This window comes from Peromyscus maniculatus, chromosome 9 (genome assembly GCF_049852395.1).
Source record: "Peromyscus maniculatus bairdii isolate BWxNUB_F1_BW_parent chromosome 9, HU_Pman_BW_mat_3.1, whole genome shotgun sequence".
NCBI lineage: Eukaryota > Metazoa > Chordata > Mammalia > Rodentia > Cricetidae > Peromyscus > Peromyscus maniculatus.
The window spans coordinates 61,106,772-61,249,868 of NC_134860.1; the positions used below are offsets into that span (position 1 = coordinate 61,106,772).

The 143,097-nt window shown below is 44.3% G+C and overlaps 6 protein-coding genes and 1 pseudogene across 10 annotated transcripts; 4 read left to right on the forward strand and 3 right to left on the reverse strand.

Annotated features, from left to right (window-relative positions):
• Positions 1–252: 252 nt before the first annotated feature.
• Positions 253–6,697, reverse strand: LOC102905428 (beta-defensin 109). The gene is made up of 2 exons (XM_006992996.2): positions 6,609–6,697; positions 253–565 (listed from the first exon to the last, which is right to left on the reverse strand). Exons 1-2 carry the CDS (start codon positions 6,664–6,666, stop codon positions 360–362), a joined length of 264 nt encoding a protein of 87 aa, XP_006993058.2. The 5' UTR covers positions 6,667–6,697; the 3' UTR covers positions 253–359.
• Positions 6,698–16,965: 10,268 nt separating this feature from the next.
• On the forward strand, positions 16,966–33,897 carry Defb108b (defensin beta 108B). The gene is made up of 2 exons (XM_076544042.1): positions 16,966–17,008; positions 33,737–33,897. Exons 1-2 carry the CDS (start codon positions 16,966–16,968, stop codon positions 33,895–33,897), a joined length of 204 nt encoding a protein of 67 aa, XP_076400157.1.
• A 3,690-nt stretch (positions 33,898–37,587) lies between these two features.
• On the forward strand, positions 37,588–41,850 carry Defb130b (defensin beta 130B). The gene is made up of 2 exons (XM_006992997.4): positions 37,588–37,744; positions 41,527–41,850. The coding sequence occupies exons 1-2, from the start codon at positions 37,687–37,689 to the stop codon at positions 41,706–41,708; spliced, it is 240 nt and encodes a 79-aa protein (XP_006993059.1). The 5' UTR covers positions 37,588–37,686; the 3' UTR covers positions 41,709–41,850.
• Positions 41,851–54,369: 12,519 nt separating this feature from the next.
• Positions 54,370–60,603, forward strand: LOC121832082 (beta-defensin 43-like). Its single transcript, XM_042284246.2, has 2 exons — positions 54,370–54,614; positions 60,310–60,603. The coding sequence occupies exons 1-2, from the start codon at positions 54,557–54,559 to the stop codon at positions 60,462–60,464; spliced, it is 213 nt and encodes a 70-aa protein (XP_042140180.1). The 5' UTR covers positions 54,370–54,556; the 3' UTR covers positions 60,465–60,603.
• Positions 60,604–65,615: 5,012 nt separating this feature from the next.
• Positions 65,616–78,067, reverse strand: Defb135 (defensin beta 135). 3 transcript variants are annotated; one of them, XR_013042477.1, is made up of 5 exons: positions 77,906–78,067; positions 75,977–76,154; positions 74,963–75,118; positions 71,633–71,796; positions 65,616–65,791 (listed from the first exon to the last, which is right to left on the reverse strand). XR_013042477.1 is itself a non-coding variant. In XM_015986517.3 (3 exons), the coding sequence occupies exons 1-2, from the start codon at positions 77,961–77,963 to the stop codon at positions 75,979–75,981; spliced, it is 234 nt and encodes a 77-aa protein (XP_015842003.1). In that variant the 5' UTR covers positions 77,964–78,067; the 3' UTR covers positions 74,753–75,118; positions 75,977–75,978. The 3 variants fall into 3 exon arrangements, 1 of the variants encoding a protein (XP_015842003.1); XR_013042476.1 differs by lacking the exon at positions 71,633–71,796; XM_015986517.3 differs by lacking the exons at positions 65,616–65,791; positions 71,633–71,796 and having other exon boundaries at positions 74,753–75,118.
• LOC102907894 (dehydrodolichyl diphosphate synthase complex subunit Nus1 pseudogene) lies at positions 67,295–71,428 on the reverse strand (annotated as a pseudogene). Its single transcript, XR_013042475.1, has one exon. The product of XR_013042475.1 is annotated as a dehydrodolichyl diphosphate synthase complex subunit Nus1 pseudogene (transcript).
• A 19,937-nt stretch (positions 78,068–98,004) lies between the features above and the next one.
• Positions 98,005–99,544, forward strand: Defb136 (defensin beta 136). 2 transcript variants are annotated; one of them, XM_006993005.2, is made up of 3 exons: positions 98,005–98,182; positions 98,566–98,738; positions 99,326–99,544. In XM_006993005.2, the coding sequence occupies exons 2-3, from the start codon at positions 98,684–98,686 to the stop codon at positions 99,496–99,498; spliced, it is 228 nt and encodes a 75-aa protein (XP_006993067.1). In that variant the 5' UTR covers positions 98,005–98,182; positions 98,566–98,683; the 3' UTR covers positions 99,499–99,544. The 2 variants fall into 2 exon arrangements, with proteins under 2 accessions (XP_006993067.1, XP_076401291.1); XM_076545176.1 differs by lacking the exon at positions 98,005–98,182 and adding an exon at positions 98,203–98,280.
• Positions 99,545–143,097: the final 43,553 nt, after the last annotated feature.

The window sequence follows — 143,097 nt, forward strand, 5'->3', positions numbered from 1 at the left end:
GCATGTATTTATGTATGTGTAACTTGTGTATGTCTGGTACCTGTGAAGTCAGAAGAGAGTGTTGGATCCCCTGGAACTGGAGTTAGAGATGGTTATGAGCCAACCTGTGGGTGCTAGGACTGAACACAGGTTCTCCAGGAGAGTAACCATTTCTCCAGCTCAAAGGGAGGTTCTCATATTTAAATATTTTGCTTAAATTTGGAAATGTCATAAAGAAAGGATATCCGAGCATATTTGAAACCTATATTTAGTTTTATTGGCAAGCTGACTAGAATCTGGTTAAAGAGCTGGAAGCATTCAGTGTGAAGATTCTATTGCTTTGGGGGCACAAGCCTCTCTGCGTGGTGTTCACCATGGCTTTATTTGACCTTGCTCTTGAGGGGTTCTTGGTAGTCTGAAAAGATAATTGGTGTCGGGATTGGTACGAGAACCCACCACATCCTGCAGCATTTCCATTTTCTTCGGCAAGCACCGATTTCATCTTCTATGACTTTGCAAACGTCTCGTCTGCAAATGCCCTCCAGATAGAGACAGTGTCTCTCGGAAGCACCAAAGCCACTTCTAACTGCAGAGAAGAAACCAGGGAAGCAGTTAGCCCAGTGTGTAAATGCCAAAGCATCAATGACCTTGCATGGGAGGACATCATAATTCTGGGCTGAGTACCTCTTTCTGTGAGGAAAGGGAGCCAGATCAAAGATCCCCTTAGCAGCTCCTCCACATTAACCCTCTCTCCCTTCTCCTAATAGCTCACTTATCCACAGCTTTCTCCTTGATTTCCTTATAAATATGTGGAAAGTCTAGATAAAGCTTTAGACGTTACTTTGTTAAATATCAGACTGAAATGAGAACAGAGACAAAATAGATGCCCTAAGTATACTGATGTCTTCATGGCTTTACTCCTTTATATAAAATGTCAACACATTCTTGCTATTCATTCACCAAACACTTTTCTTTATAATAATAGAACAGTACAAATGACATAAAGAGTCCCTTATTTATACAGTGGTTACAATTGATTGGGAAATCTAACCATACAAAAAACAAAAACAAACAAACAAACCATGGAGTAATGAGGTGATTCAAAACGTGGCAAATGTTTCAGACAAAATAATACAGTAATGAATCAGATATAGCCTGGGGGATAGAATTGGTAAGATGGACATAGACCACTTTCTGAGGTCATGAAAACAATGAGCAATTATCCCAGTCAAAGTACAAAGAACACACAGGACAGCGAGAACTGTCTAAGACCCAGACTAAGACTTGGATGGATGGAGCAGATCAGAATAAGTCAGGTGAGATTAAACACAGGATTAAGCTTGTACCAGGCTTATGGACCACGGTAAGGGTGAAGATTCACACCTCTAATGTGTGGCTGCCGGACCTGATCTTGATCTCCCTTCATGACGCTTATGGCAGTTGTCTCAATGTTGACTGTTCTCACTTTTTCCTGCCTTCTTTCCCTCTCTCCCTTTTGAGAGGGCAGAATCGAGGTTTCATAGGAAAACAGTGTAAGGTAGTCAGTTGTGGTGCTAGTCTATGCTAAGCTAATATTCCTATTTTATTATTTTTAATTGATATATACATATAATGCTATACAGCATGAGGTTGTATATTATTAGTCCATATTGTGGAATCACTGTTTCCATTGGGTGGGGCTGTCTGTGTGTTGGAGCTGGTGTCTGTGGTACCGATATACACTGGGAGAAAGTTAACTCCTTATAGCAGTGACTATAAATTTTACATTTCAGGTAGACTTTGACCACTGGTGTACATTTGACACTGGCCACAGTGGCTCTAAAATCTGGTGCATGAGTGAGTTCACTATGGTGACTGATTTAGGAACTGGTGCAGAGGTGCTGTGGGATGTCTTTCTGTACGATGTGAATATGTGTTGCTCTGATTGGTTGATTAATAAAGCTATATTGGCCTATGGCAAGGTAGCTTAGAGGCAGACAGGAAATATAGGCAGATAGACAGGAAGAAGAAAAGAGAGGAGAGAGATGCCAGCCTGCCACCCAAGGAACAACATGCCAGCAGATCAGTAAGGCCATGGAACATGTCGCAAAACATAGATTAATAGAAATGGGTTAATTTAAGATATAAGAGCTAGCTAGCAAGAAGCTTGAGCCATAGGCCATCCAGTTCATAATTAATATAAGCCTCTGTGTGTTTACTTGGGTCTGAGTGGCTGCGCGACTAGGCGGGGCACAGGAAAACTTTTACTACACACAGGCATGTGCAAAGAGCTGTTAGTTCATGAACTCTGCTTGTGAAGAAGCTCAATATATGAATGGCTCAGTATTTGAGGAGTGAGTGAGTATAGGTAATAAGAAAAAGAGCTGGGTTCTGGTATTGGGCCCAGTTGGAATGTTTGCAACACTGATGATCAAAGACATGATCCTGGTAGGAGAGTTGGTAGCTCCAGTCTTGGAGTGAAACAATGGTACCTACTTCTTTGTAGAGGTGGCTAAGGTGAGCATCATCTCCCTGTTTCCATATCTCTGGGAGAATTGGTTACCGGTTACCCCAATGGCAGAAGATACCAGTGTCCTTTGCAGAGCAGGCTGCTTGAGGACCACGAGTGTCGCTAATAATGGTGATGTCTGCTTTTCATTTTCACTCATAGCCATCTCTTGCAGTCTTTGGATGCCAATCTCACAGAAACCCGTTCTGTGTGAATAATAAGATTTTCTTTTCCTTTTTTCTCCACTGTGCTCCTGGGCATCCTTAAATGGCCCTGGAGCCCTCACAGGATACTTTGGTTAAACAATTGTTATAAGTATCACGTGTGTGAGAGTGGGATGGAAGCCAGTATCTCCTGCTCTCCATCTTCATGGAATCACTGCTCCAAGCTGAAATTCTGGTCTTTCTTCATGTTTTGTTCGACTTGGAAGGAAGCAGGAGTTGCTTTTTCTCTCCATGTTTTGTCCTGAACCATCTACTTCAGAGGTTAAGTGTATCTTAGTCATAGACTACCAGTTTTCTGTGCCTGTCGTGTGTCAGGGGTGGCATAGAAAAAACATGAAAATACTATAGATCAGAGAAAGAATAGGCAAGCATGAAGAATATAAACTACAGACAGAAAATATTGAAAAAGCAAACAAAATGTTAATGACAGATTATATAATGGTGACAGGAGAATTTGTGAAGAAAGAGACATATTTAAATTATTTACCCGGACAGCAGCACTGAAACCAGAGACTGATATAACTATGGCAAATCACAAAAGGAAAGCATAAGAGGGTCAACATTTCCAGGGGGTTGCAATAAGAAGTCATGTAGAAACACAACCCCAGTCAATCAAGGCAGAACTTTAGGAGATACTCTATAAATGCCAATTAATTATAAACATGAAAAAAGAAAAAACAAATATAAGGTAGCAAATACTCTGAGACATAATTTATAACATGGGCCCAGCAAAAATGAAGGTAAATATAAGTGTGCTCGTAAAAGAAATGTCAAAGAAGTATCTATCTATTGTTGTAGAATTGGGTTCTCAGGAGTTCCACCTTCCAAGAAAAAAATTAAGTAGGGGCCTAAAAAGGTAGGTCAACATTAAAAGCATTGGCTGCTCCTCCCCAAGACCTGGACTAGGTTTCCAGCACCCACATGGTAGCTCATAACCATCTGTAACTCCAGTTCCAGAGGATTCAATGCCCTCCTCTGGCCTCCATGGGTACTGCATGCATGTGGTGTTCCGACAAATGCAGGCAAACCCTCAGACATATAAAATAAAAATAAATACATACATCTTTTTAATAAAATTGAAATGTTTTACCAAGTCATATTCAAGAAAGAAAACACTAAAGAATGATTATGGAGGAAACAATGTAATGTAGACCGTCTTCAGAGCTGAGTTCAAATTCTGTGTTAATACCACTAAATTGATTATATTAACAAGTGTTCTCCAACATTTGTAGATCCGGAAAGAGCAGAAATAAATGCTACTCAGTTTGGGATATAAAAAGTTACAAAAGCAATGGTTCTCTTCCTAAGAAAGAGCACAAGTTGGACAGTGCTTTTAAAATAGATCCTGGGGTTTAGAGCTCACTGCAGGAGCTGAGGACTTAGTGGAAACTAACTGAGCTTTGTCCAGCTAAAGGGAAGAGACTGGCAGATGTTTTCATGTGTGGTTGATTAGCAGGAGAAAGAAGCAGCTCCCGTTGGCAGGAATGAGAAGAGAGTCCTAGATTTCAAACGAACATCTGAAGGTAGAGGGCGATGTGTTTTTTGTTGTTGTTTTGTTTTTGTTTGGCTTTTTTTTTTTCAATAGAGGGTTTCTCTATGTAACAGCCTTGACTGTCCTGGAACTGGCTCTGTAGACCAGGCTGGCCTCAAACTCACAGAGATCAGCCTGCCTCTGCCTCCCAAGTGCTGGGATTAAAGACATGTGCTACAACCACCTTGCTACAAAACTAATTTTGTGGCTGGGGAGAGTCACTACAACATGAAGAACTGTATTAAAGGGTTGCAGCATTAGGAAGGTTGAGAACCACTGTTCATAAGATACATAGGGCAACTCCATGTGGTGGGCGTGCAGGGGCTATTCCAATTTGAGGTCTTAATGGGAGACTATTAAGACCTTACTTGGAGTCTCAGATCACAACCTCCACCCCTGTAAAGGGAACATGGGGGCTGAGAGAAAAAGTTCCTCTCTCTTTAGTTACAAACAGGCACATAGACAGACTGGTAAGATTTGATGAGAGCAGAAGACAGGACACACTGTGGGTATGAGGCACCTGGTACCCGAAATAGCCTGAGAGACAGGAACTCCAACAGAGTCCCTTTGAGGTACAGCAACAGAGAATCCCTGATGATAAGTGGAGATCCAAGAGGCTCCCCCTGGCATGGTGGCCACAGCACTCCAGTGGCAGAAACCACTCATAGAGGAATATGAAAAAAATATGAGTTCTATTTTAGACATATTAATTTTGAAATCAAACATCTAAATAGAGAGTGCCATTGGATCGTTCATTCCAAGACTGGAGTTCTAAAGAAAAGTCCAAGGGAGACTAGCTAAGTCCTTTAACAAGTGAATGGCTGTGGACTAGAGGAGAGGACCAGGCACTGAGCCCTGGGGCTCCCCTCCAGGAAGAATCACCAGAAAAGATGAGGAAGCAGTGACAGAAACTGAGGAGGAGCCATTCATGAGGTAGACTGAGAATCAAGTGAAGCTTCCCTTCTGGAATATTCGGGTGACTATTATAAAGAGGGAAGGGGCTGACTTTGGAAAAGTCTGTTAACAATGATAAATGGCCTATTGGGCTAACAGCAAGGTGATTATTAATGCCTTCTGTGGGGAGGAAGAGGAAGCTTTCTTTTTTTTTTAAATGAGTGGGTAAAGACAAAAGCAATTTCAATAGCCGAGTGGGAGGCTTAGGGAGAATGTTTGATGGGGATAGATTTAAGAGAATGAAAGGAGATGATTTCAAGAGCAAGAGTACAGATCATGATTTTAAGGCGTTTTTCCACAAAATGGAACAGGAAAAGCAAAGACAGTTTTGTTTTTAAGATCAGAAAAACATTCAAGTATTTGTATCTTAATGGTGATAACCCAGTAGGAATATGATTAATGTAAAATCACTGATATAATGAACTGCAGCAGAAAGATGCCCAAATTCACAAGAGGAGGTGGATATATTACACACATTTATAATAAATCTTCCAGCTTTTCTTTGAGTGTTGGAAACACTTATTGTGAAATAGCTATTTTAAGTATGTTCTAATCTTTTCTCGATCCATATTACCAGATTACTATGAAGTATGCTATTCTTTCAATAAACACCTTTTCTGTCTTGTTGATCTTTTGGTTCCTTTCTTGTATTTGTTAGCTCCTTTCTGATTTATTCTTTGGATTTATCGTGATATCTCTTCTAACATCCCTCTAATGCATGTTCAGCCTACTAAATTTTTGAAGTTGTTTGCCATTCTTTACATCCATCCTTACGTTTTCAATTATTGCACATGAACCCATTCCACACTAAGCCATTGCAACGTTGTGTCTTTGCTTATTATTAGTCTGTAGTTGTCCCCTTCTCATCCCATGGTCTATTTTGCAAAGCATTTTTCATGGATAACAACTTTTACAAAGCGTATTACTTAGGGAGTTGTTGGTTTATATTTTGACCCATTTTACAAAGCCAATAAGCTCCCTCGATAACTTCCTATTGGCCAACAGGGACTCTCAGACTTTTCACTTGTTTGGAAATAATCACTTGGTAGGTTTGTCTCCCCCACTCCCCAACCCCCCACCTCCATCAAATTTCTAGGTCTTTGTGACCGTCTCCCTGATGAGATTCCATCCTTCTCTTCTGACAGAGTAGATGTCATCATGGATGTTCCTGCCAGTGTCCTAGAAGATTTAGGCATCTACAGAGAACTCCCCATGCCTTGTAAGGAACCTGGAGACACAAAGAAAGGATATAGTACAATGTGATAGCATTTGGCATTTGGGTTAATGGCAATGGATGTCTAGTTTACTCTGACATAATCTTAGTGGAGCTGTTTATATTTTTTTCTGAACCTGTGAAATTAATTAATTTCTGACCTACCAGAGAGATTTTTAAACTGAAGACCTTCCCCTCTATAATTAGCCATCAACTTACCTGGAGGTAAGAGGGCCAAAAGGAAGAGGAGAGTATGGAAGAGCAGATGGAATCTCATGGCTGAAAGGTCTGTAATGTGATGATGTAGCGATCTGGTGGAGTCTGAGGTCTTGGAGTATGGCAGATGCAGAGCTTTTATGATGGCCCTAGGTCTGTGGTTTGTTCTTGACTAGCAGAGCCTAACCAAAAGAGAATAACTCATTCTCCCACACCAAATCTCCAGGCACACAAAAGGACATAAATGTGGCAATAACTTAATGAGTGAGAAAACAGTAGATCCAAGATAGCCAATGTAGTCACTGAGGGAAAGAACAAAGTCAAAAAACAGACAATACCTAACTTCAATACTTTCTGTAATATAAATTCACAATAATCAAGATGTATCACAAAATAGTACATCAATGCATCAATAGAAGAAGATGAAAGTCCCAGAATTAGACTTAGAAAAAATGGTTGCTTTTTTTTTTTTGACAGAAACCAAAGGTAACTCAGTGGGAAAAAAATACATTTCTCAACAAATGGTGCTACAGCAAAACCTGAAACCCACGTTTAGAACTATGTATCTAATACATACCTTATAACTGTCACAAAAATTAAGTTAAGATAAATGGCATTTTGCAACATAAAACACAGAGTGGTGTGGTGCCTAGGAAATAATGTTGAAAAGTATCTAGGTGACCTACAATTTAATGCTGACTTTTTAAAAGATAAAATCTCAAAAGCATGACTTATAAAAGATAAAATTGACATCTTAGACTTCATTAAAATTAACAACTTTTCTTATGTAAAAGACATTCTTAGGAAGACGTGAGGAGAAAGGATACTGGGAAGGAAGCCTTTATAAAATACCTAATACAATTCTGGTATCCAGACTACACAAACAATGTCTACAAACTGGTAAGAAAGCAGGCGACACAAAATCAGATCAAAAGAATGAAGAGGAGTCTAGCCAGAGATGGGCAGTAGGTAAATCTGCTAAAAAGAAAAGGGAAAGAAAACTCACTCAGCATCATACTTTATTGCAATTGGGTTATTAAAGAAGAATCCCATTACAGACCAAATGCCCCAAACCTGTAACACTAGCCCTATTGGATATCAGAAATGGTGTGAAGAAAGAGGAATTTTCACTCATTATAGGACACCAGTACAACTTTGCCATTAAGTAAAAGTGATTAGCAAAATTTATTTTTACCATGTTAATCCTTGGAATCTACCTAAATAGGAAGTTTTATACCCATACAAGACCTGCACATGAACTATAATTAATAGCAACTTTTTATAATTGTTCAAAATTTAAAAAGCTAACAAGGTATTTTCTAATATACATCCTGATCCAAATCAGGAAGCATTTAGAGTCCAGTGAGACATGACTAAAAAAGAACCACTCCAGGACACATTATAATTAAAATAAAAATTCAAGTCAAAGGAGAAATTTAAAGGTTTGAAGAAGAAAATCCAAGTCACAGATAAAGACAAACTGATCATAAACAAAACCCAGTTTCTCACCGGAAGCTTTAAAACTCCAGAGGATGTGAAATGATGTGCTTCAAGCTCTGCTAGAAGATGACAGCCAAGCTAAAATACTACAGCCTTCAAAACTGAAGGAGAAGTAAAGACTTTCCAAAAGACACACAAACAAAGACATTCTTAAGCACTAGACTAGCATCGCATAAAATACTGGGAGAAATCTAGACCCAAAAGAAAAATAAGATGAACACCACCATGAGTTCAAGAGAGAGTATCACTAGAAGATTAGTCAAGCAAATGAGAATTGGGAAGAAGCCACAAATGACTGAGTAAAACGCCAAACCTCCAAGATGAATGAAGGAAAAAGAAATGAACATAACCAAAAAAGAAGAAGAAGAAGGAGAAGAAGAAGAAGAAGAAGAAGAAGAAGAAGAAGAAGAAGAAGAAGAAGAAGAAGAAGAAGAAAGACTTAAAAATAGCAGAACCTAGTACATATCTTTTAATAATAACTTTGAATATAAATGGTCTTAATTCTCTAATTAAAATATGTAAAATGATTGATTTGATTTTTTAAATTAATAAATCTCAACAACTTGTTGCTTGTAAGAATGTGGTGATAATGTGTTCCCCAATATATTGTATACCCTAATAAACTTATCTGGGGTCAAAGAACAGAACAGACACTAGATAGACATAGAGGGCAGAAAATGGTGGCACACACCTTTAATCCTATCACATGGGAGGCAGAGATCCCTGTGGATCTCTGTGAGTTCAAGGCCACACTAGGAACAGAGCCAGGTGTGGTGGCACACACCTTCTTTTTTCTTTCTTTCTTTTATTATTATTATTATTTTTTTATTTTATTTTATTTTACAATACTATTCAGTTCTACATAACAGCCACAGATTCCCTTGTTCTCCCCCTTCCTGCCTGCCTCCCCTTCCCCCAGCCCACCCCCCATTCCCATCTCCTCCAGAGCAAGGCCTCCCCCAAAGACTGAGATCGACCTGATAGACTCAGTCCAGGCAGGTCCAGTTCCCTCCTCCCAGATTGAGCCAAGCATCCCTGCATAAGTCCCAGGTTTCAAACAGCTAACTCATGCAATGAGCCCAGGACCTGGTGCCACTGCCTAGTTGCCTCCCAAACAGATCAAGCCAATCAACTGTCTCACCTATTCAGAGGGCCTGATCCAGTTGGGGGCCCCTCAGCCTTTGGTTCATAGTTCATGTGTTTCCATTCGTTTGGCTATTTGTCCCTGTGCTTTATCCAACCTTGGTTTCAACAATTCTCGCTCATATAAACCCTCCTCTTCCTCACTAATTAGACTCCCGGTGCTCCCCCCACCCGGGGCCTAGCCGTGGATGTCTACATCCAGATTCCTCAGTCCTTGGATGGGATTTCTGGCACAACTATTAGGGTGTTTGGCCATCCCCAAAACAACTCTGAGATACCACCTTACACCTGTCAGAATAGCTAAGATCAAAAACACTGAAGACACTTTATGCTGGGGAGGATGTGGAACTAGGGGAACTCTCTTCCACTGCTGGTGGGAATGCAAGCTTGTACAACCACTTTGGAAATCAATATGGCGCTTTCTTAGAAAATTGGGAATCAATCTCCCCCAAGATCCAGCTATACCACTCTTGGGCATATACCCAAGAAATTCTCAATCATACCACAAGAGCACTTGCTCAGCTATGTTCATATCAGCATTGTTTGTAATAGCCAAAACCTGGAAACAACTTAGATGCCCTTCAACTGAAGAATGGATAAATAAATTGTGGCACATATACACAATGGAATACTACTCAGCAGAGAAAAACAATGACATCATGAGGTTTGCAGGCAAATGGATGGATCTAGAAAAAATCATCCTGAGTGAGGTAACCCAGACTCAGAAAGACAAATATGGTATGTACTCACTCATAGGAGGATACTAGATGTAGAACAAGGATGACTGGACTGCTACTCACATCACCAGTGAGGCTACCTGGAAAACAGGACCCCAAGAAAGACACGGGAATCACCCAATGATGGAGAAATGGCTGAGATCTACATGAACAACCTGGACATGAGTGGGAGCAATGAAGGGCGAGGGTCGAGGGAAAGAGAGCGGGTATGACAGCTGGATCATGAACAGAGAGGGAGAAGAAGGAATAGGAGACCATGGTAAATGAAGACCACACGAGAAAAGGAAGAAACAAAGTGCTAAAGAGGCCCACAGAAATCCACAAAGATACCCCCACAAAAGACTGCTGGCAATGGTCGAGAGACACACACCTTTAATACCAGCACTTGAGATCGCATGTCTTTGCTTGGGAAAGACACAAGCCTTTAATCCCAGAAAGTGATGGCAAGAAGCAGAAAGGTATATAAAGTGTGAAGACCAGAAACTAGAGGCTTTTTAATCTTCTAGGCTTTTGAACAGAAGTTCAGTTGAGATCCATTCAGGTGAGGACTCAGAAGCTTTCCGTTTGAGGAAATAAGATCAGCTGAGGAATTGGCGAGGTGAGGTTGGATGTGGCTTGTTCTGTTTCTCTGGTCTTTCAGCATTCATCCCAATATCTAGCTCCTGGGTTTGTTTTTATTAATAAGACCTTTTAAGATTTGTGCTAGACATAACTAAAAAAAAAAAAGAAGAAAGACTTAAAAACAGCAGAACCTAGTAAATATCTTTTAATAATAACTTTGATTATAAATGGTTTTAATTCTCTAATTAAAAATTATAAAATGATTGATTTGATTTTTTTAAATAAATAAATCTCAACAACTTGCTGCTTGTAAGAAACTCACCTGACTGATCAAGATACTCTCAGACTGAATATGGAAAGAATAGAAAATTGTATCCAGGTAAACAGAAGGCAGAAAGTAAGCAGAAGGAAGCATATTCGTAACTAATACAGCAGGTATCAAGGCAAAAGATCAGTCCGAAGAGACAAAGACAGTCATTACATACTGGTAGATAGAAGAATAGGCCAAGAAGGTGTGTGTGTGTGCGCGCGCGCGCGCGCGTGTGTGTGCGCGTGCGCGTGCGTGCGTGCGTGCGTGCGTGCGTGCGTGCGTGTGTGTGTGTGTGTGTGTGTGTGTGTGTGTGTGTGTACATCTACAACATCATATATGCAACTGATGTCCGACTACACAACTTTATAAAAATATAATACTGGGCATAAATCAAGAAATAGGCTCAATACAATACTAGTGGAGTGATTTTTTTTTGCGTTCTTTTACTATTAAATTTTTAAACTTTATTTTACATACCAACCACAGTTTTCTCTTCCTACTAGTGAGTGATTTTAATGCTCCTCTTTCATTAACAGATGGATAACCAAACAAAAAAAATATAGCAAGGAAAACCTGAAGTTAAACACACTATTAAAAGGACTTAACAGACATCCACAAAATATCCCCTCCAATAGTCCCAGTTAGTCATCAGCTCATGGAACTTTTTTCCAAAACAGATCATGTCTTCAACCATGAATCAGATCTAAAAAAATACCCCCCAATAAAAGCCATAATTTTTTTGCACTTTATTGAGTCATAACTGAATTAAACTAAAAACAAAGAGCAAGAGAAACTTACAGCATCTTTTAACGCATGAGAATTACAATTACAAATCTCCTTGAACAGTGTCACTGGAGAAAAAAGAGAGAGATGAGAAGTTCCCAGGATCAAAGGAAAATGGAAATGCAATATATCATGAACCTGAGAGATACAGTGAAAACATTCCTAAGATGAAGGCTTATAGATGTCAGTGTTTGAATTTATAAGAGAGAGATATCAAATTAATAACCTATTGTTTCCCTCAAGATCTTAGGAAAAGAGCCAATGAAACGCTTGGCTCAATCTGGGAGGAGGGGACTGGACCTGCCTGGACTGAGTCTACCAGGTTGATCGCAGTTCTGGGGGAGGCTTTGCCCTGGAGGAGGTGGAAATGAGGGGTAGGCTGGGGGTAAGGGGAGGGAGTGGGAGGGGGGAGAACAGGGGAACCCGTGGCTGATATGTAGAACTGAATGGTATTGTAAAATAAAATAAAAGGAAAAAAAAAAAGAGGAGCCAATGAAATGGTTCAGCAAATAAAGGTGCCTGCTGCCAAGCCTGATAACCCGACTTGAATCCCTGGGTCACAGGTGGCGGAAAGAGAAAACAGACTACTGTAAGTTGTCCGCTGACCTTCACACATCACTGTGGCACCCTGGAACCTACATGTGCACGCGGACACTTACACTAGATAAATAAGTAAATCAGCATAATAGAAATAATAATTCAGAAAATGGCAGGATAACAAAATCAATAGCTTTTTTTTACTGCACATGAATCTTCTGGGAAAGAATCGAGATGACTATCAATCACATTAACAATAAGGGCCACAACTCTAACCCTCCTGCCAAAAAAAAGGACTTATGAGTAAACCTAACCAGGGAGATGAGCGATCAATGCAAAGAAAATTACAAAACACTGAACAAAGAAGACATATAGACAAATGAAACGGATATTAAAATAGAAGGCCCATAAACAAGGTCACACACAGCTACCTGGGAAGACAGGTTCTGAACATACTGAAGAGCAAAACAAGATGCTTGCCTCTCCTGTACAAAGTCAACTCGTAAGTGGCTCAAAGACCTCAATGTCACACATGACATTTCTAAAACAAAGTGTGGATAAATACTCGTGATATTGGTCCAGGAAAAGGCATACTTCTAAACAGGACACCAGTAAGGAAATAACAGGAATTGACAAATGGACTTGCATCAAATTCAAAACCTTCTGCATAGCAAAGGAATCCATTTCCCGGGATCAAGAGAAAGCCTTGAGGCTGTCGAGATATCTCAGCAAGTAAAGGTGCTTGTCACCAAGCCTGACAACCTGAGTTTAACCCCCAAGACCCACATGGTGGAAGAAAAGAACCAACTTCTGCCAAAAAAAATAATAGTTTAAAACCTTATTTTCAATTAAAAAAAAAGAAACAATATACAGGATGGGCAATAATCCTCACCAGCAATTCATCCATCAGAAGATTAATAACCAGAGTATATAAAGAATGCCAAAAGGTAACACCAGAAGGAGAAACAACCCAACCACTAAAAATGGACCCAAGTACTGAGCAGACATGTCTCCAAATAGTTGTCTATGCCCAATCATTACATGAGGAAACATTCAACATCTTTAGGCATCAGGAAAATACAAATTGAAACTACATTGACGTTCTTTTTAACCCAGTCACGACGGGGCCAACAGCAAAACAACCACAACAGCAAAGCAGTGCTCGAGGGGATTCAGGGGTGGGGCAGGGATGAGTGTTCCTAGACTAGTGCTGGGAACTGAAATTAGTGTGGCTGTCATGGATGCCAGCAGAGAGGGTCCTCCAAAAGCCAAAAATAGAATTGTCACATGACCCAGCTGTAGCATCCCTGAATATGTGCCAAGAGGAATCAACATCGGCATATGCTGTTGATGCCTGAATGCATCTGTCTATCATATACTCCTCATACTGGCCAAGGAACCAGCCTAGGTGTCTGTGATGGTTTGAATGAGAAAGTCCCCCTTTGGCCTGGGTGTTGGAATACTTTGTCCCTAGTTGGTGGTGCTGATTGGGGAGAGGGTAGGAAGTATAGCCCTACTTGAATAAGTATTCCACTGGGGAGCGAACTTTGAGAGTTTTAAAGCCTTGGGCCGCTTCCAGTTCACTCTCCCTGCTCCCAATGCTTGCAATTGAAGATGTGAGCACTCAGATTCTTGCTCCTGACATGAGGCTTGCTGCTATGCCTCCCTGCAGTGATGTATTTTTATGTCTCCAGAACTCTTCTGTCTATAGATAAGTCACTTCTGCTTATGGTGTATCATTAAAGCAAAGAGAAGTAACTAGTACAATGTCTCTCAGTGGATGAATGTATAAAGAAAATGTAATTTAGAGAGACAATGGTGTACTACCAGCCATAAAGAAGAATGAAGTCATGTCATTTAAAGGCAAATGATGGAACTTGAGATGCTCGTGTTGGAGGAGCCAAGCCAAGCTCAGGAAGATAATGATCCCATGTATTCTTTCACATGGCTTCTAAAGGCTAAGTTAGAAGTGGAGAGGTGGCTCCACCTTAGGAATACTTACCACTCCTGCAAAGGACCCCAGCTTAGTTCCCAGAACTTTTATCAAATGGCTCATAACCGCCTGTAACTCCAACTTCAGGTGATCTGACATCCTCTGGCACCCACATGCACACACACACACACACACACACACACACACACACACACACACACACACAATAATAATAATAAATAATAAGTCATTTAAAGCACAAATAAATTAAATTAAATAAATAGATAAGACTTGGAGATACCAAAAGTCCTGTTATGAAAAAGAAAGAGAGCTGGAGTGATGAGAGAGAAAGTGGGGGCAGTGAATATGAGCAAAGTATGTTTTTGCATGGATTTCTCACCATTATTCTGTACAGCTAAAATGTACTTTAGAAACAAAACAACAAAATCTCCTGAAAGAATAAGCTTTACCCAAAGAGAAGTGTGGCTTTGCCCTGGGTTACTAGAGGAATTCTGGAATGTTCCCCCTGAGAGGAGTATCTTTCTTTTTCTGGGGCCTTAATAAAAGATAGTCTGTGTGTTTTAGGATAAGATTTGGGAACATTGTGTTCAGTGCTCACATCCGGAAAAACTAGAGACTCGACAGTTAGCCCAAACCTCAAGCAGCTGATGGAGACTGAAGGTCATCAGTGTAGGCAGGCTGTGGCTGGGGGTCAACAAAGAGCAGGAGCCCAGACACCTGAGCTTCCAGCCCGTGAGAACACAACAGCTTCTTTTCCATGTTGTGAGAAGGGCCACGCATCTCTAAAGATGTTGTAGGTCTAATGTTCGGAATGCTCCCAGATGCTCTTCCTGAACACTGTGCTTTCGCTTCATCCTGGGCTTTAAAAATACATATTAAAATGTCTTCATAAGCTCCACAGGTGCTTCAAAAACACTGCTCGTACTATTATTTACTCTATTTTTGTAGGTCTACCTATGTTTTTCTATTCATTTGCATCATAGGAATGTGTCCATTTGCTTCTATATGGGCCGCTGTTGTCCTTAGCATTCCCTCAGAATTCTCATTTCTCCAAGTTTGTAGTCCTGTGCTCCATTTTATTCCAGAATTTAGTAATTTGAGTCTCCTCTTTAGGTTTCTTGTCAGTGTATTTAGTTTTATCCGCTGTTGGACTTTTGAAAGAATCAACTTTTGGCTTCATCCTTTCTGCTTCGTATTCCGTCGACTCTCATTCTTTTCTTCATCGTTTCCTTCTCTGTTTCCCTTGCTCTGAACATGGCTTACTGTTTTCCTCAGTGTTCTTGAGGACAGCTTAGCCTGTGCTTCCTTGTTGTGTAACACAAGTATTTGGGACTGTACACACCCCTCTTCACACTGACTCAATAGGCACCTGGGGCTATACACACCCCTCTTCACACTGACTCAATAGGCACCCGGGGCTATACACACCCCTCTTCACACTGACTCAATAGGCACCTGGGGCTATACACACCCCTCTTCACACTGACTCAATAGGCACCTGAGGCTATACACACCCCTCTTCACACTGACTCAAGATTCTGTAAGGTTATATGCTTTGATTTCATTTACATTCAAAGTACTAATTCCCAGTGTACATTTCTTCTTTGTTTCATTCATCTACTATTTAGAAACATGCTGTTTTGGTTTTCAGACATTTGCTGCACTCCTTCATCTCCTCCCCCTCTTTCTTTCCTATTTAATTTCATTCAGACTGGAGAACATCCTGTCGGTAAAGGCAGTCCCATGGATCTTTTCACCCTCTGCTTGACCACATAATAATGAATCAGGGACATTTCATTATTCAGATATAAAGACCCCACACATCCTGTTCTGGGATTATTGCACTGTGTGGGGGTGTCTTTCCCGGTTTCAGATTCAACATGTACTTTTTTCTGCTTAAGCAGATTTTATAGGTTACAAATAGTTAAAAATATAAAGTAACTGAGTGTCTTCATATGCAATGCTACATCCCTCAGCAGAACAGAGGTCTCCCCCAGCATGTCTGTACTGAGCCATCTCATTGGCCTCCGGAATTCCTGATCAATTTCTAAAATGATAAAGCTTCTTGGAATGGGGTTAAGTGTCTTTTAAAAGAACCCTCTCAACTAATTTTGTGCACAGCTGTGACTAGGAATCACCTGATGCAGAATCAAGACCTCAGGAGCTATGGAGGTGGTGTTGGCATTTAAAGAAGGCATTTTTCCTGCCTAACCCATATCTCAAGACATTAGCTAATCCAGAGGCTTAGAACTCAAATCCAGGCCTCTTGCTATCCCCCGCCCACACACACACAGCAGCATTTTACTACCTGGTGTTGTTCCACCGATGATAAAACCCTTGAGACTAAATGACCATATCATTCAACATCTCCCTCAAAGCAAAAGGTTCACAGCACAGCGTTGGAAGCAAATATCCATGCGATATGGTAAGCTGTCCTCAATGACCAAAACACTGGGGAAGTTCAAACCAAGAATTCAGTGGGTGATTAATTATTAGTAAGCCCAATTATTCTGGGAAATGGTCACTAGTGAAATATCTAGTCACTTAGTGAGCCTGCAGACACCTAGCAGAGCCTAACTCACTGTAATTTAGTATAGATGGTTGTGTGATCACAAACTTTCATTTGTGGCCAAAATATTTGGAGACCATGTTCCTATTTAGCAAGGTTTTCTGATCAAAACTGTGCATGCAACCACATCCTTGATGAGTCTAGGGACCCACAAAACAAGGACTCCAGTCTTCCCTTAGAGATCACTCTACAGAACGCTGCCATCCATAAACAGCCCTAATGAGGTACAGAGGGACACTCATTGTCCAGACAAAGGCATCCCGCCGATGGTCTTCACTGCCTCCCGGAAGCGAGGCCATCAAGCCACAGGTAGAGGTCTTCACAGCCTCCCGGAAGTGAGGCCCGGCTTTCTTCTTCCACCATGAAGATCACTCTGCTTTCCTTCTCTCTTCACGACTCAGGTTCTACCAGGTAACAAAATAAACTCTGCAGGGAAAATAATACTCACCCGAGGTCCAAAAGGCATTCTCACAAGAAATCCAGAAGACGCATTGGTGGAGAGGCCTGTAGTCAGCTGACTCGTGCATTTTTCTCTACAACTGTGGCTTAGGGAAAATGACATCAAGGCTGTTTCAAGGGCTTGCAATGCTCTTTACTCCGTTATAAGTGTGAATTCAATTGGACAAAGTTACCAGCAGTTTCTGGATCAGGATAAGTAAAAAATTGGGACAATTCTAGTAAATCTTTATCTTCAGAGCTCTCTTTTCTCTTCGGAAAAGTTACTGCTCTGTAGGGCCCAGCAGAAGGGATTGTGGGAGTTGTGACCTTGAGAGATTCCTGCGGCCTACAAAATCCCTAATCCATCCCAGCAAAAGCCTGCTTCCTCGGCCTTGACCGCTACACTTGAAGGCTTCAGTCCAGCCCTGGTTTTCCCTTCCTTTTCAACACCTACCCTGTTTAAAGAAGAACTGAGATAAGGAAATCAGAGAGTGTGTCTGGCGTTCAGCATGAACCATAAGAAGCAGCACTTTGGCCGGGCGGTGGTGGCGCACGCCTTTAATCCCAGCACTCGGGAGGCAGAGGCAGGCGGATCTCTGTGAGTTCAAGGCCAGCCTGGTCTCCAAAGCGAGTTCCAGGAAAGGCGCAAAGCTACACAGAGAAACCTTGTCTCGAAAAACCAAAAAAAAAAAAAAAAAAAAAAAAAAAAGAAGCAGCACTTTGCTTGGAGTCATGTGTACAGGCTCCTGGCTTTAACCTGCCAATGAAAACAAATTAGAAAAATCTCCTTCCTAAAGACGTAGCGCAAGAGAGCCTAAGCAACACATTCCTTTACAGCAGAAGTAATCCAGTCTCTTCTTCTCTGGTGCCTGCCAGACATTCAGGGATGGATGGGGTAGAGTCAGAAAGTGGTCTTTCATCTCGCTTACTTCGGCTGCATGCTTTATATGTGCAAAGAGTCTCTGCTAAAAGTGTCCAGCAGAAATGTCATGGAGGTATGGTTATCTTGATAAATCGAGTTTCTTTGCTAAGTATGTGCACTTAAAGACTGCTTACAGCTAGCTAGTTCACCGTGCTCCATCCTGGGGGAGGGAGGGATGCCTTAGAGCACAATTCCGATTCAGGAAATACAAAGTGGAAAAGGCAAAGATGAAAGTGGGAAGAAAATGGAGATCAAAAACCAGTTTAGCACTGTAGATATTTACTATGCACTGCCCCCCCTGCTGGAAAGCAGGCACACAAAGAGCAAAATCATACGATGACCTCTGATTCACAGAAAGTCATACACCACTCAACTTTGGTTGCTGCACGAGACTCTGTCTCCAAAAAACCTTGAAATTTGGAAAACCTGTTCTGTGTGTGTGTGTGTGTGTGTGTGTGTGTGTGTGTGTGTGTGTGTGTGTGTGTGTGTATATCATTTTGGTCTGGTTTGCTTTTAGGAATATGACATGGTTTCTTGCAGTCCTTTGACTGGCTACATAATCAGGGCTGACCTTGAGTTGCTGATCCTTCCGTGTCCACTTCCCAAGTGCTGGAATTCCAGGCATGCACTGCCACATGCCTGTGGTGCTTCCCGTCAAACCCTCCTGCACGCTAGGCAAGTACTCTGGTGACTGAACCAAGTCCTCACCACCCCCCTTACTCACCCTCTCATTGCCATTCAAACAAAATACAGGACGTGTGATGTCACAAAACGAACAGAGGGAAGGCCATTTCTTGTCACCAAAATAGAATGAGAAACAATGTTAAAGAAGCCATAGGAAGGTGGGTCTTCTCCCATGGTCCTTAGATAGATATCTGCAGTCCAACTGCAGCTTCGGTTAGGAGAGAGGAAGAGAGAAAGCAGGTGGGAAATAGAAAAGGCTGGGGACATAAGTTGCAACTCTGTCCTCATACCTCCAACACTGGGTCCCTAGACGATCTAATCCTTTCCCTCGGTCCCATTTCCTTCTCCACCAGTGCTTTGGCAGGAGGATCCGTGTCTCTGTTCTGAGACTAGATTCTGTTCACATTCCAAGTAGATAGAAATGACAGGAGTCCACACTGTGAAATGGACAAGGTTTAGTAGCCAAGAAGTTCATTTTACAAAAGCCCCTAATGTCACTTCAATTCTTAGGAGTCCACATGACATGTCACATGCAGACTTAATGTTTGATATCTTCAACTGTACAAAGCAGCATAAAGCATGTGAACTAGGGTGACAGCAAATTCCTTCACCTATTTGCTATAGAGTGGAAATATCAGCAACTCAAGCCATTGTTCCACAGTCATTTCCTGAATTCCCTCTGTGTGCCAAGATTCGAGCCTGGCTCTTGGGTGCACAGAGTGTTCTGAGATTTCTGCCCTTGAGCAATTCATCACCAGAGAGTGATTTCAGATGAGGGCACAGCCATGGTAGGAAGCAAGAGATACTGAGATGGAGAGATGCTCAGTGATTCAGTACAGTGCTCATCCTCCCCAGTCTTCTAAGCTAGGGTGAACCTTGTTGTTACTATGGGACAGCCTAATAGAAAGGGAACCTGTATTTGCAGTAATTAGCTAATGAAAAGATGCAAAGCCCAAGAATCAATCAATTCAGATTTCATTTGGCTTCTACCTAGCACTCAACACTTAAAAGGCCCATTGGCTTAAAACAAGACAAAACTATACCCTTAAAATTATTTCCCAATTTACATTCTAAATAAAAATGGGCTATTGCCTACATGTTTTATCTTCTCATCCATAAAGTATTTTCTGTATGAACCACAAAGGCAATTTAATGCATTTGAATGTCAGCTCACTTCAATTTAATAGCCCACGCTGATTTGAAGGGATTCAAGAATTAGTGTTGGTCAGCTGAAGGGAGGAAATGGGGGTGTATTTGATCAAAACACATTATATATATGTATAAAATTCTCAAGGAATAAAAATAAATAAGATGTTTACTGATATAGAATGAAGAAAAACAAAGCATTGACCTTTGTAGTCCAGAATTCCCAAAAAATGCTTTGATGCTTCTTTAACTCTTTTTTTAAAGATTTATTTATTTATTAAAGATTTATTTATTTATTTATTATTTATTTATTTATTTATTTTTATTTTACAATACTATTCAGTTCTACATAATAGCCACAGATTCCCTTGTTCTCTCCCTTCCTGCCCCCCTCCCCTTCCCCCCAGCACATCCCCCATTCCCACCTCCTCCAGATCAAGGTCTCCCCCGAGGACTGGGATTGACCTGATAGACTCAGTCCAGGCAGGTCCAGTCCCCTCCTCCCAGATTGAGCCAAGCATCCCTGCATAAGTCCCAGGTTTCAAACAGCTAACTCATGCAATGAGCCCAGGACCTGGTACCACTGCCTAGATGCCTCCCAAACAGATCAAGCCAATCAACTGTCTCACCTATTCAGAGGGCCTGATCCAGTTAGGGGCCCCTCAGCCTTTGGTTCATAGTTCATGTGTTTCCATTCATTTGGTTATTTGTCCCTGTGCTTTATCCAACCTTGGTTTCAACAATTCTCGCTCATATAAACCCTCCTCTTTCTCACTAATTAGACTCCCAGCGCTCCACCAGGGACCTAGCCGTGGATGTCTGCATCCAGATTCCTCAGTCCTTGGATGGGGTTTATGGCACAACTATTAGGGTGTTTGGCCATCCCATCACCAGAGTAGGTCAGTCCCGGCTGTCTCTCGACCATTGCCAGCAGTCTTTTGTGGGGGTATCTTTGTGGATTTCTGTGGGCCTCTTTAGCTCTTTATTTCTTCCTTTTCTCATGTGGTCTTCATTTACCATGGTCTCCTATTCCTTGTTCTCCCTCTCTTTTCTTGATCCAGCTAGGACCTCCCGCTCTCTTTCCCTCGACCCTCGCCCTTTATTGCTCCCATTCATGTCCAGGCTGTTCATGTGGATCTCATCCATTTCTCCGTGTCTTTCTTGGGGTCCCGTTTTCCAGGTAGCCTCACTGGTGATGTGAGTAGCAGTCCAGTCATCCTTGTTCCACATCTAGCATCTTCCTATGAGTGAGTACATACCATATTTGTCTTTCTGAGTCTGGGTTACCTCACTCAGGATGATTTTTTTCTAGATCCATCCATTTGCCTGAAAACCTCATGATGTCATTGTTTTTCTCTGCTGAGTAGTATTCCATTGTGTATATGTGCCACAATTTATTTATCCATTCTTCAGTTGAAGGGCATCTAAGTTGTTTCCAGGTTTTGGCTATTACAAACAATGCTGATATGAACATAGCTGAGCAAGTGCTCTTGTGGTATGATTGAGCATTTCTTGGGTATATGCCCAGAAGTGGTATAGCTGGATCTTGGGGGAGATTGATTCCCAATTTTCTAAGAAAGCGCCATATTGATTTCCAAAGTGGTTGTACAAGCTTGCATTCCCACCAGCAGTGAAGGAGAGTTCCCCTAGTTCCACATCCTCTCCAGCATAAAGTGTCTTCAGTGTTTTTGATCTTAGCCATTCTGACAGGTGTAAGGTGGTATCTCAGAGTTGTTTTGATTTGCATTTCCCTGATGATTAGGGATGTTGAGCAATTCCTTAAATGTCTTTCAGCCATTTGAGTTTCCTCTGTTGAGGATTCTCTGTTTAGTTCTAAAGCCCATTTCTCAATTGGACTCTTGGTCATTTTGATGTCTAATTTCTTGAGTTCCTTATATATTCTGGATATCAGTCCTCTGTCACATGTGGGGTTGGTGAAGATCTTTTCCCATTCTGTAGGCTGTCGCTTTGCCTTGTTGACCGTATCCTTTGCTCTACAAAAGCTTCTCAGTTTCAAGATGTCCCATCGATTGATTGATTGTCTCAGTGTCTGTGCTACTAGTGTTATATTTAGGAAGTGATCTCCTATGCCAATGCATTCAAGACTACTTCCTACTTTCTCTTCTAGTAGGTTCAGAGTAGCTGGATTTATGTTGAGGTCCTTGATCCACTTGGACTTAAGTTTTGTGCACAGTGACAGATATGGATCTATTTGCAGCCTTCTACACGTTGATATCCAGTTATGCCAGCACCATTTGTTGAAGATGCTTTCTTTTTTCCATTGAACACTTTTGGCTTCTTTGTCAAAAATTATATGTTCATAGGTGTGTGGGTTAATGTCAGGGTCTTCAATTCGATTCCATTGGTCCACATGTCAGTTTTTATGCCAATACCAAGCTGTTTTTATTACTGTAGCTCTATAGTAGAGGTTGAAGTCAGGGATTGTGATGCCTCCAGAGGTTGTTTTATTGTACAGGATTCTTTTGGCTATCCTGGGTTTTTTGTTTTTCCATATGAAGTTGAGTATTATTCTTTCCAGGTCTGTGAAGAATTGTGTTGGTATTTTGATGGGGATTGCATTGAATCTGTAGATTGCTTTTGGTAAGATTGCCATTTTTACTATGTTAACCCTGCCTATCCATGAGCATGGGAGATCTTTCCATTTTCTGACATCTTCTTCAATTTCTTTTTTCAGGGACTTAAAGTTCTTGTCATATAGGTCCTTCACTTGCTTGGTTAGTGTTACCCCAAGGTATTTTATGTCATTTGTGGCTATTATAAAGGGTGATGTATCTCTAATTGCCTTCTCAGCTTCTTTGTGCATTGTATATAGGAGGGCTACTGATTTTTTTTTGAGTTGATCTTGTATCCTGCTATGTTGCTGAAGGTGTTTATAAGCTTTATCAATTCCTGGGTGGAATCTTTGGGGTCACTCAAGTATACTATCATGTCATCTGCAAATAGGGAAAGCTTGACTTCTTCCTTTCCAATTTGTATCCCCTTAATCTCCTTATGTTGTCTTATTGCTCTGGCTAGAACTTCAAGTACTATATTGAATAAGTATGGGGAGAGTGGACAGCCTTGCCTCGTTCCTGATTTTAGTGGAATTGCTTTGAGTTTCTCTCCATTTAATTTGATGTTGGCTGTTGGCTTGCTGTAAATTGCCTTTATTATGTTTAGGTATGTTCCCTGTATTCCTGATCACTCCAAGACTTTTATCATGAAGGGGTGTTGGATTTTGTCAAATGCCTTTTCTGCATCTAGTGAGATGATCATGTGGTTTTTTTCTTTGAGTTTGTTTATATGGTGTATTACATTGATGGACTTTCGTATGTTGAACCACCCTTGCATCCCTGGGATGAATCCTACTTGATCATGGTGGACAATTGTTCTGATGTGTTCTTGGAGTCTGTTTGCCAGTATTTTATTGAGTATTTTTGCATCAATGTTCGTGAGGGAGATCGGTCTGTAGTTCTCTTTCTTTGTTGCATCCTTGTTTGGTTTAGGAGTCAGGGTAATTGTAGCCTCATAGAAGGAGTTTGGTAATGTTCTTTCTGTTTCTATTATGTGGAACAATTTAGAGAGTATTGGTACTAACTCTTCTTTGAAGATCTGGTAGAATTCTGCGCTGAAACTATCTGGTCCTGGGCTTTTTTTGGTTGGGAGACTTTTAATGACTGTTTCTATTTCCTTAGGGGTTATTGGACTATTTAAATAGTTTATCTGGTCTTGATTTAACTTAGGTATGTGGTACCTATCCAGAAAAATGTCCATTTCTTTTAGGTTTTCCAGTTTTGTGGAGTAGAGGTTTTTGAAATATGACCTTATAATTTTCTGGATTTCCTCAATGTCTGTTGTTATGTCCCCCTTTTCATTTCTGATTTTGTTGATTTGGATTCTCTCTCTCTGTCTTTTGGTTAGTTTGGATAAGGGCTTGTCTATCTTGTTGATATTCTCAAAGAACCAACTCTTTGTTTCTTTAATTTTTTGTATTATTCTCTTAGTTTCTAATTTATTAATTTCATCTCTCACTTTGATAATTTCCTGGCGTCTATTCTTCCTGGGAGACTTTGCTTCTTCTTGTTCTAGAGCTTTCAGGTGTGCTGTTAAGTCACTAGTGTGGGATTTCTCCAACTTCTTTATGTGGGCATTTAGTGCTATGAATTTCCCTCTTAGCACTGCTTTCATAGTGTCCCATAAGTTTGGGTATGTGGTGTCTTCATTTTCATTGATCTCTAGGAAGTCTTTAATTTCTTTCTTAATTTCTTCCTTAACCCATTGGTGATTCAGTTGAGCATTATTCAGTTTCCATGAGATTGTAGGTTTTCTGTAGTTTTTGTTGTTGAAATCTAACTTTAAACCATGGTGGTCTGATAGAACACAGGAGGTTATTCCAATTGTTTTGTATCTGTTGAGATTTGCTTTGTGGCCAAGTATGTGGTTGATTTTAGAGAAAGTTCCATGGGGTGCTGTTGCTGGAGGGCTTCTCTCCAGGTTCCCCAAGCCCCGCAGTCCCACAATCCACATATAAAATAATCACTCAGACACTTATATCACTTATAAACTGTATGGCCATGGCAGGCTTCTTGCTAACTGTTCTTATATCTTAAATTAACCCATTTTTATAAATCTATACCTTGCCACGTGGCTGGTAGCTTACTGGCGTCTTCACATGCTGCTTGTCCTGGCGGTGGCTTGCAGTGTCTCTCCTCCTTCTTCCTGTTTCCCCAATTCTCCTCTCTCTTTGTCCCGCCTATACTTCCTGCCTGGTCACTGGCCATCAGTGTTTTATTTATATAGAGTGATATCCACAGCACTTCCCCTTTCTTCTTTTTTTAAAAAGGAAGGTTTTAACTTTAACATGGTAAAATTACATATAACAAAACAATTACCGAGCAAGAATTATAGTTACAATGTTAAAGAAGATGTCCTATCTATCTTATATTTGTGAGTTTAAGGTTTTATAGCTAACTTATCTTTTATCATAACTGAGGAAATTACGACTATCTAGTCTTCAACTGCATCAAAGGCCTGAGAAGGAACATAATGGTACCTGAGAAATGGTAGATGGATGCAAGCAACTTTCAGGAATCTTGCAAGAGTAGACCAAGACAGCTGGCAGCCTGGACAGTCACCTAATGTTTCTCAGCATTGTTGGTGCATTCAAATTGGCTACAGGCCTAGAGTATCTGACAGACCATTTTTAGAAGCAGGAATTTTAAGAGACCATCTTACCCTGTCTTGGCAGAGTACAGTGGTCGCTTTCCTTGTGTCCCGCTTGTCCAGAAAGGACAGCATTGCATTTGTACTGTCAGCCATCAAGGCAAGGGCAGTTCTTTGTCCAAATGGAAATGTCTTAGAAATGTCTTAGAAGCCCAACATTCTCTCGGGATCAAATTGGTGCAGCCAGGAGCAATTGTGTCTCATGTCAACAGAATTCTAAGTTATTTAAATGCCATATTCTCTAGGACTATGAAGTGTTTGAAGATTACCTATCTATCTGAAATATATCTATGTATACCTAGAAGACTTAACTAACATGGCTACAGATATGATTATCATAGATGACTAATTATTAATCTATTTTTTAATTATCCATTACAATTTTAAATGAGCTACATAAACATAATACCTCAAACAAGAATATATATATATATATACAGTATAACAAAATTAACTTCAAGTTTGTATCAATAAACTAAAATTTATACCAATGTAAAACATTTTAAACAAGTTGTTCTTTAAAAGTAGGTTCATTAATCTACCCTTTTATCTTATCATCTTTATATCCTCCTATATATCTATATCATATCCCCCCCCCCTTTTTTTTAGAAAGAGATCACATTTATAATCAACCTGTTTTAAATAAAAATATTGGTTTTTCCCTGTCCCACACCAGAGGGCTCTTCTGATTTGGGACACAAGAATCTCTTAACCATTTTTTTTAAAGCAATATGTCTGGGTTTAGAGGGGGAGTGAGCCAATTCCACTTCTAAAGCCAGCTTGGTATATTTGGGAATTTGGGCGTAGCATCTCTTACTACTTCCTGCTGGAGGGGGGCGCTGTATCTTATGGGGACGCAAAGAAAATTTTAGGCCTATGGGGTAGTCCGCGAGGCTGTATTGTGTGAACCAGTTGCCTTGAAACCGCTCTGGATGTTGGATCATCTGGGCCATGGTGTCATCTGAGACCTTTCAGGGGGTCTTGGCTGGTGAAACCTGATGTATCTTAATCTGGAACAAATCCACAGCCTCTGGCTTTCTGTGGAAACAAAAGCAGAACCTCTTTTCCAAAGTAACATATCCTTATATCCAAATTTTGAAGTCAAGGTACCTTTAAAATTTACATTTTGGCATAAGTGAACAGCTTTTACAATTAGATGTTTTTCTTTAGTTACGAATATCAAAGACAACATAATCCAGATTTTATGTGTGATAGCCATCGTTACGTGGCTTATTACCTTCACTGTTTTTTTAACACTTTATTTTTAGATACTATTTGTTTATTTAACAGTATATTTTTTTCTTTTAAGCCTATGTACATTTTTACATGTATTATAAACTATTTCATCTGAATTAGTCTTATTGCGAACTTATTGATTTAAACTGTAGCCTTTTAAGCCTGAAACGGCGCTGTGGCTGCTGGCTCCGCCCACTTCAGCTTCCCAACATGGCGGTGGTACGTTTTCCGCCAGCTCTGGGAGCCATCAATTCTCAGAAATAGTGGGTCTATGCTTCTTATCAAAGCAGCGTGTAGCCCAGAAACCTCTTTTTTTTTTTTTTTTTTTTTAACACTAGTAAAGACTAAATCTACCACACAGCGTAATGTGCCGCTGGCAGACGCCTCATTCCCGCCATACTGCCAGTCAAACACACACGCCAGGAACCCGCCAGTGTTCAAACTTGCGTTTTGCGGCGTCTAGCTGCCCGTATGAGACAAGAAGCAGGAACCTGGTTTTGGCTCTGTTTAGAATTGGTTATTAAATATTCTCAGGTTTAAGGTGGAAACTCGAGCCGTTGGGCGCCATTTGTTGCTGGAGGGCTTCTCTCCAGGTTCCCCAAGCCCCGCAGTCCCACAATCCACATATAAAATAATCACTCAGACGCTTATATCACTTATAAACTGTATGGCCATGGCAGGCTTCTTGCTAACTGTTCTTATATCTTAAATTAACCCATTTTTATAAATCTATACCTTGCCACGTGGCTGGTAGCTTACTGGCGTCTTCACATGCTGCTTGTCCTGGCGGTGGCTTGCAGTGTCTCTCCTCCTTCTTCCTGTTTCCCCAATTCTCCTCTCTCTTTGTCCCGCCTATACTTCCTGCCTGGTCACTGGCCATCAGTGTTTTATTTATATAGAGTGATATCCACAGCAGGGTGCTAAGAAGAAGGTATATTCTTTCTTGTTAGGATGGGATGTTCTGTAGATATCTATTAGGTCCAATTGGGTCATGACATCAGTTAGGTCCTTTATTTCTCTGTTAAGTTTCAATTTGGGAGATCTGTCCAGTGGTGAAAGTGGGGTGTTGAGATCTCCCACTATTAATGTGTGGGGTTTTATATGTGGTTTAAGCTTTAGTAATGTTTCTTTTACATATGTGGGTGCCCTTGTGTTTGGGGCATAAATGTTCAGAATTGAAACTTCATCTTGGTGAATCATTCCTGTGATGAGGATGTAATGCCCTTCTTGATCTCTTTTGATTGATTTTAGTTTGAAGTCTATTTTGTTGGATATCAGGATGGCTACACCCGCTTGTTTCTTAAGACCATTTGATTGGAAAGTCTTTTCCCAGCCTTTTATTCTTAGGTAGTGTCTGTCTTTGAATTTGAGATGTGTTTCTTGTATGCAGCAGAAAGATGGGTCCTGCTTTCGTATCCATTCTGTAAGCCTATGTCTTTTTATAGGTGAATTAAGTCCGTTGATATTAAGGGATATTAATGAACAGTGATTGTTCATCCCTGTTATTTTTGGTGGTAGTGTGTGTGTACTTCTCTTCTTTCGGGTTTACTGTTGTGGCTTTATCTATTGCCTGTGTTTTCGAGTGTATATCTGACTTCCTTCGGTTGGAATTTTCCTTCTAGTGCTTTCTGTAGGGCTGGGTTTGTGGATAGGTATTGTTTAAATCTGGCTTTGTCTTCGAATGTCTTGTTCCTTCCATCTATGATGATTGAAAGTTTTGCTGGGTATATTAGTCTGGGCTGGCATCCATGGTCTCTTAGTGTCTGCATTACATCTGTGCAGGTCCTTCTGGCTTTCAAAGTCTCCACTGAGAAATCAGGTGTTATTCTGATGGGTTTACCTTTATAGGTCACTTGGCCTTTTTCCTTGGCTGCTCTTAATATTCTTTCTTTATTCTGTACATTTAGTTGTTTAATTATTATGTGTCGAGGGGACTTTTTTTGGGGGTCTAGTCTGTTTGGTGTTCTATAGGCTTCTTGTATCTTCATAGGCATTTCCTTCTTTAAGTTGGGAAAGTTTTCTTCTATAATTTTGTTGAATATATTTTCTGTGCTTTTGAGTTGGTATTCTTCACCTTCTTCTATCCCTATAATTCGTAGGTTTGGTCTTTTCATGGTGTCCCAAATTTCTTGGACATTTTGGTTCATGACTTTGTTGGCTTTAGTGTTTCCTTTGACTGATGAAACTATTTTTTCTACTGTATCTTCAATGCCAGAGATCCTCTCTTCCATCTCTTGCATTCTGTTGGTTATACTTGCATCTGAAGTTCCCGATCTTTTACTCAGGTTTTCTATTTCCAGCATTCCCTCTGTGTCTTCTTTATTTTTTCAATTTCCCTTTTCAGGTCTTGGACTGTTTCCTTTATTTGTTTCATTGCTTTTTCATGATTTTCTTTCAGTATTTTATTGTTTTCTTCCAGTACTTTATTGTTTTCTTGCAGGACTTTATTGTTTTCTTCCAGGACTTTATTGTTTTCTTGGAGGGCTTTATTGTTTTCTTCTAATTTGTTTGCCCTTTCCTCTAGTTGTTTACAGCGTTCTTCCAATTTTCTTGTCTTTTCCTCTACACAAGCCTCTACCTTCTTCATGAAGTTACTCATAAGGCTACTTTCTTCTGCTTCTTCCAATTTTTGGTGTTCAGGTCTAGATGTTGGAGGCGGGCTAGGTTCTGGTGATACTGTATTGCTCTTCATTTTGTTGTATGTACTTCTGCCTTGACATCTGCCCATCTCCTTGTGGTTCCTTCTTGGTCTTATCAGTGTACTTGGTTCAGAAAGAGCTGACAGATTCAGGAAGTCTCTCTCTTGTCCAGATGGGAGTTCTCTTGTCCAAATGGGAACTCCGGGGCAGGATGGAAGCTCTTATCTGGACCGGAAGTCTCTGGTCCAGAAGGGAAGTCCGGGGCAGGATGGAAGCTGGGGGCGGGTCTCTAAGTCTCAGGAAGTGGCTGGGGTCTCGGGCAGATGGGCGTGGGGGCAGGGCGTGGAGATTGCAGGGGCTGCCGGGGGGGGGGGCTTGGAAAAGGGGATCCCTCCCGGTGGGGCTAGAAGGGGACCTGCCCGGTGGCCAGAACCTGGGGCCAAGTTGGGCAGGTCTTCCTGGAGTGGCTGGTGCCCAGGGATGGGGTCGGGGTTGGGCCCGGATATTCACCTCTGGTCCAGAAGGGAAGTTGGGGGGCAGGATGGGAGCTGGGGGCCTGTCTCTAAGTCTCAGGAAGTGGCTGAGGTCTCGGGCAGATGGGCATGGGGGCAGGGCGTGGAGATTGCAGGGGCTGCCAGGGGGGCTTGGAAAAGGGGATCCCTCCCGGTGGGGCTAGAAGGGGACCTGCCTGGTGGCTAGAACCTGGGGCCAAGTTGGGCAGGTCTTCCCGGAGTGGCTGGTGCCCAGGGATGGGGTCCGGGTTGGGCCTGGATACTCACCTCTGGTCCAGAAGGGAAGTCGCAAGATTTATTTATTTATTACATATACAGTGTTCTGCCTGCATGTGTCCCTTCAGGCCAGGAGAGGGTACTAGATCTCATTACAGATGGTTGTGAGCCACCATGTGGTTGCTGGGAATTGAACTCAGGACCTCTGGAAGAACAGCCAGTGCTCTTAACCGCTGAGCTATCTCTTCAGCCCCAGCTTCTTTAACTCTTAATAAATAGCTTAAGAAATTGCTGTGGGATGTTAATGTATGTCCTGTGGGAGCCCTTCTTGGGTTCCTTGTGGTGTTACTCAGCAGGTTTGCATAGAGGATGATTAGGACCATGGGCCTGAGTGCAGGTGTCTGAGATGGTCTGCACTTGGCTGTACTGGGGGATGGTCTGTATGTCAAGTTGCTCTGATTGGTCAATAAATAAAACCTGATTGGTCGTGGCTAGGCAGGAAGTATAGGCGGGACTAACAGAGGAGAAATAAAAGAACAGGAAGGCAGAAGGAGACGCTGCCAGCCACTGCCAGGACAAGCAGCATGTGAAGATGCTGGTAAGCCACGAGCCACGTGGCAAGGTATAGATTTGTAGAAATGCGTTACTTTAAGATATAAGAACAGTTAACAAGAAGCCTGCCACGGCCATACAGTTTGTAAGCAATATAAGTCTCTGTGTTTACTTGGTTGGGTCTGAGCAGCTGTGGGACTGGCAGGTGACAGAGATTTGTCCTGACTGTGGGCAAGGCAGGAAAACTCTAGCTACAAGAAATTGTCAAAGAAAACACAGGTTTTGTTGCTCAGAATAAAGTCACTTCTGAAAGTAAAAGAGTGCATATGACCAACCTCTGGGACAGTCAGATCTTAGGCCATACAACAAATACTATTCAATGTTTCAAACAAGTGAATCTGGCTATCTTTTTCAGAACTTGAATGATTCACTCTTAATGCAATGGTTTCTAAAGCAGAGATGTGACCACAACTAGAATCTGAGAGCAAAGAATGAAAGATGTGAAACCAAGGTGTGACAGATAACAGTGAGAATGTATGTGTCCATGAGCTGTGTAGACATATGGTTCTCTTTCCCCAGAAGAACATCATCTCTCTAGCAATGACCTTGAGGTATATTTTCTTTTAGGTCAATATTTTAGTTCTACTTCTGAAAGATAAATATGTAAATATGGGAGATAGATAGATAGATAGATAGATAGATAGATAGATAGATAGATACATACATACATACATACATACATAAATACATACATACATACATACACAGGTACATAGATAGATGATGGATAGATAGCATATAATATCTAGAGAGTTATCTAAAAACCTTCTAGAAGAATCAGCAGTGAAGAAATGTTATTAAAAACCTGTCTCTTTCTTGCCATTTTTGTTAGAAGATAGGAAAGAGAAAGAATAAAGTACTGTGTGCATGCCTAGAACTCATGAAGTAGAGAACACTACTCAGCCTCAGCCTTCTGTTAACTCAGATATGCCCAATGTTGCCAGATTTCTCAAGAAAAAATTTCCAAATGTTTTGTGATATCAGGTGTAGTGGTATTTGCTCCGCACATGACCTTGGGCAATAAGGCCCGAAGGAGGCGGTGCTTCTTGCTGTTGTACATGACCTCTTAAAAAGAGAAGAAAGAGTATTGGGGACTAAGGGGATCCAGGCTCTCAAGAGCCCCCTTCCAGGGTCCAGGAAGAATCTACAACCAGCTGATAAATTAATCTTTGAAGAAAAGAAATGAATCTATGTACACGAAATTCCTTAGTCCATACATTTTATTACTCTGTCAGTTCTCTCTCTACAAGCTTATACTCTGCTCTCATTTTTAGCTCATTTCTTGCCCAATTTCTCTTTATATTTATCTTTTGTCCCCTCCAGGTTCTATCTTAATTCTTTCATCTAGTTCTGCCCCTTCTAGGTTCTCATCCATCTAGGTCTTTTCCATATCAGCTCCTCTCCCATCTCCTTCTCTCTCATCTTGTTCTTTCTCATCTTGTTCTTCCCCATCTGGCTCTTCATCTTCCATCTTGTTCCTCTAGTACTCTCTTCTAGCCCTTCAGTCTAGTTCTTCCCCATCTCAGTTTGTCCCTCAAGTTCTTACCCATCTAGTTCTTCCATTTTCTTTTCTCCATCTCCCTGTGTCCTGGAAGTCCCGGTATATATGCACTTACAAGGAGTAATCCCTTGGCAGTGCAAAGCGAGGTTCCAGGATCAAATGGAGGGGTGATAAGAATCACATAGAGAGGCAATAACCATTAATTATCATTTGCAACCCCAAAGGGAAGTGACCAATGGGGAAATGAATTAACTAAAGCCTAAATTCGGGTAATATCTAAAAAGAGGGATCTTATGTGCTCAACTAATAGTCTTAAATGTGACTGGTAGAAAATGTTAAGAATCTATAAGTTGCTAGGTCAATGGGAGAAAAAAAAATTGCCTTCTTTTTTCCTGTGGCTCCTATCTGTCCAAGCTATCTGCTGTTTTTCTCTAGGGTGGGAGAAAGTGTGCTTGGTTGCTAGACAACCTATGTACAGCTAGATGCCTCTGGTGATAGTCAAAGGGAGATCTGGAAGTAGAGGTAAGATTTGGAAAAGGAGGAGGTTAAGTTTAATTGGCACATCCGCCAGGCCTTCTCAAACAGCCTGGATCTTTAAGTCTGTTCTTAGAGAGTACAGAGGTATCTCTGATAAGGTACTTTCCTCCATCTGGGGATGGACCTGGTCGGATGCTGCCAATGATGATAATTACAGGGAGGCTTGAACTGGGGTTCGGGCTGAGCATAGCTATTAGCTCAGAAGGTTATCTAAATATTCCTAGAAGTGGTTAGGTAATGAGTTAGAGGTCTATAAAGTTAGTAAGGCTGTAAGAAAGGAGGGTCTGAGCTAATTTGTGTAAAGCTATTACTTAACGTCCACCTGACCTAGGTGGTGTCTCCTTGTGGAATTTACCTTGAATCAGGAGACTTACATGTGGACTGTTATTACTGCTAGTCCTTGAAAGTGGCTAAGGGAGATATCTGATTCCAGAGGAAGCCTTTCCTCGGGCTGTTCTCCAAATACCTTGAATGTGTGTGTCCAGAGAGTGATCAGTCCACATTGTTAGCCTTTCTTAGGGAAAAGTCAATTGAGAAAACTATGAAGGCACATATGACTTTCATAACAGAACACAACTGATATATAACAAGCCAAGTAACACCAAAAGCTCCTTGGAATTTGGCTTCCTCTGGAGGAATTACTTGATCCCTCTAGGTAGTAACTTTGCCATAACCAGTTCTTGTGATATATTCCTGTGGCTGGCAACAAGAGAGGGTTCACAAGGTTTCCCTCCCTGGTTCCTGCTTCCTGATGTAATTGGACACTGGATGGCCAGGGAATTGAACCCAGGTCCTCTAGAACATCAGTCAGTGCTTTTAACCACTGAGCCATCTCTCTCCTCTCCTTTTTTTGGAGAGGAGAGAGGGGTCATGTGGTCCCTTCTCTCAGCTGGTAGAGCATGAGACTCTAAATCTCAGGATCATTGGTTCATGCCCCATGTTGGGTGCCATGTAATGTGATAAATCTACTGGAGTCTGTTTAAGGAATATTAGGGAAATTTATTAGAGTGAGGAAATACACTCACAATATAGAATGGAGTAGACAGCTGAAGTTGTCCTTTGATCTGACTGGGAGCGAATCCACATCAGGAAGCAGGCAGCAGTGAGAAGGGACTCATGATCTCTCTCCCTTTCCTTTTAAGAGGTCATGTACAATAGCAAGAAGCACTGCCTCCTTCTGGCCCTATAGGCCAAGGTCATGGGCAGAGCAATATCATTACAATCAGGTTTTTAAGTATTGGTGTAAAAAATCAAGTAACAATGAACATATGTACAAAGTTATTTCCAGATGTGACCCCCCTCCCAATCTGTATACTAAGTAAAAATTCGTCAAGTCAAGTAAATAGTTACAATAACCCTCTCTGGACATAGTCAGGGGCAAGTTCAGGGAAATCGGTTACCATCCAAATGGGGTCTGCCAATCACACTACAATGAAACAGAAGTGTACATTGGGATGTGTTTAAATAAAGGACCTTGCTGCCTGTCCATGGGGCATCAACCCAGAGGTGAGAATGCTACAACTAAGAGCTGAAGTCTTTCATTTGGATCCTTCATAGTCTGTTTGCCCTTGCCCCCCCTTCCTCTCTTTTTCCTCTTCTGTATTTTATTATAAATTCTTGTTCATCCCTCAATAAATAATAAAGAAAAATAGCAAAGAGAAGGCTGTGTTTTTTAATTATTATTTTATGTGTGTGGGTGTTTGGGCTCTATGTATGTCTATGTACCACAAATGTTACAGGTGCAGGTATGGGCCAAAGAAGGTGTTGGATTCCTTGGAACCGGAGTTACAGACAGTTGTAAACTGTCATGTGGGTGCTAGGAATTGAACCTGGGTCCTCTGAAAGAGCAGCCTGTGGTCTTAACCATTGAGCCATCTCTCCAGTCCCAGAACATAAACTTTAAAAAGCAGCCTTCTCGGGGAGAGACGGCTCAGTGGTTAAGAACACTGGCTGCTCTTCCAGAAGACCCGGGTTCAGTTCCCAGCACCCATATGGCAGCTCACAACTGTCTGTAATTCTAGTTCCAGAGGATCTGATGCTATCTTCTAGCCTGGGTGGGCACTGAATGCATGTGGTACACAGATAGACATGTAGACAAAACACCCATACAAGTAAGATAAAAAGACATAAAATATTAAAGTTTGTGTTCTACCCCATCTTCTACTGTGGTTGGGTTCCCAGTGTATTCCATCCTCCTACCTGGTCTAGGTGAGCTCCTGGTTCCCAATGTCCCCTGTGGAGTAGGAAAACGGGTATCTTAGCCACTGCCTTTGTCCAGCATCTCAGTCCTTCTTCACCCTGTTTCTGAGTCGACTCCCTTCTCCCATAGGAAAAATGCACACCCTCCCATGCAAGCTTTCGGGGTCACCCTCTTGTAAAGGGAACACACGTCACCTTTCACAGAGTGGTGCCAGCGAGCGATGGCACATCCTCACAAGGATGCAAGGGGCCTCCATCCCTCACTGAAAATGGACCAGCGACCTAAGTGTTAGCTCAGAAACAATAAACTGCCGGAAGAGAATGGTGGAGAATTTAACAAGTTGGGTAGACAGCATGGGTTTATTATTTTTTAAATCGCACCCCAAAAGCAAAGGCAACAATGTGAAACTATGCAAATGGAATAATCTCAAACTCTAAAGCATCTTTGCTTCAAAGAAAACAACCAGCAGAATCAAGGGACAAACTGCTCACGGGGAGAAAACATTTGCACTCCATTTATCTGACGAGGAAGTCATATCCAGAATATACCAGGAACTCAATACACAGTGAGAAAACCTGATGTTTTTTAAAAGGGAAAGTTATTTGAATAGACCTTTCTCAAAAGAGAACACACAAATAGTGTGTTCAAAAAGTATATAGAAAAATTGTGAGTGCCCAGGAAACGCAAGTTGTGTGCATCATAGGGTGTCCCGTCACCCCAGTTGGGATGGCTATCATCAAAAAGAAAAAAAAATCACAAAAGCCAATGAGATCGTGAGGGAGAATGACTCACACAATGCCAATGGGGATAGAAATTAGTACAACCAGGAAAGGGAGCAGAGTGGAGGCTGCTCAGAGTTACAAGCAGAGCCACGGGATCCAGCAGTGGCACAGCTGGACAGAACTGCAACACTATTTTCAGGAGCCATCTGTCTGTACTCCAGTGTTTACTGCAACACGAGTCACATCAGCAAAGAAACAGAACCCACCTAACTCCCTATCTTCGGAGGGATAAAGAAAATGTGATATCCATATCGTGAATGCAGTAAAATAGCACCCCATCATTTAAAAGGGACAAAATCCTACCATTGTCAGGAATGTGGGTAGAGCTGGAGATTAATGACAGTGTTCTGTGACGCCAACCACAGGAAGACCAACACCACATTATTCCGTTCTACCCTGTTCTCTCCGGGACATAGACACTTCCCCCGAACTGGCAACTCTCTAGTGAGCTCTTCTCTCATGAAGCTTTTGAAAGGTGTCTGAACATTGTTTTCATCTGCGACAACATGGGTAGAATCGGAAAATGTATGAGGTGAAATCAACCAAGCCCAGAAATGGAAATAGTGTGTTCTCACTCACTAGTGGAAGCTTAAGGAGGCTGATAATCTATGAGAGGAGAGGAGACTGGCCATCACTGGAGGATCAGCTGGAGCAGGAAATGGTGGGGTGAGAAAGTGGAGGATAGACAATCCCAGTGGGGGAAGAAGTTCTGTTATACAGCATGCCATACTTTTAATATGTCGATTTCTGAAGCTGTCATACATGTCTACAATGTATTTTCATCATTTCCACCACTCCTCCTCCCTCTAACTCCTCCTAGACCTACCTCCTCTCCCTACTCCTCCCCTCCCTACTCCTCCCCTCCCTGTCCCTCCCCTCCTTCCCCCCACTCCTAATTTTGTATCTTCTATGTTTTCTATTTTGCAAGATATGCCTGTAGGTATAGCACTGTCAAGAACATTCTAGGATCAGGCATGGCAGCGCACACCTTTAACCCCAGCACTCGGGAGGCAGAGGCAAGTAGATCTCTGTGAGTTTGAGGCCAGCCTGGGCTACAAAGAGAGTTCTAAGACAGCCAGAGAAACCCTGTCTCAAAAAACAAAACGAAACAACAACAAAATAAACACACACACACACACACACACACACACACACACACACACACACACACACACACACGCAACATTCTATGGTGTTCTGCTCAGATTTAAGACCCCTCCTAAGAAAGAAGCACATGCCTACTGTGTAAATCTGGCCAAGGACCAGAGTTGGGGAGCTCATAGGCCTCAGGAGTAAACCTACTGCTATTATTTGTCAAAAAATACCAAGGTATCATATTGTCCTCTTTCTACCCATAAATTAGAGCAGCTGTCAGACTTCATTAGAGAAGATTCTTTGTTCAGTGGACCATGGTTAACACAGAAACTCACAACTGGTCAAAATGCAGAGAGGTGACTGTGGCGTGCTCAGCCACAAATGGAACATCTGTGTAACACACACACACACACACACACACACACACACACACACTATACAAGGCTCAGGAACGATTGCACCCCCAAAAGGAAGGGAAGATATTAAGAGCCAGGGGTCGGGGTGAGCAGGGCAAAACACGTCTTCTGGACAGGATAGGAACTGTCCTCATGAGCTTATGGCAGCTGTGATGATCTGCCTGCATAAGACCTGCCTGAGATCACGCCAGCCAACATTTCCGCACAAAGTGGGAAGGGGTTAATGAGTGCCTCACCCTAACTGAGGAGCTGTGGGGAGCTGACAGCTCCTGGGGGAGGGGGAGTTTGTTTTCTTTAAAGGTGTGGCCCCGGGTAGGTGGATAACCTTGCACTGTAAGTATACAGACATCACAAAGGGAATGTGATGGGCTATTAGAAAAGATATGTAATATTTAATTAAAGAGTTCAAAGCGCTAGGGGATGTTTGATCATGTTCACAGGAAGAGAGTTGCTAATACATGCTGTGTCCATGTAGCTGATGATAACACAGCCCTCCACAAACAGGCATAAACAGTATATGCCATGTAAAAAAAAATTTAATCATGAATTGTGTTTTCCAATAAGAGAATTGGCTAAAGATACTGACCTCTGGTGAAACTGAGAGCATATAGCAGAAGGAAAAGATTAACCATCTGGTTTCCTGTTACTAGGTTAATTTGTCACCAAATTTAGAAACTCTAAGGTTTGGAAATATTCCAACAAAAGCAGTTTTTCTTCTTTGCATGCTAAGCTTCACTGACCAGACAGAAACCTCAGGCCCCCAGAAGTAAATAAAAGCTCTGCACTTCACCATCACTGACCACCTTCCACACTGCTGGCCACTCAACCATGAGACCTCATTCCTGTCTGTCTGTCCTCTTCCTCTTTGTAATGATAATGCCGAAAGGTAAGCCGGGAAATGAAGGCAGGAGCAGGGCTTCTTAGGAGGTCTGCTGAGGTGCACAGCTATACTTTTGTCCCTTATCACTCAGATGTCAGCACATGGACTTGAGTATCCCAAAGTCCAACATCTTCAGAACTGATGAAGTTCAAATCCAGAATTGAGTGGAGGAATCCTATCCACAAAAAAAAAAAAAAAAAAAAAAAAAAAATGGGGCCCAAGAACCCCACCACTGAGAGGGGAAAGCCAAGGTAAAGAAACAGAGGCTGAGAAACTACTTGACTAAAAACTTAAGTCAATAGACTTTTTTAAAAAATGGCTACCACCAGCACCCTAGTCTTCAAGGGAGTGCGGAGATAAATCAACTCATTTTGCTGAGTAGATGGAGCTATACAGTCTATCGGTGAGACGTGTATGTAAACACTAGAAGCAAATAAAAAAAACTCGGGACCAGAGGAATTATGAAAGTGAAGAGAATGGGAAGTGTCAGTTTTTAAAATGTAAAGCACGTGTAAGAATCTGGTTGCATCCTTGAAACACAAAATTCACACCTTTGAATGTTAGTTTATAGAATCGGAATTAAAGCTGCTCCAGTTCTCTTTTGGCTGGTTCGTGCAGATTCTGGTGAGAACTTACAAAATTCACTCCCTACTGCTTTTTGGAAGGAAGGGGGCTTGCTGAGCCTACCTGAGGGAGCAGGGGGCTGGACAGTGGTAACAGCACTGCCCACCACCAGCAGGGGTGCCTCCATCTCTCTGTCCTCACCGAGAGAGCCCTTCTCTGCTCATCTCTGAGATCCGCTTAGAGCACAGCCAAAGCCTCTCACTTTTGGCTTTGGGCCTAATTTATGAACATCTCCATATCTAACCTGGCACACAGCTGCACTCTCACAGAGGAGTTTTTACAATCCTCAGTTTATTTCTCAGCCCTAGTCAGAAAGCATGGCTGAGGTGGACAGACTCACAGGAACATGTGATGTAAAATATGATGGTAATTATCTGAACGTAGACGGCACTTTAGCGGTCATATCCTTCACTGTAGATAACAGAAGCCAGGCTCACATGCTTTCACTAAGATCACACATGTGCTTGCAACACTGGACCAAGTCTTGTTTCCACCAATCCATGCAGACATAAAAATGGCAACTGATTTCTGCCAGACTTTTGCCTCAAGGTCTCTTAACTGAGTATTGAGGCAACTAGAGAGATTCTTTGCCACGTGTGACAGCATTAAAGAACCCAGAGGTTACTAAGCTAGGTGGTGTAAACCAAAGGTGTCATTCTGCTATATAAGTTAATTGAACTCAGAATAGACACTATGATGGTCGTTATCAGGGCTGGGAGGTGAAGAGAAGAGGACAGGGGGGGTTGATATAAAAATTCAGTTGGACAATTCGGTGGGTAAATTTTATAGATGAATTCTAAAACCTCCTGACCATGGCTCTTAAAAATGTGAAGAGGTTGGAACTCACAGTAAGTATTCTTATGGTAATAAAACGGAGTACTGAAGGGTTATTGAGGAGGAGGGGAGAGGTGGCCTCCTGCAGAGCTGACAGGGAACTCAGAGGCCTCTGACCCTGGAGATCAGCTTTCCTTTGCTCTCCCCAAATCGGTTGCACTTCGAGGACAGAGTTCCTCAGTGGAGGGGAGCACTTCACATGGCCAGGCCTCTTGTGAACCCAGAACATCAAAGACGCAGGAAAAGATCAAAGCCTGTAACTTTTATTGTGTTTTTTTTTTTTCAATTCTTTTTATTGTTTGAGAGCTTTATGCATGCATATGATGTGTTCCGATGAAACCCACCCCCTCGTCCCTCCCCTCCAGGTCTTCCTCTCTCCCTCCACCACTTTTCTCTCTCAGCGTCATGTGCCTTGTTTTACTTTTATGGATTGATTTTTGCGTCAGCTGCTGTCCCTTGACATTCAGGTGGGCTCTCGGGCACAGGTCTGGGGGTGCCGCAGCTGCAGCAGCGGCAGCAGGGAAGGTGGAGGTGCAGTGTGAGTGTCTGCAAAGACAGCTGAGGGGTGCACAAGGAGGACGGGGGAGGGCAAAGCTGTTGGGGAAGCAAGTCAGGGCCAGGGCCAAAGGTTATCTACACTGGAACCTGGACCCGTACCCTAGCCCCTGTGTGCTTTGTTTTTAAAAGCACTGAGCCAGCTTCTCCTAAGGACCATAAGCAGGTGCATGGCTTTTATATAACATCCACCTTCATCATCAGTGGAAAGAATGACCCTCTGTGGTGCTGGAAAGGCCAGCAGAAGGGCACTGACATGCAGCCTTAGCCATGCTCTCCTCAACAGCCAAATGAATTAAGAAAATATGTGGATATGCTTGAAGAAAACTTCCAGCTCTGAAAAGTGTCTCCATGCATGTCCTCATCCAGAATGATCTCAGCTGAACTGCTGCTCCAAAGCCTGAAAGCTTAACCAGCCAAATGCTTAACCAGCCAAATGCTTCTAGTTTCTGGTCCTCATGCCTTATATACCTTTCTGCTTTCTACCATCACTCCCTGGGATTAAAGGCTCACTTTTTTGGATTAAAGGCGTGTGTCACCACGCTTGGCTGTATCCTTGAACACATGGATTTCTGCCTCTGGAATGCTAGGATTAAAGGCGTGTGCTACCACTGCCTAACTTCTATGTTTAATATTGTGGCTGTTCTGTCTCTGACCCCAGATAAATTTATTAGGGTGCACAATATTTTGGGGAACACAATACCACCACATTTCCCCTTTTTTGTCTAAAATTTAAAAAAGCTTATAACTAATACAAGAAAAATTATATCCAATAAGTATATACAACATACACAGTCAAGATTACATTAATGATGTCTAGTCCATTAACATTTGACAGATTCAGACAAAAAACTCCATTAATATATTAACAATGTTCAGTCCAGTAACATTTGATAAACTCAGACAAAAAATATCATTTTTTATCTTATTTAAAACAAGTAGTTCCTTTTTAAAAGAAGATTCAAAAATTGACCTTTTTATCTTATCATATTCATATTCTCTCTTTTTTCTTTTCATAAAAGTTTCAGTAATCTACCTTTTGTCATTTTTATATCTTCCCCTTTTTCTTTTCAGTGTAGATTCAGTGATCTACCCATTTATCCTATTATTTCTTTATCTTTTTTCTCAGAGTAGATTCAATTATCTACCTCAAATCTATATTCTTTTTTCTTTTTTAAACAAAAACTCTGAATCTAATCTCCTTGTTCAGCTTTTTTCCTGACCATTAACAATTAATAACTTGTAACCAACCATCATAAACAATGACAATTATCCATAAGTCATTGAACGACCAAAAAACACCCACCCCACCTCTTGGGAATGTGGACAACGTTGGAGATGAGAACTTATGCATCTAATAAAGATGCTGTTAAAACTGCTTCTTGGTGGAGGTATTGATGCCTTCAGTGAAGGGTGATTCACTAGAGAGGAAACAGAACAAGACACTGTGTGTCCACTAAAGTTCCAAAGACATCTTCTCCATCATGTTAACAGTAAACACTTCCACACACTTAAGATGTACTGCCCAGGGTGAGGACCACATCTCTAAAATCTCACAAGTTAGCCTGCTAATTCCAAGGTGTCTATAAAAAAAAAAAAAAAAAAAAAAGGAAAGAAAGAAAAAAAGGATACTACTTCTGTATAAGCACATGATCTTTCTGTGTAGACAATATTTGTCTCCCATTCCAAAGCCACCTGCTGGGGTTGGGGCTTCACCCGTATTTACAGTACGCTGAAAGTGAATTAACAGTGTTGTCCAATGTCTTCCTGCGCAGGAGAGGCTGGTTTTCTCCCAGGGGAAAAGCAGTGCATTTTTCTGAAAGGGATATGTAAAGACATAGCGTGCACATCCACGGATGACACCATCGGCAAATGCAACGACGAGAAGAAGTGCTGTAGGAGGTGGTGGGTGCTTGAGCCCTACCCAACGCCCATTCCCAAAGCGAAGGATCCTTAGACTGGAGACAAGTGCAAGCCCTTCGAACTCCGGCAAGCATGGACACGCTTTGCAGACTCCTGCTTAGCCACACTCACCTTCTCTCTTGCCTGTAAATAAATGTCCCGAGTCCATACTTCCTGGTCTCTGCAAGCCTCTTAAAGTTCTTCCAGAAGTTAGTAAAAGGAGTTGAGAGGGGAAATCCCCACACTGCTTCAGGATGTATTGGAACACCTCTGCTCAGTGTCCAGCTTCATCACTTTAAAAACAGGTTTGAGAAATTATTTGGGATTTATCATAGCAATACTCTCCTCTCTAAATAATAATAATAATAATGATACAACTAGAAGAAAATGTACGAGAACCTCATATCTTGAAAATATTTGAGCAAAGTGAGCTTCCAAAAAAAAAGGTCAAGGTAGAACTTTAAACATGTGAAGTATGAATCTGAAGCACACAATGATGGATTGCCTTCCCTGGAATATAAACCCTGTCTCTCATCCGCTCCTGAAAGCCTAGCATTTTTCTAGGCTGGGAGTGTAGCTCAGAACCAAAGCACTTGACTAGCCCTGGCTTGAACCAATAAGTATAAATATAATTTTTCACTACTGATGAGTTCTACTTGGAGCATGCATATGGGTAAAAGACTGTCAGTCATGTGATCTTGCTGACACTGCACCTGAGAATCAGGCTGTAATCCCTACTTCCTCCCCCAGAATACAACCTCAAGTAACAGAATCCAAATCCTTAAAATCCAAAAAAAAGACTACATTTCTTTGTGTTTATTACAAAAGACTAAAAAATTCCTAAATCATATAATTCTGGGAGAACATAACTTTAAATTTCCTTACAATACATCTATTAATGTAAAAGGGTAATTTATCTGTGGAACTTGAGAACACGACAGACCATCTTACAGACTAGTATGTACAGTAAAATACTTAGGATAAACACACATGGCTTTGCATAATAACAATGGTTGCACGGGTAAAACAGTTGTGAACAAGTCAGACATATCATAAATAAGCCAAAGTGAAATATACAAATGCATACCACTGTGATCAGTGATTGTGTGCTTCTCCATTTATAACCATGGTAGTTTAAAAAATCATGACAGATAAATGAAGTCTATTAACAAAACCAGCAAGAAGACACTATGAATTCTCACCATCGACGGCCACCCAACAAGCCAAAACCTTTTTATCTTCCACAAGTGAAGAAATACCAAAAAAAAAAAAAAAAAAAAAAAAAGGCTTGTCTTTGTCTTCATTAACTGACGAGGTCTCGGCGTTTCTGTGCATATGCACAATATCAAAACATAAAGATGCCTCGTTATACTCTGTGCACTGCTTTTGGTGCATGAAAATCTGTTCTGGTTGGTTTTTGTCAACTTAACACAAATCTAGACATTAATTAAGAAAATGTCTCTCTAAGACTGGCCTGTAGGCAAGCCTGTAGGGAGGGGCATTTTCTTGATTAATGATTGATGTGGGAGGGCCCAGGCCATTGTGGGTGGTGCAACCCCTGAACAGGTGGTCCTGGGTTCTCCAAGAAAGCAGGCTGAGCAAGCCAGGAGGAGCAAGCCAGTAAACAGCACTCCTCCATGGCCTCTGCTCCAGTCCCTAAATTGAGTTCCTACCCTGGCTTCGCACTGTGACAGACTACAAGATGTAAGCTGAAATAAATCCTGTCCTCACCAGGATGCTTCTGGGCATGGTGTTTTAGAAATCTTAACTAAGACAAAATCCATTCCTCTTGCCCTCGCATACAGACTTAAATTGGACAAAAATAATCCTATTGATGCGATAGCATCTTTCATATATGTCTTCTTACCTCATGGGTCACGTGATTATTTCTAAGTATACAGTAACTTTCAGGCTTCTTCAGGCAAACAGAGCTTTGCTTCGCTGAAAGCTCTTGGAATCTCATCAGCTGGAGGGGTGCCAATGCAGGCCAAGGAGAGGGTGTGTGTGTGGGGGGGGGTGTGTTTGTGTGTGTTTGTGTGTGTGTGCTTGTATGCCTGTGTACAGGTACCTGCAGAGGACAAAAGAGAACACCAGATTCCCTAAAGCTGGAGTCACAAGCAGTTGTGAGCTGCCTGACGTGGGTGCCGGGAACCAAACTTGAGTTCCTGACAGAAGAGCAAGTGCCCTGAGCCACTCTCCAGCTCCTCCTTACCAAATGTCTAGGGAGAAGTTCAAGTCTGAAACCCAAACTCAAAGAACAAATCTCTCTAAAGACATAACAAAGCCCAAAGACATCAAAATCCAAATGATTAGTTCCTGAACTGATCTTTCCCACACTGGGATCCAAAGTTTTCAATTAAATAACTGAAAACTTCAGCATCGGTTTTGGACTCTTCGTCACAAAGACCCTGCAGTGACTTGGGAAGCTTTAATTGATTCGCTATCGGGTCTCTCGTGGTCTTCACGTTTCATCTGAGTGAAGGATCAGATAAGAGAAATAGAAACTATACCAGACAGCTGAGGAGGCGGCTTATTTGGCAAAGTTCCTACCACACAAGCACAAAGACCTGAGGTTAGATCGCCAGAGTTCTGTTTTTAAAGCCCAGCATAGAGCCACGTGGCTATAACCCCAGTCTTGGGATGGGAGGGCAAACTGGGAGTATCCTTGAAGCTCATTGGCCAGCCATCCTAACAACAGATGATGCGCTTCAGGTTCAGTGAGAGATGCTTTCAGAAAATCGAAGTAGAGGGCAATCAAGACAAGACTTCCACCCACACGTGCACACGTGTGTGTAGACGAATTTCTAAGCGGTCTTATTAAATAAAAAAAAAAAAAAAACATAGAGCCAAATAGAGGGGCGAAAGCCTTAGAGATCAGGGAAATAGGAATAGCCACCAGCTAACCTTACCTCACCACGCTGCAGCTTCCAAAGTGCCACGACTTCCTGTCTGCACAGACTTTTAGTGCCTTGCTGTTCTGCCCTCTCATTGGCTCTTAGCCCAGCTACCTCACTTCCTTGTCACTGCCTGTCCATACAGACCTCCAGGTCTCTATGGTTGGTGCTGGGATCAAAGGCATGTGTCACCACGCTTGGCTCTGTTCCCTAGTGTGGCCTTGAACACACAGAGACCCTGCCTGCTAAGTGATAGGATTAAGGGTGAGTGCTACCACTACCTGACTTTTGTGTTTACTTAAAATGGCTTACTATTTCCTCTGATCTCCAGGCAAACTTTATTTATTAATATACAAATAAAATACCACCATATTCAGCACAAATAAAACATCACCACACATATGTGTGTGCATTCCCACTTATACAACACCACACCACACACACATAATAAATAAAAATAAGAGTAATTGAAAAGTTTTTAAATAAAAAGAAACAAGATCAAAAGAAGACAAAATAAAAGTCTCAGCACTCTCCCCTCTGCAGATAGGAAGCAAAGGAAGTAAATGATGACGTTCTGGAGTAATTGGCCATGGGACTCAGCAAGTCCCCAAAAGATGGGAACCCCTTCAGACATGGATGCTTGGGATGCTGACCCTAGAGTCATGACCAGGGGACTTCCCACAGAAGAAAGGGTAATTAGCATAGCCTAGGTGAACTCCATTCTTTTGAACATCATCAATCCTAGCTACAAGAGACTGGCCCACTCATCACAGGCTGCAAGCCAAATTAGGAGACCCAGAATCCTCACAGTAGCTCCACTTCAGGAAAGAAACTTGCTGTGCCCTACCCCCAGTTCATGAGACCAGGCTTAGCCACTACACACTGTCTGCAGAGGCCACTGTGAGGATCCATTCTTCCTGGGAGAACACTAATTTCAGTGTATAAACATCCCTGGATTCCCACCATACTTGCTCTAAAGTCTGTAACCCCGTAAACCTACATAGACCCACAAAGCAGAACCCAAGACACGACAGTGCCCTACAATACACTGGTGCTTGACATAGTGGCAGGTATGGTTGGAGGCTTGACCCCTGTGTTCCAAGACTGGTCCCCCTGCCCACACCCGTGGTGTCCATTGCTGCCTTCACCAAGTGCCAACACTTTTGACAGAGTTCCTTCTTCACTTCAGTAAAAGCATAGACACACCAGAAGTGAAGGACTGGAAAGAGCTGTTCCAGGCAAGTAGAAAAAAAAAAAAAGATATACACAGAAGCAGCTATACTCAGTCAGCTAAAACCGAGGGGGTGGGAGAAGAAGAGATCAACAGGTCAGTTCAATATGAGGAAAACAACAATTTTATATATAACCACTACTGGAGTACCCAATTACACAAAGCAAAAGTAGACATTGTTAGAGCTTATGATGTTTAGTGTTGTCAACTTGATATGATCTGGAATTGCCAGGGAGATGGGCCTCTGGGCCCAAGTGTATTGTTTTGTAACTACTTCCTCAGAACAGAAACATTTCATACTAGAGGGAAGAGGGGAACTCATAAGACACACAACTCTTACAATACCTGAAAGACCCAGGAAGCTCAGAAAGCCACCAGATCTAGGAGGCTCCTCTGCTATGGGATGTCTTTCTGTATGCTGTGAATATGTGTTGCTCTGACTGGTTGATAAATAAAGTTGTATTGGCCTATGGCAAGGTAGCTTAGAGGCAGGCAGGAAATTCAAGCAGATAGACAGGAAGAAGAAAGGAGAGAGAGGAGGAGCCGCCAGCTGCCACCGAAGGAGAAGCAAGATGCCAGCAGACTGCTAAAGCCATGGAACATGTGGCAAAACATAGATTAATAGAAATGAGTTAATTTAAGATATAAGAGCTAGCTAGGGAAAAACCTGCCATAGGCCTTGCAACTGGTAATTAATATTAAGCCTCTGAATGATTATTTTATAAGCAGCTGAGGGACGGCACAGCTGTGTGGGACACAGGAAAACTTCCAGCTACATTTGGCGCTCACCATTGGGCATTGATCCACGTAGACCTAAGAAAGGTTAAAGATTCTGAATGCACAGAAATGGAGCCACACTGGGCTTCCTAGTCTCAGTCTCATGCTAGCAGCAGGGTAGAGACTCGTCTCTCAACAGCTGCCTTTGAGATGGAGGTGGCCACCAGCCGCCATAAGCTAAGCAGCGTGGCAGATTTCCACCGCAGTACACAGTGGCATCTCCAAGCCATGCAGCACACTGCTTGGTGGATTTAGCTTTTGCTAGTACAGACAAGTACAAGTAATACCAACACATAAAGTCACTCCAGTAAACTCAGTGATTTGAGTGAAATCGTCTCGTTAGTATAATGTCAGTGTGCTGTCTGGGTGAACAAACGTTTGTTCACACACCTCCAGACAAAGTCCATGAGTCACCCTCCTGGCCTGAGCACAGTGCACACTAAGGACCTCCTTTCATCACGCCACCTAGGTGAAGTGTATCAGCAACCCCAGGAGTCACATGGTAAGAAAATGTGGCCAGAAATTGATGGGTGAGTAACCAAAAAACCCTAGAGTAACTTTATAGCATTTAAATAGTGAAAGTATAAACACAAAATAAGAATAAGTAAAGGTATTGTGGAATATCTGTGAAGTTCATTCTGTAGCCATTAAAATTATTTTGTCTACATTATTCTGAAGGGAGGCTGGATATGACAGAAGTATGATATATGCATCCTGGAAAGGTTATAATGGAACATACTTTGTACAACTAGTATGCATTGTTTACCCTGGCAGCACATATACTAACATTGGACTCATACAGAGATTATTAGCATGGCTCCTGTGAAATTAATATGCACTAGTCACCATAATTTCACAGTGTTATATGGAAAGAATGGAATGGGGGAAATATTTGGAACAAAATTAAAAACTAGAAATAGATCTGTGTTATTTCCATTCTATCCCTCTGATGAAACACCATGGCCAGGGCTGAAGAGATGGCTCAGTAGTTAAGAGTACTGACTGCTCTTCCAGAGGACCTGGGTTCAGTTCCTAGCACCCACATGGTGGCTCATAACTGTCTGTAACTCCAGTTCTAGGGTACCTGATACCCTCACACAGACATACAGGCAAAACACCAATGCATATAAAATAAATTATTTTAAAAAACACCATGACCAAGGCAACTTATAAAAGGAAACATTTAATTAGAAGCTTGCTCACAGTTTCAAAGGGTTAGTCTATGAAAAAAAGCCATGTAAAGATGTAAAATACACAGAGAGTCTGGATAATGTATGTTATTGTGTTGTTGTTGAATTGAGGAAGGAAGTCCTAAGAGACATTTGATTATAAATGGCAGGGAGCATGGTGACAGATTGGCAGGCATGGTGCTGGGGTGTAGTGGGTAGCTGTTCCAGCTTTGACCTGGAAGTACTACTGCCATTGAGGCTTCCTATAACTGCCATGCCTATGAGGCGGGGCCAGGACAGGAGCCCTTAAGACCCAAGATCTGGATGTGCTGGCTCTCTTGGTTCCTGGATTCTGGACGCTGGATATAGACTGAGCAGAATTCCCCAGAGAACACTGCTGGACTGCGCTACACCTTTCCCAGACCCTGTAACCTATCCCTTCACTTGTGAGCTACCTCATAAAATAAACCTCCCTTTTATCCACGTGGAGTTGCCTTAATACTTTCACCAATACTGGGGCAGTAGCTGAAAGCTCACATCTGATTACAAGAAGCAGGCAGAGGGAGAGCAAGACCGGGCCTGATGTGGGCTTTTGAAACCTCAACGCCACCCCCAGTGACATACCTTCTCCACCAAGGCCACACCTCCTAATCCTTCTCAAAACAGTTCCACTAACTGGGACCAATCATTCAAACATATGAGTCTATGGAGGCCATTCTCATTCAAACCATCACAAGGGTTCCTCGTTAGTATAGTGGTTAGTATCCCTGCCTGTCAAACCATCACAAGATCCTGAAAAGGAGAAATTTGACCAAAAAGCAAATAAACCAAAATAGTAAGAATCTTTTAACTGTGAATGCTATACTATATTTATCATTATACAGAGAATCTTATTAGTTTCCTGGTTTTCAGATAAAAATATACTATTTAAGAGTAAGAATAAAAATATTGAGTATCCTAGATGAGCTGATACATGCTTTTAATCCTAGCATTGTGGAGGTAGAGGCAGGTGAATCTCTTTGTGCTGTGAGATAATGCTCTTGTATACTGTAAAAATTTGTCACTCAAATTGGTTTAATAAAATACTGATTGGTCAGTAGCCAGGCAGGAAGCTTAGCAGATTAAATGCTTAAGTGGTCAGAAAAAGATAAAGATATGCAGTAAAACAGGTTCAGAAAAAAACCCAAAAAACCTTTAAACTGTTCACATACAATGTGTTTAAAAATATGTGTAGGCTTGGGAGAGTAAAGAGAAGGTCTAGACAGTCATAAAACAAGAAATAAATAGTTTTAAAATAATAAAGTCCTTAAAAATGAGTAAAGTAAAAGAAAAAAAGCCATGTAAAGATGGAAAAGATGGCTCAGAGCTTAAGAGCACTGACTGCTCCTCCAAAGGTCCTGAGTTCAATTCCCAGCAACCACATAGTGGCTCATAACCATCTGTAATGAGATCTGGTGCCCTCTTCTGGGGCTGGAGAGATGGCTCAGCGGTTAGGAGCACTGACTGCTCTTCCAGAGGTCCTGAGTTCAATTGCCAGCAACCACATGGTGGTTCACAGCCATCTGTAATGAGATCTGGTGCCCTCTTCTGACCTGCAGTCAGTGCTCTTAACCTCTGAGCACAGAGATCTGCCTGGCTCTGCCTCCCGAGTGCTGGGATTAAAGGCGTGTGCCACCACCACCCGGTCTAATAGCTCTGACCCCCGGGCAACTTTATTTATTAACATACAATCAAAATCACATTTCAGTACAATTAGAATACCACCACAGATACTGTATGTTATCGTGTTGTTGAATTGTTTGACAGCTGAGGAAGGAGCAACAGCTGCTAAGAGACATTTGATTATAAATGTTGCTGGATTCATCCAACCTATGTATTTTGAAAATGCCTTAACTTCAAAATTTAAGTCAAAAGATATGTTACTTTGGAGAAGAGTTTATGCTTTTACTTCCACAGGAAGTGAGAGGCTGTGGATTCCTTTTGTGTTTAAAAAAATAGATTTGATTGGGGAAGACCCCCTAAAAAAAATCTCCAGTGGAAACAGATGGCCCAGATGATTCAGTGTCTCAGAGCACCTCTGTTGCAGTTTCCTCTGAGTTCTGCATCCAGAAAGGCTTCAAGGCTGCTGGCTGAGATGATCTAGCCTCACAGACTACTCCAGTCAGGACTTGACCATAATCCCAAATTTTCTCAGGGTGCCCATAAGATTAACAGTGCCCCCAGTAAGCAGGAAGTAGCCTAGAAAATGATGCCCACATTCCTAAAAAATGGATTATGGATGTTTGTCTTTGTTTAGGGGGTTGGTTACAAATTGTTATTGGTCATAGTCAATCTCTTTCTAAAAGAAGAAAGAGGGATATGATATAGAAATGATGGGGAGAAAGATAGATTATTAAATATACTTTAATCCAAAAAACAACTGTTAATCTTACATATTTTACGTCATTATGGATTTTAGTTTATTGATACAAATTTAAAGTTAATTTTGTTATACTGTATGTATATTTCTACTCTTGTTTAGGGTATTAAGTTTATGCAGCTCATTTAAAATTGTAATATAAAATTAAGAAATAGGGAATAATAGTCATCTATAATCACAAACTGATGGTCATGTTAGGCATGTTTTCAAGGCCATACAGAAATATATTTCAGATACATAGGCAATCTTCAAACACTTCAAAGACCTACAGAATATGGCATTTAAAATGTTTTAAGAGCTTATACTTTTCTTGACAGTGAGACATGTCTGCTCCTGGCATCATCAATTACTTCAAAGAGGATGATGGGTATCGAAAAAACTCCTTATGGATTTTGTTTTCTTTATGGCAAAAGCTAGCCATGTGGGCAAAGAAAGTGCCCTTGCCTCAACTGCTGACAGTGTGCTGTACAAATTGTACAAGCGGGAAGGACACAAAAGAAAGTGACTGCAGAATTTTGCCAAAACAAGGTGGGACAGTCCTTCAAAAATCCTGCTTCACAGATAAGTCTATCAGATATGCTAGGCCTGTAGGCCAAAGATGGATGCCCCAACATTGCAGAGGAACTTTGGATGGACTGTCTAGACAGTCTGATGTCTCTGTCATTAGGTAACATTACATCTTTCTGGAGTCTTTGATGGAGTTGAAGACTAGATAGTTATAGTTTTCTTTAGTTATAATAAAAGATAATTAGATACAAAACTTTAGACTTACCAAGATAAGATAGATAATTAAATATTTTCTCTAATTTTGTCAAATGCAAATGGATTGGATATTGTTAGTATGATTCTTACTTGATAACTGTTTTTGTTTTACTATATTAAGGTTAAAACCTTCCTTTTTAATTAAACAAAAAAAGGGGAAATGCTGTGAGATAATGCTCTTGTACACTCTAAAGATTTGTCACTTGAATTGATTTAATAAAATGCTGATTGGCCAGAAGCCAGGCAGGAAGTATAGGTGGGATGAGCAAACTAAGAATGCTGGGAAGAGGAAGGGCAGAGTCAGGAGTCACCAGCCAGACACAGAGGAAGCAAGATGAGAATGTTGAACCGAGAAAAGGTACCAAGCCACGTGGCTAAACATAGTTAAGAATTATGGGAGCCGGGCGGTGGTGGCGCACGCCTTTAATCCCAGCACTCGGGAGGCAGAGGCAGGCGGATCTCTGTGAGTTCGAGGCCAGCCTGGGCTACCACAAGTGAGATCCAGGAAAGGCGCAAAGCTACACAAGAGAAACCCTGTCTCGGAAAACCAAAAAAAAAAAAAAAAAAAAAAAAAAAAAAAAAAAAAAAAAAAAAAAAAATCAGTAAAAAAAAAAAAAAGAATTATGGGTTAATTTAAGTATAAGAGCTAGTCAGTAATGAGCCTGAGCTAATGGCCAAGCAGTTATACTTAATATAAGCTTCTGTGTGGTAATTTGGGAGGTATCTGCTGAGTATTTCGGAGTTGGCAGAACAGAAACTTCTGCCTACATGTTTGAGTTCCAGGCCAGCCAAGGCTGCATAGTGAAAGACTGTCTCTCAAAATAAATTAAAATAAACAGTATAGAGGCACAAGTTCACATGTATATGTCTGTTTATCCATATAAGAATTATTAGTAATTTAATATGAAGGTAAGGAAAGATGTAGAAACCTGTGGGGTAAGAAATGAATGTTATGAGGGATGGGGGGGTGTGTAAAGGGGGAAAGTACTGAGATGACTGGAAAGGGGGCACTTTTTGGGGGTGAGGTAGAAACCTTGTGCAAGAGACACTCCCAGGATTCTACAAGGATGACCTGAGCTAAGAATCGTAGCAATAGGGAATATGTAGCCTGAACTAGCCATCTCCTGTGATGAGACAAAACTTCCAGTGGAGGGATTGGGACACCAACCCAGCCACATAACCTACAACCTGCAGTCTGTCCTGCCTGTAGGAAGTGCTGGGGTAAGGGTGGCACAAAGATTGTGGAAGTGACCAACCAATGACTGGTCCAGCCTATGACCCATGCCACGAGAGTGCATGCACCCGTCATACTGCCCGGAGTGCCAGGACCCAGTGGCTGGATGGCCCAGAGACGTAGAATAGAACCAAACATGACTGGAGAAAAAAATGTCAATGTAATGATGCCTAACAATATTCTGCTTTACTCATAGATTACTGCCTAGCCCAATTGTCATCAGAGAGTAACTGATGCAGACCCATAGCCAAACATTAGGCTGAGCTAAGGGGATCCTGCCAAAGAGGGGGAGGAAGGATTGTAGGAGCCAGAGAAGTCAAAGATATCACAAGAAAACCCACAGAATCAACTAACTTGGGCTCATAGGAGCTCACAGAGACTGAACTACTAACCAAGGAGGCTGCATGGGACTGACCTAGGTCCTCTGCATACATGTGACAGTTGTATAGCTTGGTCTTCTTGTGGGACTCCTAACTAGTGGCTTTCTGACAAGCTACCCTCAATAAAACCTGCGATTCCTGGGCCAAGTTTACTCTCTGACAGTAAGTTATCATCTCTCTTCTTTTGCTGTAACAACTTGTGCTTGGTGGCTGGTGGTTCTCTGACCTTTGAGGAGAGCCATTGTCAAAGCTTCTACCTGTGCCCACAGGGGCCCCGGGTGATCTGGCAATGCCCCGGTGTTTACCAGCCTATAGCCTGAGTAGAATGGAATTAGTCCTTTGATGTCTATGATGGCAGTTGGCAGCTGGGCATCACACAGTGTTCCTGGGCCTCCAGGCAGCACCATCTCGTTCCAAATCTACCACACAGGGAAACACATTGATTAAAAATGTCAAAAAGTCACTAAAAATTCTGCTTTCAGTGTTCCATAAAGAACTTCTATTTCCTCTTACAAATTTGTATTACTTTACCACGTAAACTGTGCTTCAAGAAGCCAATGGTTTGAAGATATGAGACAAAACTCAGCATATTCTGGACTCATGATCAAAGATGGTAAAAACTCAAGCCAGACTCCCCTGAGTGAATGCAAGAGTTATCAACAAGTAGCACCCGCCAGGACCTTCTAGAATGCTGGAGAAGTGGGGGCCCATGTGCCTCTGTTTCAGCAACTTACAAGGAGGAAGGTCCTGAACCTCGGCTTAGAGACAGACACCCCTAGAGAGTTCCTTCCCCTCATTTGTCCCCTTAGTCTAGAATGTGTGCACTCTCTCAGAACCTCTAGTCATGTCCCGTGGTTAATCCATCACCCTGACAATGGCATCTCCAAAGTCTCAATATTCAGGACGAACCTGTATGTATGGCATAACTACATGTTCTGTTCTCTGAAACCCCCAAACAGAAGGAGCACTCTAGCAAGTCTTGGCAGGAAAAGAACTTCCATTTTATTGATGAAAAGTTCCCTATGTGGAATGAGTCCATCTGGAAAGCAATGAAGATCTTGGGGCTGGAGAGACACCTCAATAGCTGAGCACTTGAGTTCAGTTCCCAGCACCTACATCAGGTTTCTCATAACCACCTATAACTCCAGTTCCAGGGAATCTGTCGCCCTCTTCTGGCCTCTTTAGGCACCTACACTCATGTGCACATTCCTGTACACACACACACACACACAGGTTTTTTTTTTTTAAGTTATAAAGATCAGTATCAAGAATATGGGCATACTTTCTAAAGTTGGGGTACTTCTGTCTCCTGTAAACATTCCCTGGGCCACTCAGACTACTCTCGTATCCACTATGTTTGCCTCATCAGAGCCCAACAGGTAAGTCATGCTGCTTCATCAGAAATACGCCCATGTTGCCATTCCATTTGCGTTATATACCTTTGTGTGTTTTATAACGTCTTAATTTTTCCTACATTACTTCACAACTGGCAAGTGTGAACAATCTGTGTTCAATAAGACTTGCAGTATAGAAGTTAATCTCATTCAGTTAACTTGGAAATAATAACCAAAGTTCCCGCCCCCCACATCTCACTAGCCTATGTATAGTTTCAAATCTAAATGTCTATTGCCTTAAAACACTGACAAATCAGCATGATGTCACATCAAGGGTTTCTCTTCCCATTACCAGGAAATGAGGTGAATAGTTACCCTTGGTAAGTGGGGGCTTAACTTGCTCAGCTCCAGAAACCCTAAGGCAACAGATTGTTAGCTGCACGTCTCCCCACCTTCTCCAGGACTGCCCCTTCCTTCTTCTGTGTTTATCATCTGTGCCCACACCCAGCCAGCATTTGATAAATGTGCTCAAAGTGAACGACAGTCATGTCCATTGCTGCCTCCTGGTACAAAGCCTCATCAGAACCCAGAAATGTTCTTGCTATTGAAAGGTTCAATAACCATGCAGCAGCTCACCACTCCAGGGCCAAACACAGGCTCTCCTCATCCTGGCCTCTGATTCTCCTAGCCTCCCTACTCAGCTATGAGGGTCCTGCTCTCAGTCCTGGCAGTCCTCACCTTGTTGTCCATAGTTCCTCTGGGTAAGACAAAAGCTTTTTATTCCAGGGATATGAAAATAGAGGTGAAAGAGAGGGTCTGCTGTGTAAGAAATTTGAGGAATCGAAGAAAGGAAAGTGGGCAATTAGAAGAAGGTGGGAAGCCAGGCGGTGGTGGCGCACGCCTTTAACCCCAGCACTTGGGAGGCAGAGGCAAGAGAATCTCTGAGTTCCAGGTCAGCCTTTTCTTTCTTCCTTCCTTCCTTCCTTCCTTCCTTCCTTCCTTCCTTCCTTCCTTCCTTCCTTCCTCTCTTTCTTTCTTTCTTTCTTTCTTTCTTTCTTTCTTTCTTTCTTTCTTTCTTTCCTTCCTTCCTCCCTCCCTCCCTCCCTCCCTCCCTCCCTCTTTCTTTCTTTCTTTCTTTCTTTCTTTCTTTCTTTCTTTCTTTCTTTCTTTCTTTCTTTCTTTCTTTCTTTCTATCCTTCCTTCCTTCCTTTCTTTTTTTTATTTTTTGTTGTTTGTTTTTCTGAGACAGGCTTTCTCTGTGTAGCCCTGGCTGTCCTGGAACTCCCTCTATAAACCAGGCTGACCTCAAATTCACAGAGATTCGCCTGCCTCTGCCTCCCGACTGCTAGGAGTAGAGGCAAGCGCTGCCGCCACCACCACCCAGCTGTATTTCTTTAAAGTTTTACTTAATCTGTGTGGGTATTACATAAGGTGGGAATGATGGCTCCACCTGAATTAATTTTTAATGTTTATTAGCATGTATTAGTTGTACACAATAATGGGTTTCATTGTGACATTCTCATACTCGTACATGATCTGTTTTGATTATATTCAATTCCCCATCTTGTCCCCATCCCCCATCCCCCACCCCCTAATCCCTTTCTTCTTCCCAACTGACCTTCTACCTCCAGCTTCACGTCTTCTTCTTTGATATGATGGATTTTCTTGGGTTTGTTTGTTTGTGGGTTTGGAGTTTTTGTTTTGTTTCATTTTAGATAATAATATAATTACTTCATTTCCCCTTCACTTTCCTCCTTAAGCCCTCCCATACACCCCTCCTTTTCTCTCTTTCAAATTCATGTCTTTTTATTGAACACATATTAGGAATATATGCAAATATAACTTGTTCAGTCTGCACAATGTTACTTGTATATATGTTTTCAGGGCTGACCCTTTGGTATTGGATAACCAATTGGTGTCCTCTTCCCTGAGGAAGACTATTTCTCCCACACTCAGCATTCCTTAGTTGCCTGGAGTTCTTTGTGGAGGGATGAGGTCTCTCCTGAGCTTTCTCTTACACATTAGCATGTCTTTTCTTGTCATGTCCTTGTTCAGCGCATGTGTAGGCAGTCATGTTGGTGAGACTTTATGGGTGTCGCTTCTGATGTTACTAGGAGACACAATCTCACAGCAAACTCCCTGCTCCTCTGGCTCTTATTTTTCCAACCCTTCTTTTACTATGTTTTCTGAGCCTTAGATGCGCAAGTGTTTTTGTAGGTGTCTCCCTTGGAACTGGGCTCCATGACTCTGCATTTTGATTGGTTGTGGTCTTCTATAGCAGTCTCCATTTATGTCTGTTGTTGTTATTGTTATTGTTGTTTTGCCTTTTTCTCTTCCTTCCTCTGTGTGTGTGTGTGTGTGTGTGTGTGTGTGTGTGAGAGAGAGAGAGAGAGAGAGAGAGAGAGAGAGAGAGAGAGAGAGAGATCCAATGAGTCTCTTTAGACCGCACTGAGACCACTTTTGCAGGCACTGATGCCCAGTGCGGAGAGGAGCTTCTCTGACAGGCTCTGACAGCATCGCTGCCCTATGGGCACAAGCATCTGCTTAGAGGGTGTTGATGGATCTGTCATGTCCATTAGCAAAACAGCAGCAGCCCTTCCGCTAGGGCCTATGATCTCCCCAGCCACTGGCTCTTGACCGGGTTTGCAGCACCAGATGTGTTCCCAGGACTAGACTTCCTGTGGATCAGGATCCAATCTCATTTGCAAGTGGTTGTTTGTCTGTGTGGCAGGCTTGCTGCTAATGCACCCAAGGGCTGTCTGTAAGGTACACAGAGCTTACAGCTGAGCAAGACTGTTGGTGACAACCTTCCCTGGAAGCCTGCACAACACCTTCTGTGCTCTGAGGGCAAGCCAGCGGGAGGAAGCGTCATCACTGGTCCAGCTCCATCTTCTATGTTGTGTGACCCAGGCACACGGCATTGTCACCATCGGGGGGCTTACCCCTGACAATTTCACCCCATTAACCACATGCTAAATCATCAGCTTAATCTTTCCAAATTAAGTTCAAAATCTACCAGTATTATATAAGAAACACATATGCCTGGCTTTACGTTAATGTCTATTGATTTGTCTTTCCAAATACACACACTACCTAAAGTACATTTCACTAGCCACAATTAAAGATTTCCTTGACCATTAGTTTTTCTTTCTATTTGTATTGAGCTGTAACTCACCATAAAAGTTACTCTGTTTAAGTTTGCCCTTAAGCAGTTTCAGTATATTTAGTAAGTTATGCAGCCATCACCACTATTCTAAAATATTCGCATCTTTCCCCTCTCTCCTGACGCCCTGGACATCTCTCCCACGACAGACCTTGAATATAGACATAACAATGTGAACTGTGGCCCTTTGGTCTGGCTTCTTCCACTCAGAGCAATGTTTCTAAGTTCCATCACTGTACGTCATTCCTTCTGTTACTGAAAACTGTTCCACTGCCCTGAGGAGATGGCTCGGTGGTTAGGAGCACTGCCTGCTCTTCAAGTGGACCAGGGTTCGATTCTCAGCACCCACATGGTGATTCACAGCCATCTGTAATTCCAGTTCCAGGAGATCCTATGACCTCTTCTGTCCTCTAAGGGCACTGCCAGCATGTGGTACACAGACATATATGCAGACAAAACATACATATACATAATTTAAAAATAACAGGGCTGGAGAGATGGCTCAGAGGTTAAGAGCACTGACTGCTCTTCCAGAGGTCCCGAGTTCAATTCCCAGCAACCACAACCATCTATAATAAGATCTGGTGCCCTTTTCTGGTGTGCAGGCTTACATACAAACAGAAGACTGTATACATAATAAATAAATAAATAAATAAATAAATAAATAAATATTTAAAAAAACAATAGAGTGTCTACTAAAAATTAATTAGTTAAAAATTGTTTTTGTTTTTTTGAGACACTGTTTCTCTATGTAACCCTAGCTGCCCTGGAACTCACTCTATAGACCAGGGTGGCCTCAAACTCAGAGATCCGCCTGCCTCTGCCTCCCAAGTGCTGGGATTAAAGGCGTGTGCCACCACTGCCCTGCTAATTTTTTAATTTCTAAAAAAAAACTGTTTGCTATCAATTGGTGAATTAGTTGCCCTGCTTTCAGGTTAAGAGTGATTCCATGAACATTTGTACCTGAGTTTTATGTGGACATGTCGGGTCCTCCTGGGCGTAAACTTGAGAATTGAACCCTTGGGTTCTGTGGGTCTTCTGTTTTTGAGGTGTTGTCACACTCCAAGGCTGTTTGCCCTACTTCACACTCCCACGGTGGTGCCCAGGGTCAGCACCTGCTAGTGTCTGCCATTCTATTCTTCATTACGGTCGTATGATGGAGATGAAGTGATATCCTGCTGTAATTATCGTTTACTTCCTCTATCAGTAATGACAGCTGCATTTTTCATTAGCGTTTTGGTCACTTTTTAGACCTTTCTTGGAGAAGTTTCTGTTTAAGTGCTTTGCCCACTTTTAATTGTTTATTATTATTATTATTATTATTATTATTATTATTATTATTATTATTGAGTTGTGAGTTCTTTAGGTATTTCAGCCCTAAGTCCTTGTCAGACATAAGTTTGCAAATATTTTCTCCCACCCTCCAGATGGTTGTCTTAAAATATTTTATTGGACACACTGTATCATTAAGTTTTCAGGGTCATGGTGCAGACAGGCCAGCCTCAACAGTTTTAAATAATTTAAAAACATGTCATCATACATGTGAAGGTGCTCATGATCAGTCAGTCCTTAATAGACCTTCTGGGGTTTGTATGGCTTTAGTGAATTAAATTTAGCTTAATTGAAGTAAAGGGATTTAAGATTTGTTAGCCAGGTGTGGTGGCACACACCTTTAATCCCAGCACTCAGGAGGCAGAGGCAGGCGGATCTCTGTGAGTTCAAGGCCAGACTGGTCTACAGAGTGAGTTGGAGTACAGCCAGGGCTACACAGAGAAACTCTGTCTTGAGAAACTAATAATAATAATAATAATAATAATAATAATAATGATAATATCAGTTTTTTAAAGCTGGAAAAAAGGACCCATTCTTCCAACGGTGTCCACCGGCACCCAGCATCCTCCACTTCCTGTATCTCCCTCCCCAGCTCTTCCTCCCTCTTCTCTGATAGTCTCCATCCTACTTAGATGTTTTCATTTATTCTAGATTCCACATATGACAGAAAACATGATGACACATACTTGAAATCTCAGCACTTGGGAGGCTGAGCCAGGGGGATTGGCGTGAGTCCAAAGATAGCCTGGGCTACATGATAAGTACCAGGCCATTCAAGGGTACATAGTAAGATTCTGTTTCAAAATCCAGAGAAGGAAAAAAGAGGAAACATTCTATGGTTTCTTTCTGGTCCAGATGGTTTTGATTACTGTGATGATCTTTAGTCCCATCTATTTTCCTGCAGATGACATGTTTCATCCTTCTTTATAGCTTGATCCATTTCTTTATCCATTCATCTGTGGATGAGCACGTAGACTGATCCCATGATGTAGCTACTATGAGCACATTTGAAATAATTTGGCTTCAGGAATTAACCTGCTTTTTTTTTCCACCATAGGCAGAAATGTATAGTAAATAGTTCTCTGCCCCTTCTCAGTGGCTGCTTCCTCTGCCCGCTCTTTCCAGAAGAAATTATCATCTACCTGTACTTATTACCTTCTTATCTTCTTTTGCATTCATTTTAATGCTGTTTTTCTTGCGTTCTGGGAAGGTTCTTTATTCTTTTCTTAAATAATAAACCATTTCTAACGACAAAAATAACAAGCAGAAGGGGCTAGAGGGGTATCTTGGTGGCTAAGAGCCCTGGCTGCTCTTGCGCGGGACTGGACTTCATATTCTCAGAAGCCACATGCAGCTCACAATCATGTGTAACTGTAGTTCTAGGGGATCTGACAGTTCTTCTGGCCTCCGTGGGCATCAGGCATGCATGTGGTGCACAAATATATGTGCAGGCAAAACATATCAAGTAAAATTTCAAAACTTAAAGTAATACTAAAAATAACAAATAGGGGCTGGAGAGACAGCTCAGCAGTTAAGATACTGCTCTTGCAAAGGATCCGAATTTAATTCTCCAGTGCTCACGTCAGGTGGCTCACAACCACCTGTAACTCCAGCTCTAGGGGATCCAACACTCTTCTGGAGTTCATGGACATTCACACACATGGCAGACAGACATACACATATGCAGAAATTTTTAAAGTAGTAGAAATGAATCTTTTTTTTTCTTTTTTTTTTTGGGGGGGGTGGTTGAGACAGGGTTTCTCTGCATAGCTTTGGAGCCTTTCCTGGAACTCACTCTATAGCCAGACTGGCCTCAAACTCAGAGATCCATAGAGATCCGTCTGCCTCTGCCTCCTGAGTGCTGGGATTAAAGGTTTGCAACACCACCACAGGCTGAATCTTTTTAAAAGCAGTAACAAATAAGCAATACAGTGAAACATGTTTGTCTTCTCTTTTCAAAGCCAGGAGCTTCCTTGAGGGTCAGGAGTGCTCCTCGGAGCACCGCCACTGCAGAATGAAGTGCGACACCACCGAATATGCCATCAAATACTGTGAGGATTGGACCATCTGCTGTGGAGCAAAGCACAGAGAAGCAAAGAAGAAAAGGCTGTGGTGACTCGTTGAACTCATCTTCTTAGGAAAAGACATCAAAGTAGTTCAAAGTTCCTTGCCCACCTAAGAATAAATGGTATGATAAGTAAAAGGAATTTCATGCTTACATGGCCACATTGAAATAAATACATGTTTTTATCACATCTTACAGTCTATTTTCACGTCTATAATTATTTTTTTTACTAGATTGTGTTTTCAACTATATACTCCATCATGTATACAAGGTTGGCCTGGGCAATGCTAATCAAATTCAGTGGGTATTTAAAAGAAGAAGAAGAGAAAGAAAAGGAGAAACAAAAGTATGATGAGAAGTATTGGGAAGGAGAAGAGCTCAGCGGGAGGGGTAGAGGAATAAGAGAAAGGATTGGGGTGAATATGATCAAAATACATTATATACAAGTATGAAGTTGTCAAAGAATAAATTTAAAACTATAGTGAATACTACCTGTAATGAGCTATCATGGTGATTACATAAATGAGAATGTGTCTTGTGATCTTTTTACGCTCTTATAGGCCCTTCTGGCTTTAAAGGTTTCTGTCAAGGAGTCCAGTGTTACCTAATACCTTTGTAAGAAACCAGCTTTCAATGTTTTAACAATAATACGTCATGGAGAATTTCTTTTCTGGTCTTGTCTGTTTGGTGTTCTATAGGCCTCTACCTGGATAAGCATCTCAGTCTGGATTTGGGAAATTTTCTTCTATGATTTCATTGGAGATGTTTTCTATGCCTTCACTGTGATATTCTCCTCCTATGCCCATAATGTGATGGCTAGGCCTTTTCATGATGTCTGAGAAGTTTCCCATGTTCCATTCAACTTTTTTTCCTCACTGAACTTTTCTGAGTGATCCAATGCCTCTTCGTTGTCTTAATTAAATCCATCCCTCTCTGTCTTTGACATGATCCATTTTGTTGCTGAGACTTTCCACTGAGGTTTTTTTTTGTTGGTTTGTTGTTTTCCCATTTTCAACATCATTTCAGTTGGGGTTTTCTTCATTTCACCCATCTCTTTGTTTTTTTTTTTTTTTATCTTCTTTGGGTTGGAATGTTTTTTAATTCTTTGGGCATTCTTCTAGGTTATTCTCATTACAGCACATCACCATGTGATTTGTATTGTTCTGGGGATGATAAATTCTTTCGCTTGTTGTTTTTATTTCTGCGTTGGGGTTTGTGCATCTAGAATTAGCTCTTTGGTTGAGTTTTCTTCCTTCCTTCCTCCATTTCTTTCTTTTCTTTTCCTTCCTCCCTTTCTTTTCTTTCTTTCTTTCTTTCTTTCTTTCTTTCTTTCTTTCTTTCTTTCTTCCTTCCTTCCTTCCTTCCTTCCTTCCTTCCTTCCTTCCTCCCTCCCTCCCTCCCTTCCTTCCTTCCTTTCTTTTTGTTCCGATCACCTTTCTTCTTTCAGCAGAGGTGTTTGCAGTGTTCAGGTGGGGGCTAACTCATAGCAGGGTTAAGATGTGGGTCTCCTCTGTTTATCTGGTATTTGGGGATATGGCCTCTCTCACAGGTCTTGTATCTCTGTTACCACCTGGTGTCTTTATCTATTTGGTCAAGGAGCCTGGAACAAGTTTCTCCTGACAGAGTGGACTAGTCCAAGGTCTCAAAGCCAGATAGAGCAACCGGAGGGCCCCAGTGGAGCAGCAATCAGGGCTCTAGGGCTCTGAGCTATGTGTGGTGACTACTGAGGTCCTGGCAGCAAGCAGCCTGGGACCAGCCATAATAGAATTTGAGCCACTAGAGAATATGAGTATAGACCAGGCAGTAGTGGTGCATGCCTTTAATCCCAGCACTCAGGAGGCAGAGCCAGGTGAATCTCTGTGAGTTCGAGGCCAGCCTGGTCTACAGAGCAAGCTCCGGGACAGGGGCTCCAAAACTACACAAAGGAACCCTGTCTCGGGGACAAAAAAAAAAAAAAAAAAAGAATACCAAGTATCAGCCAGAAGTGGTAGAGCATGCTTTTAGTCCCAGCACTCAGCAAACAGAAGCAGATGGATCTCTATGAGTTTGAGGCCAGCCTGGTCTACATAGCAAATTCCAGGCCAGCCAAGGCTGCACAGTGAGACCTTGTCTCAAAAGAAAGAGGAGGAAGATGAAGGAGGAGAAAAAGAAAGAGGAGGAGGAGGTGAAAAAGAGCAATTACCTCTCTGGATCTATAGGACAATTTGCTAACGCCTACTAACAGTATTAATTCCGCTGAACTATTTCTTTCCTTCTAATGCATCCTTAAATTTATTTTTCAGTTCTTTATAGCTTCATTGTGTAGGTCTTTAACATCTCTGGCTAAACTGTATGTTGGGAGGTGTGTGTGTCTGTGCTAGGCTATTATGTATAGGGAGAGGGTTAGTTGAACTTACTGTCTTGCCTATGGTTGGTTAGTCGGTACTGAAGGAGAGAGGTTGACATCCACCAGAGATGTTTTTTGTGGCAGTAGTTTTTTTTGTGTGTGTGTGTGTGTGTATCAGAGGCCTCTGCTGGCCACACTTGGCCTTTCATCCTGTGGGTTGGGCAAGACTCCCCAGATGATACCCATAGGTGTGACTGTTTCAGGTAAGGGATTTCTCTCAAGTGTACTGGCTGTGTGGGAAACAGCCACATCACTGAGATCAGTGCAGGCAGAGCACTCTTGCATAATAATCACCCTGCAGGAAGGATGCAGTTAGGGGCGTCATGTACCCCCCCCCCCCAGCTCAGAGCTCTCAGGCTTTGCAGCAGTAACCAACAGGTTGCTCCAGAATTTTAACCGCACACTAACCCCCAGGCTCAGTGCTATGTAACTGCAGGGTAATTCTCAGTTGATGAGATCTGTTCCTGGCCACTGCAGGCAGAACTCTCTCTCCTCATACACCGCTAGACTAAGCCAGGCTCTCCCCTCTTACAGCCCCCTTGCTCTCCATGACTGCCTCACCTGGGCCCTTCTTCTCCCAGAAGTGTGGCAGGCCAAATTGAGATTCCTTTGCCTGTGGATGTTCCCTAATCTCGGGTCCTCCATCAGGCCCAGTTGTTAACATACAGTTATCTCACAAAAATAGCCCCTCGCTGTTCCATCCACTGCTGACCCACCTGGCAGATGAATCGTTTTCTCACGGAAACCTCTGAGGCTGGATCTGAGGCTTTCAAGGGCTGCAGCTGATTGAAATAGGACTACACGGCTTTCCTTTGGCTCACCTTTTGGAAGTGGCTTCTGTCTTCCCCCCTCCCTCTGCCAGACAACTACCTGGCCGACACTGTTTGGCTTGCTTCTCGGTGTCCTGCATTATTTTCTCTGCTCATATCCGGTAAACCCCACACACCCACGCACTCCCTCCATGGCTCTCAGACGCACTTCCTCTACTTCTCTCTTTGTAAGGTCGTCTTCTTTTGTCTTGTTCTGACGTGCTCCTTCACCAGCTCACACAGAGGCAGCCGCTACTACACCATCTCATACAGAAGTTCAGTTTTATTAATGGTTGTCCGCAGTTTCATTGTGGATGTAGACTGTGTTGATTCATTCATCTCTTGGTGGGCATCTAGGTCGATCTGTGTCACGGCTATGGTGACTAGTTCTGCAAGTGGACAAGGACGTGCACTGTCTCTGTGTGTTGCTGACTTAGATTCCGTAAGGCGCAGCTCCAGGGAGTGAAACAGCTGAATCACACGGTCATCCCATAGTTAGTGTCTTGCAGGACCTCTGGCCTGATTTCCATAGCAGCTGTTATTCCCCCTGGCAGAGCATAGAAGTTCCTTTCTTCCAAATCTTCCCAGCATTTGCTATTGATTTCTCTCTTTCTTGTTTAAAAGAATCGTTTTCATCCCACTGACATAGTGTCATGCATTTTTTAAAATAAAAGAAAATCTTGGAAGGATGGTCATCACAATGTAATCAACGTCTCTTGATTTTTATTTCTCCGAACCCTTTAATTTTCTTAAATGTTGTTAATCCTTATAGTAAATGTTTTTAAGCCTCCAGGAAATTTTCACATTCTCCTTTTCCAATACTTTCATCCATTCACAGCTATCAGTTAGAATCTGGGGTGAGTTCTGACACAGGCCCTGAGTTTTCCTTCAGACCGTCTTACAGTCACTTCTGTTAAAGGCAGATCCGAGTCGGAGCGCGGCCTTTGGTGGGTCCTGGTTTTAGACGAAAGCAGCAGATATAAAGCTGTCTCCAGCTGGGTCTTGTGTTCACAAGTGACCCCTGTGCTCAGGCCAGTCACACTTCTCACCTTTCAATCTCCTCCCTTATAAGGACTGTCCAAGTCACTATTTCTAAATTCAGTGAAAATTCAGCTCTTAGTCACAGTTCTGGCAAAGGTGAAGCTGACCCTTTTGGTTTAAATAAAGAATAAACTATGTAAGACTGCAAATGGTGAAAATGAGAATATGCCCCAGAAAAGAACATACTAGCTAAAAAAAAGTCTCTGTCTCAAAAAAGAAGCAAAGTAAATAAACAGTCCTTCTGCGGTCCCTATTTAGAATAAATATAATATTCACATAACCACTGTGGTCCATGAAGAAAGTATATTCTTTTATTGATTTTTTCATTCATACATATTTCAACTTTTATTAATAAAATTCAATAAATTTGATTCCTTAATCATAAAAACCTGCTGTATACATTGTTTACATGTTGTCAAAATCTCCACTCCAAGAATCACAAAAACTTCACTGATTCTAAGAGTGGAACCATCACAGAGATGGGAGGAGCTAATTAGCATACATTCAAAGACTGAATTATAGATATGCACCATTTATTTGGCACTGTTCATTAATATTGTAGCATTTTCTTGTCAGAAACATGTTGCTGGAGAGCTTCTCTCCAGGTTCCACCAATCCCCGCAGTCCCACAATCCACGTATAAAATAATCGCTCAGACAGTTATATCACTTATAAACTGTATGGCTGTGGCAAGCTTCTTGTTAACTGTTCTTATATCTTAAATTAACCCATTTCTATAAATCTATACCTTGCCACATGGCTGGTGGCTTACCGGCATCTTTACATGCTGCTTGTCCTGGCGGTGGCTGCAGTGTCTCTCCCCCCTTCTTCCTGTTTCCCCAATTCTCCTCTCTCTTTGTCCCTCCTATACTTCCTGCCTGGTCACTGGCCATCAGTGTTTTATTTATATAGAGTAATATCCACAGCAGAAACAGGCATTCAAGACTCAGTCACAAAGTACCAGAATTTGCTATTCACATTTTAATCAGCTTTTTAGCTTCAAGCAACAACCAGTCAGTTTGAAGAAGCAATCCACAGTCCAGCTTCAGAATCAAACCCTCCAACTTCTTTACACACTCCAAGATGCCGTCTGTGAGTAGGAAGCTCCAAGAGGTTTTGATGATGTACAGCTTGTGATGATCCTGACAAGAATTGCAAAATGTACACTTCATGTCCAGATTGCATTAGCAATCACGTGAGAAGGTTCTAGAATGCTTACATTGAAATGCAGACCCTAGTTACTTGCTGAAGCAATTCTTCCTAAGACTACAACAGACTTAGGATTTTGGTTCTATTCTGATGGGCAATTTAACTTCATTGTAACAATTTTGTTTGTTTTGTTTGTTTGTTTGTTTGTTTGGGGTTTTTGTTTTTGTTTTTTGTCTGTTTGAGACATGGTTTCTCTGTGTAGCCCTGACTATCCTGGAACTCACTCTGTAGACCAGGCTGGCCTCAAACTCACAGAGATCCACCTGCCTCTGCCTCCCAAGTGCTGGGATTAAAGGTGGGCACCACCACGTCCAGCTAACAAATCTTAAATCCCTTTACTCCAGTTAAACTAAGTTTAATTCACTAAAGCCATACCAACTCCAAAAGGTCCATTGAGAACATGTATATCATGTTAATGAAAAGCACTGAATTTTCTTAAGTTAACCTCCCTAGGGAGAAATTAAACCAATGGAACATGGATTGCTGCACGGGATGCCAGAAAAGGGGGATTTTCTAATAATGTTTACATATGTTGTAGCCTCACACAAAATTTTGGTAATAATTAAGACCCTTTAAAAAAGAATTTGTACCAAAAAATAAAAAACTTAAGTGTAAAGTAATATCACTGGACCAAACTTCATTTTAATAATTTCTATTGTAGCCGGGCGTTGGTGGCGCACGCCTTTAATCCCAGCACTCGGGAGGCGGAGGCAGGTGGATCTCTGTGAGTTCGAGGCCAGCCTGGGCTACCAAGTGAGCTCCAGGAAAGGCGCAAAGCTACACAGAGAAACCCTGTCTCGAAAAACCAAAAAAAAAAATAATAATAATTTCTATTGTAAGTATATTTTTTACATCATAAATGGGGTTTGAATCCCAAGTGAAAACACATTCTTCCCCTGAGATGCTATTCTAGATCCTACTTTCCAAACCCCGTTGTCTTTGCTGTTTTTCAGATTTCTGGGGCCTGATATTTAAACGGCTCCACACTAAATGGACATGACTCGTGCTGGTAGGAGCTTTCTGAAAACTGCCCACTACATATAAAGAATGGTTTCCACCAAAACGTGAGCAGTATGGGAAAGACATTAAATCCCTGTTAAGAATTGACTTATTCTTAAACTAACAGGGCCAGTGCTGTTCTGACACAAGAGAACACAAATGATCAAGTTAAGTTATTTTTGTAGACTTCAGCGACACAGACAGACCTCCATCTGTCCTGCTCAGTCCTCTATGCAAAGTTGTTATTGAGATTTACTGGGGTGGGGGACTACTCAGAGGAGGAACAGGCTACCTTAGAGGGACGAGCTGCCTTGGTAGCTTCTCTCAAATGTTCATTTTTTAAAAAAGCTAATGGAAATGTTTTTGGGTACCATGTGGCACACTACTCTTCACACCAGCAAAGGCATCAAAACTGTCTTTTTAGGAAATTGTTCATCTTTAAGACTATTGTTTATTTAGTTTTTAACTGCATAATTCAACATTTAAAATTGTTATCTTCGGCACTTCAATACTGAGCAATTTCTTTTTCAAATGATCTTCACAACCCAGAACACAGGCACCAAATCAGTACTCCCAAGTCACTTTGTTTACCAGAATAACGCAACGGAAATGGCCAGAAATCTGAGGAGAGATGTTCTGAATGTAAGCAAGCTTTCAACATGTGAGAACAGGATTCCGCTCCTCTGAATCGCCCTCAAAATGAGAATACTCCTGTTTAGTAAGTCAATATACTATTCTTAAAAATTAAAGTTTGGTCACTAGGATAAACTGAATAAAAATTACCCTCATCCCACTCCAAAAGAACCAGCTTTAATCACTCTCTATACTTCACAAAATCAGGAAAGTTGTACCGGCTGAGACCTTTAAATCTGAAGGCTCACATCCTGTGCTATTCCATTCCCGGCTGCCTCCCTGGTTTATTCCCAAACACACACACACACACACACACACACACACACACACACGCACGCACGCACGCACGCACACATGCACACGCACACGCACACGCACTCTCGAGTAAGACATTCTTTGTGTCTGCTGATAAATTATGAGGAATATGAACTAGGTGTGCACAAGGTATTTATAGGTACTTTGTAAACATCAGAGTCCCTCGGGTCCTTAGTTCCAGAAGGGACGCAAACAGGGACCACTACTTTCCCAGACGCGGTTCCCTCGCCGCATACTGACAAAGGGCGGAGAAGAAGTCCTCGTAACAGAGGTTCAGGTGAGAAGGCAAGGACACGATCTCAGCCAGTCTGATTTGCCAGGGGAGAAAGCCTAGTGTGCTGTCCACATAACCAAACTTCAGGACTAAATCCGGATCAGGGAAGCCATGGGAACGAAGCAAGCCGTCAAACACATCCACGTTCAGATCCGTGGCTCTCCGTTGCTGCCGCGCCACCAACTGGCAGAAGTCCTGGGCGGCTCTCACAACGTCCGCTTTCCCGTCTTCTGGGGACAGCACCTGCACTGCCGACCGGCAGATTAAAACTAGACCGTCTTTGCCGTTACTCTGTGCCAACTCTGCTGAGTATCTGGAACAATCTAAGGCCCAAAGTTCCTGCTGTCGTTTTAAAATTTCCTCCATCAGTCTGGAATTATTTCTCTTGAGAATACCTTGGTGGTCGTAGACGCTAACGTAGGAGATCCCCACAGCCACGCACCACGCCACGATGCTCGCCACGTCCGAGAAGCTGTGCTCCAACTCCGTGATCAGAAGACCCAGGTGCACGGGCAGCTTGTGCAGGGTCCGGCAGTCCGCGCGCCAGCGCAGCCCGGGGTGCATTATGGCCAGCGCCGGGTCCCCCAGCGAGTACGAGTTCGAGTGCCGGTGCAGGTGCCGGTGCGGGCTGCGACAAGAGTGCCCACGGTTCGTCAGAGGCTTGGGGAGCCACCGGATCCAGCTCCAGGTGCCCGGGCGCGCGCGCAGCGCCGAGATGAGCGCGTGGTGCGGGCAGAGCAGGGCTTGCAGTGCCCGCCACATCAGCGCGCGCAGCACCCGCTGCATCAGCGCCTGCAGCCCGGCCATGTCGCCGAGAGCCGGGTGCCGCCTCCTCCCAAGGCCCACGCTCACAGCTGTCCCTGGCTCCCGCGGCCCCACCCTCCACTGCTGTGAGACTGCTTAATGATAGCTACCCTGACACGAGTGAGATGGGATCTGGAGACCTTTTAATCATTTTTTTAAAAAATTATTTTTTAAATGTGAGTGGTGAATGTGCGTTGTGCTTGCAGTTAAGTTTATATACACCTCTTAGGTGCAGGAGCTGGTGGGAACCAGAAGAGGGAGCCGGGCCCAATAGAAACAGAATTACTGTTGTGAGACGCTAAGGAAGTTGGGAATCAAACCAGGGTCCTGAGAAAGGCAGGTAGTGGATGGACTGTCTCTCCAGCCCCTGGAATGTAGTTTTGATTCTTCGTTTTCCCAGCAGATAAAAAGACTGAGCATTTTTCAGAATTTTATTGGTCATTTGGATTTCTTTTTGATGACTATATATTTAACTCCTTTACATATATATATATTATATTTGTTGGATGAGTTTAGAGTTGGGGAGTCTAATTTTTGTAGTTGTTTTTTTAATACCTAAGTCATAGGGTCGGCACTGCGTTCAGCCTCCTGGGACAGGAGTAGATTTCAATCTGACCTTTAGCAGTTTCCTCTCCACGGTGCTGACAAGCTCCTCCCATGCTGCTCAGCTTTTCCAGATTCCAAGGTTTCTAGCCCAAGGGCAGACGGTCCCAGACTCTTTATAGCAAGCTTCCTATTTTCAAATGTCATTTAAACTTGTATATTGACTACTAGAGAGACTCTGGTGGGTGGACGTGGATGTGGTGTGTCTCTGGGGACGTTCTTTCAGTCAGTGTTGTCCAACGTTCTTATTATTTAACCAAGACAATGACCTAACCGTTGCCCATTTTAGCCCTAGGCTTCCAAGCGAGTCTTAGTAGTTAAAGTAATTGGGCTAAAAATCGCATGAGCCACAGACATGGCATGACGTGTTGGGTCAGCGGTCTTTCACGGAAGCTTAACTGCTCTACTGGCTGACTCTAAAACTGGTGAGCCCTTAATACACCTTCATTTTTCTTTCGGAGTCCTTGTTTAGAGTTCCAACGAGGAAGGATTTGGGTGCAAACTCACAGGTAAGTTGGCCTTTCCAGTTTTAAATGTCTTTCTAATCTAGAAAACATTCAGTCACTGGCTCTCAGATGTAGTTAAGCATAGAAGATGCCCGTATTAACATACTAGTTTTCCTTGCTGTGGCAAAATCCCCCAGGAATGCCACTTAGAGGAGAAAATGTTTATTTTGACTCACAAAAGATTTCAGTCCATAGTCATGTGGATTCTTGCTCCTGAAACAGGACCAGGCAGAACACCAGGCCAGGGAGCACGTGACAGAGCAAAGCTGCCTACCTTGTAGTAACGAGAAGAGTTTGTGGAGAGGAAGCCTGGGGCGGTATGTAGTCCTTGGCGCATGCTCAGTCAGGACTAGCGCCCGTCAACTGGCGCCCATCTCCAAAGTTTCCCTCACTTCCCCAAAGCCCATCAACTCAGGATCACATGCTGGACTAATGACGTCAGAGTCCTCGCTAGCTAATTACTCCTCTAATTGTGTTGAAGACTAAGCTTTCAACAGATGAGCCCTTGGGGAACATTTCAGATCAGAGCCATAAAAATATGCAAGCATGATTTCCAAGGCCAAAGAAACCAGGGAAGCAACAATTTAGACATTAGTAACTGTCACTGCACACTATGAAAGAGGTGAGTGATATAAAGAGGGCCAGGAAGATGACTCAGTGTGTAGCAGGAATCTTTAAAGTTCTTATTAATAAAATCAAACTCGGAGCCAGCTATTGGGATGGATGCTGGAAGATCAGAGAAGCAGAACAAGCCACAGCTTCCTCACCTCGCCAGTTCCTTAGCTGATCCTGTTTCCTCAGACTGGATGCCTCTGAGTCCTCATCCAAATGGATCTCAGCTGAACTGCTGCTCCAAAGCCTGAAAGCTTAACCAGCCAAAAGCTTCTAGTTTCTGGTCTTCATGCCGTATATACCTTTCTGCTTTCTGCCTTCTGCCATCACTCCCTGGGATTAAAGGCTCGCTTTCTGGGATTAAAGGGGTGAGTTACCATGCTTGGCTGTGTCCTTGAACACACAGAGATCCAGGTAGATCTCTGCCTCTGGAATGCTAGGATTAAAGGCGTGAGTGCCACTATTTTCTAGTCTCTGTATCTAGTGGCTGTTCTGTTCTCTAACCCCAGATAAGTTTATTAGGGTGCACAATATTTTGGGGAACACAATACCACCACACCAGTGGATAAAGGCGCTTGTGCCAAACCTGGCAATGTGGGTTCCATCCGTTATAGCGAAAGGAGAGAGAAGGGGCTGGAGAGGGAACTCAGTGGTTAAGGGCTCTTGCTGTTCTTTCAAAGGACCTGAGCTCTATCGGTTATTACCTGTAACTGCAGCTCCGGGAGAGCCTGTGCTGTCCCACCCCATGAAAAAAATAAAATAAATCCTTTTCAAAGAATAGGAAAGAGCCAACTCTCAAAAGTTGTCCTCTGACCTCCACACATGTACCACGGTGCTCCTGTGGGCGCGCGCGCGTGTGCGTGTGCGTGTGTGTGTGTGTGCGCGCGCGCGCGCGCGTGCGCGTGTGTACACACACACACACACACAAATAATTAATACGAAAGCAGTATAAGTGATAGATATGGGGAAATATCTTTCCTACTGTCTAATATTTATGGAGATAATGTGTTTATCACCAAATAACTTACATCTCAAGAAACTCAAACTTCAGCTGTCATCTCCTCAAGTTACTCCAAGGTCATTCCCTTTTCGTTTTTCTCAACATAAATTACAGATGGGTAAGTGATGGCATCTGGGTGAAGCACCATGCCTGCCAGTGTATAGTGTGTGTGCCACTTGTGAGCGACAGACTCTGTTCAACAGAAATAAGTATATAAATAACTCCGGCAAATAAATAAATAAATAAATAAATAAATAAATAAATAAATAAATAAATAAATAAATGAAAAAAGAAAAGAACTAAGGCTAAGAACTGTTAGAAACTAGGTGGAGAAGGCAGCTTCCTCAATGTGATTTAAAAACAAACAACAAGAACAGACAAACAAAACTACAGCTAACATTATGTTTAATGGTGAAATATTGCATTGCCACAAGAATCAAAAAGAAGACAAGAGGGCGTCTCTCCAGAGATGGCTCAGAGGTTAAGAGCACTGGCTGCTCTTCCACAGGACAGGGTTTTATTCCCAGCACCCACATAGTGACTCACAACTATCTGTAACTTGAATTCTAGGGTATCTGACGCACTCTTCTGGCCTCCTTGGGCACTGCACACACATGGTACATAGACATACATGCAGGCAAAAAAGCTCATACACACACAAATGATAAAAAGAAAAAAGAAAAAGTTAAAAGCTAAGAAGAAATACCTGTTCTCAAAACTCTTAGTGTCCTACTGGGGGGATTACTAGTCAGTATGATGAGGAGGAAAAGTCGGAGCCCACCAATTAAATGCAAAGAAAAGTCTCTTGTCTCAGGTGTGTGATTGGCTATGTAGACAATCTCAAGGCATCTATTGAAAACAACTATGAGAATTAAGAAATGAGTTCACACCTGGCAATGGTGGGACATGCATTTAATCCCAGCGCTCAGGAGGCAGAGGCAGGTGGGTCTCTGTGAGTTCAAGGCCAGCCTGGTCTACAGGGTGAGTTCCAGGACAGCCAGGGCTACACAGAGAAACTCTTTCTGAAAAAATAAAAAAATAAAAAGTAATAAAAATGAGTTCAGTAAGGCTACCAGATAAATAGGTCAACTGTATTCCTAGAAAATATCCATTAATAGTAGCATTAGCTAATGTAACATCAACAGAGAGGTCATAAAGCTCTGGAAGCTAAGAAAATTATGAGACTCACATAGCCTGTCTCCAAGGTCACATGTGCAGTAAACATTCTAGGAGATGCTTTAGTGGAGCTCTCCACAAGTTTTGCAGGAAGCTGCAGAAATGCATCTTTCATGAGTCACCACCCATCTTGGAATGGGCTTCTCAATGATGCGCCTGCCTGAGGGTCTGTGCACACCTCACCCCATAAGTAACTCCAATAAACTCATTGGTTTGTCAAGACAAACTTGGGTAGAACCATCTCTTAGTTGTGTCTTTGGTGCCCTCTCTGGATATCCCTAGAAAATGTCCCCCCAGCACAGTTAAAGCCTGAGCACGGACAGACAAAAAAAGCAAAGACAGGGTAAAGCGGAGCATTGCATGGCCCTGACGATGGGCAGCAAGGCATGTAGCTAAGACAAGACTGATCTGTTTGAAGATGAAGCGGTCATGAGCGCAATCCCAATGTGGCCGCCTTTCCCATGTGGTATTGGAGGTTACGGCTGGTTGCTCAAGTGGCAAGTGTATGATTTCTGTTGTGAGGGAGAGGACAGGCAACCAATGTCAAGTCATCTGCACGTGAAGCGTCCCAGGGTGGCATGGAGACACCTAACATATTCCTGCTCACACAGTGGTGCAGACAAAGAGAAATCTGACTTTCTCCTTGTCCTGACTTTTGTTTTATCCACTCAGTAAAGCAGAGAATGCTCTCTAGAGAGAGAGTGTGTCATGCTTTCTTAATAAATGGAGTCTACCACACAAATATGTAGAGGTAAAATCTATGATTCCATATGTATACAGGGGCCTCGATAATGGCCCAGTGTAGGAAACTATAATTGGACAAGAGTCTGCATCTGAGCTGCTTGAATTGAAGAAGGCTTTTAAACAGAAATGAGGGAGCCCCTTGCAGCGTTGCCCGTGAGGTCATGGGGTATGGGGACAGATGAGATCAGTCTGAGGACTGTAGAAGTGGAGAAACTGAGAGATGTGACTGCTTTTCCTTCCCTGAGACCAAAGCTGTGCAATGTGATCTAACGTGAGAGACGACTGGTTCCGAAAGCCGTTGGGAACCCTTGCTTAGTGCTGCCTGTGGTCCCCAGGAAGGGTGGGCATTTGCTGAAAAGAGGGGGTGTTTGATTTCCACTTTACCTAAGCCTGTAGAGCAAGAGACCCAAGTTAACTCATGGGGACTTGAGTGGTAGAGGACTTCAGTTACTTTGCTGAGGCCCATGATGGGGAAGGATTATCGCGAGACATGATAGGCTCCAGGACCCTGGAATGATTTGGACTGGCATTTTAAATTGGGTTTTAGGTGCTAAAGAAGTCAAGATGAGGTGGAGGCAGGAAAGCAGATGATGGAATCTGTCTGGGTTTCAAAAGCAAGTGTGATAAGATTTGGACTGAGTCAGAGTTCCCAAGGAAAATTTTTGGCAGAAAACCAAAAGCGTCTGAATGGCCTCAAAGCCTGGGCAACAGTTTACCAGGGAGATGAGAGAGGAAGCGAATGGCAGAATAGTTCAAGCTAGAGAAAACAAAAAAAGATGAAGCTTGTTCTAGAGGTGAACAGTTATTTCCCACAGAGAATATTCTATGTAAAGTTTCCTCTGCCAAAAACATATACTGGGGAGGAGGGGCTTGTTTGCATGGCCTGGGGCCCTTCCAACAGCCAGGTGAGGTTGATGGGGAGGCGGGAGTACCAGAATCAGCCTGTCAGAACTGGGGAGTCAACCCCAGTAGCATGTACGGTCATTAAGAACACAACCATGATGATACATAAGGTTAAGTTGTTGCACACCCTTCTACCAGTGTGTACAAACAGGAATATATCATTATGTCTTCATCATTATTTGGCAACTGGAGGGATGAACTCAAGGCTTCACACATGCTAGGAAAGCACTCTACATCCCCACCCAACAGAAACGTTTAAATGATGTAGTCCCACTAAGCAATAGGAAATCCCCATGGGTATTATAAACTGCAACATGCTCAATACTTCAATTTAGGTATTTTCTGGGTGACTTTTATTTTCCTATTTTCTACATTAAAGCTTGAATAAACACATTGTGAATAGGGATACATAGGCAAGTGCTCTAACTTCCAGCTGTACCCCAGTCACAAACAAGGACATCTGACCATTCTGTAAACATTTATTAGTCATAGGTAAAATACTAGTTCAGTTACTATGTATCATTAGTATACATACCTCAGAGCAGGGCAGGGGATAGAAAACACTAGCTAGGATCCAGAATAAGAAGTAACAACATGGATGAAGACATCAATCAGTCCAATCAATTTGAGAGACAGAGGTGAGATTTCTGGGTCCACAACTACATGTTGATCTACTAAAACCCAATGTGACCTATAAGAAAGGAAGAAAGCAATGTTTGACACAAGCTATAGACACAGTCATTTAACTACACAAGAATCGTTCTCCAACGTAATACTACACACCATTGAGAGGGGTGAGTACAGTTACATGACACAATGGGATACATTCACAAAAGCATTTCAGAGTGGAAATCAGATGGAAGAAGGACCAGCCGGGGCTGATCCAGTTCTGTTGTAGAAGTCCTTGCTTAGCGTAGGTGAGATCTGGGCTCTGCCTGCAGCCCCATAAAAGTATGGCCAGGCAGTGGTGACGCACGCCTTTGAGCCCAGCACGTGGGAGGCAAAGGCAGATGGATCTCTGTGAGTTCGAGGCCAACCTGGGCTAAAGAGCAAGTTCCAGGAAAGGCTCCAAAGCTACACAGAGAAATCCTGTCTCAAAAAAAAAAAAAAAAAAAAAAGTAACTACTGGATAATTCTGTTGATATAAGGTTAAAAATGGATGCTGGGACTTTTCCTTTAGAAACACCTTAGGGCCGGGTGGTGGTGGCGCACGCCTTTAATCCCAGCACTCGGGAGGCAGAGCCAGGCGGATCTCTGTGAGTTCGAGGCCAGCCTGGGCTACCAAGTGAGTTCCAGGAAAGGCGCAAAGCTACGCAGAGAAACCCTGTCTCGAAAAAAAAAAAAAATAGAAACACCTTAGGAAATGTCCCTTGTGGGGTAATGAGAAAAATACTGGTGACAAGGAATTTAATTTAAAATATTTCCTGAAGAAAGGCAACCAAGAAACACAGCCTACAGAAACACTGACAGGCTAAAGCCAACATTTTAATAGTGAAACTGAGCTTCTCAGATTTTCCAGAGGAACCAGTGGGAGACCCCAGATACTCACAATTACTTCTCAAACAGAGTGGGCTTGTCCTTATGGTGTATACAGCACAAGAATTGAGTGCCACACAAAATATTATAAGTTTCTTCGTTATCTATGTCACATTTTTCCTTGCAAACGCCTTTGAACAGCCAGCATGAATCAAAAATTTGTCTTATGTAAATATTCAGTCCACTCCTAACTGTAAAGAAGGGGGAAAAGGTTAATGGCCAATTATTCCCCTCCAGTGCCATGGATAATTTAGACTTCAGGCCCTTCACACACTTTTATAAGAAACTCTACATAATCAAATATATCCGTCGGATCTATGGCTACACACTCCTTCCAGTTGCTTTGGCTCCAGCTTTCGGGGGCCCCTTTATGAGCCATTAGCTCCCATGGTCCAAAATGACACAACCCACTGGTCATTTCTCTGCATGGGACAGCACAGTAGGTTCCGTGTGCTGTTATTTTCTACATGGAAGACAGAGAAGAAGTTCCAGGTGTCTGCAGAGACTCTGTACCAGGAGACACAAGCATCTCTCAGGGAGCTTTTGGTTGTCAAAAGTTCAGTCTGAAGAAAGGAAGACCAATGGTCTGGAACTCAGAAGCCTTGAATTCCATGCCAATGTGTCCAATATCTTTCTGGATGACTTTTTGTTAAGTGCCCCATTATCCGTCCTAGCTTAATGACAGGGTACTCAGAGGTATCCTGTGGGGCAATGGGTAAGAAATGGCTTGAGGTACCTAAAATCCATACCTACAATCTAGCAATGTTAATACCTAAGTGCCCCTGGAAGCCAAGGAATAATGGACAGGTGGTAGGGCACAGTTCATGGGACTGGGAGCAGCCTGGGTCATCCTGCTCCTCTATGGCAAGCTTTGTTGTCTCTACTAGCGGCCAGCATAGAACCATGGATTGGGCTTTGATCTGCAGAAAGAATCAATGTGTGCAATAGTGTATGGTCAGATGCTCCTGGTAAGCACACTTGCCTGTTGTGTGCTCACTAGCCCCGGAGCACCCCTCTGGGGACAGAGAGTCAAGAGGAGACTCGGGGCAGTCTCCAGAGATCCGGCCACACACAGGAGCAGCAACCATCTCAGTGTGTTCCCCAGTATCTGTCTTTTAAATGTTTCACACTTGGGCCTTAAGTGGCAGCTTTTGAATATGAAGATTTGAGGTAGGAAGAAGAAGGAGCTTTCTGAACACCTTCTCCTGAAAATCACTAAGTGGGGACTTCTCCATATTTTTTTTAAGGTTTTTCAAGACAGGGTTTCTCTGTGTAGTCCTAGCTGTCCTGGAACTCACTATATAGACCAGGCTGTCCTCGAACTTGCAGAGATATATCTGCCTCTGCCTCCCGAGTGCTGGGATTAAAGGCGTGTGCCACCACTGCCCAGTGTCTCCATATTCTCACATTACTCCCTTCTGTCCGCAGCACAGAATCTGGTTACTCATTCTGATGCCCCTACAGGATCCCACTGTGCTACAAAGTAATTTAACACACTCTGACAATTAGCTCAGGTTTTAGATTCTTCTCACTGTAGCATTTGTCTTGACTTCTAAATAAATAAAAAGGTGTGTGGACAGCCAACCATGAGGAGCAAGCCCCAAAGGTCCTCTAGGAACAGCTTCCTTCCACCCATGTCCTGTCTGTCCTCTAAGAGTCTCAGCACTCTACTCTGCCCCATTTCTGCCAATGTTGGTCCAGTCTTGCCCACAACAAGCTCCACTGATGTTCAAGACCCAAACTCAGAACCAGCTTTTTCTCTGAAGAGAGCCATCTCTTGTCCGTGTCCTTGGCATCATCTCTTCATTCCCTACAACAACCCACACCATTTCTCTCTGCCCATATCTCTCTCTGTTTCTATTCCTGGCCTCTCAGCGCTGTCTTTATCTCAGTCTTATAGAACCCCACACCATGATTCCATAAGGAAAGGAATCCATGTTACCTGGTGGAACATAGGAGAGCAAGACAAAGACCACGAGGACCAATGGTACGCTCCTCATGGCCAAACCAGTGAGCAGAGTCAGCAGGGATGGAAGGAAGAGGCAAGTCACTGTATATGTAGCTCTTGAGACCTGTGGAGCTGTGTGGCTAGTGAACCTTCTGGAACAAGAACATCTGCTTGCTCCATTGAGCAGCCCAATAAATGCAAGCTTGGACTTTGAATACGGCATCTCATCACTAACAAATGCTTGCTGGCCTCCAATTCTGAGCTATCAACCCCATTTACACTGTGTCAGTTGTCTCATTCAAAGCCCTGCTGGGATTCTGTGTAGATGGGTGTCTTTCTATCTTCAGAGGACACCCATTTCACAAATGCCTAGTGTGTTTCCAAAGTTGTAAGTCTTGTGTCATTGGCAGTGGTGGTGGTGGTGGTTATTTTCACTCTTACACACTCAAAACTCAAGGTGGGAATTCTCCCCTTTTGAAAACCAAGTCCTCTGAATTGTAACTGGGATAAATAGCTTTACCAAGTTCACGTAAATCATCTCTGGCAGGAACACAATGTACAAACTGACTCCTGTATGTGAAAGCTGAAGACTGGCCTGACATGATTGTAGCTTGGCTCTAAGCTTTTTAGAAAGCAAGAGCTCCCCAAAGAGTGCAGGATAAACCCCATAGTACCACCAACAGGATTTCAGAGAACACTGAGCCATGGCCTCCTACTGAGCATGGCTATGTGCTTAGGTATGTGCTGGGCAATGTGAGTTATGCACAGGAAGTGTGATAAAAAATTCTCTTTGAGGGCTGAAGGTCAACAGGGTTTGGTGTTTAACAAAAGCTGCATGGTACTGTATGAAGACCAAAGATCCCTTAAGGAGTAAAGCTGAGCACTGATCTGTACTCTGCACGCCAGCTTTGTGAGCTTTGAATAAGGCACTTCATCTGACTACACTCCAGTATTCCCACCTGTAGAGCAGGTTGTACATCATGGGTCTATCTGTCCTGTCTCAGAGACTTTCAAGAGCAAATGATGTAATTTTCATGAAAAAAAATCTTTGTGAACTGTACCAGCAAGGCCATATAACAAACAAAGACCTTTAAAACAGAGGTGATACACTTTCAGCTAGAGAGCAAAGAGCCAGCACTAGAAACTGGCTCTTTCATCACTGTCCTGGGGCTGGCACTGTAGCTCATTTTTAGAGCCCTTGTATTGGTGAAATTATTATGGCCACTTCACGTAGTTAAAAGGATATTTATTTAATGGCGTAACTCACAAACTAAGTGATAGGTAGGTCGCAGGGTCTGGGAAAGGTGTATCACAATCCAGCAGTGTTCTCTGGAGCTCTGCTCAGTCCATCTCCATGGCTCAGGGTCCCGACACTGAGAGAGCACACAGAGAGAGCGCTGGCCCATCCAGCTCTTGGGTCTCCAGGTGCCTCCCCTGGTCCTGCCTTGTAGGCGTGACAGTTGCCAGAGTCTCAATGGGAGTTGGAACTTCCAGATCCAAGCTGGAATGGCTACCCACTACATCTCCCCCTTTTTGTCTAAATAAGAAGGTTCTAAACTAATACAAGACTATATACAAAGGAATGGTTATCAAATATTGTCCAGGAATAATGAGGGATAATGACCTAGATAAGATGTAACTACAACCAATGCAAACAATATCAAGCAAGAAACACATACTAAAATCCAGAGAAGTATAGAGCATAGGTAAATGGCATGTTATAAAGATCATTCAAAGGTGTCCTATCCTAAAGAACCTGAATCTAATACTTAATATGTTCTATCTAAGATATTATATATACTAAGTTGTAACTATAACTGCTAGTCTTCAATCCCATCAAAGACCTGAGAAGGAACATAATAGGTATTGGTGAAATTATTATGGCCACTCCACGTAGTTAAAAGGATATTTATTTAATGGTGTAACTCACAAATTAAGTAATAGGTAGGTCTCAGGGTCTGGGAAAGGTGTATTACAGTCCAGCGGTGTTCTCTGGAGCTCTGCTCAGTCCACCTCCACAGCTCAGGGTCCTGGCACAGAGAGAGCGCACAGAGAGAGCACTGGCCCATCCAGTTCTCGGGTCTCCAGGCACCTCCCCTGGCTCCGCCTTGTAGGCGTGACAGTTGCCAGAGTCTCAATGGGGGTTGGAACTTCCAGATCCAAGCTGGAATGGCTACCCACTACACCCTTGTCTCGGATGCACAACACTATAGGCTTGATCCTAATGCAAATAAATAAATAAGTAAATAATAAGTTACTATCACTCTGCCCTATGTTTTATCCACCAGACTAGATGTACATAGATAATGGTGGTTTGAAAAAAAATGGGCCCCCAAAGGGAGCGGCACTATTGTAAGAAGTGTGTCACTGTGGAGGCAGGCTTTGAAGTCTCATATATGCTCAAGATACCACCTGGTGTCTCAGACCACTTCCTGTTGCTTACAAGTCAAGATGTCATGGTGCTTCTCCAGCACCATGTCTGCCTGCACACCACCATACCACCATGTCGTACCACAATAATAATGGACTAAACCTTGAAAATGTAAGCCACCCCAATTAAATGTTTTTTTCTTTATAGGAGTTGCCTTAGTCAAGGTGTCTCTTTACAGCAATAGAAACCCTAACTAAGATGGATAGATAGATGATAGACAGACAGACAGATAGATAGACAGACAGACAGACACACCACCTGGCCACTTCAATGGGCTCTTGTTTTCAAACTTCAGGAATCTTATAACATGATGTGGGTTCATATCTTTGAAAGACCCATGAGAAACCTACAAAGCAGAAAATCAGCAAATAATGAACAAAAGACATGTGTTACTGTGTGTCCCGGCACAGGTGTGTGGGTTCACGCAGATCCATGGAATGAAGACTCAGAGGCATCTTAAGAATGAATCTAGCCTTTCATGGCTGCGGGGGGCGGGGGGGGGGGGGTCCAGCCTCGAAGAACTGAAGCCCTATCTCTTTGCCTAGGGCAGTTTTATTTCTCTCCATTATAGTTTAGCCAGTTAATTTCCATATGCTCAAAACAACCTAAAAGGAGCTCCCAACAATACAATGCCAAGTGCAAATTCCTCAATTTATCAGGTTTTCCAGGTTTCCTGAACCAAGTTTTGCATAGGCCTTTGTATCCTTGGCAGACTCTGAGACAAGATTCACATAGAGAGCAACAAGAGAAACAGAAGGTATTGGTTATACAAAAGATGAATTAGGGCTAGGTACTATGTTGTGGGATGGTCTGTATGTCAAACTGCTCTGATTGGTCAATAAATAAAACACTGATTGGCCAGTGGCTAGGCAAAAAGTATAGGGCGGGACTAACAGAGAGGAGAAAAGAAACAAGAGGAAGGCGGAGGGAGACACTGCCAGCCGCCGCTATGACAAGCACCATGTGAAGATGCCGGTAAGCCATGAGCCACGTGGCAAGGTATAGATTTATGGAAATGGATTAATTTAAGCTATAAGAACAGTTAGCAAGAAGCCTGCCACGGCCACACAGTTTGTAAGCAATATAAGTCTCTGTGTTTACTTGGTTGGGTCTGAGCGGCTGTGGGACTGGCAGGTGACAAAGATTTGTCCTGACTGTGGGCAAGGCAGAAAAACTCTAGATACAGTACTATGCTCTGAAGCCAGCCCAGGTGTGGCTCAGCGGGAATGCAGCCACAGACATGAGTTCAGAGGAACTTAAAGGTCAAAGTGATCCCAGTGCTGTGAGAGACACTCTTAAAGAGCTTGTTACAATCAGAAGCATTAGGTACAGCCAAATTTACTTTCCCCTGGTCCATAAGGTTTCTGATCTTCTCTCCATAATTAGTACATGCTAATAAAGACTAAAGAAAATGCCCAGAATGTTGGTCATAGTGAATATGTATCAGCCATGGTTTTTTTCTTCTTATTGTTGTATGTTTGCATTTTCTACTATCTCACAAATCACATTATCTATTGCATTCTCAATTCTGTATATAGGCATGGCAAGATGGCTCAGATGGGCAAAAGTGCTTACCATGAAGCCGAGGACCTGACTTTGAACCTTGAATCCCTTGGTGGGAAGAGAAACCTGACTCCCACCAGGTGACCTCTGACTTCCATGTACTGGCCATAGCATGTGTATGCCCACACTCAGACACTCACACACAATGATACTAAAATATTTTCAAATCTAAATACTGTGCATAGAAGAAGAGTGACTACAAAGAGGTTGTTTTGGATTTGATTTTGTTAATTTCTGACTTCCAGTTCAGTGAGGACGTTGATTGTGCTAAGGTTGGGCCAGTGGAAAGGTGTTCAATAGAGTCTCAGTATTGTTTTGTTGTTTTCAGCCATTGTTGGGTTTTTGTTTGTTTGTTTGTTTGTTTGTTTTGTGTCTCTTTGCCTCACTTATTACAGTAATATAAATTCTGGTTGCCATGAGAAGGGGTAGTGAACAGCACAGACCCTGAGCACAACAATTAATAAATGGGACCTCTCGAAATTGAGAAGCTTTTACAGGGCAAAAGACACAGTCAATAAGACAAAAAGACAGCCAATAGAATGGGAAAAGATCTTCACCAACCCCACATCTGACAGAGGATTGATCTCCACAGTATATAAAGAACTCAAGAAACTAGACATCAAAATACTGAAGAGTCCAATTAAAAAATGGGCTAAAGAGCTAAACAGAGAATTCACAAAACAAGAGTCACAAATGGCTGAAAGACATTTAAAGAAATGCTCAACATCCTTAATCATCAGAGAAATGCAAATCAAAATGACTCTGAGATACCACCTTACACCTGTCAGAATGGCTATGATCAAAAACACCAATGACAGTCAATGTTGGAGAGGATGTGGAGCAAAGGGAACTCCTCCACTGTAGATGGGAATGTAAACTTGTACAACCACTGTGGAAATCAGTATGGCGGTTTCTCAGAAAATTAGGAATCAAACTACCTCAAGACCCAGCCATCCCACTCTTGGGCATATACCCAAGGAATGCTGATTCATACCATAAAGATACATGCTCAGCTATGTTCATAGCAGCACTATTTTGTAATAGCCAGAACCTGGAAACAACCTAGATGCCCATCAACAGAAGAATGGATGAAAAAAAATGTGGTACATATACACAATGGAGTACTACTCAGCAGAGAAAAACAATGAAAACATGAAATTTGCAGGCAAATGGATGGAACTAGAAAAAATCACCCTGAGTGAGGTAACCCAAACCCAGAAAGACAGTCATGGTATGTACTCACTCATAAGTGGATTCTAGATATAAAATAAAGAACAATCGGACCACAACCCATAGAACCATGGAGGCTATATATATAGCATGGAGGTCCCTAGGACGACTGTGGCTTATAATAAATTTCGGTTTTACTCAATTATTGAAAAAAAATAGCCAAACGAATGGAAACACATGAACTATGAACCAAAGGCTGAGGGGCCCCCAGCTGGATCAGGCCCTCTGAATAGGTGAGACAGTTGATTGGCTTGATCTGTTTGGGAGGCAACTAGGCAGTGGGACCGAGTCCTGTGCTCATTGTATGAGCTGGCTGTTTGAAACCTGGAGCTTATGCAGGGATGCTTGGCTCAGTCTGGGAGGAGGGGACTGGACCTGCCTGGACTGAGTCTACCAGGTTGATCGCAGTCCTCGGGGGAAGCTTTGCCCTGGAGGAGGTGGGAATGGGGGGTGGGCTGGGGGTAAGGGAAGGGGGTGGGAGGGGGAGAACAGGGGAACCTGTGGCTGATATGTAGAACTGAATGGTATTGTAGAATAAAATAAAAGGAAAAAAAAAGGAAGTGATGGTTTTTTCCCTCTACCAATTGTCTTCCAGTTTCTCAACCAAACTTGGAGATTATGAAGGCTTAGACTTAATTTTACAGGCTCAGGAGTATGCCATGATAACTTGAACAGATACAGAGCATACCCTCCTGCAAACATTCTGTCTGCTGTTTATACAGGAAAGGAAAGCTTAACAGGATCCTATCTGTGGTTATGGCCCTTGGAGAAATCTAGATAATCCTGCTGAGCAGTCCAGATAATCCTGTTCAGCAGGTTGTGGTTCCCTGCCAAAAGTCTAGACCAATAGTTTCAAAAAATCACCTTGCGCCATATCCCTTCTTCCCAATCCCAAGTTGCCAATTCCCAGTTTGTGGTTTTTCCCTATAAAAACCCTCTACACAGGGCTGGAGAGATGGCTCAGAGGTTAAGAGCACTGACTGCTCTTCCAGAGGTCCTGAGTTCAATTCCCAGCACCCACATGGTGGCTTACAACCATCTGTAATGAGATCTGGTGCCCTCTTCTGTATATATAATAAATAAATAAATCTTAAAAAAAAAAAAAACCTCTACACCTGAGCTCATGGCCGTCACCACATTTCCCTCCATCTGCCATGTGGCGGCCCAGTTGAACCTGAATAAAAGGATTCTTATGTGCTTGCACCCGAAACCGGCTCCTTGGTGGTCTCTGGGGGTCTCGCTAAATGGATACAACAGAGATGGAGTCTGAGAGCCTTAGAGAAAGACTTCAGGACTAAGCAATTGGTTCCTTCCTCCAACTGTCCCAGAATCCCATACAAGATGTCTAACCTTCAACTGATTTCCCATCTAATCCCAGGCTTATTTCCATCTGGAATTTGGCTTAAAACAGGGTTTCTCTGTGTAGTCCTGGATGCCCTAGAACCTAGAGATTCTCTTGCCTCTGCTAGGATTAAAGGCATGCACCACCACTGTCTGGCTCACCAGGGCTTTCTTATACCTTCTGTTTTTGGCTAATCCATAGAAAACTGATTTTTATTTTTATTTTAAGATTTCCTTGTCACTAAAGTTCAACAAAGTGGTTTTATTTTTTTTTTCCTGTAACTAGATGTCTTACAGGATCTTCTTTAGTGTCTTTATTAGAGATGGTCCCTGACTTAAAATAGTTAGGCTTATAATTTTTAAATTTTTACTACAGTGTGAAAGCAGTATGAAAATTTGCTGCAGGTTTTTAATTTTTATCTTCTCCAAGGGCTATATGATAAAATACTCTCAAGATGCTGGGTAATGGTTGCGGGCTGCAGTTCCCAGCTAGCCACACAATCACAAGGGTTAACCACCTATGGTTTGCATTATACTCTCTTGCTTAGGCTATGGTATTTGAGAGATTATATACATTAAATGCATCTTAACTTACAGTATTTTCCACTTAGGATGATTTTGTTAAGATATAATGTTGTTGGATTTTCTTTTACTCTAGTACCACATTAGATGCCAAAATGTTGTTGATTGTTTTTGCTCTTTTGGGGGGCCTGCCACCCAGCTACTGTTGTACCTGTTTCAAGAAACCCCCTTGTTTCCGATGCAAGCACATAAGGGTCCTTTTATTCAGGTTCAACCTGGGCCACTGCACAACAGATGGAAGGAAATGTGGTGGCGGCCACAAGCCCAGGTGTACAGAGTTTTTAGAGGGAAAAACCACAAGCTGGGAATTGGCAACTTGGGATTGGGTAGAAGAAATATGGCACAAGGTAATTTTTTTAAACTACTGGTCTAGACTTTGGGTGTGAAACCACATTTGAAACCATTGGGTTAGATTTTGGCAGGGAACCACAACCCCCTGAACAGAATTATCTGGACTGATCACAGGATTATCTAGATATCTTCAAGAGCCAAAAACTACAGACAGGATGTGTAGCTGGAGTTTTCTCTCCGGGTCCTGCCAAGCCCCGGCAGTCCCTTAACCCACTTATAAAATAAACATACAGGCACTTATATTATTTAAACTGCTTGGCCATTAGCTCAAGCCTATCATTGTCTAGCCCTTACTCTTATATTCAGCCCATTTCTATTAATCTATATTTTGCCACGTGGCTCGTGGCTTATTGGTACCTTACATCTTCTTTGTCCTGGCGGCGGCTCCAGGCAGTCTCCTCCTTTCCTTCCTGTTCCCTTAATTCTCCTCTCTGTTAGTCCCACCTATACTTTCTGTCTGGCTACTGGCCAATCAGTGTTTTATTTATTAACATATTTGTCATACAGAACATCCCACAGCAAGGATGTCTGCAGGAGGATACTGCTCTGTATCCATTCTAGTCATGGCACATTCCTGAGGTCCTTCCTGGAACTGAGTACAGCAGGTGGTCTGAGATGGTGGCCCTTTCCCTAAGGTAGAGCCTGTGAAGTCAAGTCTAGGCCTTCACAGTACCAAATAAATCATACATGGAGGTTTATTCTTAATTATAAATGTCTGGCCTTAGCTTGGCTTATTGCTAGCCAGCTTTTCTTAAATTATCCCATCACCCTTATGCCTCTGGACTTTCACCTTTTTCTATTTCTGTTTATCTTACTCTTACTATGTGGTTGACTGAGTGGCTGGGTGGCTGGCCCCTAGCATCCTCCTCTCCTTGTTCTCTTGCTCTTTTTTTCTCTCTCTCTATATATATATTCTCTCTGCCTGCCAGCCTTACCTATCCTTTCTCCTGCCTCACTATTGGTCATTCAGTTCTTTATTAGACCATCAAGTATTTTAGTCAGGCAAAGAATCACAGCTTCACAGAGTTAAACAAATGCAGCATAAGGGATTCAACACATCTTTGCATCATTAAACAAATATTCCACAGTATAAACAAATGTAACACATCTTAAAATAGTCTATAAGTGCACCTCAAGTTGAGGGGGCATCTGTAGAAAGAAGACCACCTAAGATTAGTAATGTTTGACTTCAGTTTTTCCACGCAGAATATTCTCAGCTTCTGAATGGTTCTTGGTTTTTTGTTTGTTTGTTTTTTGTTTTGTTTTTTTCCCCACCTAACCAGAATGGCTGAGTCTTCCTGAGCCTAGATTTAATAAGCTGAACTGCAGGGAGCACTTGCATTAGGCATGTGCTGAGTGGAGGCAGCAGACTGTTCACTGCAGGTGACTCAGCCTACTGGGCAAGCAAGCATGCACATGCAGAAGCATAAAGAGTGGCAACACTTTCTCCCAAGTTATGTTAACCAGCATCACTACATCCACTGCTTGATCCATATCAAGGACTTCTCTGCCAGCCAAAGTAAACTTGACTGGGGTGGGGGGATGGTAGGGAGTTTTGCCTGAAACAGCACCTCTGTGGATCAAACAGTTGCTGTGATTAAGTTAGAGAAAGATTCTGTTGGGTGAAAGGCACAGGGAAGGAATACAAGGAAGATGTGCCAACGTGGTCTTCATCGGCTTCACTGCTCTTCTGATCCAAAAGAAGCTATGTTCATCCTTCACAGCTGAAAAACGAGTAGCCCTTCAGGGCAAGAGTATACTCAAAACTAAAGTCATCCCATCAGTTCCCCCTGCCATGGGGCATTAGAACATTAAGGAACTGGAGAAATAAAACACCATCTGTGTGATCTGAATTTTTAACTTTTCTGTCACCTCCGTGTAACTCATCACATTTACTGGAAACTCATTATTTTGAATAATCCATTTGTGTGAAAACTACAGTAAAGTAAGGTTATGGTGACGTCATGTTGTGATGACAATTTAAATGAAGTCGTTCATCTGAGACCAGGGCGATGGATGGATGGATCAGTGGGCGAAAGCTCTCACTGAGCAAGCCTGATGACCTGAGTCTAGATCCTCAAAGCCCATGCAAAAGTCTGTGTTGTGGCATGTGTCTCTAATCCCAGGATTCCTGGCAAGATGGAAGGCAGAGATAGGTGAATTCCCTTGACACCCAGAGGCCAGCTAGCCTGGCATGCACAACACAGTGGAAAAACAAGGGCTATTCTGCCTCCCAATATACACTGTGGTATGTGCACACTTACAGCCCCCCTTTCACACACACATACACATCTATACATACAAAAGATTTTAGAATGTCTATGTAACTGTAAGATGCTTAACGGAACATCTAGGATATAGCAAGCATGCAAGAGTGATAGCTATTTTGTTGTTATTATTATTATTAATTGGTGACAGTCATCAACTAATATTTTGATGACTTACATTTTTTTAAATCGCAGCCTTCAGTAGATATGGAGATCAAGAGATAAAGCATCTGCAAGGAGAATGAAGAATCCTTAGTAACTGTTGCTGCCTTCCTACGGCAGCCTCCTGCCTTTTTCCTTGTGCTCTGAGGTGAGCACGATTGACAGTGTGGGACACAGGAACCTCCTCCCCATTGACACACTCACATAGCCTCATGTTCACATTTCCACCACCAGCATCTCTTCAACCATCCATCAGAAAGTACTAATCCTGACACAATTCTATGTGATGAAATGCTTAACATATAAGGACCAGCATTCCTAGTTACACAGCAGCTCGCTTCAGTTTTAACCAGAGGAAAGTGGAGCAATGTGATTGCAGCTGCCCACTGTGACATGGCGCTAACACATAGTAGGACCATACAACTATGGCTGTTGGTGCATGGAGTCAAACACTGGGTTAGATTTTGGCAAATTCCTAAAACTTGCACTTAGATTGTTTCTTTCTTCTTCCTTCCTTCCTTCCTCCCTCCCTCCCTCCCTCCCTCCCTCCTTCTCTTTCTTTCTTTCTTTCTTTCTTTCTTTCTTTCTTTCTTTCTTTCTTTCTTTCTTTCTTTCTTTCTTTCTTTCTTTCTTTCTCTATTTCTCTCTTTCTTTCTCTCTGTGTTTCTGTCTTTCTTTCTTTTTTATTATTTTGTTTTGTTTTCAAGGTGCCTTCCTCTATGTAGCTCTGGATGTCCTGGAACTCTCTGTGTAGACCAGGATCTGGGATTAAAAGCTTGTGCCGTTACTCCTGGCTTTGGGCTAGGGTTCTTGATCTTTAAAATCAGTGGTTGTTGGATTTACTGTCTTCTCTTCAGTACCCCTGGGCTCTGGTGGAAAGCTATGGGCTTGCCAATGTCAAGCCAGTCCCTGAAGCCCACCCTTCAGGTCCTCTGTTGCTGTGGGATGTTCTGTATGCTGTGAATGTGTTGCTCTGATTGGTTGATAAATAAAAAGCTGATTGGCCAGTAGCCAGGCAGAACATATAGGCAAGTGAAGCAGAGGAGAATTCTGGGAAGAGGAAGGCTGAGTCAGGTGAGACGCCATCCCGCCATCAAGGGAGCAGCATCTTACGGCACACAGGTAAAGCCACGGAACACTTGGCAACATATAGATTAACAGAAATGGGCTGAGTTTAAATATAAGAGCTAGTTAGTGGTAGGCCTGAGCTAACGGACATGAAATTTAAATTAATATAAGCTTCTGAGTGACTATTTTATAAGCACTAACGGCACAAGCTTTAAATCCCAGATCCTGGTCTATCGATCTGTTCCATGGGGCTGGGCAGGACTGGAGAAAACTCCAACTACACTCTGTAGACCCAAGGATCCAAACGGACCCCCATGGATTCATTTCAGAAGTCTGTTTTAACAGACCTAGGTTCGAGATACAAGCCTGTAGATCCAGGTCCCAGAGATGAACACCTGCTGACCCAGACACCAGGCCTGCCTATGTGAGATCTCCAAGGGCAAGTGTACCTACATGCCATGCCAGCTATCTTGTGGAGCCCTCTCACAGACAGAACTGTTGTTCAAAGACAAGAATAATAAGGCCCACTTTATATGTTCAGATATTAACACAATGCCACACAACAAACACGATAAACCAATGAGAAAAAAAAATCACGCACGCACGCACGCACACACACACACCTTTCCCAGTAGCTGACCACAAAGAAATGGAGATATATCAACTTCTCTGCAATAATCCCCAATTAATTGTTATTTGGAAGCTTATTGAGCCTGAAGAAAATACAGTAAAACAAGTCAACGGAAACAGGAAAATAAAGGACTAGAATAACCCGAACTACAAATTTAACAGAGATTATAATTGTTTTGAAACAACAGAAATCCTGGAGCTAAAAGGACCCAGTGAATGGAATAAAACTGAGGCAGCAAGCATTAGCAGCAGAGCCGGAAGCAGAGGCACCTGCCGTCAGAAGATGAGTCATTCAGAAACACACCGTCAGGGAGAACAAAGAAAACTCACCCGGGGGATGGTTAAATATTTACTTTTTGTCAGAGAAGAACAATTTTATTTCCTGATGCACCCAGTTATCAAGTTCAATCAGTCCTCCATGACTCAATGGCTTGGCTATATACTGTATATATTAAAAAGTTGCCCTAATTCCTTAAACTGGAAATGGCCACTGTGTATCCAAATACAGAACTTCATCAAAGAACCTCATAAAACACTTAGGATAAACAAAAATAAAGAATTTCTGGCCAGGCAGTGGTGGCACACACCTTTAATCCCAGCACTTAGGAGGCAGAGGCAGGTGGATCTCTGTGAGTTCACCAGCCTGGGCTACCAAGTGAGTTCCAGGAAAGGCACACAGCTACACAGTGAAACCCTGTCTTGAAAAATCAAAAATAAATAAATAAATAAATAAAATAATTTCTGTATGTGATGACAGGCAATTCAGGATGCTGTTTGGGTTGGAGTGGGAGGCAGGGCATGCTTGTGCAGCTCTCCTGGGGGCCAGAGGGCCATCTCTAGAGTCTTCCTCTATCACTCTCCACCATTTTTTTTTTGAGACAGGGTCTCTCACTGAACCCAGAGCTCATAAATCAGCTAGATGGACTTACCAGCTGCCCCAGTCCTCCCATCTCTATCTCCTAGCACTGGGAGGTTGCTATTCATTTAAAATAAGGTATTATATATAAAATGCTTTAAATAAGTCTTGTCATAACCACAGAGATTAAGCATCTGGGACAAAGAGAAAACAAAAAGAGAAAGCAATCAAGGCATACCACCACCACCACCAGCACCACCGCCAATAAACAAACAAACAAATAAATATGAAAGAACCCAACAGACCACAAAGGAAGACCTTAAAGAAGGGGGAAAAATGAACTACAAAATATTCAGGGAATAATTAACAAAATGCAGTGGTTTTCTCCAAAATTCATAAAGTTCCTGTGTCAGATTCCTTTTCTTTGTTTCTATATTTATTTGGCTTTGCTAGCTCCCTGCTGTATATAATTTGCTTAGAGCGATCATTGGGACCTAGTATGGAACGAATCATGGAAAGGCCCTACCTAAGTGAGAGTGATGAAGTAGGAGAGTCTGATCTGTCTCTCCCTTGAAGGAGACCTAGAAGGGAGCTAAAAGGACTGCCACACTAACAGAGAAAACATCCAGGGGTGAACCATCTTCATGCCACAGCACTTTGTGATTAGCAAACTACTGGACCCAGTGAGGAGCCTCCTGTGTTTAAGACAATACATGATGTGGAAATGTACTCTGGCCATCAGAAAATCCTCAGAATTAACTGGAACACTGCGAAGATCAAGGTTAAGAGAGGCAGGCTTCAAGACTCTATCAGTTTGGGGGACCGTTGCCAGGATAGGGGGTTGGGAAGCAGTGGAGAGGGAAATGGGATACAAGTGATCAGGAGAAATGGAAAAGGGGGCTCTTTAGGGACAAAGAAGGAGGTAAATAAAGGCTATGTTGGTTTTTTGTTTGTTTGTTTGTTTGTTTTTGTTTTTTTAGCATTCTCTATCCATACCTTTGCCAGTAAAATTATGAGCATAAAAATCTCCATGTTTCTATCTCCCAAGAACTATTACATAGTCCCCTTCTACAACCAGATAACAGAAGAATACACAAACCCCTTGATGAGTATTTCTCATCAGAAGTTGGTCTGGCACTTTTATAAATCAATCCTACAGATCTGGTGTATGTTAATCTAATCCTCGATGTGCTTCAAGGAAGTTTAAAAAAAAATAATGAAGAGACAGACTCTGGATGGAGGCAAATAATCTAACATGCCCTCCAGAGTCCTGTGACTCTCTCCAGATGTTGGCATCTCCAGCCTTAACTCGGGTGTTATTGTTGTTCTTATTAACAGTTCCATAGGGCTGGAGCCCTTCTATGCAAGATCCTACAGGGGTGTGGCCCTAAGCGTTGATGGAGTGACAGAAAAGCCCTCGAGCTCCATTAACTCCAGCCTCTCCTTAAACACATCCTGCCCAGAAGTGCTCAGGAGACACAGGCGGATAGGAAAGCAACCTCACCACCTCCCCTGTAATGCCCTCTGTCTGACCTGCACCTGTGGAACTTTCACTGTAGTCTTCATACTTGAGTCTATGAACCTCACCAACCTCACCTGCAACAGTATCCCACACTCTGTGACAAATAAATGCATGTTCATACCCCATACTCGTGTGCTGTGCTCGGGTGGATTTAGTGGGTATTCTTGGGATCACCCCCTTCAGACTTTCTAGAATATTTCCTTATACTTACTCCTAAAGACTTTGCTCTGGGAATAACGACCTTCAGAAATTCTTCCCTGCTTCTTCCTAACTGTAATGAACATGTCACCCTATAATATTCCATACATAAAACTATCGTAGGTCTTATCTAACTATATTAAAATTATAGCCTTGGGACCAGCAAGATGAATCAGTGGATAAAGGTGCTGAGTTTGATCCTAAGAAGCCACATTGGTAGAAGGAGAGAACTGATTTCTGAAAATTATTCTTTGACCTCCACATGACATTGTGGCTTGCATGTGTGAGCTACTGTACCCAAGCATGTGTGTGAGAGCACACCACACACACACACACACACACACACACACACACACACACACACACACACAAATAAATAAACTTGTATCTTTATAAGTCTCCTCCAGCCATGTTACTGGAAGGGAATTTTCTCTACATCTCTGGAAATAGAGGTAATGAACTGTAGAACGGCCCAAGTACTGACCCCACTGAACTGAACCAAATCTTCTCCCACTCTCTGGAGCACTCTCTTTCATCTGCTCTACTGGCTTTTCCTTCTCACACGTCCATACTGAACCTCATCCTTTTAAGTTTTTCCACATTAGCTCTGTGTCTCATTTATTGCAGAAACTGAGTCTAAGAAGAATGGGCCAGGAGTCCGTTCAGAAATCTAAGTAAGGCTGACAACTCAAGCCAGATTCATGTTCTGCACCGTGGAGCTGCCCTTCTGTGCAGTCCACATCATTTCCAGAAATCCAAGGAATAGGCATAGCCTTGCTTGATACACTTGCGCTAAGAACTCTGAGAACAAGGCACATGTTAAAATGTCCATGGGAAGAACAGTGCACTGTGGACAATTGACAGGAGCCAAGAAAAGCAGGAAGGAGCCTTGGGGACTTCTAGGCAGCTGTCCCAGGGTGTGAGGGCATGAAGCCTTGAAAGCAAATGCCAGGGGCTTTCTTCTCTTATCAAAGGCAACAGCGGTTTCACCTGGTTACACAGTCCCTTAAGGCAGCTATGTTTTCTGATCACTTGGACGACCAGATCTTACAACCTTTTCCTGAACTTGACCAGGTACAGAAAGTGATTGACTGACGATTGAATGAGTGACTGATTTGCCTTGTGTCTGAGAAATGTTCTGTGTTGCCAGCCAGGTTCTTCAGCTTGGGCTTGGATTTTTTGGTCTGAAGTCACCTCTCAGTAATCATAGGTTCTCAAGGATCCTGAAACTATACTCTTAGCCTACTCTTTTTAAAATATATTTTTATTTGCTCTTTGAGAATTTCATACATCCTCAGCATTTGGTCAAATGCATCCCTTACTCCATCTCCTCCAACCCCCTTCAGAACCACACTACTGTATCTTTCTCCTAATTACAGGCACTCTCTTTTTTCCTGAGTTCATTTAGTGATGCCAGCACGTGCATGGGTGGAGGGCTACCCCCTGGAGCATGGACAACCTACCAGGGATCACCTCCCCAGAGAAAACTGACCCTTCCTCCCCCAGCAGTAACAAGAGCTCCTTGAGTGGGGTAGAGATTGGTGAATCCCTCTTCCTCTATGCTAGACTTCTGACTGGCTTGATCATGTGCAGACCTTGTGCCTGCGATCTTAGCTGCCATGCAATTCCAAGGCTTATCCTAATACGCAGATCTACAGGAACATACTTAGAGAATGGGATGTTCTGGAGAAGGCCTAGAAGCAGGACATATGTTCAGTTTCGTCATAACCAGAGGAAAGGCTATCCTAAGCTCTTCGATTCCTGTGAGTTAAAAACCCAGTGTTCTGAAGAAGCAAGAAGTGATGATGGAAGTCATGTTCCTCTTATTCACAGACACCCCCACCCAGTACTCTGTGGGACTGAATGGAGCCCTAGAGCGGCCTCACGCAGTGACCTGTCCTGCTCAGTGAGGGAGATGCCCCTACCTCCTTCCAGATAATCTAGGCTCTGGGATTTCCTCATCAGACATGAGAAGGTAGCAACTCACATGACTAATCTACCTTCTGACATGTGTGTGCGTACAGCTAGTAGGTATGGGTACAGGTCAGACAGAGACATGGGGACACCTATCAGCTCTTCTTCACACCTAACATCTCCCTGGATGGATTGAGGGCGTGTGTCAACAAAGATCTTCTAGGACAGTGGTTCTCCACCTTCCTGATGCTGTGACTGCTGAGACCCTTTAATACAGTTCCTCATTTGTGGTGGCCCCCAACCATAAAATTGTTTTTGTTGCTACTTCATAGCTGTAATTTTGCTATTGTAATGAATGTGATATAAATATCTGTGTTTTCCAATGCTCTTAGGCAACTCCTGTGAAATGGTTGTTCGACACCCCCAAATGGGTCTCAACCCAATGTTGAGAACCACTTCTCTAGGAGGTGGCTAGTCTGGGTGGTTCATTGCCTTTTTGTTAACTGATAAATCCATGAAAATCTTCACATGTGGAAGCGAATATCCACAATACTAGCATAAAAATGCTAAGTCAGAAGAATTGAGAGTTCAAGGCCAGGCGAAACACATTGCAAAACCTGGTCCCAACAAAATGAACTAAAATCTTACATATTAAAAGGACACACAGACATTGTACAATGTTTAAGTCAGATTAAATGTTCAAATTCACAAACATTTATCATCTCTTTCTGGTGAAAACTTTGTTTCATGTTGCTTGATTCCCTGAGGCTGGCCTCGAACTCTTGATCCTCAGTCCTCTTCTGCCTGAATGATGGGATTATAGGCATGAACCATCATGCCCAGCTGGTGAAAACTTTGAAAACCCTTCTCCTAGCCTTTTGAAATGCACAGTGCATTGTTGTTATCTCTAGTCAACCTAGCATGCAATAGCACACCAGAACTTGTTGTGTCTTTCTTTCTGTAACCTGGTACCCATTGAGGGGATATCCCACACCCTCTCTGCCTACTCTCCTCTGATAGCCGCCATTCTGCTCTCAATTTGTCAGTGTTTTAGACTCGAGATCATGTGGAACTCTTCTTAGTTCACTTTACATGACCTCCAGTTCCATTCATGTTGGGTGATTGATATTAAATACAGGCACTCCATTTTCTTTGTCCGGTCATCAGTTGATAGACATAGAGTTTGTTTCAATTTCTTAGATATTGTGAAGAGTTTTCACAATTAATATTGAAGTTCGGATATTTCTTTGACATGCTGATTTCATTTCCTTTTAATAAACCCCCACTAGTGGCACTTCTGGATCATGAGGTAATTCTCTTTTCATTTCAGGAAGACCATCCATGCTATTGCATGATTCCACTAATTTACATCCCAACCAATAGTGTACAAATGTTCCCTTGTTTCCACACCTTCTAATAGGAATTCCAACCACGCCCCCATGGTCGTGCATGCCTAGCAGGACTTAGTCATCTCTGCCTAGTCATTTCCAGGTCATAGGTCCTGTGTGACCCATGCCCCATGGTTACGCGGTCACATAGTCACACAGATGTGACCGTGTGACCTATGCACATGTGTGGAACAGCCACGTGGGTCTGTGTGTGCAGGTGTGTCCTGGCCTTTATAAGTCCGGCCCCATGTTCCCCCTCCCTCTTTCTTGCACGTGTCCTTCCACAGGCCCGATCACATCTATCCCTTTCTCTTTGTCTTGATAAAACTCGTTAGTGGATTCTGTTGCGTGTCATGACTTCCTTGGGGGCAAGAGCGCCACAAAAAAGCCATCACCCTCCCCAACACTTGTTACCTCTAGTCTTTCTATGGTAGCCATTCATACTGGAGCCAGGTATGCAACTCCAGTTTTCATTTGTATTTCTAGATAATTGTAATGCTGAGGAAAACGTTTCATAGAAAGCATCCTTTCTTTCTTTTGTACTGATATCCATCATTCTTGGGAAGGTGGTTTGACACACAAACATCTATTCAAAACAAAGACACAATTTTAGTTTTGTTGACTAACAAATGCCACATGAAGAACACAGCTCAGGCAGTGCTGGCTTCATCCAGGTAAGTCCTTTCAACCCCTCTGAGCCTTGATTTTCCATCTCTAAAAGAATGGCCAAGCTGTTGTGATACAGCAAAAGAGAGGCCTTGGTGGGTGGAGCCGTGGTGCCCCATTGCCAGTGAGAGACAGAGACGTCGTCATGCAGACAGTGCTCAGTGGAGAGTTTTATTTGGTGGGGGGAAGAGAGAGGAGAGAGGAAAAGAGAGATAGGTTGAGAGAGAGAGAGAAGGAAAGGGGGAGAGGAGCATGCTACCTCATGGCAAGAAGGGGGGAAGAGAGAGAGAGAGAGAGAGAGAGAGAGAGAGAGAGAGAGAGAGAGAGAGAGAGAGAGAGAGAGAGAGAAAGCAAGAAGGGGGAGGGGGAGGAGTCCTTTCTTAAAGGGAATGAAGGTAGGATGGTGTCGGGATGCTGGGCAGGCCAGGGTATCATCTGCTTATTGGCCAGGATTCCAAGAAGTGGGTCTGAATGCTGTCACAAGCCTCTTTGCTGTGTTTGTGATGGTAGGTGTTTGGGATGAGACTGAAGCTCCATGAGACCATGAGTCCAGTGAAAGATACCCTGGAGCATTTCATGGCAAAGAATCCTTCCTTGGGAGTGACATCTCACACTGGCCACCCAAACACTTCAATGCTTAACCTGCTGTCATGGTCTCACCCAGAGTTTAACTCAAAGCAGAGGCAAGAACAAAATTCTCTCAGCAGTTTTCCTTTACCAAGAAGGCATTGGGAAGTCTCTGAAGGAGAAAGGAAGATAGCTACTATGATGGATTATTTAATGATAATAATGAGAACCTAGAGTATACCAGTGAAAGGGAAAAATCAGTAGCCCTCTTGAGAGACGCTATCCTCCCTTCTCTAAAGGTATTTGCTGACCAGCAGTTTTATAGCTGACCAGAGATTGAACTCATGGGAAAATAAGACTGGAACAATAAATCTGAATGTATATATCCTGGGCTCAGCAAAAACAGGATATAGGGAGTAAAAAATTTATGTCTCTGTAGATACCCTGCATCCTGTTAGCCATTGGTAGCTTCACACTTATAATTCAGCAAGTAACTTCAAAGAACTACCTCACCCCAAGCCCCCTTGTCCAATCCCGAGATATGTAACCTTTCCTATATAAACCCCTTGAAGTGAGTGCTCGGGGCCATCCTCCTCCACCTGCTGTGTCGAGTGTTGGACACGGACCAAGCCTGGGCTTGCTTTGTTATTAATAAGCCCCTGTGTGCTTGCATCGGATATAGGCTCTGTGGTGGTCTTGCTCAGGGCATGGTGTGTGTGTGTATGGGGGGAGGGGGCGTCTTGCAACACAGGCACAACACCAGCATGAGTACCAGCAAGATGCCTGAGCTGGTAAGTACTAACATTGCAAGCTTCACAACTAGAATTTGACCCCTAGAACTACTACATAAAGGTAGAAGGAGACAATTCCACAAGGTTGTTCTTTGACCTCCACATGCATGCTGAACACACACACACACACACACACACACACACACACACACACACACGCACGCACGCACGCACATGCACACACACAGAGACACATACAGGCACATGTGCACTAATAGTATTTTTAAAATAAAGTATACCAGCATGAATACATTTTTCATTTTATTCTCTCCTCCTCCAAAAAGAACTTCCTGCAATGCATGTGCTTTTGGAGAAGATGAAGCTGGAGTTGAGATGCTAAATAAAGTCTTCAAGAGACTTCAAAGCAGAGTGTAACCAATAAAACTACGCTCTACTAGCATCTTGCAGATTGTGGTGTGTGGGCCACTTGGCAGCAAGCCTACCCTCAAAGGGCAGAATAAAATCAAAGTCAGTATCAATCATCCATCACTGGCCCCAAGCAGTGCAAGGCTAACAGCTCCTTTCAAGGGCCACAGTTTTAGCTCCAGGGAAGTGTTGTTCTCCGAGTCTAGGCATTCAACCTTGAACACAGCACATGAGAAAGCAGCAAGAGTTCCAACTCAACCACTCCCAAATGGGAGCTTCTCTCTGACCCATGAGGGCCTCAGGCCCCGATTGGTATCTCAAGCCAACTATTTGAAAGAAAGCTCATCTGGGGACTTTTCTCCATCAGCCTCTGGCCAGGTGAGTGAGACACTTCTCTTCTCTACTCCCTGAGTGGTCCCTGTACTCTTAGTCAAGGCCTGTTGACATGTTAAGACCCTTTTATTTCTTGGAACTCTGTGAGCATTCCTACCTGTATCCTACCCAGTCTTGAATTGCCTGTGCTCTGTAATAGTATTTCTGGGACCCTGGGCTTTCAATGTGACTTGAAGGCAAATAATGTAGCCATTTTTTCCCTGAATTTTCAAGGGGTGGGGGGGAAGGTGCTTAGGCCTGATGTGGGGTGTCCTACTCTGCTGGTGGAAGCACTCTGCCCTTAGCTGAGGACTTTCATATCATGTGGTTTGCAGAGATGAAGGTAGTGTTGAATGATGCAGGGTCTCCTCTTCTTCTAAACCCTATAGATGCTGTGATCTCCCTGGAAGAGTGCGACAGAATCCAGCTCCACCTAGCCCAGAGCATCTCCATAAAAGAGGCTCCCAGACAGCTCTCTGAGCAGTTTGGGCTCTGCATCCTCCAGCCATGCACCTGCATCTTTCCGTCTTACTGTTCTACCTGGTGATCTCATTGCCTGCAGGTAGGAGGTCTCAATATGAAAAGGTCTCCTAAGGGCTCAGATCCTAAAAAAATAATATAAGCCCAGCATGGGAAGTTCCACCCATAGGAGATGGGTCAATCGGTTAGGGCTAAGATGTGGGTAAGGAGTGTCGGGGTGTCATTCTACACTAGTTATCATTCACTATTTCCTGAAGACCCCCAGGATCTTTAAAGAGGGGAGCCCATTTCATGATGCATGCATCCCTATTCAGCCACCAGATTCCTATTTCCTCTAAACTATGTTTTGTTTGTTTGTTGGTTGGTACAGGATCTCTCTTTGTAGCCCTGATTGTTCTGGAACTCACTCTGTAGACCAGGCTGGCCTTGAGCTCCCAGAAATCCACCTGCCTCTGCCTCTAGAGTGCTGGGATTAAAGATGTGTGCTACCACAACCAGCTTTTCATAGCTCTAGACCTTACAGTCTCACTGAGATATGATGGGAAGTAAGAAGACAGGTCCCAGAAGGGGAATGAACAGATTCCAAACCCTCCACCAGCAAGAGAAAACAAGACTGGCTTTGCTCCTAGCTTCCTGAAAACTAATCTCTCTTTTTCTCTATTCCTTCAGGTAACTGCGCGGTTGGGCACAGAGGTATAGAATTTCGAACATGTACTTCAATGCAAGGCCTTTGTTTCTTTGGTTGTAGGCCAGGATGGATATGGATAGCTTTCTGTAACAACATAATGTCCTGTTGTAAACAGGACACATTATTTGCACCTCCTCAAAGCGAAGTTTTCTGACCTATGCTTCACGGCTCCAATTAAAAGGCCATGTGAACGATTAAAAGTTCCCAATCTGTCTTTAAGTTCCGAGAGTTCAGTAAGAGATACAGTGAGGGCAGATGGGGATCATAGTGGCTGATTTGCTGTTTCCTGGTAGGATTCCAGATGTGCTTTGTGAAGAAGCATCGCAGTGAACAGTACTTCCTGCTTTTTCCTTCTTGTCTTAAATCATAAATTCCTGCCTGGGGCTGGGGAGAGAGCTCAGTGGTTAAGAGCACCGGCTGCTCTTCCAGAGGACCCGGGTTTGATTTCTAGCACCCACATGGTAGCTCACAACTATCTGTAACTCCAGTTCCAAGTGATCTGGTGCCTTCTTCTGGCCTCTGCAGGCATGTCACAGACGTAGTACACAGATAGGCACCACATACATGAAATTCAATTAAATTTGAACAAAAATAATAAAATAAATTCAGCTGTTCCATACAAGTCCACAGGCCCAAGGAAATGTCATTCTTTAAGCACAGAAACAGTAGCTGCCATGATGCTATCAGTCTTTAAACTATTTTGCATGTATCCAACTTCTTAATCCTCAAAACAGAATCTGGTTTCTACAAACTATGAATTTTCCCCCCAAATCACACAAGTAGTAAATTAGTTTGCCCTGCATTTGAACCCAGCCCATCTTCACTTGTTTTTTTATCTTCTTGTTATTATCATCATCATCATCATTATCATTATTATTACTATTTATTTCCCCAGGGAAGAGCACACCAATTGATTACCCAATACCAAGTGAGCCCTGAAAAACATAGACATACAAGTAACATACAAACTGAACAAGTGTATTTACATATTTGGGAACACCCAACACACACACACACACACACACACACACACACACACACACACACACACACTATCCAGTCTATCTTGATCAAGTCTGCTTTTGGTTGCATAGAACTGCTTCTCACTTGGGAAGTACAGGAGTTTGGCTGGTCTGTAGTTTCAACGAGAAGTCATGAATCCAACCAGATTCCTGAAATACTAACCCTTCAGAACTCTTCTTAAGGCTCAAAGCCACAAAGTACTTTCTAAGTTCCATTTCTGGCTCTCAACACAGGCCCTTGACCTTAAGTTCCCACACACCTGACATCCCTACTTTTGCCATGCATCTTCCCACTCATGTTCAGGATGAGGCCATCTTACACAGCCGTGCTGTGCTCGGTTGCTACCTTACCATCCATTCCCATGTGCCCTTCCCCAAGGGGAGGCAGAACCATGGGGATCCCTCAGGATCCTTGTACTTCACTGCAGAGCAAAGAGAACGGTTAACAGCCTCATCTGAAGAGTGGTCTTTCCCAAAACTGTGGCCACAGGAAGGACCCCCCTGCCCATATGGCTTCAGCTTCTGATTCTCAAACTTCTAGCAAAAAAAGACAGCTTAAAGGTCATGATGGGGTCACGCAGCTAAATTCTAATGACATGATGCTTTGGTTAGCCCTTCGGAGCCCCTCCAGAAGCATCTACCGTGTGTGGTAACCTGTATTGGCTCCTTAAAGCCTATCTATCTCCTTACCAAAAGAAAGGATGGGAGTGGTACAAAAGTTTATAAAATAACGTGATAAAATTAGCATAAAAATAGAAAATCAAGCCAGGCACAGTGCACACACCTGTAATCCAGCAGAGCAGGGTAACAAGAAGTCCAAAAATAACCTGGGTTATATGACACTCTGTCTGAAAAAATAATAATAATAATAAATAAGAATGAAAAGTAGGTAAAAGAAAAGCGAAAAATTCTTTCATCAGATTTCACATTTCCCAGGGCCATAATAGTGTTGGCCAATAATACAAAAGTGTTTCTCTAACTTTGATAGTTAAGTGCAAGCAAAGGACACAGAATTCTCTCCAGCAGATAACAAAGAGGACTTAGATCTTCAAAATTATGGTTCTCAGAGGGTGCCTTAGTGTGTGCCTCAGCAAGAGAGGACGTGGCTGACGAATACAAGAGCCGGGTTCAATCCCAGGACCACAAAACTGCTGCAAGCCGCAGGAAACCGTCAAGGACTTCTCCAAAGGTCAAGCCATGGCTTAAGAAGCTTGGTGATATTTTAGCTGGATCCTACAAGTGATTTTTTTCCTCCTCCGTGGTACTGGTGTCTACACATTCACCCCTGACATATACAACTGGAACAAAAGAAATGGGTCCCAGCAGGGGAAGAGTGGGGAGGGGAATGTAATAAAAGCTCTATGCTGGCCGGGCGGTGGTGGCGCACGCCTTTAATCCCAGCACTCGGGAGGCAGAGGCAGGCGGATCTCTGTGAGTTCGAGGCCAGCCTGGGCTACCAAGTGAGTTCCAGGAAAGGCACAAAGCTACACAGAGAAACCCTGTCTCGAAAAACCAAAAAAAAAAAAAAAAAAAAAAAAGCTCTATGCTGCTTGTCCTTTCCTTCAAGGGGGTAAGCAGCTGTTTGGCTGCCTGTGTGGAGCCCCGGAGTGCCCTCCAGCCTCATCTTTTCCCTTGAGGAGTGAATGACCATGAGCAGTCATAAAGACCCAAACCAAACGATTACAAGTTTGGTGGAGACCAATCCGTATAAATACCAAAAAGTTACATCTACCCACTAATCCTGCTGTTCTGAAATACTACTGAACAAGGCTCATTTCCAGCTCCTGGCTTGCATGGAGGCTGTACGCAGCATGCTTTACCAAGATGACTCCTTCTTGCCGTCACAGACTCCCTCACAGTCTTAGCACACCAGCCCACGCTGGGCATTCTCGAGCAATCCAAGGCTTTTCTAAGGTCGTACCTGTCAGTTGCTTCCTTCTCTTTTGTAAAGGGCCGCACAGTGCTAGGCTTGCAGTCAGAATTCAATAACAGAAAAAACTTCATTAGAGAAAGTTCTAGAGACTCGTTGCGTATCCGTGCACACACTTTGTTGGGTTCGGGGTCTCGAAATAATGGGGGACAGACCATCAAAGTCTATTAAACCAGAAGCAAACTTTATTCCAGAAAAATAAATAAATAAAAAATCACCTCGGGAGGAGAGAGGTAGTTGAAAGATTAAGAGCAGCGACTGATGATCTAGAAGACCCAGGTTCAATTCCCAGGCCATCCGGTGTCTGATCATGCCAGGATTTAAAAAAAAAAAAAAAAATCACCACGGGGCACAAAAGCTTTTCAGCTAGCTGAAGCCACAGCCAATGTTTGAGATTTCTGAGGCTGTGGCAATGGAGGGGGGCTACGAGCCCCTTTTACAGAAAGGGGGAAAGCGTCAGACATGGGGTGCATGCTAGGAGTCACGTAGACACAACTATTAAAAGTTAACTTTGGTCCAGGCAGTTGATGGCTGTAAGGGGAAAGGGGGTTAAAAGTTCACCCCTGGCTGTTGACAGAGGAGCTGGCTGTAAAGCCAAGAGCCATTGTTAGAAGTTAACCTTTAGAGCTGATGACTGTCCGCTTTTATTTAGTAAGCTGATAATTTTATATTTCTATATTCCTGGACCCTTCAACTTAAAATGGCACTGAATTGTATAATTAAAAAGAACTGGGAGGGAGCCTTGCAATACAGCTCTTGTGGTTGTGAGCCTAGCCTTTAACGGCTGAGCCGGGAATACAGCTCATCGGGTGAGGGCACTTGCTGCTGCTATACCTGACGATCTGAGCCTGATCCCCAAGACCCACATGGTAGAAGGAGAGGGCCTTTATGCATGCACCAGCACATGTCAGCATGTGTAAACACACACACACACACACACACACACACACACACACACACACACACACGCCCCATTGGCTGAAGACCAATGAAAGCTGAGTTCAGAGAGGGGAGAGGCTTGTCTGTAGTGGGTAGCTGTTCCAGCCTTGACCTTGAAACACTGCCCCTAGTTTGACAGCAAGTAACTGCCACACCTGCCTATGATCTACCCCTGGGGCGTGGCCTAGAGGAGACCCCTTAAGACCCGAGGTGTGTACGTGCTTGGCTCTCTCTCTCTCTCTCTCTCTCTCTCTCTCTCTCCTCGTGGTCCTGGAGGCTGGACTGTACCTCATTTCTCCTGGATCCTGTCACCGACCCCTTATTACATGGAATTGCCTCGTTAATAATAACAATGCTTGTCAATCACACTTCTGGTAATAGGCCACAATTAAGAATTGTTTTATCTTTTTCAGTCTTCATTGTTTGGGAAAATGGACACATGCCAACTTGGGTAAGACTAAAAAGAACACAGACCAAAATTCAGTGCAATCCACGAGTGATCCCCAGCCTGTGTCTGCCTTTGAAAGCTCTGGGGTTCCCTCAGCCCGGGAGACTTGGACAAATGAAAAGTACCAGAGTAGGAAGGCCAACCCCTAGTTTTTGCTTCTGTCACCAGGGGGCGCAAGCATGGGCTTTGGGCTGCTTCCCACTTCCAACTTGAAGTTTGTAAGATCTGAACAGAGCTGAAAAAGTGTGAGGTTGGATACAAACTTCACAGACAGGGGCTTTTACACTGGGGCCTGGGGAGGAGAGGGATGGGGTGGGGATGGGGGCCTGACTAATACTGACTGTGAGGACAAAATCCATTTCCAGCTGTATATGGTAATGAAGACCCTTAGCAAAAGTAATGTGTTGATTGGAGTTTTATTTTAATTGCACATGGATGTAGACTTGGAAGCCATCTGTCTGAGCTCAATTCCTTGTCACTCTTTGTTAAATGACATTAGCAAAGGTGCTTACCAAACTCCAGTTGCCTGTCTGTAAATGGGGAATAATAACCACATAACAGACCACACGTAAGCGGATGAGCAAAAGATGTTGAGTGGGATTGAATCTGTCCACTAATAAGAACTGCCGGAGCAAGCCGGGCGGTGGTGGCGCACGCCTTTAATCCCAGCACTCGGGAAGCAGAGGCAGAGGCAGGCGGATCTCTGTGAGTTCGAGGCCAGCCTGGTCTACCAAGTGAGTTCCAGGAAAGGCGCAAAGCTATACAGAGAAACCCTGTCTCGAAAAACCAAAAAAAAAAGAAAAAAAAAAAAAGAACTGCCGGAGCATTTCAGGCCCCGTCCTAGATTCTACTGCATAAGAGGTCAGCAAGAATGACCTCTGAGACCCATGCGCGTGCCTTCTCACACAATCGTTCTTTAGATATCTGTTTAATTTCATTACGGAGTAGTGGACTTTCCCAGGGCTTTTCATACATCCTTAGCATCGGCTGCTCTTCTCCTCCCCTCCCCTCCCCTCCCCTCCCCTCCTCTCCTCTCTCCTCCCCTTCCCTCCCCTCCCCTCCCCTCCCCTCCCCTCCTCTCCTCCCTCCCCTCCCCTCCCCTCCCCCCTCCTCTCCCCTCCCCTCCCTTACTCCCGCTGCCATCCCTGCTTAAGTCTCACTCGCCGTTTTCCTCACCACCACCACCTGCACTGTTCTACTTTGCCCTCTCCCCTCAAGGCCTCCTCTCTTCTCCTTCTCATGACCCCTTTCTAGCCTCCTGGGCTCTGCAGACACTTCCAAATTAAGCACACAAATCCTTCAAAGCCAGGACCCACATATGAGGGGGAATATGGAGCATTTGTGCTTCTGGACCCGGGTTACCTCATTCAGGGTAATACTTCTCAGTTCCATCCATTTTTTTTTCCTGTTAGTTTCATTTGCTTTTATAGCTGAATAAAATTCCATTGTGTGTGTATCACATTTCCATTATCCCTTCACCAGCCAATGAGCATCTAAGCTCGGTCCATTTCTTAGTGATTCGCGTAATATTTCTTCAAAACACCCAGCTGGATCATCAGATACCCTTTATTCAGAGTTTGATCACTTAACCATGAGCTAAAAGACAGTGGGGAAAATAAAAATACCAAATACCCCCGTGCTCTGTAGAGCTGCACAGATTAAAAATAAGCAAACAAACAGCAACAACAACAGGCCCTCTTCACACAGTAAACAAAGAAAAGATCATACGCGGAAGAAAGCGTGACAAGGAACAGGCAAGCGTCAGTGAAGGTGGCTTTAAAACTCTGGCGACGGAATCCACAAAAGATGTCCACAGACGGAAAGCTGAAGACATCGGCAGGCGGCGGCAGCAGCTGCGGCTTCCCTTCCTGTCAATTTAGCAATTGCGTGTAATCCCGGGAAACCTTCCGATCACACAGACTCATCCTCAAGCTCCCGAAGAAAGCTTCTAAATAAGACTGTCATCAGAACCTCTGAAGATGAGGAGTGAGCCCACGCCCCCTTCTAGACATTGGAGCCCATGAGTCAGTCCGAACAAAGGGAGGGAGCAGGTAACAGCACATGCCCGGATGCACTGTCAAGTGGGAAAAAGTCAAGGATCACTCAATAACTAGGGTCAGGGACACTTGGCGACTCTCTGCACATGAAGTTGGAGGCTCCCTGCACACATTACCCTAGAATAAACTCAAAATGAGGCAGAGGTCGCAAGCTACAAAGAGGGAGCTGTAGGATTACTTTATCAACGTTCTACCTGAAGTAAAACACAAATGCCATTTAAAAAATCATAGACTACAGCAGAAGAATCATTTCTTCATGAAAAAGGAAAATAATCAGGAAACACAACAAATAATAAAATTTTAGAAGTCAAGTTGATAGTTCCAAGTAAAACCTTTCAAATATTAATTAAAAACCCTTGAGATTACTTCTACGAAGATATGATGTGTGTGTGTGTTGCATGTGTGTGCATATGAATGTGTATTTGGGGTGTACATGTATGTGTATATATGTGTGTAAGTGGTGTGTGTATGCGTGTGTGTGTGTATGTGTATATGTGCATGTGTGTTTGGGGTGTGTGTGTGTATGCATGTGAGCAGGTGTTTGGGGTATGAATACACATATGTGTGGTATGTATATGCATGTGTGTGTATGTGTGTGTCTATTGTGCATGTACATGTGTGTTGGGGAGCATGGACATGCGCTATGTGAGTTTGGGGTGTGTGTGTGGTATGTATGTGCATGTGTGTGTGTTTGGGGTGTGTGTGATGCATGTGTATGCATGTGAATGTGTCTTTGGGGTGTGCATACATATGTGTGCGGTATGTATATGCATGTGTGTGTGTATTGTGCATATGCATATGTGTTTGAGGTGTGGGTGCATGTGCATGCATGTGTGTGTGTTTGGGGTAAGTGTGTGTGGTATGTATGTGCCTGTGTGTGTGTGTTTGGTGTGTGCATGTATGTGTGTGTATGTGCATGTGTGTTTGGGGGTATGTGTGTGTGTGTGTGTGTGTGTGTGTCATAGTCCATGTGTGGAGGTCAGAAGACAATTTTGTACAGTTTTTTTTTCCCCTTCCATCTTCGTGCACATAGATTCTGAGGGTGGGACAGAGGGGACCCCCTGAGCCCAACACCCATGATAAGTGACTTCTGCTACTCACAACAGCACAGCAAGGCAGGCAACCTCCCTGACGAAACAATGAGGAACAGAGCGAGACGGGACAGTGGCACCACTGGCCGCCCCTCACTTGGATTTTAAGAGCACAGCACTGTGTCGGCAGCAGGGAAGTGGCTGTGTCTGGTGGGTGATGAGGGAGATGACGAGTTTTGAAAACACTCTGGGAACATGTATATGAACACTGGCATTTTTAAGAACCCCTCAGTCCACACGCACATAGAGGATCTGGGCGGCGTATGTTGACATCAGTAAGTAGCACTGGGAAGTGGGTACATCGGTCCAGAAAAAAATGGATCTAACAGCCAAGCTTTCCTGACTGGCCTTTGAAAACCTAAAATGAATGAATGAATGAATCAAAAATAAATAAATAAATAGAAATTTTTAAAAAATGAAGCGCCTCCTAGGATAATGACAAATAGCGGAAGTGTTGCAGAATAAAGCAGAGCTCAGATGTCCGGGGGCCATAATGGTTCCCTCTGCATGTTGTAGGCTAGTTCAGGGTCCACACGGAGCCAACTAGACCCCAGAGGGAACCACAGAAGAGGAGCTTCAGGCTTTTGACTGAGTTCCCATTTCTCTTCCAGACTTCCCAACAAACACAGGCTCCTGGAGCTCCCTGACCTCGGGAGTCCCGGTACCTTCTCGTCACTCCCTGCATGAGGCACTGTCCAGACAAGATCCAGGCTGTCCACCCTGTGGCGCCAGCAAGGGGACAGCAGACAGCACGGCCCCTGCTCCCACCGCCACCCTTCCCCTGACACCATAACAAATGACCTCATCCGAGGAGCCGACTCGTATCAGCCATGTCGTGGCAGGTCAATAGAGGGCGCACTCTGCAGGAGGAGCAGAGGCGGCACTGGGCACAGGTTACTTTGGCACAGACCTGGTTCTGTAGAGCATCAGCTGCAGCCTTCAAATCAGGGGCACCTCAGCCTTGTTCTTGGGTCTTGAACCTCTCTCGGTCACCCTCCTTTGTGCTATCCTTGGGCACACACCTGCCAAAGACAACCACCACACACATGGCCACAGAAGGACACAGGAGGCTCCGTGTGTGTGTGTGTGTGTGTGTGTGTGTGTGTGTGTGTGTGTGTGTGTGTGTGTGAGAGAGAGAGAGAGAGAGAGAGAGAGAGAGAGAGAGAGAGAGAGAGAGAGAGAGAGAGAGAGCCTTCCAGTTGCTAGGATTACACACATACACACCACCCTGACATTTTGTTGTTACTGTGGTTTGAGTTTTGAGTTTTCATTTACATGGATTCTGGGTATCTGATTCAGCCCTGCTGCTTGCAAAGCAGGTACTTTATTGACTGACCACCTCCCCAACCCCAGGAGGCTCCCTTTGAACAGCCTCTGCTGCTGGAAGGTCCCATGGGTACCTCAGCCACAGGAACTACAGCCCCATGCCTTCAGTCTGTCCTACAGAGTCATTTTAGCCAGCCCAGAAATGGAAGCCTAGGACTCTAACTGCTCCGTGATTAGCCTGCATCCCACACTGGTACTTCGGGGATACAGGAGAAAGCTCCTGCAAGTGATGGGGAGGCAACCATGCTCCATCAGATGATGTGACTATCCTGGTGGCTTTGATGCTGGTGTCTTTTTCCAATCTGGTCCAGCATTTAAGGATGGTGCTCATGCTGTTGTTCATACAGAGGCAGGTTTTTAGAGCCTTCAACAGTAAGTGACCTTAAGCAAAGTTTTATAACCTTTCTAGATCTCAGTGGGTAATCTACCAAAGCGGGTGTGACAGTTCTTGTCTTTAAGCCCTTTTGTAAGAATCAAGTGAACAACTAAATCAGTGCTCCATGTTCCTCATGAACTGTAGGGTGCTGTAGGGTGTCTTTCTGTACACTGTGAATTTATGCTGTTCCCATTAGTTAGTAAATAAAGCTGCACTGGCCTATGGCAGGGCAGGATGGAGCCAGGCGGGAAAATCCAGGAGAGATAAGGAGAGTGGGGGGAGACGCCAAACCCCCCTCCAAGGAGCAACATGTAATAGGATGCAGGTAAAGCCATGGCCACGTGGCAAAACATAGATGAATAGAAATGGGTTAATTTAAGATGAAAGAGCTAGCTAGCAAGAAGCCCGCCATAGGCCATACAGTTGATAATTAATATAAGCCTCTGAATGGTTATTTTATAAGCAGCCGCAGGACCATGGGGCCAGGTGGGACCAGAGAAACATGGGGACTGGGTGGGACCTGAGAAACTTCCAACTACAAAAGAAGCAGTCAATAAATGTGTAACATGTTTGTTATCAGGGTCCATCTGGTGGTGGCCTGGGAAGGTGGTCAGCTCTACCTGGCTTCTTTATCCCCATCAATCTGAAGGTACCACCTGTTGAGTGTGTGAACAGGGACTCAGTGGCCTTCCCAAAGGCAGCTGGGGTTCCTGTATGCTGGAGCACAGGACCCATGTTGGCCTTTCTGCCCTTACCCAGGATAGCACACATTGTGACTATGTGTACATTGCAAGCATCTCATGTCTTCAGAAATTATTAGCTGAGGCCTGGGGTTGGGGTTGTAGCTTTGTTGGTAGAATGCTTGCCTAGCATGCATGAAGCCCTGGGTTCCATTCCCAGCACCGCATAAACTGACTGCAGTGGTGCTCACCTGTGATCCCAGCGCTCAGGAGATGGAGGCGGGAGGATCAAAACACTAAGATTCTTTTTAGCCACGCAGTGAGTTCAAGGCCAGCCTGGGATACATAAGCCTTATCTCAAGAAGAAGGAGGAGATGGAGACAGGAACGTGGGAAGAGAAGAGGGGGAGAGGAAGCAATCATTAGGCAAGATGTGGATTTTGTTCAACATCAGAAAACACCTGTTAGGTCTCCCCTTCCCCCAGAGGGCAGCAGGTGAAGAAACTGCCACCTTGGAAGCTCCCCCAAGGAAAGAGTGTCCCCGGCCAGTCTTCCGGCCAGTTCCTATGCTCAGGCAGACACTCCAACCCAGTGACACCTCTTCTCAGCAAGCGTCACCATAGGTTGGCCTCTGTACCGTGGGACAGATAGATGGTCAGACACTAACCTGAGACAGAGGGGACTTGGAGACTCACTGGCTGCCCCCCAGACCCCACATTCTCACCCAGCTCCTGAACACCTGCAGGAGCTTCCTGGGGTTTTGCTAGGCTTCTCTCCTTCTACATCCTGACGTCAGCAGGTACCACCTCCCACCACACACTCGAGTGGGAAAGGTGCTGGCTGAGGAGGGTCAGCAGTCATCCACGGACACACAGCTACTGTGCAAACTAAGCTTTCTGCTCTTATAGAAACATAATGGTTTGACTTCGAAAAACAAAGACTTAATATTTCCCCACTGTTACTCAGTACTGTGTTAGAATGTAAAATTTTCAAAATCGCTATTTCAATTGCTGACTTGGGTCTCATTTAAAAAAAAAAATAGTGGGTGTCTTGGTCAGTATTCTATTGCTGTGAAGAGACACCATGACCAGGACAACTCTTATAAAGGCAAGCATTGAATTGGGGCTGGCTTACAGTCTCAGAGGTTTAGTCCATTATCAGCACAGCAGAAAGTGTGGCACCATGCAGGTAGACATGGTCCTGGAGGAGCTGAGAGTTTCACATCAGGATACGCGGGCAGCAAGAAGAAAAAAAAACACTGGGCCTGGCGTGAGCATTTGAACCCCCAGTGACATACTTCCTCTAACAAGACCACACCCACTTTAATAAGGCCACATGTCCTAATCCTTTCAAACAGTGCTGCCCGCTGTGGGCTATTTTCTTCCAAACCACCACATCGGGCCAACAAGATGGCTCAGTGAATGAAGGCATTTACAAACAAGACTGATAGCCTGAGTTTGAGTCCCGGGTCCCACATGGTATAAGGAGAGAACAGACTCAGCAAATAGTCTTCTGACCTCCACACATGGCAACATGGCATAGCACACACACACACACACACACACACACACACACACACACACACACACACACACTAAAATGACTGATGTGTCAAGCTTCTGTAGACCAGCTCTCCTCTGCTGCCTGAGCAGCTCCAGCCCTTTCCCCAGGAGGCTCAGCAGCTGGCTGGCAGGTTCCTGCTCCAAAGCAACCAAATGTGACTGGAAGGCATGATTTAAAAATGCAGACATGCCGGGAGGTGGTGGCGCACAGCTTTAATCCCAGCACTCGGGAGGCAGAGCCAGGCAGATCTCTGTGAGTACGAGGCCAGCCTGGTCTACAGAGGGAGATCCAGGAAAGGCGCAAAGCTACACAGAGAAACCCTGTCTTGAAAAAAAAAAAAATGCAGACATTTCAGAAGAGTTGCAACAGAACTCAAGACTTGTGGACTGCGCTACTCAACTGTTGGAGAAGTATATGACATAGAAAGGGATAATTGCCAGCCATAGCGAGAAGATTGACAGGAAATTACAACCCTTCCTATGGGGCAAAACTTTGGAGAGATGGCTCAGCGGTTAAGAGCACTGGTTGTTCTTCCAGAGGTCCTGAGTTCAATTCCCAGTAACCACATGGTGGCTCACAGCCATCTGTAATGAGATCTGGTGCCCTCTTCTGGCCTGCAGACATACATACAGGCAGAACACTGTATACATAATAAATAAATAAATCTTAAAAAAAGGAAAAAAGAAAGAAAGAAACTGGAGTTGGGGATTTAGCTCAGCGGTAGAGCACTTGCCTAGCAAGCACAAGGCCCTGGGTTCAGTCCTCATTTCCAGAAGAAAACAAAAAACAAAAAGCAAAAAACTTTGGTGGCGGGGCTGGAGAGATGGCTCAGCGGTTAAGAGGGTTAAGAGCACTGGTTGCTATTCCAGAGGACCTCGGTTCAATTCCCAGCACCCACATGGCAGCTAACAACTGTCTGTAACTCCAGTTCCCTGGGATCTGACATCTTCACACCAATGCACATTAAATAAAGTTAAATAAATTATTTTTTTGAAAAGTATTAGAATTGTAGACAAAGTTGGGCAATGGTGGTCTCCAGTGTACCTTCCCCACACTTTGACCTGACACATGGAAGGGATGACTTAAAGTGAGTATCAAGAGTGGCCTAGATACATGATATTCAGACCGTGGTATCAGATGTAGCTCTCGCTGTAACTGTGGTTACACGCTTTAATCCCAGCACTTGGGAGGCAGAGGCAGGTGGATCTCTGTGAGTTGGAGGCCAGCCTGGTCTACAGAGTGAGTCCCAGAACAGCCAGGACTACACACAGAGAAACCTTGTCTCGAAAAACCAAAAACAAAAAAACTTTGGTGGCACAAGAAACCAAATGCTTTATATCTTTCTACCTGAGTCGGGTGGCCATTTCTTCTATTCAAATCTGCTTAAAAGCACAGACTGTGCCCAACACCCAGTTGTCCACCCCAAAACAAGGACTGCATCCTAAATTCCAAATACCAGTGTCTGAATCTCCAGCCTTGCTAAGGGAACACCTCGTTTTGAATCTGTTGTGTTTTGTACAGGGCATCATCCTCTACTATGTATCATCATCAGGTACAGCTCCTGGTGACTGAGCACAAGGAGACAGGGACCAGGCTTTCACTTCTTTTCGAAAGGAAGTTTTCAGTAAGAAAGTAAAACTGGCCGGGCAGTGGTGGCACACACCTTTAATCCCAGCACTCGGGAGGCAGAGCCAGGCGGATCTCTGTGAGTTCGAGGTCAGCCTGGGCTACCAAGTGAGTTCCAGGAAAGGCGCAAAGCTACACAGAGAAACCCTGTCTCGAAAAACCAAAAAAATAAAGAAAAAAAAGAAAGAAAGAAAAACTGGTCTGAGGTCTACATTGAACTGGAGAGCAAAAATCTCAGAGTGTTTCTAGAGAAAGGGAGCAGAGAGCATGGGGCCTATAGGAATGCAACTCTCTGTGTCCATGCCTCTCTAGGTGTACCCCAGAATCTGGTTGCCATGACACCAGCTACACACACCCCACCACCACCACATGCATACACACATGCACGCACACACTCACTCTCAAGCACCTGGCCATCTCCACCCAGAGCACTGCCTTGGGGAATCACTCTTAACAAGTTCCCATGAGTGTGGCCTGTGGCCAGGACACCAGCTGCTCTAGTTTGCTTTCTGTTGTGGTGATAAACACCAAGATCAAAAGCAATGTAGGGAGGGAAAGGTTTGTTACATCTTACATTTCCTTGTCACAGCCCATCATTGAGGGAAATCAGGGCGGGAACTCAAGCAGGACCAGAAGCAGGGGCCATGGAGGATGTTACTCACTGGCTGACTCCCAGGCTCATGATCAGCTAGCTGTCTAATACAGCCCAGCTTGGTCCTAGAAATGGAAGTGTCCACTGAATACAGCCCAGCCCGGTCCTAGAAATGGTAGTGTGCCCTTCTATGTCAATTGGCAGTCAAGAAAATGCCCCCACAGGCATACCCCCTGGCCAATTTGATGGAGTCAGTTCCTCAGTTGAGGTTCCCTCTTCCCAAGCATGTCAAGTTGACAACCAAGATTAGCCATCACACCAGCTCTCAAGTTGAAGTACCTGAATGCTTCCGTTCCCGGCCATGCTTGAGCCTTCAGCTTCCTGTCTACAGGGAGTCCTTCAGGCCCTGACCATCTCTCTCTAGCCCTGACTACAGAGATGAGAAGCCTCTGCTCAGGCTGAAACTGGCTACCAGCTTCAGAAAGCAGCGCTCTGCTCACAACCACTGGTCTCCAGTGTACCTTCCCCACACTTTGACCTGACACGTGGAAGGGATGACTTAAAGTGGGTATCAAGAGTGGCCTAGATACGTGATATTCAGACCGCGGTATCAGATGTAGCTCTCGCTGAACTGTGGAAGGATACAGATCATAAAGCCGGTGAGGTACGGGAAAGGGAGTGGGGAGAGAGAAGCAGGCTTCACCCTTCCCATTCTTTGGGAACGGGATAAAGAAAGGAAGGGGGCTTGTGAGTCTGTGTTCCATCTGCTCAGAGTTGAGCCCCTTGACGTCTTCCACCGAGGAAGGCTGAGAAGCACTGCACTAGAGGCTCTAACCTCCTGCTGTCTCCTCCTGATGGGTCAGGGCAGCTGTGAGTCCCAAGGTCCCCCTCCCTCCCTGGGGGTTTAACCCCTCCACCGTGGCTGCCGCTGTCCACTCCCCTGGCCTTCTCCAATTTGTGTCCCTGTCCAACACAGCCCTGATGTGGAAGTCCCAGGATGGGGGAAGCTTCCCAGAGGCTGTCAGCCTGGGTGTTATTGTCCAGATCTCGGCTGCCACTTATCTGGGCCGCCCACATGGGGAAATGAGATAGTCCAACAGCACTTTTCCCATTAATATTCTTATCTCCGCTGGAAAGGATGCTCTTTGTGTGTAGTGACATGTGGGTGTGAGTTTACAAACCCCCGGGTCTCTCTCTCCTGAGTGCTTTTCATCCTAGGACTTCTGACCATGTAGATGTATGTCTGAGACACTGTGTAACTTGGATACAGAGTGTTAAGCGTATGAAGTATGCCTGTGGGATTTATTATAGAGAAGTAGATGGAAAACAGGGAGGTAGAGGGAAAGGGATGGGGGGAACATGCTTGATTCCATGCATCTTGGCCCCACTAAAGAAAGAAAACAGCAATCAGAGGGCCAGCTTTTTAAAAGAGCTAACCAATTCTGGTTGAGAGGATGAAAACCTGGGTCATTTCAATTCATTGGTCATGAAAGTGTATGTGAGCCTGGTCTTCTTGGAGAGCCAATTCTAGATACTAAAACATCACAAAGCTAAATAATTCTTCTCATCACTGGTAAGCCTCCCTTCTCTGTTTCCCCAAGACAAAAAATCTTTGTGTATACACAAGAAAGAAGCATGAGAATTTCATTACAGAATTATTCATAGTAGAAAACAAGCCAAATGTCACTTGACAGAGTGACACAAAATGTCCTAAAGTATTGTGAACCAGGCCTGTGGGTTACTGTGTATCAGTCAGAAACAAAAAGCTCCTTTATACACAAAGGAAGATTCCCTAATTCATATGGATTATACATATCATTATGGATTATGCACATTATGGATTTTGCATATCATTGTGGATTTTGCATATCATTGTGGATTATGTCTATCATTTAGTTTCCTTTCTGCTGCCGTGGTAAAACACTTGGACCAAAAGCAAGCTGGCAAAAGAAAGAATTTATTCGGCTTATACTTCCAGGTCTCAGTCTATCATAAAAGAAAGTTAGGGGAGGAATTCAAGAAGGAACTTGAAGCAGAAACCATGAAGGAATGCTGCTTGCTGGCTTATTTGGGGTTATGTTTAGCTAGCTTTCTTATGTAGCCCAGGACCACTTGCCCAAGGAATGGTGCCACCCACAGTGGGCTGGACTCTCCTACATCAGTCAACAATTAATACACACCCTCCCACAGCATGCTCACAGGCCAGTCTGATCTCAGCCATCCCTCAACGGAGACTCCCTCCTCAGATGACACTAGGCTGGGTCAAGTTGATAATTCAAGCCAACGATGACACCATATAAGGCCCCCAAAGTGTCGGGGAATAGAGAAGGATCTGGAAGGTTCACACAGCAAAAATGACAGTGGTGGCTGCCTCTCTCAAAGCCAGGACTGGAATGAAGGCGGAAAAGGGTCTTTTGCATTAGACCTGTGATCTGAGTTGTACTAAAAGAGAAATAAGTGTCTCTATTACTTGAGGAAAAGAAATCACAGGATTATAATTCACCAGCTTTAGATCTGATGATCCAAACACAATCAGAAAAAAAAAAAAATGTTTCTTCAAGACCTTGCTTTCAGTGGCAAATGTGTGCTGGGGGTTGAAAAGGAGGCAAGCGCAGACATGAGGTGGCGAAGGTTCTGAGTCACGTGACACCAGGTCTGCCTCGCACACCTGGTAGAGAGGGCTTCACTGGAAAGCAACAGCCCCAGCAGAGGCAAATCCAGAAAAGAGTCTAATCCAGGCTAACCTCTTGATTTGTTCTTTTTCTCCACTCTAGACAGGGTCTCCACAGAGCCTGAAGCCAGGCCCGTGGCCAGTGAGCTCCAGCCATCCTTCCTTCTCTGCCCACGGCAGTACTGAGGCTGCAGACACATGCACATGCTTGGCTCTTCAAACGGGCTCTGGGTATCTGAACTCAGGTCCTCATGCTTGTACAGCCAGCCCTTTACCTGCCGAGCCGTCTCCCCAACCCCAGTTCCCTCCTTTTCAAGGCAAAGTAATATTTAATGTTACATATCTATCACGTTTTTTGTCTGTTATCTATTACATTATTTGTCTGTGAGTTTATTCCTGGGTAGACTCTGGGTTGCTTGGGACCAGTGTTTAACATGGGAGATGTTTGTGACATTTAGAGCCCTAGACAAAGTCCCCCTCGCCTACAGGTGGGTTTTTTCAAGGAGGCTCCATCCACTGAGCATTCTGCCTTTCAAGAGCCCTAACTTACGAGGGCCCTTGGATCCCGCTATTCTTTACAGACCTCAGAACTCGTCACCCCACCACACACACACTGTGAGAAGCAACACCCAGGTATCTGGATAACAGGATCTACTTCCTGGTCAACAGGATAGCTACTTCCCAGTCAACAGGGTCTGCTTCCTGGTGCTCAAAACCTGTCCAGTCCAAACTCCAGCCATCAAAACCAGCTAGTACTTAATAGAGTCTTTCAATTCTCTCTCCATGCCTGGAACCTCAGGATTCTTATCTTGCTTTGAAGAAAGCAATTGAAGACATAAAGACTTTTTTTTTTAAATCCCAAGACATAATTCAAAACAATCACTTTCAAAACTGTAGCATAGGGTTTTTTTTCTAATTGTTGTTGTTGTCTGATTATTTTGTTTGTTGTTGCTATTGTTTAGTTTTTCGAGACAGGGTTTCTCTGTGTAGTTTTGGTGCCTGTCCTGGAACTCACTCTGTAGCCCAGGCTGGCCTCGAACTCACAGAGATCTGCCTGTCTCTGCCTCCTGAGTCCTGGGATTATATTTATATATATAGAAACAACCTTAATAAAATACAGATATGATGTAAATAAAAGTGCAGGATGTGCCTGGAATTTTTTTTTAAGATATTATGAACCTGTACCAGAACTGTCAATCACTGCTGCTGGCTTTGCAAGGTGTCTCTGAACTGAGGCCACACAGTGGCGTGGGAGGTGTGTGACTGTGTCTACAGCCATAACCTTGACATAATGAGATCATCTCAGCAACTTCCTTCTGCCCCACGTGAGTTCTTCCTTGCAGAGTCCAGATCCCACGCTGTTGATGTTCTGATGGCTCCTGCAGAATCTTCCCGGGGAAAGGAGCGTGGTTTGTGACAGCAGGCAAATGAATCTGTCACACATGTCCCTGTATTGTCACCTCTGCTGAAGGACACCATTCTTCTCCTGGCCACACGTGAGTCTGGTGGCTGCGCAGTTCCTCGGATCCACTCCAGGAAGCCTAGGATGACAGCAGCTGTCCATAAGCAGGAAGTACTCCTGCTATTAACCCAGTTGCTGCAGGGGTCCAGACTACACATTTTACATTTTTGTCATTGGTTTTGGTTTTTAAGATTTATTTCATTTTTTATGTGTGAGTGTCTATGTGTATGCATGTGTATTATGTGTGTGCCTGATGCCTAGAGCGGTCAGGAGAAGATGTCTGATCCCCTGGAACTGGAGTTACAGACAGTTGTGAGCTATCATGTAAGGACTGGGAATTGAACCAAGGTCTTCTGCGAGAGCAGAAGGCACTTTTTAATTGCTGAGTCGTCTCTCCAGCCCTCTACATTGTTGCTATTTATTACCCTTCTATGAATGTAGATAAACAACATGTGGTGACTCAGAATCTCATATAGCATAACAAAGAGGGTTATGCTATATAACTGATCATTACTGCTAATATGGCAGGCTATTTTAAACACAAAGACAAGTACATGAAACCGGGTCCCAATATGAGCACCTGTGCGTTTTAATGGATGTTAATACTTTGCCACATCGGCTTTAGACACCTGCAGAGAAAAAGCCAAGCATCGCAGTACAGCAGAGACCTTTGTCAGAACCTCTATTCCAGCCCGGACAGATGAGCCTGCCAGCTGGAGGCTCTGTTCATCATTTACAGCCACGTTGTGAGCTATTTCTGAGCATATACTTATAAATAGCAGACAGAACGACACAAGCTCACATTTTTCACTTAAGTTCGATGGCATTGGCATGTTACAGGCACCTATGCAGTGCCTGCACACTCCAGTAGGTGGCACTAGAGTTTCTATCAGTGAGGAATTTTTTTTTAATTTTTCTTTATTTTTTCATTAGTAGTTAGCTATGCTTTGCAGATTGAAGACAACTACCTGCTGAACACAAAGCTTTTCCGTTTTCTGTTTTGGAAACAATAACACGGAATCATTTCTTCCGATTCTTCCCCTAGACGGATGGCTCCGTGGACAGGGCCCTGAGCAGAGAAGTATGGGACTGCTGTGCTGTAGTTCAAGATGCTTGAACTACAAGCTGTGAACTTGAGGCCCCTGGTCCAAAGACAGGCTGGCTAAGGGACAAGCAGCACCGCATAGCACCTCTGATCCCTGGCACATGACAGTGGCTCCCTCCCGACGACGGTTCTGAACAGACAGACAGGAGATGGTTCTAGAAGTCTCCAGTTTGGAATCCACCTCCTGCCCTCTTGATGTGCGGGATAGACTTACAAGCCCAAGGTTTTGAGCATCTTTCCCTTTGGGCACACACAGATTTAGCTGTTATAAATGGAAGGCGTAGTAAGGTGAGGCGTTAGGCAGAAGACTCAAAGTCAGAGAGCAGACACACTGGAACTCTCCCAGCGCTGTGTGGGCTATGATCAAGTCTGGCTTCTCCTGAAGATTAGCCCTGGCCCCCAAATCCATGGCAGCCAGGACACAGGCATCCACTCCTAACCTACCCACGAAAAGAGCCAACAGATACAGTAAAACTGAGGAAATGGAGCAACCACTCTGATGACCCTCCAGGACTTCTGGTGGCCATTGTCTACCATTACATATCCCCGGGTCCTGGTGTCCGGGCTCAAGGTTGGGGTGTGGACCCACAAGCAGACCCTGGGGTTTATGGAAATCTCGGGTTCCCAACAGCTGCCCCAGAGGCTTAGAGACGTGGCCGCCCCGCACCACCTCCTCTCCCAGCCCCTCCCTGACCTGCCCTCTCTCTGGCCTCCGGGCCTGAGAAGGCCTGGAGAGGCCGTGGGAGTTTGGCTACCATTATCAGGCCCTTATCAGCAGTAAGTTCAGGCTGACACCGAGCCCTCTTAGTTCAACGACGAGGGGCCCGCCCGAGGTCATTCCTGTCTCCAGAGAGCCGGGCCCTATCTCAGCGACCCACGGAAACCTTGGCATGAGCTCATGCTTTCTGACGACAGAGAGGGTCCCTACCCTATCACTGCTCAGACATCCCCCCCCAACCCCACCCCCGGGCGTCTGGCATGAGCCTGGTGAAGGCTCCACTATTCCTCACTGAAATAGCAACACTGATAACTGCAGCAGACAGAAGTACATTGACGAATCTCCATTCAGAAAAGCACTTCTCCCTCCTCCCTCTGCCTTGGTGCAGCCCTCCTGGGATGGACACGAGCATACAGGTTGAGTCCGTTTCCGGACATAGCAATGTGAAGATGGTACCTCCACAGCCCTGCAGAACCCAGGCTAAAGGATGCTTTTCCTCAGGCAGAAAAAATGCCTTTGGATGCCCTCCCCCATGCACTAAAGATGCTGGTGAGATGATCTTGTCTGGATTGGTGAGGTAAACAGAGCCCAGGAGTGGGAGATAGTCCACAGAGCATGTTGAGGAAATCCCCTGTAGTATCCAAAACAATCGTAAAGCTGTTCTCTTCCTGGCAATTTCATCTCTTTGGGTACAAAGTTACCTTTCCTGGGTCAGGCCCATTCTACTTGAAAAACTACCTACTGAAATTATTTCGGACCCAAGAAACCACTTTCCTTCAAAGAGAATTCTTTGCTAATGCTTCTCCAGAACTGCCATAAACCAAGTTCAAAGCTTACCGCTCCTTGGACCACCCACACCATGTGATTCCCACCCCTGGGAAACTGGCATACATCTGGTTTAACCTGACTTTGGGGGTGTAGCTCTTCAGGACACCTACACAGTGTGGGGAAGTTTTTCTGTTCAGTCTTTTGACTGATCTGGGCTCAGATTTATTTCCATCTTTCATCCTCTGAAAGGCTCTCAAAACAAAACTCCAGTTGGCTAGGAATGACAAATGTCCTCCAGGCAGAAGTGGCTTCTAGACTCTACTGGTATCTCTAGGGACCTGTTGAGACTGGGGTTTGGGTCTGATTTGGTCCATGTTAATGACTGTAATCAAATATTTGCGAGAATATTCTTAGTCTAAAATTTGTGCTCACAGTCTCCCACAAGGGCCTCCTCTGAAGGCTTGGTTGGGGGAGGGGCTTCTGAGTCACCACCGCTGACTGTTGTGTGTGGGGAGGGGGTTCCTTTGGGGACGGCGACTTGATGGCTCAGCTCCCAGTTGGCTACGGGCCCGTGACTCTCCTGTGCTTGCCATGTGGTCCCCAAATCTTATCTTGTCCAAACCATCAAGGGACAGTCTGACAGCAAGACCAAAGTCAGACTCCTGGGGTCTAATCACACAAGTGACACCCCTCTTGTGGCTGTTACGAAATTAACCAGAAGCCAGCTACCGTGGGAATTCACGGGTCGGGAATACCAGACAGCTAGGACTCCCAGAGACACTCAGAAACTGGTCGCACAGCCATCCCTGGAGAGGCTCTTAGGCGTGGACATCATCAACCTAGACCTGAAAGTGTTCCGTGGGACACCTCCTCTCTGTCTAGAGGATGCTGCGTTTCAAAGCCTTTATGCACAAGAGTCAAAACCATTGATTTGTGTTCAGCAAATCACCTGCCTGAACCTTTGTATGCTGGTCTTTAAACTAGAATAATGAATACCCCCCCAAAGCTCATGCACCATCATAGCCCTTATGCTATTACAGTACTGAAATGTTTACAGATTGCTTGGCAAAATCCTAGTTTCTCCAGCCTCCTGGATGTCCCTTGGCCATCCTGAGTCTTAATCCCTGCCTCTGGATCCTCCCTGAACTCCACACTTCCATCAACTGTGGGGATAATGTCCAAAAATGGCATGCTGGCAAGTTTATGTAACAAAACGCTGCCGATGACACATACTCACTGTCACCATTTCTGTGGGCTAGGGGTCCAGGAGTGACAAGCTGGGTCCTCTCTTTGGGGTCTCCCACAACGTGACAAACTGTCAGCTGGAGCTCCCCTGAAGACCTGAGTCACCCCACCTTGCACCACAAGGCCCATCCTGAATGTCTCAAATAACATCAGTGAACATACTGTTGAGCATAGATGTTCAAGTATCCAAGACAACATTCAATATACAGCAAATTCACTTTGCTGATTACACTCTAAAAATGGCGAGTGTGTGTGTGTGCGCGTTTGTGTGTGTGTGTGCGCGCACAAGTGCGTATGTATGACATTTGCCAGCACTGAACTCAGTCTTGTACCAGCTGAGCACACACCACATACTACACACTATACCACATAGCCACACCCTCATGGGGGAACTTCTATAGCTGTCTTTGTTTTTTTTAGATAGGAGTAGCCCAGGCTAGTTTTGAACTTGTTATTTAGTTAGGGATGGCCTATAATTCATTATCCACCTTCCCAATGCTAAGACTACAAGCATCACCACAAAAAATTTTGAGGGGAAAAAAAAAAAAACACGGAGAGGAGGCTCCTCTGTCTTCTCACTGTGTGTGACTCCATTAACAGAAGCCCAGAATGAGCTGATCTAGCCTCTTCAGTTCTAGTCAGCAGTGGCCCAAGGCAGGTCAAACCATTGCTTAGAGAGCACCTCTCCCCAAGCATGAACCACCAGGCCATCCACTTCGATACCATGTAGTCTGGTTATTAGAATGGCACACGGCACAATGAACTGAGAAGGATTTGGGTTTGCTTTGGAAGAGCCTGTGCCCAGGTGTTCCCCTGCTGCCCCGAGGTGCTGGACCTGCCCGCCTGGTTTCTTCCAGCTCAGCAGCCATGAGCTACATGACTGGGATAAGGCTCTTCAGCTTCTCCACATGTGGGTCCTTCTGGCTGCAAAGACAGTCTAGACTCTAGAGTCACTAGCCAGCCTGAATTCCACATATGTCTCCTTCCCGCTCTGGCCTCTTGTGGCCCTGGTTCCCCATCTGTGCCCTCTCTTACGGTGTCTGTAGAGATCAAACGAGTTTGTGTTTATAGAGACCTTAATTGCTGCATATTCAACAAATACAAGCTATTATTTTGAAACATTTTTCATTTTCATTTTATTTTATGTGTGTGGGTATTTTGCCCACATGTACATCTGTGTACCAGGCGCATGCCGGGTACCTGTGGAAGTCAGAAGAGGGCATGGAATTCCCTTAAACTGGAGTTACAGAAAGTTGTGAGCCACCAGGTGGGGGCCTGGAATTGAACTCAGGCCCTCTGGAACAGCAGCCAGTGCTCTTAACCTCTGGGGTGTATGGAGTTGCTGGAATCTCAGGTGAAGATCTTATGACCCTCCTCACCGCCTCCTTCTGCGAGGGACCGTCAGCAGACCCACCATGGAGGGTCTTTTGTGGGTAACCACAGCTACTCTGACTAAGGTCGTAAGAGCTGATGTGCTTGGGTGCAGCATTCCACAACAGCGATGCAGGAATGAGACTGCAGAGCTAGTTGGGACTAGTGTTCACAGACAGATCCCCAAACTAAAGATGGGGACAGTTGCCAACTCCATCACCTTTCCCAGGACCCTCCTAAGGAGACGCTTTTGTGAAGATGTTTCCACAGCAGGAAGCTTTAGCCTCTGAGCTACAAGAAGCCCCAGGCGGTACCTGATCCAGACCTCTCCTTTGGCAAACAGCACCAGTCCCACAGAAGCCAGGCACACGGTTCGGGGGAACTGGTTGACACACAGCTCCAGGCCCCACACTAGAGGAGGCTATGTAGAGAGGTAGGATGCCCAGAGAGGGTGTGACAGAGCCCTGGCTAAGGATGAAGGAGCCTGACCCACCCTGATCCAGAGTTTGGTATGACCGGCTTAGCTGGGCCAAGTCACGTGTCTGACCCTGTTTCTTCATCTCTGGTGGACATCTCTCTCTCCCTTTCCCTGCCTCCCCTCCCGGTAGACCAACTGGTAGTCCTAGTAGGTGGCAAGCTTGACCGTGTGTTTCCTAAAGCATTTTCCAAACTTGGATTAAGTCTCGCTTGCCTGGCTCTGGGCCCTCCCTGCTCACCAAAGCAGCGGGTGTGAGACTAAGAACTCTGCTCAAATCTAAATCCCGTCCCCACGTCACCCCAGTGATTGTCCCCTCTACTACTGGATGCCTACGAGGACATACTAAACTTCCAGAGCTTTTTTTCATATCTTTCTCACCCATCTGTTCAAACAACCCTCAGCCTCCAGCTCTGCATGTCATCCTGTGCTCGGCTCTTGGCCTGGGCCACCAAGAGAGGAAAGTCGGCTCATGAGCCAGGAGTGGCCAGGGCAACAACCTTCGAAACAAAGACGTGGGAGGACTGTAGAAATTGGGTCAGGGTGCCCTACCTACCTCACTGCAGGCTTCCCAGGGAAGGAGACACCGTGGCTGAGTCTCCAATACACACAGGTAATGAATGGTCTGGCTGCAGAGAGGAGGGTGGGTGTGAGAGAGGAGCTGCCTATGCAAGGGGGGGGGGGGGGTGGGAAAGAGCAGCGCTGTCTCCGTAATCATGACAGAGGAGGGGTCAGTATGGATTGTCAACTTGAGAGTCACAGGTCTCTGGACCTGTCTGTGAGGGGGGTTCTAGACTGGGTTCTAGATTTTCTAGATTGGACCTGTCTGTGAGGGGGGGTTCTAGGTTGGGTTAACTGAGGTGGGAAGATGCCCTCCCTATACCTGGGGCAGCACCAGTCAACGGGGTGGGATCCCCAGATGCATAAAAGGGCACAAACCGTGAGGTGAGCATCCATCCGCATTCATTGCTCTCTGCTTCCTGGCTGTGCAATACCACCGCTTACCTTAGCTCCTGCTGCGGTACCTTCTCCCCCATTACAGATTCATCCAGGGGCCGCAGCAGCGCCCCCACCCGGATGTGCTCGGAACAGCAGCCCAGAACCCGCTCTGCTCTGTGTCAGGGGAAACCCCGGGTGTCTTTTCTTGGCGCTTTCTCCAGGGCTCTTTTCCAGAGAGTTCTTTCTTCTTATCTCTGTAACTCCCACCTTCCCCTCAGTTGACCCCTGAATCCTTCTTCCTCCGGCTTGAGCTCTCTGCTCGTTTCCAGTCCCATCCCCACAGCCTGTGAGCTGGCTGCCCGGGCTCAGTGTCTGCTGCCGTATCCGTACTGGTGCCTCGGAGGAATTCCCAGGCCAGGGCTAATGGACACGCAGGCAGCCTCCTGGGCAGACTGCGGGGGTGACGGAGGGTGCAAAAGGTGACCGGGTGATGAAAACAGGAAGGTAGAAGTGATAAGGGGGGAGCCTTGAGGGTCCTATTTTTAAAAACAGTGAAGTTTAGGGAAGTCCTGAGCTGCGGAACGGTGGTTCCTGGTCATCTGGCTCAGAGCAGAGCTGTCCCGGAAACAGCATCATTCATTCACAGGATCACAGAGGAAGATGTGTCCGTGTGCTGTTGGGATTCCTCTAGGAGGCTGGTCCCTCCCTCATCCAATAAGGCCGTTATTAAGGGGCTGTGGCTGTATGTGCACGCATGCACGTCTGGCCTGTCCCTGGGGCTTATGTTTCCTGAACATTCCAGGTGCACTGCTGCATCCAACCTTTGTATTTGATTTTTTTTCTCTGCCTGGAGTTAAGTTTCTGCGGCTGTCCATTTCGCATGTCACCTTCTCAACCACACTTTACAGCATCATGCTGTTTAGAATTAGAGAGCTTCTCCCCCAGCTCACCCCACGCTACCTGCTTTCAAAGTTCTCTAACTCCCTAGACCTGCCCTTAAAGCTGAGTAAACTGCTGGCCTCAAAAAAGAGCCTGTTGCATGCCCCCATGCAGATGAGGATTTTGCACTTTGTTTACTGACACATTCTTAGGTTATTTATGCTCCTAACAGAATCTGGCATACAGTTGGAGCCCCACAAATACTTGGAGAAGGGATAATGGACTGGGTAGTTTCCAGGTCCCGGGAGAGAAGCCGGGGAGGGAAAGATGTGTGTGCCTAAAGCTCCGTTGTTTTAGAGAGCTCTGACAGGAAGGTCACAAGGTGAGTGAGGCAAGACTCCTTCCGAATGGACAAAACCCATCAAGGACCCACTGAGCTCTGCTCCCTGGGAGACAGTGAGGATAGTGTGCTCGTGGTGCTTTACAGTCCTGTGCAGAACGCTCACGTCAGCGTCTACGCACAGCCACTATGTGTGGTGACCCAGCTTCAGCCAGGCTCCTCAGCCCTCCTGCTCTGTCCTGTCTCAGCTTTGCCCACCTTGTCTTGGCGAAGAATCCCATCAGGTCAGTTTAATCACAATCCCTGAGTGTTGATACCACCCTCCGTCTCCAGATGTGATCAAGTTCCCCATTCCTCATTCTTTGAGTCTTCGGCCTGCCTTCAGCCAGAATCCCTCTGTCCTCAAGACCCTTTAATAATGTTCAATCCACTGGCTTCCTCACCCTGTCCTTGCCTATAAATGCTCCCTCCTGGCCTTGTCGTAGTAGGAGTTGGAACCCGATAGTCTCAACTCACTGAACTAGTCTTAAACTGACTCCTGATGTTTAGACAACTGTCCGAAGGAGAACTTCTCTTTAACAGGAATCCAGCATTCAATTGGACAGGAGCCCTGACTTCAGAGTTCCATTCAGTGAGGAATTCAGATGCACAGATCAATAAGCAAATACAAGACCACAGGAGTGCAACAAAAGCGTGATCGAATGCTGTCCAACTGCCCACTGAATACTTACCTTTACACCCTCACTCACCACTGTGCCGAGAATAAGTGACCATTGAGTTCTCAACCCTGACTGGGTCGTCTGTATCAACTCCCCACCCCAAGGCTCAGGGACATGGTAGGGGAGGAGATGGAAAGACCGTGAGAGCTGAGGGACTGGGGTGAATTCGGTGGAATGTCTTCTGGATGTGACACAGTGACACTTGGATTCACTGTAGGTGTGGTTACCGCACACGATCAAGCCAGCAAGATCGGTTGGCACGTCAACAGGCAGCACTTACTGGAATGGGGGGAGGGGGCAATGGGAGGGAGAATATGATGGAAATGTCTCGAGGTGGGGGCGCCATGGGGGTTGGAGGTGGATATGATCAAGATACATTGCATATATGTATGAAATTGTCAAAGAATAAATAGAATATTTTCTTAGCAAAAAGGCATGGACAGTTACTTCAGCCTGTACAAGTCACAGGGTCCTGCAGGAAGGAGTCATGTGGCCTAGACTTGAAGGATCATGAGAGTTTGTACTTCTAGAAGCTCAGGAATTAGAGGCAGAAAATAATTCCATCTTCAAAGATTGTCAATGGCCAGGTGGTGGTGGTGCACGCCTTTAATCCCAACACTAGGGAGGCAGAGGCAGGCAGATCTCTGTGAGTTCGAGGCCAGCCTGGGGGGGGGGGGGAGATTGCCAATGTACATTATCCTTGACATCTAGAGCAACTGATTTTTTTCTTCCTTTTTTTCATTTTTCATTTGGAGTGTGTATGTGTGTGCACGTGCGCACGAGTATGTGTATTTTCACAGGAAAAACCACCTGGATATATTAATTGAAAATCGAGTGTGCTCCAGGGTAGCGCAATATGTCAATCCTTACTTTTTCTGTGAGCTGTTTTGTACAGAAGCAGATCCACATCATCTTTACTGTTAGAAACTGTGGAGGTAGTGACAGGCCTCATCCCCACACCCACAGAAGAGCGTGTGGGTTTCAGGATGAGCAGCTGATGAACGTGTTTCCAGGCCAAGGGAATATACCCCCACAGTGCGGAGGTGGGAAAGCATGGGAGTGTTTTGGGGGGACAGGGAGAACCCACCTGTCTGGGTACAGAGTAGTTTGAATTAAGACTGGGAGATTCTTGGCCCGGAAGTTGCAAGGCTGGTGAGGCTTGGGGCCCCTAATCTACAGGTTTGGGGCCTTCAGAGCACTACTTAAGCAAGGGGGCCCTGTTTTCAGCGTTGATATCACTCTATCTCTTTTCACAGGTGCCAAGACATTCAGGATAAACACAGTGGTGTCTAGCTCAAAGTCACCCGACCCTGGTTCAGTCTGGGGCTAAAGGACCCAGGGGTCCAGACACCTAGAGTTTGGCGAGGTACAGGTTCCGGAGCTGGTGTGTGGGCAGGGCTGTGGAAGGCATGCGGCATGGAGGGGCTGATGCAGGAGAAAGAGGCGGGGTGCAGGAGGAGATGATGGTAGAGTTGTGTGGTAGGTGCAGATGGAGTGGAGGATGGGCAGGGGCTGCCTGTGGGGTACGAGGAAGGGCACAGGTGCAGCTGGAGGTGGAGGAGCAGGCAGCAGAGAGCTCAGCTGATGGGCAGGGGGAGGGGAGGGGAGGGCATGGAAACCAGGCACTTGCCTTGGAATGTGCTGCAGGCCCCTACAAACTAGAGGTCATTAGACTGACTTCACAGGAGGATTTCTCACTCTCCAAACACATCCCGGTCTACAGACCCCGTTCCCACAGAAACGGGAAAGGAGGAACCCGGAAGTCATGGCAAAAGAAGTCAGGGCGGACAGCACTGGAGTGTTCTAGCAGGAACACTGGCATTCCTGTGAGAAGAAAGCGCCTACTGGGAAGGGTCCATTCACTCAGTTGACCGGTCCTGCACCAGATTGGACACTTGGTGGCGCTGTGAGCATGAAAGGAGAACGTGGCAGTCAACCAGCCAGTTGCAAAGACCAGAGCCGTGACTTGGGGAAAAGGCTCAGTGGCAATTTAAGGATCCCCGCCTACATCCAGGCTCCAGCTAAAAACAAATGAGACACCAGGAGGCAGACGGAACAGGAATGAGGACCGTCTGTCTCACGGCCAGGAAACAGGGCCCTGGAGGTTATGGGACCGACTCCGCTTTCCTTGACTAGGAAAGGGCATATGTGTGCCGTAAACAATATGGGGGGAGGGCGTCTACAGGGAACTGGTGAACTCAACCTGTCCCCAACAGACCTCAGGAGTGAGGAAGAGGAAGATAAGTGACCCCAGAGCTGGGAAACCTACAGTTCAAAAGAGTGAAGCAGGGAGTGTGAGGAAGAGCTCAAGGTCGAGGCCTTGACTGAGGCATGGGTTTCCTCCATCCTCTCAGAACCCTGTGCCTGTTACACGGGGACATTGGCACAGTAGGGTGACTATAGATGACAAAAATAGACTATAGGGTTCAAAAAGGAACCCTATATGATAGGGTTCATTGATAGATAGTGATAGATTCATTGTTTTTGAGACGGGGTGTCTCTATGTAGCCCTGGGACTCACTCTGCAGACCAGGCTGGCCACGAACTCATGGAGATCTGACTGTCTCTGCCTCCTGAGTGCTGGGATTAAAGTTGTACACCATCATGCCCTGCTGCCTAGTTGGAGTTTCTATTGCTGTGAAGAGACACCATGACCATGGCAACTCTTATAAAGGAAAACATTTAATTGAGGTGGCTGCTTACAGTTTCAGAGGTTCAGTCCTTTATCATCATGGCAGGCAGATGTGGTGCTGGTTTGTGGACTGTGACACTGAGTGAAGCTTAAAAAAAAGAGACTCCAAAGAGTGGCCCTACAGTGGCATGCTTCCTTCAACAAGGCCATACCTCTCAATAGTGCTGCTCACTATGAATTTATGGGGTCAATTCCATTCAAACTACCACACCAGCCAAAGGACTGGAGCTTTAAGGCTGTGGTAGATTACTTGCCCAGCATGTAGAGGTCCAGCACTGAAGAGAAAACAGACCCAGGGGTTGAGAGTACTCGCTGCTCTTGCACAGGATCTGAGTTTAGTCATCAACACCCAGTCAGGTGCTCACAGTCACCTGTAACTCCAACTGCAGGGGCACCTGATGCCCTCTTCTGGCCTCCTTGGGAACTGCACTCACAAAGATGTATAAAATAAAAGTATTTTTCTAAGATTGTTGAGAGAGAGAGAGAGAGAGAGAGAGAGAGAGTTTTCAGGAGCCACCCACCTTTTTGGTTTTCTTTTTCTTTTTTTCATTTTTCGAGACAGGGTTTCTCTGTGTAGCTTTGTGCCTTTCCTTGAACTCGCTTGGTAGTCTAGGCTGGCCTCGAACTCACAGAGATCCGCCTGGCTCTGCCTCCCGAGTACTGGTATTAAAGGCGTGCACCACCACCGCCCAGCCCACCTTGTTATTTTGAGGCAAGTGTTCTCATTGGCCTCAAGTATGGCAGAGTGAGTAGATGGCCGGCCAACAATCTCCAGCAAATCTTACTCCACTTTCCCAGGGCTGGGATTATAATCCCTGCCATCATACTCAGCTTTTCCATTTGAGCTCTGGGGATCAAACTCAGGTCTTCATGTTTGTGCAACATCATCATCGCTTTACCAACTGAGCTATCTCTCCAGCCCTGCTTAATATTTTTAACTGATACATAAAGACATACAGTTGTACATATTAAGGAAGCACTGTGTGATGTTTTGATGCATATACACATTCTATAATGTTTAAATCACATTAAACACATCTATTTTCTCAGAAATTATTCTTTTTAATTTTTCCTAAGACATCCCCCAAAACAAACCACAATTATCTGTGTTTACACTAATCCTCCCTAGTTTTCACACTATTGGTGGCAAAAATCCCTGAGTGCAACTTTTATTACAAAATCAAAGAGGTTGGGCGTGGTGGTGTATGGCCCTAATCTCAGCAGTGGAGAGGCAGAAGCAAGATCAGGAGCTCAAGGTCATCCTTGGCTACGTAGCAAGTTCAAGGCCCACCTGGACTATGTTTGATCTTATGTCAAAGAACCAAATAACAAAGCAAAAACAGAAACAATCAAAACCAGGGAGGTTGAGGGGTGTAGCTCTGGGGTAGCTGTCACTGTGAAGTCCTCCCTGGCACCCCCACACTGAAGAAAGAAAGGCCAGGTGGGATTTAACCTGGAAAACCTAAACCTTCATGTTGCTCGGCTCTAGAGCCCAGCTGACACTATGAAAAGGCTGTCTCTCTGCTGAACGCTTTTTTGCTGGGCAGCGTGGGCAGTCTTATAACACGTGCAAGAGAGTCTTCAATGGCCCCTGCCTCCTGAAGTCACAGTTATTCAGTGGCCTCTGTTGCATATGGCTGCTGGCAAAACCGGTCACAGAAATGATGGTGTGATTTCACAGACCAGGTCCTAAAGACATTGTCTTGCTTTCTCTTAGGTCACTCACTGTGGGGAAGTCAGCCACCTTGTTGTGGAGAAGCTGAGGATACCTGCCAGCGGCCAGCACCAGTTGCTAGCCATGCATGCAGTGAGCCACCTCAGAAGCAGATCTCCAGCCCCAGTTGGGAACTGGTGCTCCCGCAGAAGAGGCAGTGTGATGGGATTCCTGCAGACCCTGAGCCACAGCAGCCTGCCCCCCAGCCCCAGACTCTAGGCTCTGCAGAACTGCTCCATCACTGATCCAGTTTGAATAGAAAATGTCCTCCACAGGCACGTGGATTTGAAAACCTGGGCTCCATCTGGCAGCAAGGCTGTGGAAACTTCTGGACATGGGGCTGCTGATGGCCTGAAGCTTAGTCTCTCTTGCAGCATGCGGTCCCTGTTTCCTGGTTCAGTCACCACTTGCGAAGCTCAGCCACAGGCTCCAGCCTCTCTAGCTGTCATGGTTTAATCATCACGATGAACCCCAGTGCCCTAAACTGTGAGCCTTGAGTTGCTTCTGTGAGAAAAGTAACTAATGCAGTCTTAAATGATGAATTGATAGTTGAAGTTACCTTTGGGAGGAACTTGTTGCTCATCATTATTCAGCAGATGGAGTGTTTGCCATGTAGCATGACTAGAGTTCAGAGTTCCCAGAACCCAAGTAAAAGCCAGGTAGGCATCCTGTAGACACACACCTTCGATCCTAGCATTTAGGTAACAGAGGCAGGCAGAGCTCTGTGAGCTTGAGGTCAGCTTGGTTTACATAGTGAGTAAAGTACATACAAGGCAGCCAGGGCTATGTAGGGAAACTCTGTCTCAAAAACCAAAGCCAAAACAAAACAAAGTAAAACCCCAAATGAGCACCTGCAATCCCAGAGACTTGTTAGCCAAGACAGGGGATCGACTAGTTACAGGTTTGTGCCCTTCCTTTTTTTTTTTTTTTTTTTTTTTGAGACAGGATTTCTCTATGTAGCTTTGGTGCCTGTCCTGGATCTTGCTCTGTAAACCAGGCTGGCCTTGAACTCACAGAGATTCTCCTGCCTCTGCCTCCCAAGTGCTGGGATTAAAGGGGTGAGCCACCACCACCCAGCCCTAAAATTCCTTTTATAGGAATTTTTTCCCTTACAAGATTCTGTTATATAGGCCAGGCTGGCCTCAAACTCACAATCCCACCCCTAAATGCTAGGACTATGGGGTGTGCACATCCAGTGCTTTTCTCTCCCAAATATGACATAAATCTTTCCTTATTTTGTAGCATGTGTTAGGTGTGCGCTCTACCACAGAGCTGCGTCTTCACTTCCTGCTTTTATTTCTTGATTTCTCTGTTTTCTGTTTTGTTTTTAGAGACAGGATTTCTCTGTGGAACAGCTCTGGCTGTCTTAGAACTCACTTTTAGACCAGGCTAGCCTTGAACTCATAGAAATTCACCTGCCTCTGCCTCCCAAGTCCTGGGATTAAAGGTGTACACCACCACTGCTTGGTTTTTGGTTTGTTTGTCTTTTACGTATTTGATTAATGGAAAATATTGTAGAAAAATTGGATTTAACCACTCAGATTTTGAAGTAGAATTTCACAAACCAAAACTTATGTTAATAGCAACTTTTCAGTGTCCTTTGATGAGGCCACAGTCATTTCCTCTCCTCTTCCTGTCCCCAGTTTGCAGAGGCCCTTATTGGACATCAGGGAGTGATTTAAGAGGGTCACTTGCTTAATCTGACCAGAGCCACCTCACAGGCCAATCAACCCCCAAGCCACAGGGACTCTGGGGCAGACAAAGGGGAAAAGGAGATCAGCCTGGAACTGTGGACTCAGGACTTTTCTGCCCACAGCCCCAGGTCCATCAAGAGCCCCTGCCTACATGGAGAAGTCAGAGAGAGATCAAGGAAGACACCCAGCGGCAACCTTAGGCCTCCACATACATCAACAGTAGCGTGTGTGTGCGTGTGCACATGTGTGTATGAATGAGCACACACGCGAGCATGCACACGCACACACGCACGCACGCACGCACGCAGAGCAGACACAAGCTGAAGAACTGAGTTCCTGGAACGGAGTTTCTGCTCCTGCTCCACCATGACTGCTGTGTCTTTTTCTGTCTTTGAATCTCAATTGCCCTTAAAAAAAACAAAACAGAGCTGGGGGCGTAGCTCAGCACTAAAGCCCGCGCTCTTAGTGTGTGTGGTGGAGGCATGAACGTGCTGTTTGCCTCACACGTAGACTTACGGGGACCAAACAAACTCGAACCTGCCACAGCGCTAGGCCCAGGGAAGGGACCAGCACTGATCCTGCTAAGCACACACTTCTTGCTATCACTCGCTCACCGTGGGATGGGTCTTTCTATCCGCCCTTAGGGCTGCTGTGAGAGCCTTGTGGAAATCTGTGTCAACAGTCAGCAGGCTTGTAGACGCTGCCGAAGGACTTTGTGATCGTGCTGGAGTTAGCATCTGAGGGCCTCTGCCAGCATGACTTCCTCTGTTGGAGATTAACAGCAGGGTTTACTAGGGTTCTATTTTGCCACTGGTATCACAGGGCTGTGGGTGGAAAGCAGCAGGAAGCCTGCTCCCCACCCCAAGGACCATCCGTAGCCACAAAGCTGAGCTACTGGAAAACTCAAACTCCAAAGCAGATAAGGCATGTGATCCAACAGTCAGGAGATGCTGAACTCACTGGGGGGTGTTCTAGAAAGGAAGAAAAAAACCCAGAGTAAAAGGTCTTTAGTGATGACGCTTGAAGAAATACGCTGAGCTCTGCTGTGCTGGGAAATCTGCGTGTCCACCCCCCTTCCTGGGGCTGAGGGCAGAGCAGCCCTGAGTCCATAGTTCCAGGCTGATCTCCCTTTCCCCTTTGTCTGCCCCAGAGTCCCTGTGGCTTGGGGGTTGGCCTGTGAGGTGGCTCTGGTCAGATTAAGCAAGTGACCCTCTTAAATCACTCCCTGATGTCCAATAAGGGCCTCTGCAAACTGGGGACAGGAAGAGGAGAGGAAATGACTGTGGCCTCATCAAAGGACGCTGAAAAGTTGCTATTAACATAAGTTTGGGTCTGTGAAATTCTACTTCAAAATCTGAGTGGTTAAATCCAATTTTCCTACAATACTTTCCATTACACAAATATGTAAAAAGCAAACAAACAAACCAAAAACTAGGCAGTGGTGGTGCACGCCTTTAATCCCAGGACTTGGGAGGCAGAGGCAGACAGATCTCTGTGAATTCAAGGCCAGCCTGGTCTACAGAGTGAGTTTTAAGACAGCCAGAGCTACACAGAGAAATCCTGTCTCTAAAAACAAAACAGAAAACAGAGAAATCAAGAAATAAAAGCAGGAAGTGAAGGCGAGCTCTGTGGTAGAGCACACCATACCTAACACACGCCACAAAATTAGGGTTATCTCATATTTGGGAGAGAAAAGCACTGGATGTGCACACCCATAGTCTAGCACATAGGGGTGGGATTGTGAGTTTGAGGCCAGCCTGGGCTACCTAACAAGATCTTGTGAGGGGAAAAAAAATCCTATAAAAGGAAATTTAACTGGAGTTGGGTAGGCACAAATCTGTAATCCCAGCACTTGAAAGGGTGAGATGGGTCCATGACTGGTTTGAGAATACACTAGGCTACACAGTGAGACCCTGTTACCAAAAAAATGAAGAGAGGAAAGAAGAGGGGAGGAAGCAGGGAGAGGAGAGAGGGGAGGAAGGAGGGGGGAAGAGACAGCAGGCCCAGGGTCCCGGTTAACTCTGCATAGTGCACATAATTTAAAAAAATAAAAATAAGCTTTTGTGCTGGTTTCCCAGGGTGCCAGAACACACTTCCTCAAACTGGATGGGTTAAGCCCGCAGAAACATTTTTCTTTCAGTTCTGAAGGCTTGAAGTACATCTGACAAAGCATCATGCTCCCTTCAAAGACTCCCAGACACAACCCTTGCTCACCTCTCTTTCTGGTGACAGTCCTTGGAACGCCTGGGGCCATGGGGCTGTCCACGTTTGACCAGTCTCAGCCTCTACCTATCTCTGTGTTCTCTCGTCTTCTGTTAAGGACACACAGTGACTAGATTTAGGGTCCACCCTAACCCACCATGATCACAGTTGAATCTGCAGTCACTCTCGGAAGCTGCAGCGGACACAGACCGTGTTCTACCCCGCTGAACCCACAACTTTGATGCAGCTATTGGAAATACCAAGAGCTGGTTTTAAAAAGGAGACATGGATGGGCTCCCACAGGCAAGGATTCCAGGTTGACCGGCTGCGACCCACGGCCATATTGCCGGAAATTTGCTTCATGGGCTGAGAGTATGGCTCGGAGATATAGCACTTTGCCTAGCATGTGTGAGACACTAGGTTCAATTCCCAGGGACAGGGGAGAGGGTGGGAAGATTCCACTGAAAGATCGTGGAGAACTGTCCTTCCTGCTTCAGTAGTGAGGCACTTGGAAGGGGGACAGTGGTCAGGGCTTCCTCTCACACCAAGGCTAGCTGGGATCTGGAGTATGCTATATCTCCAGGGTGTAGGACTGCTGTTTTCCCACTGCTGAGTCACAGCTGAGAGTGAGCTTTGTGCCTGGATATGACACAAGCCTGTGATCTGCTCCTGGGGTCAGAAATCTGGACCAGAACCGGTGGGGCTGTCCCTCCATCCTTCACAAGGCCCCATCATGGTGGTGACCACAGTGAAGGGGTCCACCTACAAGCTCTCCTGTGTGGCTGCTGACAGTCACTTCCTTTTAGGAGGCTGGACCACGGGTCTCAGTTCTTAGATAGCTTTGACCTACAAGCCACCCCAAGCTCCTTGCTGAGATGTCTAGACAGTCAGGAGGCTGCTCCCAACATCATAGCCAGACAGGCAGCCTCCTGAGTGTCCAGCCATCTTCTCATGGGACCCTCATGTTTTTCTGAGGCCACCTTCTTCCTGTCTCTCCCAACCCTCTCCCTTGCGGTCAGCCATACAGCCTCCGTCATGTTCTTCAAACGCAGTAGGCATCGGGGCTTCTGCCCTTCGTCTTACTAATACTCGACCCCAAATGTTCTTCCTCCAAACCGGATGCTGCTCAGCTGCCCACCTCCTCACCTAGGAAACTTTCCATGCATATTAAAGTTGTAAGGGGAAAATGAAAGATCGAAAGTGTAAGCCCCCTGCCCTCCTTTGGGACTCCCACCCACCCTCGGCTTTCATTTCCTCCATTGTTTATTACCGTCTGACGGGACAGACTATTGGTTATTTGTCTTGTTGTCCATTTCTGACTATGCACTCCGGGCTCTGTGGATCTGAGATTTGTTTCTGCTCTGAATACACCCCTCGCTCCCAGAAAGACAGCTAGCAAATTGCAGTCACTCCATAAATACCGAGTTGCTGTTTACTGTGACTTTGAACAATATTTAGGGGGAGGGGAGGGTTTGAGACAGGGTTTCTCTGTAGCTTTGGAGCCTGTCCTGGAGCTCGATCTGTAGACCAGGCTAGCCTCCGATTCTCAATGATCTGCCTGTCTCTGCCTCCCGAGTGCTGGGACTAAAGGTGTGCGCCACCACCGCCCAGTGACAGTATTTTTTAAACTCAAGATTTTATGAATACATGAAAAAATTATGGTCTTTCTAAAAAAAAATCTGTAATTAGCAATAAAACAAATAAACAAACAAACAAAAAACACCAACACTAGGGAGGCTAAAATGGAAGGATTGAGAGTTCAAGGCCAGCCCGGATTATGTAGCAAAAACTTGTCTCCAAGAAACTTATATTAAGCTGGACCTGAGGGCACAGGCCTATAATTCTAGCTCCCTGGGAAGCTGAGGCAGGAGGATCTCATGGCCAGCTGGGTAACTTGTCGATACCCTGCCTCAAAATAAAAATAAAAAAACTGAACTCAGTGGTGGGGCATTTGCTCAGCCTGAGTAAGGCCTTGGGTTTAATCCCAGAACAGGGAAAGTAAAATAAAATTAAACATCTACTTCTTGGCTGCCTGCGGTGATTTGGCAACTCCAGGCTGGGCTCACTCCAGCAGCTTTCTCAAGTGGCAGGCCCCAGCCTGCTCCACACCTGCCCTGAGGCACAGGCAAAAGGGCAGGAGCCTCCAGAGCCGTGTGTCAGCCATGTCCCGGCCCTCCTGGTGCCCCTCTTGTGTGCTCACAGGCCCTTTCCTGTGTGTTTCCTTCTCTCACCTTGAGTGAGCACCCAGGGACCTGTTTGGTCTTTAAAAACCCAACGTGTCTAAGGTGCACGTTCCCTCACAAAAAGTGACCTGAATCTAGACCTGAGTGTATGGTTCAGTCATGGGCAAAACTGAGGAAGTCCCTAGATTTCCTTTATCTCCCCCAAATGGACACCATAAAGTACTGAGGGGCCAACAAGCACCTGGAGGCTCCCTGAAATGTTAGACCTGGACCCTAGATTTTGGGTTTCCATAGGGCTTGGGATATGGGCAGAGGATTCTCTACAGCTATGGAAGAGTTCAGCATCCCTGCATCCAAGATGATCGTCACCCTGGAGACAAAACCATCTAGCCTTGCTATCAGGAGATTGAGAGTGTATTGACCTGGGCCATCTCAGGAGGACTGTCGTACTAAGATGGCAGGACAGAAGGTAGAGCCATCAGAACAAGGGGACCTGGGGTCGGACAAAGAGGATCCCAGGCATAGAAGTTCTTCAGGAAGCTGTGAACAGGTTCTACCAGTGACAGATGGAAAGAGGCTGTCACTGTGAGGAAGCCCACCATCTCCCCAAATGCTGGAAGGGGCTCCCTGGCCAGAAAGTCTTCAAAACAGAAAAGTGTACCCCAGAGTCCCAGTTGCCCAAAGCACAACCTCTGATGACGGTTCTTTCTCTACGATGGTTCACGTTTTTTCATCAAAATCAATGTCTTTTTTTTTTTTTTGAAAGAACCTACAACTTTGTGTTCTTTGTGTGTGGCAGGCTGGAGGGGGGGGACCTGGGGGAGGGGGGTAGAGAGGTCAGCTTCAGGTGTCTTCTCTATCACTATCCACTTTATTTTTTGAGGCAGAGTCTCTCATTGAACTTGGAGCTCACTGATTCAATGGGACCTGCCGGCCAACGGTCTCTAGGGACTTCTCTTCTCAGCCTCCCCAATTCTAGGATTATAGGCCTGCACCACCACTCCCAGCTTTTTATGGAGATCCCAGCTCAGGTCCTCAGACATGTACAGCAATCACTTTACACTGCCCCAGCCTCCCATAACTCTGGATTCTCCTTCTTCTTCTTCTTCTTCTTCTTCTTCTTCTTCTTCTTCTTCTTCTTCTTCTTCTTCTTCTTCTTCTTCTTCTCTTCTTCTTCTAAGATTTATTTATTATGCATACAGTGTTCTGCCTGCATGTATGCCTGCATGCCAGAAGAGGGCACAGATGGTTGTGAGCCACCACGTGGTTGCTGGGAATTGAACTCGTGTCCTCTGGAAGAGTAGCCAGTGCTCTTAACCATGGAACCATCTCTCCAGCCCCCAGTGTCTTCTTTTAAAAGTTTTTTTAAATTAGATTTATTTATTATTGACATGTGTGAAGGTCAGGTGACAACTTATGGGAGTTAGTTCTCTTTTTGACCATGTGGGTCCTGAAGTTCGATCTCAGGTAGGCCATCAGGCTAGGCAGCAAGTGCCTTTACCCCGTGAGCCATCTTGCCAGCCCATGAAACCAACATCTTAAAAGTAGGAATCGAGCTGGAGAATAGCTCAGTGGTTAAGAACACATAATGCACTTCCAATGGCCCCAAGTTCAGTTCCCAGCACCCACTTTGGGTGGCTTACAACCATTTATAACACTAGCTCCATGCGATCTGATACATCTGGCCTGGATGGGCACCTGCACCCATGAGTATATAACAACTAGCATGCTTGTATTTTTTAAAGTAAAATAAATCTTTAAAAACAAAATAAAGCAGGAGTCATGATGAGGCATGTCACTCCCTCCCACTGAGTACTGCTGTCAGGGTGTGGCAGTACTTGAAGGAAGCTGAATAGGTGGCCCGCCTCTCCTCCCTGCCTCACACAAGAAAGCTGGTCAAGATTGTAATGCTGAACAAAACAGGGCTTTGGTTGTTGGGTTGTGGTGTAGAAGACAGACTATGCCTTTCATATGCGTGCGGCTCACTGAATCCATCCTGAAGTCCCACACCGTGACTACAGGACGAGCATGGCAGAAGACCTCCTTCTATAGAGAGCCACATATGGAAAGGTACCACATATGGGGCTGGAGAGACCGGTGGTTAGGCATGCTTATTAGCTCTTGCAGAGGACCAATGTTCAGTTCTCAGTTCCCACACCAGGCAGCTCACAACTGTCTTCAACTATAGCTCCAGGAATACCCAAAGTCTCTGGCCATAGCAGGCACCTGCACTCATTCCCACAGACATAATTTAAAATAATGAAAATCTTTAATAAAAAAAGAAAATGCAGGATATATCCACAATGGAATTTTACTTGCTGTTAAGAAAAAAATGATGATGAAATTTGTAAGAACATGATGGAACTGGGAAGTAATATATATACATTTTTTAAATAAATCATAAGGAAATTTTATTTTGAAACAATTATTTGCTATATAGGGAAGTATTCCATTAAGGGAGGTGCCCCAGCATCATAAAAACACCATGTGTTCTTTCTCATATGCAGAGCCTAACTTTTAATATTTGCATTTATGCAAATAAGGGGTTATGAGACCATGAGAAGGGAACAAGCGGTGCTGAGAAAGGGAAGGGCGTGAAACATGTGAGAGGAAAGGAGGTTTCTGGGGTGGCAGGGCATGAGGAAGGAAGGAGGGGAGTGGAAAAAGGGGGAGAAACAACAGAAAGAAATTTTATGTTGAAACTCATAATAAAGTCTAATCCTTTATAAGCTAAAAATAGTAATGATAAAAATAGGCAAGATTTTTATTACATCTATTTATTTATTTATTTAATGTGCATGTATATATACATCAGAGGACAACTTGCAAAACTCAGGTAGTCAGGATTGGCGGCAGCCCCACAATATTTTTTTCAGTGTGGTTAGAGAGTAAATACTACCAAAGAACTTACATACATGTATAAAATGCCATCATGAAATCCACTATTTGCAAAATTGATAAACGCTAATGAAAAACATAAAATAGACCTTTGAGTCATTTCTTACTCGACTATTTGTTGAAGCATGGGAGAGATGGGGAGGAGCCAGTGAGATTAAGGCCAGGCCAGAGAAAGGAGAGCCACTATGGTGGTTTGAGTGAGAAATGTCCCCCCATAGGTACTGGTGTTTGAACACTTGGTCTGCAGTTGGTGGCAGAGCTTGGGAGGTGGCGCCCCTTGATGAGGAAGTGTATCATGGGGTTGGACTTTGAGAGCTTGTGTCCTCACAGGACTTCCAGATCTCCCTGTCTGCTCTCTGATTCGTGACCGAAGAAGTGATCCTGCCTTGGCCGCTTGCTGCCATGCCAACCCCACCAATATGGCCTCTCCCTCTGGAACCCTAAGCCAAAATAAACTCGTGAGTTGCGCTCTGCTGTGGGCTTGTCACAGCAACAGAAAAGTAATGACCACAACCACGATGACAGAGTTTGACCATTTCAAAGTCATGAAAGTGAAGGGAACAGGGACAGAGTAAACAAAAAGGAGGTTTAGGGACAGGGGTAAGGATGTAGCTCAGTTAGTAGACTCTTTGCCTAATGGGCATGGTCCAGGGATCGATCCCCAGCACCATATAAAACCCAACACATGCCTGTAATGCCAGCACTTGGAAGATGAAGCAGGAAGATCACTCAGTGATACACCGAAAATTCAAGGCCATCCAGAGCTAAAACAAGGCCTATTTCGATAGATAGATAGATAGATAGATAGATAGATAGATAGATAGATAGATAGATAGATAGACAGATAGATAGATAGTAGATAGATAGGTAGACAAATAGACAGACAGACAGATAAAACTAAAAAGCAGCTGTCCTAAAGGCTTCTCCACAATGCATCTGTTCCTGAGGCTGCAGCTGGCTTTGTGACTGCTGAAGCTAAAATCATGGCCAAAAAAAAAAAAAAAAAAAAAAAAAAAGGGCAATCACTGCTGGCACGATAGCTGTGGCCCAGAAAGCACAGCTTCCTGCAAAGGTCAGAAGACTCCAGCCTAGAAAGCACCTGCTCCGGAGGCAGCTGGCACGAAAGCAGAAGAGGAGATGGACAAAAAGAACAGAGGTTGCCAAGATGTGTTGGTGTGCGGCCATCACCCCGGCCCTGGGAGGTAGAAGTCAGAGGAACCAGAGCGCAGGCTCTTACTGATACCTGTGATACCCGAGATGCTGTCTCAAAAACAAAGTTGAATAAAAAGAAAAGAATAACGGTTCTTTTTTACAGTCTTCAGTCACATGCAGAGTTCTCCTACCACCCAATAGCCCAAAAGACAACAATACTCTTTTGGCTTTCCGGAAGAGAGGGAACCTGCCTGGGTAGAAGCCTTGTTTTGTTTCACGTTGTGGTGCCTGGATTGAATCCAGAGCCTAGTACATGCCAGGCAAGCGCTTTCCAGCACGGCTCCCCCCTCATCAGGAAAGCAGTCCCCCCTCTCTATGCAAGGGCTTCATAATTTGATGCTTTCCCCCCACCCCCTTAGCTTCTCCCCAACTCTGAGGCCACTATTGCCACTTGTCACAACCCTTACCTCTTCTCTTATAATAGAAATGTCTGTGTACTTGATTCTCAAGTGTGGGAGAAGGAGCCCAGTGCCTACCACCCAGGGGAGCCTCTGACGAATTCTAATGAACCGTGTGGGGAGGGCTCCTCCCGTGAAACTCACTCCATGGCATATGTGAATGGTGTCCCCAAGACCGGCACAATAAGCAGTTTCCACAGCTGAGCAGGGCTTTCTACAGGCACAAGAAATATTGCCTGTGGCCCAGACTTGAGTGAATCGGGGAGGGGGGCAGGCTATGGCCAACACAGCCCTTTTAACTTCCCTGAAGAAAGGAGGAAAGGGAAGAGAGATTGGGATTGTAGTGGCAGACCACAGAAGAAAAAGAATGTATTTAACCCTCATCTGCTTTCATTTTATAATACATGGGCAGAGTGAACACAGGAGGCCCCTGGGAACCCTTGTGCAATCTATATTACCTGGCCTGGGGTTGTTGGAAGACTCCAGACATGGGTTTGACTGTTTCCTGGACAAGACCCCATCTTGATTCTTTCTGCTAAATAAAGAAAAAGTTTCTGGATACTAAGAAGCAGAGAGCAGGGCTGGGGTGTAGGGTGGATAGAGTGCTTGCTTGCCTAGCATGCGCAAAGCTCTGAATTCGATCCCCGGAACTGTATGAAACCAGATATGGTGGCGCACACCTGTAATCCCAGCGCTGGGGAAATGCAAGCAGAAGAATCGGAAGTTTAAGGTCATCTTTGGTTACATAGCAAGTCTGGGATCAGTCTAGGCTCCATGAGACAGTGTGTGTGTGTGTGTGTGTGTGTGTGTGTGTGTGTGTGTGTGTGTGTGTGAGAGAGAGAGAGAGAGAGAGAGAGAGAGAGAGAGAGAGAGAGAGAGAGAGAGAGAGAGAGAGATGGGTGAGCTAGAGTACTATAGTATGCTACCAGATGTGGACAGGGAGACAGCGAACAGCTTACAGATGGGTGTAAACACCAGAAATTGGAGGAAAAGATTATTTTCTTGCTAGCATTGATGAGCTCCAGTCATTCTCCAGGGAGCAGTACCTAAGTGTCTCCACACCCTGCTCTCATCAGGCCACGCTTTCAGGAAGGCATCGTTACATGCTAAGTAGTCAGAATGATATGAGATCTGGGCACTGATCCTAAGAGCATGGACAGATGGATCTAAGCCGTTTGGCCCCATCTGGATGGGGAGTGGCACTGGACGCCAGAGGAGAGCTGATGGCAGGGGCTGAGATGCACTCCCTATCAGGAAAGTCAGAAGTCAGAAAGGCCTTGGGAGGTGTTGAGCACCCCACAGTTAAGTGGCCAGTGGCCAGAGTTTCAGTTACAAAAAGAAAGCATTGCTGAGCTGTAAGCCTTTCAGAAATGGATTCTGTGAGATGGTGTTAGAGGTTATACTTCCTGGGGACAGGGAACCCAGCAGACTCCGTGTCCTCAGCATCTGGGAAAGTGCCAGCACATAAAAGCATGCTTGAGGTGCCTTTCAATCTTACAATGATTGCATCTTTCAAGGACTGTAATAGCTAAACAATAATGCCTGGTGTGATGGCTCATCTCTGTAATCCCAGCACTTGGGAGGTGAGAGCAGAAAGATCAGGAGTTCAAGGCCAACTTCAGCTACACAGTGAATTCAAGGACAGCCTGAACTACATGAGACTCTGCCTCAAAAAAGCCAAATAACTAAATAAACAAGCAAAGCTGCTGAGAGAAACCTTCGTGCTAGAAAAACTCCTATCGTAAGACTTAGTGATGAACCTGGTACACTGTTTGGGCCCAATATAGAAACAAATTCCACACTAAGGTGTGTTACCAGTGTCCTCTAGACACACTTGCAGTGTCCTGGTGGAATCAAAATGCAGTGCACACTTGATAATCAAAACAAACTGATACAGGTTTATATATTTGTATATTATATATTTGTCTTTCTATGCTTTTATCATGTTTAGGGTTTTTTTTTTTGAGGTTTTATTGTTTGTTTTGGTTTGGTTTGGTTTTGGTTTTTCGAGACAGGGTTTCTCTGTGTAGCTTTGTGCCTTTCCTGGAACTCACAGGCTGGCCTCGAACTCACAGAGATCCTCTTGGCTCTGCCTCCCAAGCACTGAAGGCGTGCACTACCACTGCCCGGCTGTTTTATTGTTTTTTATCTTGTTTACTGCTTGGGGGTTGTTTTGTTTGTTTAGACAGGGTCTCACTATGTAGCCTTGACTAGCCTGGAACTCACTATGCAGATCAGGCTGGCCTCGAACTCACAGAGATCCACCTGTCTCTGCCTCTTGTGTACTGGGTGTATACCACCATGCCCAGAATGTTTTGTTTGTGTTGGGGATTGAACCTGGAGCCTCACACAATGCTCTGCTACTGAGCTGTATGCCCAGCTACTGTGAGCATTTTATGCTCTGTGTGTGTGTGTGTGT

Excerpts from the sequence above, each read along its gene's own strand:
- LOC102905428 (XM_006992996.2), bottom strand. The coding sequence starts at position 6,666 with ATGAGATTCCATCTGCTCTTCCATACTCTCCTCTTCCTTTTGGCCCTC. Across the intron at positions 566-6,608 it reads TTTGGCCCTCTTACCTCCAG|TTAGAAGTGGCTTTGGTGCT; the intron begins GTAAGTTGATGG and ends TCTTCTCTGCAG.
- Defb108b (XM_076544042.1), top strand. The coding sequence starts at position 16,966 with ATGGTCTTCACTGCCTCCCGGAAGCGAGGCCATCAAGCCACAG. Across the intron at positions 17,009-33,736 it reads GCGAGGCCATCAAGCCACAG|TCAGGGGCAAGTTCAGGGAA; the intron begins GTAGAGGTCTTC and ends CTCTGGACATAG.
- Defb130b (XM_006992997.4), top strand. The coding sequence starts at position 37,687 with ATGAGACCTCATTCCTGTCTGTCTGTCCTCTTCCTCTTTGTAATGATA. Across the intron at positions 37,745-41,526 it reads TGTAATGATAATGCCGAAAG|GAGAGGCTGGTTTTCTCCCA; the intron begins GTAAGCCGGGAA and ends CTTCCTGCGCAG.
- LOC121832082 (XM_042284246.2), top strand. The coding sequence starts at position 54,557 with ATGAGGGTCCTGCTCTCAGTCCTGGCAGTCCTCACCTTGTTGTCCATA. Across the intron at positions 54,615-60,309 it reads GTTGTCCATAGTTCCTCTGG|CCAGGAGCTTCCTTGAGGGT; the intron begins GTAAGACAAAAG and ends CTCTTTTCAAAG.
- Defb135 (XM_015986517.3), bottom strand. The coding sequence starts at position 77,963 with ATGAGGAGCGTACCATTGGTCCTCGTGGTCTTTGTCTTGCTCTCCTAT. Across the intron at positions 76,155-77,905 it reads GCTCTCCTATGTTCCACCAG|TTAGGAGTGGACTGAATATT; the intron begins GTAACATGGATT and ends CCTTCTTTACAG.
- Defb136 (XM_006993005.2), top strand. The coding sequence starts at position 98,684 with ATGCACCTGCATCTTTCCGTCTTACTGTTCTACCTGGTGATCTCATTG. Across the intron at positions 98,739-99,325 it reads GGTGATCTCATTGCCTGCAG|GTAACTGCGCGGTTGGGCAC; the intron begins GTAGGAGGTCTC and ends CTATTCCTTCAG.